Source organism: Eublepharis macularius, chromosome 4 (assembly GCF_028583425.1).
Source record: "Eublepharis macularius isolate TG4126 chromosome 4, MPM_Emac_v1.0, whole genome shotgun sequence".
Taxonomy (NCBI): Eukaryota; Metazoa; Chordata; class Lepidosauria; order Squamata; family Eublepharidae; genus Eublepharis; species Eublepharis macularius.
Window position 1 is genome coordinate 168,185,558 of NC_072793.1, and position 107,379 is coordinate 168,292,936.

Sequence of the window (107,379 nt, forward strand, 5' to 3'; positions counted from 1 at the left end):
TCTCCTAGAGAGGACCGGATGTTGTGGGGGAAGGACGGGATGTAAACACTTGAAGTCACTTCCTACCCCGCCTACCGTGGGAAACTGGCCTTTGAATTTCCCAGACTCTGGTTAGAAGATTCTTCCAGGCTTCTAGGAGGAGAAATCAGGTGAGTTGAAAGTGCACTTGGGTGCAGGAGGGGAAATGATCCCCTTGGAGGGAGGTGGGGGGGAATCTGGGGAGGAGGGTGCAAAATAGGCGAGAAACACGAACCTTTGCCGAGCAAACTCTGAGGTTGCCAACTTAACAGACAGTGTCTGTAGCTGTGCCTTTAACGGCGGCCGGAGCTGCAGGGTTCAGTAGGTGGTTGAGTTTTTCTTCCACGCCATGAAAATTTTCACCTGCAGTCTAGGGGCAAAATCGAAAGTCCTCACTTCATAGATAAGTCGATTGGGGTGTGCGCGTCTGTCTGTGTTGTCTGTGATTTCAGGGTTGTGGTGGGTGGAAAGTGTCACGTACGTGGGGGCAAAAAAGAGCAAATTCAGAGATCGTTAGGAAAAGGACTCGAAATAAAACGGCCAGTGTCGTAATGCCCTTTTCGAGAGCTACGGTGCAATTCTGTATACGGTTCTGGTAGTCATATCTCAAAAAAAGATATTGCAACACTAGAAACAGTGCAGGGCATAGAAATTAAAATTCTCAAAATGCCTTCCCTCTGAAGAAAGGCTGAAGAAGGATCTGGGTTTTTTTCTCACCTTTAGAGGGAAACTGAGCAAGCTGGGGCATGATAAAGGTTTATAAAGTTTAGTCGAAGTGGATAGAGACAACTTTTTCTTCTCTCATAATATTAGGACATAGAATATCTGTTCTCAGGTTACAGTAAATGCATATATAATCTGTGTTCTCTACCCTTGGTTTTTCTTTATATGTGCATCAAGTAATTCTCATGTTATATTCAACATGTGTACAGCTGAACATTTGATTGAGACTCCATATTTATCCATTCTTCAGGTATCTGAAGAAGTGAGCTGTGGCTCATGTAAGTTCATACCCTACCACAAATTTTGTTAGTCCCCAGTTTCATTCATAAAGTGAATATGTGGTGGCTGTTTCTTAGATGGATGCACATAGAGGCAGGATGTACATGCATTCCACTGTAACATGTGAACAGGGTTAGAAGAGTTGTCCAGCAATGGGCAGTTGAATCAGGATGCGCAACAGAAGCATTTATTCCCATAATGCATAATTAACTTGTGGAATTCAGTGCCACAAGATGTGGAAGTAAAATTTAAAAACTAACTTTCCTGAGCTCTTTTTTCACTATCAGTCACAATAAGTGAGAAGAGAACCTCCATATTTAGGAACAGTGTACCTTTGAATACCAGAGGTTCTAGGGCATGCCGTGGGAGAGAGCTGTAGCCTTTTGGAATGCCTGTGGGCTTTCCTAAAAATCAAGCTGCCATTTAAAGCACAGGAGCAGATAATCTTCAACAGAGAAAGAACAGAACTGACCCACTTTAAAGGATTGTTGTGCAAGTTAAAATATGTGGAGCATTTTGAACTTTATTACAACTGTTTAGCAAAGTATCACCAGATGTGCAAAAGGCCCTGTTATTAAGTGAGGGTATTCTGAAGATTTGAGATGTGACTTCGACTCAGAGAATCTTTGGCCATTCTAGGTTCTCTCTGATTCCTGTCGTTCATTCAGGGAGAAGTCGTAGTCATACTTGTCATTTGGAAGTACCTATCTTCATCTGTCTCGTTGCCTTTTGGGAGTTTGTCAGCAGCACACACAGGACTGACTGACTCAATTCCAGCTGGTTTTGCCCTGTGCAAGGAAATGGCTACAGAACATGCAGATTCTTCGGCCCCAGGTCTCTTGCGGGCAGAGCAAGGGAAGAGGATGAAAACAGAGGGGCAGAGGCCAGTGGTCCCCGAGCCAGGGAAGGGTGGAGGAAAAGACCCTCGCCTCATCCGTTCCGAGAACATCCGGGACTTCTGGGAAAGGACCGTACCGGAGGAAGTGACTCAGGAGCAACGCAAGGGTCTGCAACAGCGGTGGGAATCTCAATTGCAGGAGTTCCTGAAGGCCGTGGAGACTCCAAACTCAGAAAGGGAAAGCCCACAGATCCTGGGGCCTCTTCCGAGAAACAATACTTTGGCTTTTCGGTCCTCTTTTGTGGGGACAGCGAACTCCAGCCAGCTGCCCAGAGGTGCTCAGCTCCTACCTGGCCTCAGTATAAATGCTCCCTCAGCCAAGGAAAGTCTGGTAGCCAAAGACAAGACAGATTGTAAGAAAGCCAAGGGGGAGGTCCTGATTGAGGAGCCTGTCAATTCATATGTTGAATGCCAGCTTTTCAGGCAGTTTGACTACCAGGAAGCCGAGGGACCCCGAGAGGCTTGCCGGCATCTCCGGAGACTCTGCCATCAGTGGCTGAAGCCCGAGAGACACACCAAGGAGCAGATCTTGGAACTGGTGATCCTGGAGCAGTTCCTGGCCATTCTGCCCCCAGGCATGCAGAGCTGGATTGGGGAATGCAGCCCCCAGACTTGTGCCCAGGCAGTGATCCTGGCAGAAGACTTCCTGCTGAGACAGCAAGAGGATGAGATTCAGGAGGAGCAGGTGAGAAAGATCACCATGCCAGTATGAGTTGGGGAGCATTCCGGGCTAGATGGCCTCTCTTGGTAGAAAGCAACTTCATACGGGTGCAAAGGGGCACCTGTTTTAGCTGCCCTACAGCAACTTACCATACAATACAAAAACCATTATTAGGCATTAATTGCAATCAAAAGTAAAAAAACACTAAATGTTACATAACTAAGTGACACAACATCAAGAATAACACAAATAAATAATAATAAACTCTAAGGAACAGAGAAAAAGGAAATTATACACAATCAGCACAGAGCCTCACAGCAGCCAGGAGAAACCTTGCTACTTGATTAGTAATATAAGGATTCTGGTTGGCAAAAGATATAAATTAGCCGCTTGTCAGAGTAACCTTTAAACTTATATAAATGAGGACTGATTAAAGAGTTCCTCTACTCATAAAAATTACAATAAAGCAGACAGATATTCAGGAACATGAGCAGAATCTTTCCTGATGAGGATTTCTCGAGAATCTGCCATGAAGGACGACTGGAGGCAAAACATTAAACCTTGTGAGCATAAAAACTGTGAAGATTTGTGGAGATTTAAGGTGCAATAAATAAGCAGCTGAAGCCCCATAATCTGGCCCTATGCCATACACAACAGGGGAACATGTACTGTTAGGTTTGTGCTATGCCAATGAGTGGTAGTGATTTCTTTTTTGTCTCATTACCTGTGATGATCTTGAGAGAGACATATATTTCATTATTTATTTATTTTACTTCATTTCTATGTTGTCTTTCTTTCTAATGGAGACCAAAGCAGCTTACATCATTCTCCTTCCCTCTGTTTCATCACAACAACCTTGTGAGGTAGGTTAGGGTGAGTGTCTGACTGGACCAAACACACTTAGCTAGCTTCCATGGCAGAGTGAGGATTCAAACTTGGATATCCCAGATCCTAGTTTAACACTCTGATCGCTTTGCCACACTAGCTTTGCCACTAGAGGTGGTGTATTTTTTCAATTTACAAAACTTGTACCCCAGCTTTCTGCCCTCATCAAGGCCACCAAGCTGGTTAATAGATTAAAAACATACATAGTAAAGTCATATCTTAAAAACCACTAAAGTCAAGCAAATCACCATTCCATCAGTTAAAACCAAATTAAAATACACAGACAATACAATAAAATACATAAACATGAACAGTTAGAAACAGATCAAGAAGGGGGGATTACTGGGGAAACACCCAGCAAAACAAACAAAAAGGGTTTCACCCACTGGTGGAAGACGGCATCGATGTATATACCAGAATCTTCTATTTGGTCACTGTATCTAACAGTAGAGGTCTGGCCTCCGTGCAGACAGCCACCAAATCCACACAGCAGGGCCAGCCACAACTATCATGTACAGCTCTTCAAACCTGGAGGAACCTCTAGGATTGGAGAAAAAAAATAAGAATTTTGATTGAAAAAAAATTGGAGTAAATGCCCCCCCCCCCCCACAAATAACTGTGACATGTTGAGGTAAATAGCCCTCCCCCAGTCCTCTCAATTTGGAGGGCTGTTTTGAATTGCCGTAACAACTCCAAATAGTACACAACACCTATGGAGAGAAGATGGTGGAAGGGAGGGGGTGGGCCTGGTGGTGAGGTGGTGTGGGGGTTGGAGCCCACAATAAGGAGGGGGGAATAGGGTTCCCCATATTAGCAAGGCCAGTCTTCAGCTGAACATAGGTAGAGTCTATAGTTTAATGATATGTAGGGTGGCCAGCTCTGGGTTGGGGAATTTCTGGAGATTTCAGGATGGAACTTTAGGAGGGTGGGGTTTGGGGAGGGGAGGGACCTCAGTGTGTTATATTGCCATAGTGTCCACCCTCCAAAGCAGCCACTTTCTCCAGGGGAACTGATCTCTCTCGTCTGGAGATCAATTGTAATTATGGACAATCACCAGGCTCCACCTGGAGGTTGGCACCCCCCCCAGTGGTACAGCTCTTGCTTTGCATTTGGAAGGTCCCAGGTTCAGTCCCTGCCCTTTCCTGCTTAAAGAGAAAAGGGCCACGGAGTGCTGGGCTGAGAAATACCACTGTGGCTTGGACTGTGAGGATCAGCTGCTGATATTTGGGTAGATAACTCTGGGCTGCACCTCTGGTCTCAACACTCAAGATGTGTTAGCTTTGTTTAGTAGAGGCCATAGTCCAGAAAGTGTGGCTGCTTTCCATGCAGAAGATCCTGGGCTCAGTCTGTGCCATTTCCTTGCTCAGGTGTGGCCTGGCTAAGCGGACACAGGTCCACACCTTCTGTGGTCTCTGACGAAGGGAGCTGTGACTCTCGAAAGCTCCTGTTGTGAAAATCTTGTCCAGGTGCCTCTGGACTTGAATCTTGCTGTTCTGCTGCAGACGAACACAGCTGCCCACCTGAAACATTCTGCCTGGTTCTGCCATTGCAGGTGACGTCTCCGTTTGAGGAAGGCCCAGCCCAGAAGACACCACTGGACTCCTGGCAGAGGCTGCACTTCGGGGGGCTGAAACAGGAGAGTGATGCAGGAGTCTCCTTCTTGGGTAAGGTTTTGCTATTGTCAGAGTTGCTTGGTTCTTGAGAAACAAAAGGAACACCAGCAAGGGTTCCTTTGCATCCTGATACTTGGAAGCTGATGGTCCTGCACGTCAGTGAGGTCTAAAAGAAGGAGATCTCAGCCTTCCATAGTCTCTAAATTGGTCATTTCTTGCTGAGCCATGGATGATCTGCTTGTAGGATGCCACTATCGGCACGTAATTCTGCAGTGGGATCCAACTGGATCATTCCCTCACCCTGCATGTAGAGTCCCAGTAAAACCAGAATAGTGGGCGATGCTAAAATATATCTGGGGTTGGTTTCTCCATGGCTCATAAATCATTTCTTTCTTTTGAGTTTGGTCTGTGGCTCCCATGAATTTTGGTACCTCTTCTCCTGGAAAGATAGAGTGTCCAGTTTGCAGTGTCCAGGGTATATCACTTCAGACTGCAGGTGGGAATCTTGTTAATGTCTTCAGACATTCCTTGCACAAAGAGAACTAGCATGTCAGGGAGAGAAGCCAAGCCTGTTTCCTGATGAGCTAGTTTTCTATATGCAGGTCTTTTTTCTGGAGCGTTAAGATTGAATACTTCTCTGTACAAAATGAAAACATCCCTGCTTAATGAAAATTAGCAGGTCAAGGACAGGGTAGGCTAAAACTACTAGATATGCATACTAATTTTCTATGTGCAGGGATTTTTGTGTTTCTTACAGACAGCGTTCAGTCTGGTGAAGTCTGAAACGGTACAACCCCAGACACAAGATCACCTTTCCCTTGAGAACTGGGCCAAATACTCGTGTTAGGATCCCCTCCTTGGTAAAAGGGAGAGAGTCATTCCTATGGGCATGCTTGTGTTCCTTCTTGCAGGTGAGGAGAAAATGTGCAGGAAGGAAAAAAACCTGTCGGAAAGCTCAGGGGGTCTGTCCCCATCTTGGATGCTGCCAGGTCGAGTGGAACAGAACATCGCCATCTGTTCAGATCAGGGGGAAACTTCAGAAAGCCTGTACGAGAACCGCTTGGAGAAGGAAGTGGGTCAATTCATAAATTCGCTGGGGACCTATGAGGACTTGGACGAGAGCGTCTTGCAGCAGAGGAACCTGCTCAGTGAGAGAGACAACTCCTGCCATGTGTGTGGGAAAATTTTCCGGCGGCGGTCGAACCTTATAGCGCACGAGAGAACCCACTCAGGGGAGAGGTGGTACAACTGCTCAGATTGTGGGAAGAGCTTTGTCAGCAGGGCTGCCTTCTTGATCCACCAGAGGGTGCACACCGGGGAGAAGCCGTACAAGTGCTCGTACTGCGGGAAAGGGTTCAACACCGGTTCGAGCCTCACCAGGCACAAGCGGATCCATACGGGTGAGAAGCCGTACAAGTGCTTGGATTGTGGGAAGCGGTTCAATGACTACTCCAATTTCATCGTCCACAAGAGGATCCACACAGGCGAGAAGCCGTACGAGTGCTCGGTCTGCGGGAAAAGATTCAGTGACAATTCCAACTTTATCAAGCACCATCACTGAAAGAGGAAATACGTTTTTTGGAAAGGAAGAAAGGAAGAGATGGTTTAAAATGGCATGAAAAGGTAACCTGTTGAGGCAGTGGTAGACCATCGCTTGCCACAGTAGGTTCTATGTGAGGTGAAAAAAACAGGTTCCCCACAGACTACCTATGTATCACATTTTTATCTTCCTCCAGGGGACTCACAGAGAAGTATGTGGTTTTCCCCTTCTCAATTTAATACTCACAACGTCTCCGTGAGGTAGGTTAGGTGGAGAGAAAGAGAAACTGGCCTCTGTGAGATTTATGGCTGAATGGGAATTTGAACCTGGGTCTCCCCTGCTTTCTCTCAGCACCGTATAACACTGGGAATAATGAGGCTTGCCTATCTTTCAGCGTTACTAGCAAGGATTACCATGTTAATATACGCACCTGGTTGAGCACTAAGGGATCATATAGGACTATGGAAAGGGACAGATTCAATTTCCAGTGCCAGATCTGGTTCTGCCCTTCCCCCCCAAGAAACACCGACAGTGTTGTGTGGTTTTCTTCACCTGCATTTTATCTTCATAGCAAGCCTCTGCGGTAGCTTAGAACTAGACTGAATATCAGCCAGTGAGCTTCACCATGGCTGAGTGAGGATTTGAATCCAGGTCACAGCTCACCCTCTAAATATACCAATTCTCTGTTGCCTTGGCTAAGCATCTCTTTGCTTTCCTGGGAGGTTGTGGCTAGCGGAACTCGCATTACAAGCTTCCTTGGCTTCCAATTTGCTTGAAATTTCGACTTAATGTCTCTTGAAGGGGAGCTGCCCAACCAGTCTATACGTAAATGGAGCGCAAGTCACCTGCATTCAGCTCATCCCTGGCTGTGAGGGTCATTTATCTAGAATTGCCTTTGAGCCTATGAAGCTGCCTTATACCATGTCAGACTGTCAATCCACTACTAACTCTGTCCGGCTCCAACTCGTAACAGCTCTCGGGCCGGAGAAGATGTGACTTGATACCTGCGACTTGATATCCTATAGCTGGAGATGCCAAGGATCAAACCAGAGACCTGCAGTAATGCAGATCTTTTGCCCCACCTCATACCCACATGCTCACCCCTCCTCTTGTCCCTCTCCAGGGTGAGAGCTGACAATCTTCTGCACCGGGACACTCCAAAGTTGCTGTGTCTTCCGAGCCTCCCCAACCCTCAGCGGGCCATCTTGCCAGTGACGAGCACACAGAATCCAAATACGCAGTCTGGGTTTATTCAGCATGCTGAGGATTGGTGGGGGATGCAGATCCAGTCTCGGCATTAGGAAAGAACTAGAATGTGGACTGTCTCTTTAAACCACCCTGTCAGGGAAGGGGGCTTCAAGTTCCGTGACTGCTTCAGCATTCTCCAAATTTCTGGTATCCAAGGCATATATTTTATGAATTTACAATTGGAGATGTGCTTCAAGGTCTCTCGCTCTCAGACAGACACACACGCCCCCCCCCACCCCCAAGTATCTGTGGTTTAGCTTAGTAGTTTGGGTGGCTGCTGTAATAAACCTCAGCTGTTGGGAGAAAAGCAATTCTGGCTTTGCCTGATGCAGGATCTTCTCTTTTCCAGGAAGTTTGCACTTCCCCTTTTCAAGCATTTTCCACCCTTCTTCCCCCCACCCCTCCCAGGGAACTGCCCCCTTATTTGAGAATTTAGGTACATTTCTTTGCCAGGATCTTAATCATAAGGTCTCATCAAGAGGATAACTCCTGTTTCAACTTTAGCTTCAGTCTGGGCTTGCATGACTGATTGCTTGTCCATATAACTCCTCCCCTTCCCAATCCTTGCATACAGAAAACTAGTTTGTCAGGGCCACTGCTTGGGTAAAACCTTGACATGCTAGTTTTCTATGCCTGTGGATTTTTTCCTGTGCAGAGGAACCAGGTGAGTCTAGTCTGAACACAGAGTGAGGAAGAGGAGTGTGTGTTCCCAAACTCTCCCCACTCTGTACCCAGAAGAGCTGGATACTGTAAACTTTTAAAACCACGTTTTTATCCATTGGTGTAATTTATTCTGATTGTGCTAATCTTGGGGAAGGGGCAGCAAGTTTGTGGCACAGAACCTGCATCTCTGGTCTGTCTTCTCCTTCCCCAGCCTTAGCCAGTCTGGAAATCCTCTGATCTCAGAGATTTCAACACATATTTTAAAGCCTGTCTTTGTAGTCATGATGGCCAGAATCTTTTTTTTTTAAAAATGAGATTCATAGGATTCCCAAATCACAGAATACAGGGTGCCAGGACTGATGTGTTTCCCCTCTCCCCTTCCTTGGTTTTAACTGTCCTTGAATTGTATGCTAGATATTGGTATGATTTCAGCACTATTCCATGCAGATCAGTTCAGAAAAAAGCCCCTCTCTTTTCCCTGGGAGTCGACTGTCATTTCAGGGTGTGCAAAAACCCAGGCTTTATGCGGCAGGATTGAAGACACTGAGAGAGAGAGGTGGATTTACAGCCTCTTTCCTGCCTCCTTGGACGTACTGTGTGCACAGAGGTTCAATAAAAAGATGGCTCAAAGTACTGCAGTTACCCTTCAAACTCTCCCTTTTAATATATCTGTGACTATTTCAGTGTTTCCAAAATTTCTGGTATCCAACACCTATATTTTCTGAATTTAGAATTGGTCAATTCCCCTCCCCATATGGACATATCAGAGTAAGGAATTACTTGGTCTCAGAAAAGCCCTCTCCCTTGTGCATGAGTCACTGATCTGGACATGCCCTGATTGGAAGCAAGCAAGCTTAGAGTGGCGGTGCACACAGAGGCAGCACACGCTGGCTCCTTTTGAATGGCTAATTTGGCTCCTTCATCCAGATTGGCAGAAAGGGAATGTTCCCCTCATGCCCTCTGATGAAATGCAGCAAAATTACCTGTCTGCAGAGGAAGCAAGGGCCAGTACAAGGAATCATGCAGAGATGCAGCAGGCACCATTGAGGCCTTTATACGATGTCTTGCAGCATCTAGTCTGAAAGGACTTGGGTTTATTCTTAATGACAGTGACAGCTGCCTTTCTGACATGAAAGCCTTCTAGACCATCTCCTATCTGAGCACTGACTACACATAGATCTGATTAACGTATTCCCTCCTAGATTTGTTTTGGCACTTCATTCAAAACCATGTATGGGGGGTGTGTGCTTTTGTTCATTCTTCTCTTGAGTTTAAATGTCAAATTGTCAGACACAGGAAATTCTGGTAATTGGTCATGAGCCTGTGTTACCAGTCCGCCAAGCTACAGTTCTATAAGGAAGCATCAAGGGGGCAAAATCTTACTATGATCTTTTAGCCTTTGGGAGCATTCCCCTAAATGGGTGGGTCTCCTTGTGAGTTGGGAGAATGAGCATTCAAGGAGAGGCAGCAAGAGGGGGTAATTAGCTGGATCTCCACCAATGTATACCAGGATTGATCCCTTAGAGGACTTTCTGATAAATAGGTGGGTGTTCAACAGGAATGGTTTTTATTAAAGGAGCAGTAAAAAGCAATTGCACACAAAATACACACAACACACACACGAGACTAACTAGGAAAACAGTGAGGAAGAGAGAGATTCAGGAGAGGGTTTACTAGTCCAGGGAACGAAGAAGGTCTATGGAAGCAGCAGCAAGGATGGCCAGTGTCTCATGGAAGGAGGAGAGGAGGGCTTAGATGTAGTCTGAGGGTGCATGGAAGGGTCCTGAACACACACTGAGCACATGGCAGGGCAGTCCAATTATTCTGTGAAATGTACTCTGGGACAGGATTACGTCTTCTGCCCCAAGAACAGTAATTTAATGGCTGTCTTCAGAGGGGAGACAATAAACTGGGGAGAGGCTTGATTGAGCATATCTGGTCAGAACTATACATTAAAAAGGTGATTGATGGCCTTTTCTAGGGCATGAGGCAGCTAGTCAGTCTTGCCTGCCGCTCACATTCCAGTACTTGTTCCAACTCCGGCCAGGTTGGGGTCCATTTTGCCTGGCCAGGCAGCAAGTCTTGTGCTCAGAGCACATGAATAGAAGGGGTTTGTGATATTGCCATATTCATAAATGTCCCTATTAGTGTAAGGGTAGGGTTTAACTGCTATCAGGAGATCCAATGGTGCGATGCTGAATCTCAGCTCAACTTCTTTGCAGACAACACCAGGTACTCTATGAATCTAATTGTCAAAATGATGTGGGATGTTTCTTTAGAGTGTTCCTACCTAAACCTTCTCCCCACCCCAGAAATTCTTTGTTCCATACTACCATATGCAATATTCCTTTCTTAAGTGCTTCATCAGTTCCTGGGGTAATCTTTTTTTTTCTTATATAAAGTCAAAGCAAAATCGCTTTTGTTTATTGATGGTTGATCTACAAGCAATATTTAAACTGGGCATTAGGTTTGATCTTGAATTTCAGGTCAAAGGGGATCCATCTTCCAGGTAGCAATAAAAGAAAGGGAGATGAGATTTAGTCTACATACTGTGAGAAACAAAGGATTCTGGGAGATATATCAGCCATTTTAACCTCGATTCCCCCACCCCCTTACTGTTGTGTGGACTGAAAATTGTTTAACCTACATATTAAACTGAGCAGGTCTTCCACTCAAAACCTTTTCCTGGCTTTGTAGAGAGCAAACAGAAAAAGGGTTTTGGCACCTCGAAGACTATCAGATTTCCACACACAACCCCATTGTTGCTAGCTAATGAAATACAAAAGTCCATATTGTTCTTCTGCCCGAAATGGCGGCTTGATTTGCAGATTTTTTTCCTCTTAGGATGGAGAGAAGCATTACCTTCTGCCATTCAGTTGGTTGCTAAAGGCAGAGGGAGCAAGGTTAGGTAGAAAAGTTGGCCAACCAAAACCAGGGGTTGGTGACTTTTGGTTCCTATCGCTACAGCCGTTAGCAGGCAGATCAGGCTCCAGGCTGTGAAAATTTCCACAAGTTGATTTCTGCCTATCTTGCTTAAAGGCACTGGAGCTAGCCTAATTTTTTTCTGATCATTTCAAGTGCATTTGAGTCCTCTAAATAAAGCTGTAAAACTAACAGAAAAGGGTTGATGTTGTTCCTATTATGAGCGGGTAAAGAATTTAGGAAAAATATGTGGATCTGAGCTGTATAGTTCTGAATGTTGCGTACAGAGTAAATATTAGTTTTTTTCTGAAAACACTACGATGCAGGGGAAGGATCATCCCTTGTTTGGACTTGCAGTTGCTTCAGAAAGGTTAAAAAGAAAGCCACGTAATGCACGTTTAACTTATGGAACTCATTGCCACAAGACAGGTGGCCGCTGACTTAAAACAAGGCTTAGGCATATTAATGGAGGATAGGTCCACAAAAAGCTATTGATTATGGGATCTCAGACCAGAACCTCCATGTTCTGAGGCAATATACCTGCAAGTGCAAGGTGCTGGGACAAGGGTTGGCCCCCTCTTTTGCTCCCTACTGAGGAACCTCCTGAAAGCATCTTCCTGGCCTTAGAGGTACTTTCACACAGCAATGCAATTCATGTGTTATGTACTATTTGAGGGTAATTTTATTCTAAAGGATGCGTGGGAACAAACGGAACAGAGTTTCTTGCAACACAACATGGTTTTGAATGTTTATAAATTAAAAACAAAATTTGCTCCAAATTGTGTGTTGTTGTTTTTTTAAAAAAATGAATACTAGGGCCTCTCTGATGTTTTCTGCTTCACTGACATTTGGAAAATGTGGCCTGCAGTTTGTGGGATCTCGGTGGTGGTTAGGAGGGCTTTCCTTCTTGAAAGATAAGTTCTGTCAGCATTTCAGCCAGGAAGTGAACACACACAAACATGAATCTGCCTTTTACCAGGTCAGGCCCTTAAGCTGTCTAGCTCAGTATTTTTAGAGTGGCTTTTCAGGGTCTGAAACAGAAGAAAGACCTGTTCCCCAGCCCCTGAGATTCTTCATGTGAAGATGCTGAAGACTGAATTTGGGCTAGTCCACAAGCAAAGCAGGAGGCCTGCCACTCAGCCACAGCCCTTCCCCTGACACTACAGCATGGCTTTGAAAAGAAAGGGTCCTGGAAATCTCCTCCTCTGTTCCCTTTTCTGGCCCAAAGTTCTTCACTTGCAGCCACAGGTGTACACACAAAACTGTTCAAGGAGCTCTTCTTCTGTGGAAGGAATGATCGATGCTCTGCTCTTGGAAAATAGCACAAATTTAGAAGCCTGCCCTGAGTTCAAGTTTACCCTCAGGGGAAATTCTCCCTCTTGCTTTTATCTGTTTAGCCTTTGCCACAGAATCTGTGTGTGCTAGAGGATTCTGGGAGCATGCTCAGTCCATATAGGGGCCAGGTATTCAGTCAGAACAGTTGCTTGGGGTGAGCAGACCGTGTGCCGCCTGCACATCGGGCTATGTGCCTGCAAGGACAGTTCTGTAATGGCGCAGTGGCTGTTTTTGAGAGAAACTTATCTACTTTTAACTGATCTTGTTGTTAAGGAGCTCCATGAGATGCTTTTGGGGAAGCTCCGGAGTTCCCTGGGATACAGACCACGGATACAGGACAATCCCTTCCCACCCTCTTGCCCTTCGCAGCAATGGATTTTATGTAAATCTTTCTCTGCCGCTTTTCTTGCCAGTGGGGAGCTCACCATTCTCCTCTCCTCCATTTTATCCTCAACAACAACCCTGTGAAGTAGGTTAGGCTGAGAGGGAGTTACTTGGCCCAAGATCACCAAGTGAGCTTCCTTGGCAGAGTCTCCCAGATTCTAGCCCCAAAATGCTAAGCAGCTTTCCAAAGAACAAAAGAAAGGCAGCCTTATTGTATTACCTGTTCCTTAACCAATTTTAAAGAATTTTTCTCTTTATTAGGAGCTCGGTGTTTTATAAGGAACAATCCTTTCCTAGAGCTGCCCATCTTGGTCTAATGCTATATACCCAATTGGCTGGGATGAGCAGTTAACTAAACACAGAAGTTCCACAAAATATACAGCATTAATTTACGTGTTTATTCAGAAGTAAGGTTCATTGCATGCAATGAGACTTACTCCTGAGTAAGTGTGAGAAGGATTGCAGGTTTTTTTCTGTCTCGGCTACAAATGTCTATAGCTGTCAACTTATTCAAGCTTTGATGGATGTTCTACAATTTAATCCCTGAATCATGAGATGAGCAATGGGATATTACCAGCCCTTTGGATTAAGGCCTTTTTGGATTAAGGGAAAGTCCACAGACCAAAAACTCTCCTTGTTAGACAGAAAGCTCAATGACCCCCCCCCTTCTCTTTTCAGGGGATGTTACAGGAACGTACCAAAAGTAAAATAGCCTCAGAAATATACAGTGCAATCTCCTAAGTACACTTCAGTAGTACTCTGAGGAGACCTACTTAGGATTGCACTCATAAGCACAGCCCCGCTGATTCCAACTGGCCCCAGCAATTTGATAAAGTCCCCATAACGCAGCTTTCTTATATCCAACCTCACAGTGCAAGATCGACAGTCTTTTTGTCTCCAGCTTGGCTCTGCAGGAGAGTTTTGGGGCTAACCAGGGTCAGAGATGCCAGTGCTTTCTGACCTACAGAAAATTAGGAGGTTCATAGAATCATAGGGTTGGAAGGGGTCTCTAGGGTCATCTAGTCCAACCCCCTGCACAATACAGGAAATTCACAAATACCTCCCCCAACCCCCAGCTACCCTTATTCCATGCCCAAAAGATGGGAGAACACTGTCAGGATCCCTAGCCAAACTGACCTGGGGAAAATTGCTACCTGACTCCAAGGTGGCGATCGGCCTTAACTTGGGCATGTAAGAAGGGGCCATGAGAACTAATCACTGATGTAACCCTTCCTGCCCTCCCTCTCATGATCTGCCTAGGTTCACAGAATCAGCATTGCTGTCAAGTTCAAACAGCCGAATTTCCCTTCCTCTCATTTTCTTTTTCTCCCCCTTTAACTGACTCTGAACAGACTTTGGTGTTCTACAAATGCGCATTCACAGTTGTTATTAAACTTTCAGGGTGGGGAATCTTTTTATTTTATTTATTTTACTTTATTTGTGTCCTGCCTTTTCCCCTGATGGGAACCTAAAGCAGCTTACATTATTCTGCACACCTCCATTTTCATCCTCACAACAACACTATGAGGTAGGTTGAGCTGAGAATGTGGGACTGGCCCAAGGTCACCCAGCAAGTTTTCACGGCAGAGTGGGGATTCGAACCTGGGTTTAGTAAATCCTGCTTCAGCCCTAGTCACTACACCACACAGCTAAATACCTAATTAACTTGTTCCTACATATCCAGCAAGATGGTGGTGGTCAAGATGTTTTGCTGCCAGCGGCTATTCTTGCCACTGCATAAACATTGCTGCTGCCCAGGAGCCAGAATTTCTTGTTCTCCTGGCCCTCTCTCCCCCGTCCTCTTTGAAAACAGTCACCCTTGCTCTACCGTGCTTCCCAAACTCTCTTGCACGATTCCTTCTCCTTGCAAGAGGTCAGCTATCATTTGGGTTGACCAGGAAACCCCACCAATTACCCTGTTCATTCAGGCAACTCAAATGGCGGCCAAACTTTTGTGAAGGGAAAGAATTTGGCAAGGGTTTGGGAAGCCTTTGGGTGTGTGTGGCCTGCCGTGTTGCTTTTAAAGAGGGGTAAGGGACAAATGGAAAGCAGAGTTTGCTGCACCCGCTCCAAGGTAGAGATGGCGATGGAGGTGACGGAAGGGTGGGATGAGATATAGCTACCCCCAAGAAACACCACCTGAGGTTATCTGAAAATGTCATCTCAGCTGATGCTTTTGGCGGGCAAGAACCTACTGACCCACCCTCCAGTCACCTCCTCTGCTGTGTAGGTTCCCTCACATGCAAGCCGTGTCCACCTCTGTTCACCTAATAGTAGAGCTGACCCTTGAAGAGAATCCTCCACATACATAAAATCTCTTCCCTTGTTTTTTGGTTGGCACTGGGCCACCAAGTTTGTAGTGAGAAGGAGTGAGCTAAGTACTGTTGATTTGGGACTTTATTCAGAATTGGTATCTCAGCATATTTATTTTCCTTATGTCACCTCACTGTTACATATTACATTCCAGGAGTAAAGGTGGGTGCTCATTCTCCGCTGAATGAGTTTATTCATGGAAAACAAGGTGCAGTTGCTGATTGAAGCTCTTCCCATGGCTTGAACATTCTTACAGTTTCTCTTATGTATGGGTTATTTTATGCATAAGAAGAAGAGAGCTACGAGTGAAACTTTTGTCACAGAGTGAGCCATTATATGGCCTTTCTGCTGCATGGGTTCTCTCATGTGCAGCAAGAGCCGAAAGCTGTTTATAGCTTTTCTCACAATCTAGACATTTATATGACTTTTCTCCTTGTGGGTTCTCTCATGCACCACGAGAACCAACCTCTTATTAAAACTCTTGCTGCAGTCTGAGCATCTGTATGATATTTCTCCGGTGTGAGTTCTCTCATGGACAATGAGAGCTGACTGCTTGCTGAAGCTCTTCCCACACTGTGAGCACTTGCGGGGTTTCTCCCTTCAGTGGGTTCTCTTATGCACAATTAGAGCTGATCGCTGCTTGAAGCATCTCCCACACTCTGGGCATTTGCAATAAGACTGGAGTGATGACAGCAGCTTTTGCCACAATCCAAGCACTTATAGGGTTTTTCTCCCGTATGCATTCTCTCGTGTACAATGAGATTGGATCATTGAATGAAGCTTTTTTTACAACATGTACATTTATATGACCTCTCACTTGGATGCGTTTGCTCATGTTCAGTAAGGGTTGATTTGTGAATACTGTTTCTCTCCTGGAGAGGTGCTTTCATGTGCTGGAAGATGACACTTTATTGATTTGTCACTTTCCTTAGCAGGGTACTCTGTGGTCTCTCATCAACTATCCACCATATGGGACAGCAAGAATTTTTCCATTCAGTCAATTTTTCACAAGGTTTAACTTCTCCAGAGCTTTGTAGATGGTTTCTCTCCATTTTACATGACTTTTCATCATCTCCTGGAACAGACAGGGAAATTTAAAGTGAGTTTTTCTGTACGTGAGGAAGAACACAGGAGTGTTTTATCAGCTTAAGTTGGTTTGTCAGCTGTGGCTGTTCCTGGAAACAACATACCTGGCCACCCAACATTACATTCAGGCTAGACTACTGCAACACACACTGTATGGGGCTGCCCTTGATGATGGTCTAGAAACTTCACTTGGTAAAAAATACAGTAGCTAGAATATGGACTGAAATCAGTGCTTTTCCTGCTGCACTGATCCCAATTCAAGAAGTTGGTTTGCTCTTTAAATCCCTAAAAAACTTTCATCCATAATTCCTGATGGACTATCTCAACCCATGTCAACCTGCTTCGGTTTTGGAAGAAAATCCAAAGCAGTAAATCATACAGAGTTGCAACATGAAGTTCCTCTACTGATAGATACATTGGGCTCTCAGGTGATATTAATTATTCTTTCTCATGGCACGTACTTGATAAAGACTGTCATAGAAATTTGAGAGCATACAGTAATGCAGGGGCAGGGAAGAATCCAAACACAAAACATTACCATGTGAGACATTTCTTTTTCATCCTCTTGTTTGATGAGTGTTCCCTGACAGATGTCTATCTCTGTGGAGGGGAAGTCATAAGCCTCTTCCTGGAATGACCCCAGCACCTAAGAAAATAAGAATCCTGGTGGATCAGACCGTTCCACAAAGGAGGGTAGGAAACCTGGAATGAGGACGGTAAAATGGCAGAATCCTGAAACCAGATGCCACCTAATTATGTACGTAAAGTTTTGTAAACTATTTACGCCCTGTTCTTGTAACCCAAATGGATCGTGCAAAATTAACTTCAAAGCAATATTAAAAAGAATAACAGAAAAAAATAACCACCACCAATTAAATAGAGAAGTTAATTAAAAAAAAATTCATTCACCAAAAATTCAGCTTCAACACATGAACAACAGCCAGACAGCAACTATTCTAAAAAAAAGTGAAATAAAACTGCATTTACTAGATGCCTAAATGCTAAGAAAAAGGAAGCCCAAGATGCTCCTTTATTTGGATAGTCACACTCTGCTTTTCTCCCCAATGGGGACTCAAAGCAGCTTACAACTTTGTTCTCCCCGTCCTCTGTTTTATCTTCACAACGATCCTGTGAGGCAGGCTAGGCTGAGAGAGCATGGCTGGCTCAAGGTCACCCAGCGAGCTTCCATGGCAGAGTGGCGATTCGAACCTGGGTCTTCTGGATCTTAGGCCGACACTATAATTACTACTCTACACAGAGATGCAGAATATAAAAATTAACAATGAACTACTGACTCCTTTTCATTTTCCAAACAACCTGTTGTTCTGGTTCCTTACAATAAGACAAGAAAAGATTTTGCTTCACAGAACACACCCTCTTTGCTTCCTAGAACCAGTGTATCCATGTCCCTCACTGGCTCTTCTGCCCCTTCAGTAGGAAATCTTCAGCCATGGCCACTGCCTGGCTGCAGGTCTTGGGCCCCCCTTCTCTGACCCAATTCTGCATCTTCTGAGGCAGGATGGCCAAGAACCGTTCCAAAGTCACCAACTCCAGGATCTGCTCCTTCGTGTGTGTCTCTGGCTTCAGCCAGTGATGGCAAAGATCCCAGAGTTGGCTGCAAGTCTGTCAAGGCCCCTCAGCCTTCTGGTAGCAGAACTGCCTCAGGCTTTGGCGTTTCACATCCAAACTGATGGTGTCCTCATCTGAGGTCTCTTCCTTCACTTTCCTGTTGTCCACCTTATCTTTGGCTAACCAGTTGGCATTGTGTGGTCAGTCCTTTCTGCTCTGATCCAGGAGTTGGGACAAAATCTCTCCTCCAAACTGGCGACTGTGATCAGCCATCATTTTGTGGGGCAGAAAACCCTTGACCTCTTCAATTGCCACATAGTAAGTGGACTGCACAGTCTTCACGAACGGCTGCCACCAGCCTCCCACCATTCCTTTAGCCCTTCTGGTGGCTCCCGCTTAATTTCTTCTGAGGCAGCTCTTTCTCCAGGCTCACCAAAAGTATGGGTCCAAAGGGCCTGAGGGCTGCCTGGTTCTGGACCAGCAGGTTCTTCCTGTTTTTTAGCACAGCATGAAATTGGAGACCCAGACCTGGCATATCTCTATCCTTGGCAGCCATTTTTTTATAGGGAATGTGGTAGCGGTGGTGTAAATGGTGAGGGGCTAAAGAAAAAATAGATTTTTAAAAATAGTCAAAATAAGAATCATTAAAAATAATCTAAGATCACTAAAAAAATTGAACACAATGTTGGTTGCTATCTTAAAGGCCCAGGGAAAACACAGAAGCAATCTATAAATTCCTTACTTAATCCACCTGAATTTAGCACTTTCCCCAAGAAGGGAGGCAAGGGAGGGTAAATGTTCTACAGAAGGCTTCTCAATCAAAAAAGAAAATATATAAGTCCAGTTGGTTCTCTTAGACCTTTGCTGGACTTTTCTGTATTTGAATCTCCTTGGGAAAATTCCAAACACCCACTTCATTTGTGGCTGTTTTCCACCTCTTTGTGGGAATATTTAAGGCCCATGAAAGCTGACCAGAAGTGTGGGGGATACAAAAGAACTCCTGCTATGCTGCACAGCCCACTTGCCACTTTGGGCCAAGCTACACATGACGAATGACACTTGAACGGCAAGTGGATTGAGTGGAGGGCAAGTGAACAGGGAGAAATACACTTGCCGTTCAAGTGTCATTCGTCATGTGTAGCTTGGCCCATAGATTCCTTCAGAGTGTTAATTGCTGGGAGAGCGGAAAGACTTGTGTGCATTTGCCTTGCACTGAACTCCACAAGGAGAAGCAGAGATGGGGGAGCACTCTGTGCTGAGAAAATGAGCCGACTGAAACTAAACAAGCACCCAGTGTGTGTACCCACACTGTATGTATTGTATTTTTCTGAAGGGAGGAAGGTCGCTTCCTCCCCCTTCATAAGGACTCCTTTGCATATTCATCCATGTGTTTGCACATGCGCACACCCAGATAACCTGACTTGGCACAAGGCAAGAAAACTTTTACACTTGAATTCTGGCTTTTTAAGAAACTGACCCTCAGAATACAGTTTGGAATAAAAGCTACTGGGACCGGTGCAGGAGATCGAGAAAGAGAGTGAGAGGGGAGGAGATTTGTGCTAAGCAGAGGCCCCCTGCAGATTTAGTTCCCTGGTACCTCTAAGGATCCCAGAGCTCTGAAAAGACCGTTCTCTGCCTGAGCTCAGAGTGGAATAAATACTAAGCCAGCCAGACCAGCTGACTTAATACAAAGGCAGGCTGCATACTTGCCACCTGCTTCTCCAAAAGGCGGGTGAGCTGGCATTAGGACCTGGGCTCAGTTCTCCATCACCCCCACTTAAAAGGATCACTGGAGCTGGGAAAGACCTCTGAAACCCTAGAGAGCCAGGGCTAGTCAAAAAACACAGCCTGGATCAAAGGATCGGATTCAGTAGTCCTCTTCACCAGCTGTAGGGTTGCCAACTTCTGACTGGGAAATTCCTGGAGGTTTGGGGGTAAAGCCTAGGGAGGGCAGGGTTGGGGGGTGTTAGTGCCATAAAGTTACCCACTGAAGGGGAGTTCTCTAGGGGGAACTGATGGAGGTCAGTTATTCTGAGAGGTTGGCAACCCTAGCAGTGAACATACACAATTTGTATGCATACTTGATATCTCTTGATAACGCATCAATTCTCCTGTTACGTTCAAATATGTTCAGCTGAACATGTGTTTTAGAGCCACATTTACCCAGGTTCCTGGTTCTTCCTAGGGAGGCCAAATAGCCTGGATTCACCCAAGCTCATCTGAGTCTGGGGGCTAAGAAGGGTCAGGCATGTTCAGGTCTTGGATGTGAGCCCACCCAATAAGGCTGGGGTTGCTATGCAGGGGAAGGCAATAGTGAATGGTGAACCACCTGGAAGATGGGGTTGCCATGAGCCAGTTGCAACTCAATGGCTGTTCTTCTTGGCTCTTCCTTACTAACAGGTATACACACAGACACGTCAAGAGTACGTACATGAGGCCACGACGAGATGCAAAGAGGGCTACTTTAAAGCAGCACCCTATGTTTTATGCAGAGTTGCCAACTTCTGATTGGGGAATTCCTGGAGATTTGGGGGTGGAACCTAGAGAGGGCAGGCTTGGGGGCGGGGGGTGGGTTTAATGCCATAGACTCCACCTGCTGAAGCTGTCATTTTCTCATTTTCTCCAGGGGGAACTGATCTCTGCAGTCTGGAGGTCAGTTATTCTGGGAACTCTCCAGCCTACTTTTATGCTGTTTCAGAGGTCACACACCTCTCTGGCACGCACGAGGTCGCAGGTTCAGTCCCCGGCCACCTCCTGCTCCAGGGTGGCCTTTTGCCTGCCCTGAGCCCCTGGACTGCTGCTGCCAGCCAGTTAGATCTGTGCCCTCCCACTTCTCCACAGCTTGCTTTTTTAATATACTCACCTGATCTCTCACCTTGCAAGCTGCAGGGGGATCCTGATGTGCGCCTGGGAAATTCAAACACGGCTTCCTCACGGGAAGGGCAGAGCATCCTCCCTTCGCAATAAACCTCCAAGGCCTGTCTAGGAATCGATGTAACTCTTAATTTAGCACCTTGTCTATAATAAGCTGGAGAAACAATTCCCACCAAGTGGACCAAAGCCCAGTTCTTGTGTTAACTGCTTCAAAGTACAGCTGAGTTTTGTAAATGTAAGAAAATTCCCTAATGTACCCTCTCCAACTTTCCTGAGTTGCAGTGCACCAAATGGGACCCCCCCACCCCCACATCACATGTCACCATAAAAGTATCTGTTACTTCCTTTGAGCCATGAAGCAGAAGTTGGTTTCCAGTTCCTTATTCGCATTTCCGAGTTTCTTATTCGGAGAGCAAAACACAAATATTGGGGGAACACGAAAAGCACTGTACCCCAAAATAGAGACTGTAGGACATATCATACACCTCCATATTCAGTGGACTCGGCCCAGATACTGGGTCCTCCTACAAGGCCCAGTTCTTGAGTTAACAGCTTCAATGTAGGGGGTCATCCAAAGATTGTTTGGGGGTACAGAGGGCTTGTATCTCTTTCAGTTCCTTATTCACAGCTGTTCCCAACACTAGCTTCTGGGAGGCAGCCCAAACAGGAGGGCGTAGCTCCAGAACCAACGTTTGGATTGGCACCAGCATACGTCTAGATGTAGGGGACAGTCTAGTGAGTGGAGGGCTGTGTGATCTGGGGTTATCCAAAGATTGTTTCGGGATACAGAGGGCTTGTATCCCTTGCTCTACTTGGAATCTATTTTTGAGGAACTTTTTTTTTTGAGGAACCCCACAGGCCAATGGCTAAGAGGCAGAGCAGGAATCTCTCAGCACTGCCTCTGAGACCAACCTCCAGATAGGACTCCATTTAGCACTTTAATAGCTTAACCCCTTCAGAGCAATTAGCTGGTGTCTCTAGCTATGCGAGTCCAATGAAACTAAGACTGCAGCTTAAATGCCTTTACTAGAGAATAAATTCTACTGAACATGTTTGGGTTGACTTCAAAATAGATAAGCACAAGTCATATCTGCTGTAAGAGGTTGAGCTACACATGAGCAAGTCTGCATTTCAAATGGGGACTCTGCCACAAAGTTTGGCCTCTATCTGCAACATGGGATGACAGTAATGGCCTACCTTATATGATTGTTGTAAAGGTTAGGAAAATGCCTGTGACGCAGTCCACTAGAGTGCAGCAAAAATATTGTTTGTTATTCTATAAATGACATGGATATTATATAATTTAGGATTCTTCTTTTGTTTTTGTTTTTTTGACCACTCTGGCAAGGACGATTACTGCCTCCAGGTGAGTAGGCTCATCAGGTGCAACATGAAACACACACACACACACCCTTACTAACTGCCTTCAGTGATTTTTGTAATCCTAGGCATTACTCTTAGGCTTAGAATATACAATTACATAAATTAAACCTCTCATTTAGAGCTAAAAATTGTATATGCTACTTTAGTGCAAAAAAAAAGAGACTTATGTGGCCTCAGGCAAGCCACAAATTCTCTCAGTATTAAAGCAATGCCCCTGACTGTGTCTGAAATAGGAGAAGAATACCGTCCTACTTTACAGGGCTGTTGTGAGAATCACTGAAACAATGCAGGCGAACCTTTTACATTTACACCAATGCTCCCAATTCTCTTTTCTTACAATGGGGAAATGAAAACACACTTTATTTAAATATTAACTACAGAGGGCTTTAAAAGAATATTAGATGGTATACAGTGTTAAAAAGAGGGCTTCTTGGGCTTACAATCTAAAAATAGGTTACATTGCTAGGAAATTGTGAAGAGCTGTTTTGCAATGGACTGTCCAATGTAGATGGGCTAAGCTGGCAGAAAGTTTCCTTAGCTTCTCATTCCAATCATTTGTTCTGTCTGTGTTTTGCCATTTTAGGTTGAGGAGGTAAAAAAAAGAACGTTGATGAATTTTTCAGGAACCTACCAACATTATAAATAAAACATCCAGCAGAACAATTAAGACATCGTGCCAAAACCGTGGTTAAAGCTTAGAGCAATGTCTGAATTGGGAAACCAGGCTGTGCAACTGGCCCACAACTCAAATCAGAAACTATAGGTACAAGTTGCTTTGCAAATTTTGATGTGGTGTAATGACTGAAGCTGCAAGCCACATTTTATGATCAACCACCTAAGTAGAATTGGAAACTGGAGTATGGTTTGCAAACTACAGTTTGTGTTATTTAGACATGATGACTAAAGTAGCAAACTTTGGTTTGGTACTGGCTGGGAAACTAGAATTAGAAACGGGGGTTTGAAGTGGGTTTCCAAAACATGGTTAATGGTTGCCTCAATGGATGGATCTGCAAATCACAGTTACAGCTGTTGCTTCAGCTCTGAAAAATGCCTGCACCATCAAACCAGGAATGCTGAGCAGCCCCTATGTTTGGAAGGTCAACACCATGGTTTGGATTCTGAACCATGTTTAGTGCAAACTTTGATTTAGCACAATGTCTGAACAGAACCAGTGAGATTTTTGACCCCTTTTCTTTCTTCAAAGTAGGAAACTTCCCTCCTTCCTGATACATCACGAAGAGACTGTCAAGCTCTCTTCAGTTTCAGAAGTGGTCTACCACATGGCAGGGAATGGCTGCTGTTCAAGAAACATTAGCACACAGCCTCCTGGGTCACATGAAAATCGACCAGAGATTCTCCAGCTTCAGGCCAAAATCCACTTTGTCAGTGAAGTGATCCCCACAAACTGAGCATGCATGCTCTCTCTCAGGGCTGGTATGCACATTAAGTAGTGGCATATGTGGGTTTGCCACAGGACAAGAACTCACAAGTGTATCTACTCACTCCTGGCGAGCTCATCTTTCAAACCTGATGAGTGCCCATCATGGTAGATGGGAAGAGCTCCCGCCCTTCTTCTGAACCTGGAAAAAGGTGGGAAGTAGAGACGGGCACAAACTGAAATACGAACCAAAGTTCAGCATGAACTGGGTTGGTTTGTGGTTTGTGAACCAGCGGTTCATTGGCGCCCATTTCTGACGAACCACCACGAACTTTAGGGGGGGTTGTTTGGTTTGTTTTTCGGTTCATCAGTGCAGACAGCCTGACACTGATCAATCAGTTTCCTAGGCAATGGGGGGGATGGACTTTCTGCAGACCTTCTGCTGACCTGGAAGTGATGTTTTGCTGACCTAGAAGTGATGTTTTCACAAACCAACTGAACTGGTTTGTAAACCGAGGCAAGTTCATGAAAGTTCGTGGTTCGTGAAACACGATGAACTTCCCATCTCTAGTGGAAAGTCTTGACACTACACCAAGCCTTGCAGATGCCTCAAAAGCAGCACAATCTTGCTTCTTTCTCTTAGCATCTCTTGAGTTTCCATGTGAGTCTAAGGAGAACCTTGTGCCTTTCTCCTGTTCAGCTTGGGAGGCTTGGATCTCGCCCCTGTAGTTAGGATGGGCCTTAAAGGCACTCAGAGAGCCTCCCGTGTTCAGCAGGACAATACCCAATCCCTTCCACTACTCTTGGACCACAGCAAATTTGGGCTTGATTCCCATGGTGAACCAAAATCTGTGGTTCCCCTGCTACAGAGCGTGCAAAGAGATTTGCAAGATTCGAGTCTAGCAGCACCCAAAGACGAACAAGATTCCAGGTTATCAGCTTTTGAGAGTCATCATTGTTTATTACGGTCATAAGACCAGCATACAAATTATACAAAGAGAAAATACCATTAAAAGATTTAAAAAGTCAGTTTAAGAGCTTTTCAAATGCAACTCCTGTAGTTTAAGAATTAAAGCACAGAATTCACCAGGTATCTGAAGTAGGGAGATCTGACTCTCAAAAGATTACCTTGAAAATCTTATTGGTCTTTCAGGCGCTACTGGACTCGAATCTTGATGTTCTGGTACAGACCAACACAGATACCTACCAGAAATTATCTGCAAAAAGATCTGTTGCCAGCCTTGGCTCTTTGATGTGAATTACATCTACAATACAATGGTTAACCTCACTCATCAATGAATTTTGGGGTATCATTTCAAAAATATGTTAGGTTTTTAAAAAGTACTGTGTGAAGGCGGCCTTTCAGTTTGGGGCTCTTTTATGTCTGTTCAGACTTGCACTTTAGGCCTAAAGCTGTAAGTCTTCCACTTTCCACCTTTATGTCCAATTCAGTTCCCCCCCCCACAGGCTTCATTCATTATTTTTCCTAATTCCTCTCTGAAATACATATAATTGTGAATGCAAACAGGATATCCCTGGGCTCCACTGCCCTTCTACAGCCAGTCTGTGCACTGGAAAGCCTTCTCTCTCGTGTGCAGCTTTTGGTGCGTCACAAGGATGTCCCTCCTGCCAAAGCTCTTCCCACAAACCAGGCATTTGAAAGGCTTCTCTCCGGTGTGGGCTCGCTCGTGAATGACCAGACATGTCCGCTGGCTGAAGCTCTTCCCACACTCAGAGCACTTGTACGGCTTCTCGCCTGTGTGCGTCCGCCGATGGGTAACTAGGAACTGCTTCCTGCTGAAGCTCCGCCCACAGTCCGAGCAGATGTACGGCTTCTCCCCCGTGTGGGTTCTTTCATGTTTAATGAGGTCTGATTTAGAAATGAAGCCTTTCCCACAGTGGGAACATATGTAGGGCTTCTCCCCCGTGTGGATCCGCTCGTGCTTAATGATGTACGACTTCCGGCTGAAACTCTTCCCGCAGTACGAGCATGAATAGGGTCTCTCGCCTGTGTGGGATCTCTGGTGCTCAATGAGCTCGGACCGCCATACAAAGCCTTTCCCACATTCAGGGCATTTTTTCAAGCGTTCATCTTGGATTCTTGGCTGCACTGTTACCCCTTTGGCTTGTTGGTAACCCTGTGGGGCACAAACCATTTTTTCCTTCTCAGGACAGCCCCCCTGTTGGCTCTTGGAGGCTTCCTCCCGATCAGGGTTGCGGGAATTGTTCTGTCCCGTTCTTCCCAACAATGTCCCTTGGGGTCCTAGTTCTCCTGAATTTTCTGGCTCCTCTCCATATGCTCTTTCATCACCTGTCCCAAAGGAAACCAAAAAATGAATCACATGTACCTATGAAGCTGCACCAGATCATCTGTCCTTCTTGACTAACATGTTCTACGCTGACTGCAGCGGCTCCCCAGCAAGAGTTAGGTAAATTAGGTAAGTTTTGCCTATTCAGCCAAATGAAGTAGTAATAGAGAGGCAGAGGGCTGAAGTGGCAACATAGACTGCACTGCTTTGGACTGGAAACAGGGAAGCCAGCATCCACCTCAAAGGGTGAGGATTCCCCAATAAATTAAGGTGACTCCACCTCCCTAGCTACAAGGTCTGCTGCGGGACAAACAACCCTGGTAGACCGAACTGCAATACCTCCTCCTTGGCCCAACCATATCTCAGCAATGCTAGCCACATTGGCTAGTTCCTCCAGGTTAAAATCCTGGATCACAGCTATCCCCAACCTGGTGTTCAGGAGCTGAATCTTTTGGCCCTGCAGCAAGTTGACCTGAGACCCAGAGTCTTCAAGGCTGACAATAGGCTTAGAAGAGTCCTCAGCTGTCCTGAAACTCTTTTCCTTAACTGATTACAGCCTGTTTTCACCATCATACCTCCCTCAGCTTATGAATATACTGATCGCGCCAGTTCTTCCCACTCCCTTACTTCCCACAAAATCCCCCCCCACACACACACAACAGATCAACTATTAAATCTTTTAAAAATCACATTCACAGTGAATGGATATTTGGGGGGCAATCCGAGAAATCAAACCATAAGACATTCCAGGTGGCCACCTTAAAAAAAAGTAAGTGGGGTGCCACCACAGAAAAGGCCCTTCCCCTTCTTACTTTCATTGGTGGGGTCACACAGAAGAGGGCCTGAACTGCAGACTTTGTTGGACTGGCATGTTATTTTCCTTAGGGATTCTGGTTCTGGATTGTTTCAGGACCACTTTAAAAGTGGTCACTTGAAAAATGAGAAGTACCTCTACACTGTAAAAATATGAAACCCTTTCCCACACACCTGCAGTGTGAAGTAGTGCAGCACATCTGTCCCCTCGGAATTCTACCACCTCAATCTGCAGTATATAGAGAGCAGGACATAGACAGGTTCCAAGTGAATCTCCCTGGCAGCTGAAATACCAGAGCTGTGCACTATCCTTTAAAAATTCCAGAAAGATGCTGAAGCATCTGGGGGATGATAACAGTCCACAAGCATCAGACATTTGGCTTTCTAACACCAAGGGCAAATTTCTTGTACGAATTTCCAAGCAGTCTGTAAATCAAGCCAATGGTCCTTACCTAGCGATGCTGAGTCTCCGTCCTCCTCCTCTTTGATCTCCCCCAAGATCACCCTCTGCCAGGTGTCCGATGGAACCTCCTCAGCCTCAGGGAAATTAACCACTTCCTCTTTGAATGACCTCAAAGCCTGAAAAATAGCAGCAGTTTGAGACCCTATAAAGAGATGGCACAAGGATGAGACCCAAAATTACATGGATGAGGGGGTAGGATTCTGCCTCCCCCCCACAAGTCCCATTTACTTCAAAAAGCCCTGACCCCCTACAGCCAATCCCGTTGCCATCCACAAGGCCAAAAATGCCACGAGACATTTAGAGACAGACCTAGCAGGAAAGCAAAGTGCTTCTTCCTGGTCACCTGAACGATAACGGGAACTGAGAGAGACACTGGGGGCAAAGGTCACGGCCACAACTTCACTGGGCTTGCTGCACAGATCAGGGTATAATCCACATTACTTTGCTTTATTTCTTTTTGTAATCATCCAGTATAAATACCACAGAACCCAGTGATTTCCACTCCTTTCTATTACAATTTTATTTTTTATTTTATTATTATTTTTTTACTATTACAATTTTATCATGCCCTTCCCCCCAGAAGTCCAGGTGGGCATACATGGGCCTCTCCTCATCTATTTTACCCCAAGAACTTATTTATTTTATTTATTTACATTATTTATAGTCCACCATTCTCACTGAGACTTAAGGAGAGTTACGCAGTATAAATCCACTCAACAGGACATTCAGTAAACAGTGCAATAGGATTTGGATTGCAGAAATCTGAAAACAGAGCTGAAATGAAGCATAAGCATTTAAATATGACATGTTAAACAATGCAAAAGTTACATAGTTGGGAGCATACGTACAGCAACAGACAATACACAATAGTACAGCCCACAGTCCCTATCCCTTTTCCAAAGCGGTTAGGCTGAGACAAAGAGAATGGTCCAAGGTCTCCTAGTGAGCTCCATGGCAAGTAGGATCTGAACCTGGGTCTCCCCAGTCTAATAACCATTACCAGGACCATCCAAACTACTAGGCAAACCTAGGGCACTTTTGAGGGGTGCTAAAAAGCAAGAGGACCCTCCTCTTTCCTGTGTGCCTTGCTCCTGGGAGCCCAAAGGGAGCCACTGCCCACCCTTCTTTTTCTTCTCTAGCCCTGCCCAAATGCCAGCTGTCTTTGCCACCACCCAACAGCCCAGCTGGGAGAGCTCCGTGGCACAGGGCTACTGCAGTTAGAGCTGGTGGGAAGAAGCAGCCACTAATAAAATAAAGAAAACTAGCATATCAGGGTTTGTCCTAACTTCTCCTTGACATGTTAGATTTCTGCATGCAAGGAATCCCCCCCCCCCCGCTTGAGGATCATACAACATCCCATCTGAAGGATCAACATTCCGGAAAAGCCACTCTGCTCCACACTGCTGAATTGATAAACCGGCCCCACCATGACCGCTTCGCGTTTCTTGCACGTGTTCCAAAACAGCGGCATCGAATGCTCTCACCTGCCCATCCAGCCTTTCCTCCTCCCGCTGCCGCAGCAGGAACTCTTCCACCAGGGCCACCGCCTGGGAACAGTTCTCAGGGTCAACGTCTCGGATCCAGCACTGGACCTCTGGCGGCAGGATGGCCAAGAACTGCTCCAGGACCACCAGTTCGAGCATCTGCTCCTTGGTGTGTCTCTCTGGCTTCAGCCATAGATGGCAGAGTTCCCAGAGCTGGTTGCAAACCTCCCGGGGCCCCTCGGCCTCCTGGTAGCAAAACTGCCGGAAGTGTTGGCGTTGCATCTCCGAGCCAGTCCCCTCTTCATCCAGGACCTCCTCCTTCACTTTCACACACTCGACACCATCCTCACTGTTGGTCAGTTGCGTTTCTCTGCACAGGTCTGGCAGAGGATGGGCCATCCTCTCTCCTCAGGGACGCTCAGTCAGATTGCTAGAATCTCAAAGGAGAACAGAAAAATCTTAAGATTCATCCCTGGCCATGGGCCACAGCAGATTCTCCTTTCTGACTGAACGTAAGAAGAGTCTTGCTGGATTTGACCAGTGGTCCATCTAGCCCAGCATACTGGGCCACCAACCAGTTGCCCTAGAGGACCAACAACAGGGCATAGCGGCTGAGGCCTTCCCTTAACGCTGCCCCCTAACGCTGGGATTCAAAGGCTGACTACCTTTGATTACGGGAGTTCCCTTAACTCTCCGTAGCCATTGATTGACCCTTCCTCCATGAACCTGTCTCAACCGCTTTTCAAGCCATCTATGCTCATGGCCATCACTGTGTTAACTGGCAGATAATTCTACAATTTAATTATTTGTTGAGTCAAGAAGCGGTGATGGGAACTCCATTTTCTCTGCTAGCTTTCTACATGCATGGGGTTTTCAACTAGTGACCTTGAGCCAGTCACACGCACATCAGCCTACCTATTTCACAGAGTTGTTATGAAGATCAAACCGAGAAGGGGAGAAAGTATTAAGCCACTCTGGATCCCAGTTGGGGAAACAAGTGGGGATTGTTTTCAGTATTTTTTTCTTTTTACAAATCTATTAAGTTTTTTTTTTAAAGTAAGACTTCATAATAAATACCTACGATCAGCTAGAAATTTGACAAAATGGGGAGGGGGGGGAAGGAATCTGTTTCTGTATGTTATAACACTGCAATAATTATAAACAAAACTGTAGAAGGATCCCAGAAACTTGTAAGATGAGATATGTGCCATCAAGTCACAACTGATTTATGGCAAACCCAGCAAGGGGCTTCCAAGGCAAGTGAGAAGTGGAGAGGGGTTGCCATTGCCTTCCCCTGTAGAGGCTTCCTTGGGAGTGCATAGGGTTGCCAGCTTCCAGGTGGTGGCTGGAGATCTCCTGGAATTAAAACTGATCTTCAGGCAGCAGACATCAGTTCCCCTGGAGAAATTGGCTGCTTTGGAAGGTGAATTCTATGGCAATATACCCTGCTGAGCTCCCTTCCCTTCCCTCCCCAAACCCTACCCTCTCCAGGCTCCACTCCCCAAATCTCCAGGAATGTCCCAACCTGGAGCTGGCAACTCTAGCCCATCCAAGTACCGACCCTGCTTAGCTTCCGAGATCCGACAAGACTGGTCTATACCATGTCAGCTTCCCATATGGTAAGAAGAGATATCACATAGCAAAGGATTATTTGGAGTGAGGATTCCAAAAAGTCTTTACAAACCAAGGTCTTTACAATCCACATGATGCACTTTTAAAAAAAAATTTTTTTTGAGCTCTGGAGTGTTTCTATCATAAGTCATCTTGTACATATGAGATCCCTTAACTAGTGATGTCAGGGACTGAACTTGGGGCGTTCAGCATAAAGAGCCTTTGCTCTGTTACCAAGCCACAGTCTTTCCCTGTATCCATATGAATACAATACAGAATTTTACCAACAGGAGATACCGGGGATTGAACTTGGGGCCTTCTGTAATGCAAAACAAAGGGTCTTCCACTGAACCACAGGCCTTCCCCATATTACTTGAGTATATGAAGCTACCCGATACTGAAGCAAACCACCGATTTGCCCACCTCGATGTTGACAACTTTGGCTCGCAGTGCCTCCAGGCAGAGAAAGGGCTCACCAACACTTGAGATCTTTCAACAGGACATTTGGGGGGGGGGGCTGAGCCTGGGACTTCTTGCCTGCAAAGCAGATATTCTACCACTAAACACACATGGCACTGGCTTGCAGTAAGTCACACCACTGGTCTATTAAGGTCAGCATTGTCTGCTCTGACCGGCAGCGGCTCTTTGGGGTCTCAGGCAGACCTGAGATCCTTTAAGACGCCAGGGATTCTGCATGCAAAGCAGGTCCCCTAGCGCTGATGTTTTGCTATAAGTATGAACGTAGAGAACTGCCTCTAACCCGTGAGCGCTGTTTTTTGGGTGAGGAAAATTTCTCTCCCATACCCATCCATTTTCTGAACCAACATCATATCCCCACTAAAAAAGGATCTTCTTCCTTCTTCAGAGGCGCCTTCCTGCTTCTTTTTGAAAACTGGGTGCAGGATCCAGGCCCAAAGATGTCCAAGTTTTCTGCCTCCCCCCTGCACGACAGGCATAAATCCAAATGGTGAAGATTTCACCCGCAGTTCTCTTCCCAGCAGAAGAGCCTCACCAGTTGCACTGTAACCCGCCCAGCGCCTCTTAAGGGCACAGCCACCCCCTTTAAACTCACCGGGCTCCTTCCCAGGATTCCCCCCGAAAAAGGCCCTTCTAGCCTCTGATTCTGCGCGTGGGAAAATTCAAAGGCCACTTTCCCACGGGAACCGGAAGTGGCTCCCCCACCCCCCTCGCTCCCCAGCATTCTTTTTTCCGGCAATAGCTGTTTTCCGGTCTTTGATGGGACTCCGCGCGAACTCACTCGCCTTAACTCTTTAGCGCGCCCTCTCCTGTAGTTCTTGCAGCCAAGACCGGACAGAAGGGGGGAGAGGAGGTGTTTTGGCAACAGGGAATAGGTCCGGGGCAAACTTCGGCATAAGGGCAGGTTTTGCTTTAATGCAGACCGCCTAGAGTCAGTGGTAAAGCCCCTGCTTTGTACGCAGAAGGTCCCCGGTTCGGTCCCCAGCATCTGCAGTTACTAAGTTCTCTTTGTCAGTTCTCTTTGTCAGATGCAGCTGGCAGGGAGAGCTGTGGTTATCGAGGGCTTATACTACATAGGAATTGTATACCTTCACTGCGGCAAACTGACTCCACACCAAAAGGAGATGTTTACATTTACAAGCAAAGGAATGTTTTGATTGCCTTCACACTAATTGCTTTTGTCTTCTTGTGATATATGTCCTGTTCTTTCCCCTCCCCTCCTCTTCTGTATTTGACCAGTTCGGATCAGGCATCTGATGAAGAGAACTTGATTCTCGAAAGCTTATGCTACAATAAAATAAAATTGGTTAGTCTTAAAGGTGCTACTGGACTCTTTTTGATTTTGCTACTACAGACTAACACGGCTAACTCCTCTGCAGTTACTAAGAGCTCTGAAGAAGCTGCGGCCTTGGGAAAGGCATTTCTCTGCCTGAGGTCCTGGAGAGCTGCTGCCGTCACAGCAGGCAATACTTAGCTAACGGGATGGCTTGAAACAAGGTAATTCCTGAAGGAAAACCGTGTATGTCTACTGCAGAAGCCCGGTGGCACCTTAAGGACCAGCAATATCTACTTATATCGATATTGTAAGAGGTACCTTGGTATAATTGGAGCCAATGTTTGGCAATGCAGAAGGTCGCAGATGCAATCTCTTATTAAAGAACTGCAGGTCTGAGGACAGACCTGGGAGAACCGCTGTCAGTAAGAAAGGAAAGATACTGGGCTACCAAGCTTCTGATCCATAAGGTAGCAGAGACTTATAACTGGCATGTCCAGTTAAGAGAACTTCAGGCAGCAGGGCTGGAAAAAGATTCTCTGCTGCTGAACTAGATGGAGCAATATACAGCAGAGCTCTCAGGGTCCCATGGCTCAGTGGTGAGAATGCCTGTTTTGCATGTGGAAGGTCTTGAGTTCAAGTCACCAGTGTTTCCAGTTAAAGGATCTCAGGCTGCAGGTGCTTGCAAAGACCCTTCTGAAATAGAGACCCTGAAGAGCCACTGCCAGTTAGAGGGGACAATAATGAGCTAGAGGAACCAAGGGTCTGACTCGGCATAAGGTAGCATCATATATGTTGCATGTGAAGACATGGGCTCTAGTCCATGAAAGATTATAGTGGAATAAAATGTTTGCTTTTCAAGAGGCTTTTCCACCCCAAGTTTTTGCTGCAGTTCATCCTCTTAACTGCATTGGTTTCCCCCTTCCTTACACACAGTATCATTTGCCAGTTTTTTCCATCTGAAACAATAAAGGGCTTAGAAAAGTGTAACTCTTGGTGACCTAACAGATAACATGGAATGAATTGTTCACTAACTCTGGCCCAGTTTACCCATTCAGCATCAAGAGGTGGCAGGATGGATGGCATCACTTCCATTTTGCTTAAAACTCCCTGCAAATTGAAAATCAGATCAGCAAAGAAAAAGGCTCAACGCTCTCGACTGGGCTAGTTTTCTGCTTGCAGGGAGTGTGCAATCCATTCTACCTCCCTGGGAGCATTGCCTCTTCATAGGTATCAGGAAAAAACAGAGAATAGAAATGCTAGGATAGGACTGCCTTTACACATTTTCCCGGGGCTACCACATTTGGAATCCTGCAAACAGTTCTGGTTGCCACAGCTCAAAAGGATATTGAAGGACTAGAAAAATTACAGAAAAGGGCAGACACATTGATCATGGGGGACTGAAGTGCCTGTCCTATGAGGCAAGACTAAAATATCTTAAGCAACAATTTTATTCTTTATTTATGTATGTTATTTATAGTCCACCTTTCCCACTGAGACTCATGGCAAATTACACAGTGTGAATCAAGATGATCAATGGCTTAGACATTCAATAACGCAATGGGGTACGAACTGCAAAAATTTTAATATAAACAAGATATCCAAATACAGAGCTGAAACAAGCATAAGCAATTAGACACGGCATATACTAGAAACATTAGGAAAAGGCAGCGGGGGGGCATTGTGTGACATGACAGATGTACAGAATTATGCATGGAGATACTGAAACTGACGGTCACCCTATGAAACTGATAGGCAAGAGATTCCAGACAGATAAAAGGAAGTATTACTTCCCACAAAGGATAGTTGACTTGTGGAACTCACTACCACAGGATGTGGCAAGGGCCACTGGGCCAAGCTAAGATGGATCTCAAAGAAGGTCGGATAGACGTGGATGAGAGGTTTACCACTCGCTTATAGTCAAGATGGCCAAATGGGACCTCCAGGTGCAGAGGTACATCATCTTTCTGACTGTCAAATGCTGGCTGTTGCCAATAGGCCCTGCTTGCAGCCTTCCCAGGGGCACCTGACCAACCACTGTTGGAAATGAGATGCTGGATGAGACGATCATTGGTTAGACCAAATATAGGCTTCCCTTATGTCCTTACCCATGAACAAGGCCTTAATATTGACTTTAGCCTTCCACCAAACTAGCTTGACTGACACAAAAGGGTAGCCCAAGGAGAGCCATTCAAAAGGGATGCGAGTGTTTGTTACCAACAAAAGTGGATGTGTGGATGGGGACTGACAGCCTACCTACAAACAGCGTTTGACAAAGTTACAGGGATGCATTTTTGCAAGCTTTATTAAGGCTCGCTTTTACACGTCACCTGCTTCTGCATACATTGAGACCCAATTAAGGGCAGATCTCTCCTTTATCCTATGCCCACGTTCCATTTCAATTGTATTTTTAATTTCTCGATGTTCAAGACTTCATGGAGATTCATAAATACTTCCTGGATTTCAAGCAAGAAACTCAAATAGAAAACATTCTGTGTGGAGCTCCCGAGGGGAAAACGTAGAAATTGGGGGTGGGGCAGCATCGAAATTGTTTGGCCATTTTATGCAGATGTGTGCAAGTTTATCCCTCCTTCTCTTAATTTAGACTGCAGTTGTAAACATACTGATTTTCTGGTTTTAGGAAAGAACCACTAAATGGAGCTAAATGTAGACCGCTTTATGATTGGGTTAAAGTTTATTTTTGCTCCAGCATGGAAACTACTTTGCCCTCAATAGTTCTGTTTTATCTTCTCTCACCACCATTTTGGTAGCTTCTAGTATCTCCTTCAGTCTTTTCTCAGGCTTAGCAAGGACTAGAAAGTTGTGGTAAAGAAAAACAAACTTCAAGATTCTCATTATGCAGCATAAATTGTAATACAGTTGAGTTGCGCAAAAATTTGGTTCAGGGTACTGCACTTTAAGAAGGTTGTAGTCCTCTGGAACAGGTTCAAAATGGAAACAACAAAGATACTGAGAGGGCTGGAAAATAAGGAAAAGGGTGTTTTTAGCCTGGAGAAAACTGGGGGAGGGGAGAGAGGCACTATCGTACTTTTCAAATACCTGAAAGGTTGCCTTGTGGAAGAGGGCAAAGATTTGTTCTCTGCTGCTCTAAAGGGCAAGACTAAATCAAATGGGCTTAAGCTATAGGAGCAGCTTAGCCTGACATAGCCTATAACTGAATTCAGGTCAGTGAAAACCAGCTGCTTGAAAACCAGCTGCTTGAATTTATTGACCTGGAGTTCAAATTACTGAGTCTGTACAGATTCTTGCAAGCCTACCTCAGGTGACGAGATGTTATATAGGATCAAACACATTTTACAACCCATGAAACAAAGGGGCATGTAATATGATTTTTTTTTGATACCATGGAAATATACCTGTCTGCAAGAAACCCAAACCAAAGAGGGGAAGAGCCACACCGGAGACTCGGAAGAAAAAGTGTCCAAAACAATATATATCAGAATATGATTGTTTTTTCTATTAGGCTATAAATACAAGTGAATAAAAGTGCAAAGTGCTTAAAGCCAGTATAAATATCTCACATATATACAATATGTTCAAAAATCAGTTCATTCCATGAATACTCTCCAACTTATCAAATAGTCAGTGCCAAGAAGTCTATTTCAAAAGTCTTGGCTGTCCATAAATAGAAAAAAGTTCATCCAAGCATTAAGCATTCTCTTCCTTTTTCTCTTGTCTTTTCAGTGCATCGTGGAGGACCCAGAAGGTATCCATCCCACAAGTCCAGGTGAGTAAAAACTTGGTTCCAACAAGTACATCTACATTAATCACTGTATTTCTCTTCCTTTTACAGGTAGGACTCCAACTCTGGAGGGCATAAACACTGTCTGAACACCCCCTGCCCAACAGGGGACCGGTTATCCAACTCACACGTTTCATCAAAAACTTTTTCAAGGGCATCAGTATTACCTCCATGTTCTGATCTTACATTATTGATGTAAATACCACCATTAGCTTGGCTTACCAAGTTGTAGACTTCAACTCTATCTGGCTTGTCAAGTTAACTCACACATTCAAACAGCCAAACTTTCCACCCCACCTAATTGACCTAAACTTCTCAATGACATCACACAATTAAAAGTACAGTACATAGTAACATGAAGAACAGTGAATACTTATATACGAACAGTAAAATTCTATTGTTTTTACAAAAAACCAGGACAGATTCAAATCACTATTTAACCCTTTTGGTAAAAGGCTATCAAGAGTGTGTATCCAGTATGCTTCCTTACGCAATAGTTCCCTCTGATGACCCCATTTTGAATCCTCTCTAGGTACATGTAAAACTGTAAACTTGAACTCACTCTCATTATGTTGGCGCTCTATAAAATGTTCAGCCAGGGGTGCCTCCATCACTCTGTTCCTCATGCAGGACTGATGCTCCAGAATATGCACTCTAATAGGGCAGGTGGTATTGCCAATATAGAACTTATTGCACCCACAGACTATTAAATACACTACCCCTGATGTCTGGCATGTAGAGAAATGGTATAAACAAATGGGTGGCTGTGTGTTACCCCTTGCAATGATTTTTTTCCCCCTTTGGTGTCAAATAGGTAACTTCTTGCTGTAGCATCCTCCCTTTTCTGTGCTGACAAAAGGATTCTATCTGGGTACCCCCTTTCTCTGAATGCCCGATACATGGCCCTGCTCTCCCGTACAAAATCTCCTCTGGCTGAAGAGTTTCTCTTAATTCTAAGAAACTGGCCATATGGCATATTGTCGAGGAGGTGCCTGGGATGGTAGGAGTTATATGCTAGATACAAGTTCCTGTCTGTTGGTTTCCGATATGATCTTATACTGATTTTATTATGGGTATTCCGATACATCACTATGTCAAGGAAACTGATCTGCTGCTGGTCAACTTGCCAGGTGTAGAATGTTAGAAGCAACAGTGTTCATCCATTCACAGAAGCCCTGAAAGGAATCTCGACCCTTGTAAATTACAAATAAATTATCAATGAGTCTCCTGTATAAGTAAATCTTATCGAAAAAAGGATTTTTATCCATTTAGACTGTCCGAATCCTCTAACTGCGCCATGTAAAGGTTTGCGACATTCGGGGCTGCAGAGCTGCCCACGGCATCATCTTTAGTCTGATAGTAAAACTGGTTTCTAAACCTGAAATAGTTCTTTTCCAATATTAAATCTAATAATTGCGAGCAAAAAAAGGGGTTGGAGGTGTTGTACTCTCTCGATCCTGCAGTACCCTCCCAATTACCATCCTCACGTCATGGTGGGGAATGGAGGTATATAAGGATGTAACAGCCAGTGTTACGAAAACATGATCCGGATCTCATGGCATATCTTCTACAATTTTAATAAACGATCCTGTATCTTTGATGTAAGCAGGGATGCTGGTGACTGCTGGCGGAAGAAAAATATTCAAATACACTACCAGGGGCTCGAGGACGGAATTGCTCTCTGACACAATCAGTCCCCTGTGGGGGAAGGATGAATGTTTTTATGGACTTTTGGAAGGATGTAAAACACTGGTGCCCTAGGCGATAGATTCATTAAAGCCCAGTTAATAGCTTATGGGATGTCACCTCCAAGCAAAGCCTCATCTAACACTATTTTAATTAGATCCTCAATGTGACTATTGGGGTCCTTTGTTATAGGTAAGCTCTATCACTTAGTTGTCGTTCAATTTCAGCTATGTAATCTCGGGAATTCATAATGACTATTCCACCCCCCTTGTCAGCTGGTTTGATGACAATGGAGGGATTGCTGTCAAGATTCTTTAGTACTTCATTTTCCTTTTTAGTTAAATTATGCCAAATCTTCCTCTCCCGCTGCTCTGCTAATATAACATCCCTAATAACCACTTGTCTCTATTCGTGCATCACACACCTGTAGGGTAAAAGTAGATTTGCTCCTTAATCTGACTAAGTCATTAGAGGTTGGGGGTTATGTGTCAAAAAACTGCCAGTTTAATCTGCCTCACTAGCTTGAATAGATCAATACGAGTCTGAAGAGACCTGTATAATGGAGTTGGGACAAATCCTAAACCTTTGTTGAGAAGGCACGTTTCAGTAACACTAAGAGGACAAGAAAACAGATTGCAAGTCAGACCCTGCGTCTTCCCTTCCTGTCTGGACGGCCCGGGTTCTAGGCGCTGTGACAATGGATCTACTCCTCAAGTGCTGCTACCCTCATCTCCAGAGGTGTCAATATCAGTTGTTTCTATGTCAGAGAAACGTTCAATGGGTCTAGCCCAAGAGATCTTTTTGCAACCTTGGTTCTCTTGCTGGTCCCACCAGGAATAAACCTTCCCACTGGAGTAATCCCAGCTATCACGTTTACATTTTTTCATCTTCAGTTCCCTTAGTTTACCTTCAAAATCTTTAACCTCCTTTTCTAAGTCCCTTGTGTGGTTTGCAAATTCATCCGTGGTGACTGTCTCTTTAAGAGAGGAGCTCACTCGCGATAGCTCGCCAGCTAATGTTTCCGTTTCTCTCTTGCAAGTCGCAATAATCATCAGGATTAAATCAGAGGAGCACTTATTTAAAATAGCAATCCTCTGGGATCTAAATACCTCATTCTCTTGGAACATGCCAGGGGGTTTGTTAATTCCCAACCCTCTGGGGAGGTGTTGTGTCTTATGATACTCAGAAAGGGTCACAGAGTGTAATCTCAATTTGATCTCCTTAAATTGTAAATACTGCAAAAAATTCCAATCCTCCTTCTGTGGGAAGTCGTCATCTGTGAGGATAGATGGAATGTCTGATAAAATTTTGTTCTTACCTTCCTCAGAATAAGCAAACATGGCTTGATAATCAGCCATAACTCAGTATCAGTTGGACTAGTATTCATGGAATGAACTGACTTTTGAATGTGCTGTATATATGTGTGATATTTATACTGGCTCTAAGCACTCTGCACTTTTATTCACTTGTATTTGTAGCCTAATAGGTACAATAGAAAAAACAGTCATATTTTGCTATACATTTGGAACCTTTTTCTTCTGAGTCTCCGGTGTGGCTCTTCCACTCTTTGGTTTGTGTTCTCTGTACCGGAGCAGCCTCTTTTTGCTGTTACTTGTCTGCTAGAAACACCTGATCTTTTCTTCTTTGGGCCACCCAGTATCAAATTTGCACGCTTGCATGATTACAAAATATGCTCAGTCTTCTTTATATTAAGCTTTCCCTTGGTGTGTTCAGCCATGCACAAAGAGCCCTAAAGGTGGAATGCAAAGCTAGGTATTTAGCAGGTGCCCAGGATCTTCAAGCATCTAAAAACTGGTGGCGGGAGATAAATTCTTCCCCAACTTGCCATTTTTGTTTTCGAGCTCTCCTCTCCCAACTGCCCTCCCCCAGCAATTCCAAGTACTGGAGAAGAGCAGCTAAGGGAGAGGGAAGAGTTAAAGACTCTCCAAATCATACCCCACCCCATGACTTCAAAGTTATTCTGCAGACAACCAGAGTATCGGATCCAGGTGATCCAGATCTTCCACTGAACATCTCATTTAGCTCCAAATGAAGTTTTTGATTGCCACATTTTGGGGGCAGACCCAGTTCTGGTAATCTGGGATGCAGAAGAACATCTGAAAGATGGGGGGGGGGGGCAATCACTTGAGAGTCTTCTCTCCAGAGTGGGTCCTCTCGTGCCTCACACAGCTCGAGTTCTGACTGAAGCTTTGCCCACAGTATGAGCATTTGTATGGCTTCTCTCCCGTGTGGGTCCGTTCGTGTTTCATGCAGCTCGAGCTCTGGCTGAAGCTTTTGGTGCAGAAGGAACACTGGTAGGGTTTCTCGCCCGTGTGGGTTCTCTTATGCTTGATAAGAATCGACAGGCTGCTGAAGCACTTTTCGCAGTCCGGACACTGGTAGGGCTTCTCACCCGTGTGGGTCCTCTCGTGGTCGACCAGGTGTGCTTGCCGCCCAAAGCTTTTCCCACAGTCCAGGCACCGGTACAGCTTCTCTCCTGTGTGAGTGCGTGCGTGCGTATTAAAGCCAGATCGGTCCCCGAAGCACCTTCCACACTCTAAGCATTTGTATGGCCTCTCCCCTGTGTGGGTCCGCTTGTGTCTAATGAGAGCAGAGGCCATGCTGAAGCATTTCCCGCACTCGGGGCATCTGTATGGTTTCTCCCCCGTGTGGGTCCTCTTGTGGCTGATAAGGATAGCCCTGGTCCCAAAGGACTTCTCGCAGTTGGTGCACTGATATGGTCTGTCCCTTACAGGTGCTCTCGTATCCTTGATCAGCAATGAACTGCAAGAGAAATAGAGGCTGGCATCTATAGGTTTGAACAGGCTCTCCGCGCTGTGAGTTCTTTCATGAGCAACAAGGATGGTGTGTTCAGTGAAGCTCTTCCCACATGTAGAGCATATGTATGGCTTCTCTCCCATGGGTACCCTTTGAGGAACAACACAGTCAAAATGTTCGTATGTTTTCTCCTCCATATGACTTGGCTGATGGTCAATGAACTCAGGTTGGTACTGAAAGACTTCTCCATGCTGAATATGCATCTTTTCCGGCTCACCCATGAGGATCTGTGGTTGGTCCATCTCTTCACTGAGTCCGTTTTTGCACCCCTGAAAATCAATCAATCCCTCCTTTCGCTTTTGTGGGGAGTCCTCGGAGGCATCTCCTGACCTGAAGCAATCGGTCAGCTCAGCTTCTCCAGAAAACATCCAGGGGGGCTCTGCTTCACCACAACTTCCTCCCTGGTTGTCCTTTTCCCCACGCAACTCCTCACCACCACCTGCTGGCAGATGGAGAGAATTCTCACATGGTTCAGGAAGAAAAACGAAAGTCAAACCAAACCAAATCAGAGAAGATTTAACAAAACTGGACGTAAGAAAAGCACCACTGGATCAGAACAAAAACATCACCTGGTCTACCACCCAGTTTCCAGCACTGGCAATCAAGATGTCCTAGGAGGCCCAAAGCAAGGACGTGAGGGAAACAGCCATTTCCTCTTGCCTTCCTCACAACAAATGCAAGTCATAGGTACATTGTATCTGAACATGGGGGTTCCATTCAGCCAGCATGGCTAATAGCCACTGATGCCTTTCCCAAATGGGTCTCATTAATTTAAAAGCCAGGTTTGCAAAAACAGGAGAATGAGGTGGCAGAAAGGACTGAACTACTTCAGACTACAGGTAGAAGGCCACCATTTTGGAATCCTCTGCTATATGAAAAACCAGCAGAGCAAACAACCAGAGTGGGGGCAGGGTAGAACTTTTATTCTCGTTTGGCTTGTTTGTTACTCATGCAAAGGGACAGCCAAATCCTCCCACCTGCAGTCTGAAGTCCAGCCAACCTTCTCAGGGTTCTCCTTGCATGTGTGAATGAGGCTCAGGAATTCTGGACTGTACCACTTCAGACTGCTGGGGGTGGGGGTGGTGAAGAAGCCATTACTGAGTGATTCCTGTAAGTAAGCAGGAACAGCAACATGGAATAAATGTTTCTTCTGATGCACCAGTCCAACTGTACCTGATGTGATGTTTTCATATTAAAAAACTGACACTCTCACTGGCAGTCTATAATGGTAGTGTCTGCCCTGCCGCCTCCAGAGAGTGATCACACACAACACTGGCTTTACCTGGCAAGGTGGGATCCCTTTGGTCTTCCTGCTTGATCTCTTTGAAGAGTGGCCACTGGCAGGAATTCAGTGGAGGTCCCTCTGCTTTGGGGAAATTGGCCACCTCTGCCTGGAGTGGTCCTGGCACCTGAAACAAAACAGTGTGGATCCCCATTTAGGATAGAAGGAAAAGAACACGAAGTACAAGACTGGAGTTAGATGTGATGGAGCAAATGCAGAGGCTGCAAACCACAGATCGAAGGCAGCAGGTGAGGGAGGGTATGCTTTTGACCCTTGGCCATCTCTCCAGTTTTGGTTGTCTCCATCTTCCAAAGGATATGGTAATGCTGAGGAAAGTGCAACAACAACAAAAGCAAGAACTCAAGCTGGAGTATTTTCCTTACAAGAAAATGCTAAAAAGAACTTGGGATTTTTTAGTTTGGGGGAGGAGGGGAAGCAGCAAAAAAAACACAGATGTTTATAAAATTATATAGTTTGGGGGAAAGGGAAAGAGGCTCTTTCCCCCATTGTAATCAGCATAATAATCAAACTTGGAGACGATTTCAGTATCTATTCTTCCAATAAAATTAATGCTTTTTGAACTACTCTGCTGATATTTGACTGGTCAAATGCCTAAAGCCAGTTTGATCTTCCTGGCTCACAGTTTCCTAATTTGGCTGCTCTGAATCAGAGAGAAACCAAAAGGTTCTAAAGTTCTGCCTTTCATAAAATGGCTTATAGGATGCTCAGTCTGGAACTCAGTGAAGCTCTGCGAAGCCCTTCTGCCAACTGATGGATCAGAGCCAAAGTTTATTTACTGTGCAATCTGCAGCTAGTCCCCCTTCCTTGTACAGGAGGGGAGAATTGCCTCACCTCTCGTTTCTGGATCAGCAGAAAATCCTCAGTAAGTGCCACTGCTCGTGGACAGCTGTCTGGCCGATGTTGCTTCACCCAGCTCTGGATCTCTGGAGGCAGGATGGTCAGCAGCTGCTCCAAGATCACCAGCTCCAGGATCTGTTCCTTGGTGTGTCTGTCCGGCTTCAGCCATTGATGGCAAAGACTTTGGAGTTCACCGTAAGTTTCCTGTGGCCCCTTGGCCTCCTGGTAGCAGAACTGCCGGAATCTTTGGCGCTCTGCATCCCAGCCTACAGCATCCTCGCCCAAGATCACTTGTTCATATCCGTCCTCATCTGAGAACTCATCTTTTATTTTTTTACAGGCTGCCTTGTCTTTGGCCACCGATACATCTTCAGGTGGTTGGCCCTTCTTGAGGGAACCAAACAGGAGCTGAGGGACCTCATCTCCAATAAGCTGTTGACTTGCATCAAGGGGGGACTGAGAACAGCCTGTGTATCTCTGCTGTCCAGGCAGTTCCAAATGCCCTTCTTCTGAACTGGGAGTCTCCACTACTTTCAGGAACTGCTGCCATTGGGCTTCCCACCTCTGTGGCAGTCCTTTGTCTGGCTCCTCTTTCACACGTTCTACAGCAATTCCTTCCCTGACTCTCTTCATGCCACCAGCTTGGGCACCAAGGCAGCCTTTTCCTGCTAGGTCCATATCTGACCCCTTCATGCCTTTCCCCTGCACGTGATCTAAATGAATGCTCAGTATAGACCCATCTTTGTGTCCTGTTGTCATTTTCCTTCTCAGGCCACAGGCTATCCTGGCATTATGGTTAGACTCCCAAACCTGGCCTGCTTCATTATGATACAGCCACAGACAAGCACTTCTGGTAATTTTTTCTAACTTCTCCCTGTGTGACAGATCATCTTCAAGAAACAGAGAGTGTAAGAGGCCAGGGACGGCTGGAAGTACCCTGTAAGAAAGAAAATTTTCAAAGTCATTAACTATGGCAGGATTACGCACTCTCTTTAGGGTTGGCATGTACTTCAAAAAAATTGGCTATACTCTTCAGATTGATTACACCTCTATGAACAGAAGCAACAAAACAAACTTAAAAGCGTAACAAACAATATTTATAACAGGAACCTAAATCGATTCACAAACATGCAACCACCACCCAAAATAAAAGCCCTGCTTTATCAGACCCTGTTTCCAAAAATGGCCAACCAGATGTGCCCAAGAAGCACACCAGCGGTATATGAAGGCATCAGCCCTCCACAACCTACTGCTTAAAGGTACACTGCCTTTAAACATGGAGACTCGACTGCTAACTAACATGTGTGAGGTACAGCAAACTCGAGTTTGCAGCCACCACCTGACATGTAGACTGTACACCCCCCATCCAACCTTTCCAGAGTCCCTGACCTTTTGTGCCCCTCATGCTCCCCGCTCACCCGGTGGGGGGGGGGGCACCTGGCCTTGCTCTGGCGCGTGGGAAATTCAAAGGTAACTTTCGCACCAGAGGCGGGGCAGGAAGTGGTTCCTCTTTCTATACCTTTCCCCTAGGCCGTCGCTCTAGGCAGTTGTTGTGGGACTCGCTCAGATTAACCCTTGTAACACCCACGTCCGTGCCTGAAAAAACGAAGAGGAGGAGGAAGAGAGTTTAGCGTGCCGCGGAGAAAGGAGGCGGGAAATGCGCAGCCCTTAAAATATTTGCTGCCTTGCCTTGCCTGGGCGAATGCAGCGAACTCCTTTGATGAGGGACTTTTGCTGTTCAGCGACGTTTCTTGCCTGCCTGTCTTCTCTTTTTAACGGGCAAGATGCCCTCCAAGGGTTAAAGCAAGAGAGCCCGCAGTCCTCGAGGGGCACAAGGCGGGAGGGGGGAGGCTATGCTGGGAGGGTCATTTCTGGCCTCCATCCTAGGGAATGGGAAATTCCTGGCCTCCATTCCATGGAATGGGAAATTCCTGGAGATCTAGGGGGTGAAACTTGGAGAAAGTGGGGTTTGGGGAGGGAAAGGACCTTGGCATGGCATAATTCCATAAAGTCCATCCCCCCAAGTAGTCATTTTCTCCAGGTGAACTGATCTCTGTGGCCTGGAGACCAGTTGTAGTTCCGGGAGATCTCCAGCCACTACCTGGAGGCTGGCAACCCTACTCCATCCCTTGCAGGGGCCGTTTCTCAATTCTCCAGGTTGCTGCTTGTTTGGCTGGGAGGGGATCTGGTGAGCAAAAAAGGGTCGGGAGGGGGGTCTGAAGAGGACTGGGCTGCAGAGCAATGCCCAGAGCAGAGGGAAAGGAAGGGGGAAGTAGTTAAGGGAAGGAGGGCAGGTGCCACCCTCTGGCGTTCCCCTTCGTGCTTCAGAGGAGCCGCTTGGTGCAAAACTAAAGCAGTCCCCAAAGCAGTAAAAAAGAGCAAGAGCACAGTAGCACCTATAAGACTAACAACATTTCTGGCAGGGTGTGAGCTGTGGCTCATGGAAGCTCATACCCTACCACAAATTTTGTTAGTCTTATAGGTGCTACTGGTCTCGTGCTCTTTTCTACAGCTACAGACAGACTAACAGGGCTACCCACACGGAATAAGTGAAAATACAATATAATCAACGGCTGGGACATTCACTGGGTGAAGTACAATAATAAACAACTGTTAGGACATTCAGGGAAACAGATACAATAGGGTATGGTAACAGAAAATTTGAAAAAGCATAAAGCCAAGCACAGAGGTGAAATCTTTCTAAACAAAGCATAACTAGTTTACATGGCATGTTTAGCAACATGGAAAGTCCCAAGTAGGCACCTGTCTACGTCAGAAGACGGTACCCAATAGAGTATAGTCCTTTTCCCTACCAATGCATCTTTCTGAGGTACACAGTCCTATAATCTGGGTAGAAAGCCCTCCTGACTAATTCAGTCTTGCATAGTTTGTGGAAAGCCAGGAGAGTGGGAGCTTTCCTGACCTCCTCAGGCAAAACAATCCATAAATTGGAGGCCACCACAGAGAAAGCACGTGTGCATACAGCTATTGATTTTACCCAACTGTAGAGTGGTGTCTGCAGAAAACCCTGTCCAGATGAGCAAAGCTGCTGTGGCAGAACATGGGGGAGAGGTGGTCACACAGAGATGAGGGGCAGAGGCTATGAAAGACTTTGAAAGTGATAGGCATGACCTTGAATTGAGACCAGTAACTGCTGGGAAGCTGATGGAGTGACTGCAGAATCTCCTGAGAGTAAATAAACTGCTGCGTTCTGCTCCAGTTAGAGTCTGAATCAGCTTTGAGGGAAGGCCTTTGTAGAATGCATTACTGAAGGCTAGTCTCGATGTTACTGTAGCATGAATTTTCTGGGCCAGTTTACTCAGGACTGGCCCAGAAAATGTGTGTGTAGGCTTTGTAACCATATTTCATTCTCACCCTCCCAGGCAACAGCGAAGAGACCCCCTCGATGCCTTGGGAGCTCAGCTTGAGTCTCCATAATTCAGGTTTGAAGCTCTGCTCCATATTCACTGTCCAATGAAGGCTGTTCTGTTCTGGCTTTGAATATAGGAAAAGATCTTCCAGAGGTGCCCACTCCAGCCTCCTATTTCCCACAGTGGCCAACTTGAGTCTCTGGAAGGTTCACAAGTAGAGGAGGCAACCAGTCTTGGAAGTTTCAATCAGTAGTTAGGAAGACACCCTGTCTGACATGGCAGGAATCCAGTGATCATCTCCTGGCCAGGAGATTGGAAAGTACTGATCATGAGAAAAGTGAGCTTACAGCCTGGCACCCCCTGCCTCTGGCAATCAGCAGATTTGCAGATCAAAGTAGTGATCTTTCCAGAGTTCCTGATCTTCCATCCCCCTCCTCCTTAATTGCTGGCACCCAGAAATCGGAGTGTACTTCCTGTTCCACATTACCAAATCATCAATCAGCCTTTTGGTATCAATAGATATGCCTGATCAAATCTTCTCCGGTTTTACTGTTTTACAATGCCAGAGACAACCATTTGAATTATTGTGATGGGAGAAAGGCTCCATCCTGCCCAAAAGGATGGGCTTTGCCTTATAAAAATGGCGGCTTTCTAGCAGCTGTGTGTGTCCTGGGATCTTTCCCCATGTACTCTCAGACTTCTGTCTGAATCCCCTCCTTCTCCCTGCCACAATGTGGGTCACTCAAAGTTACTACTCTACAGGATATCCTGCCTTCTCTTTTTTTAGATTGGTAACTATCCTTTTTTAGATTGGTAACTATAAGCCTTCCTTGGAATTGCTTTCCCATTTACTCACTGTTTTCTAGTTAGATCAGTGTGTATTCTATGCAGTTGCTCTCTTACTGCATCTTTAATAAAAAACCACTCCTGTTGAACATCTGCCTGTTTTTGAAGCATTCTCTAGAGGAAGCAATCCTCATAGACACTGGTAAAAAAAATCCAAGCTACTCTCTTCTTGCAGCCTCTCTTTGTTGCTAATTCCACCAACTCACAAGGAGACCACCTATTGGGGTAACATAGTCCCCTTGTCTCTGATAGAACCACAAGCAAAAAATGTGCAGATCAAACTAAACTGGGAGGAGTTTCAATTACAGCAGAAGACAGAGTCCAGATTCAAGGTGATCTTGACAAGTGGGAAAACTGGGCTAAAACTACTCTCTTCTTGCAGCCTCTCTTTGTTGCTAATTCCACCAACTCACAAGGAGACCACCTATTGGGGTAACATAGTCCCCTTGTCTCTGATAGAACCACAAGCAAAAAATGTGCAGATCAAACTAAACTGGGAGGAGTTTCAATTACAGCAGAAGACAGAGTCCAGATTCAAGGTGATCTTGACAAGTGGGAAAACTGGGCTAAAACTAATGAAATGAATTTTAACATATATAAATGTAAAGCTCTGCATTTAGGTAGAAAAATCAAATGCATAATTTTAGGATGGGGGAGATGTGAAAAAGATTTAGGGGTCTTAGTAGATCATATACTGAACATGAGTCAGCAGTGTGATGTGGCAGCTAAAAAGGCAAATACGATTTTAGGATGCATCAATAGAAGTACAGCGTCCAGGTCATGCGAAGAAATGGTATCGCTTTAATCTGCTCTGGTTAGACCTCACTTGGAATACTCTGTTCAGTTTTGGGCACTGCAATTTAAGAAGGATGTGGAACATGTCCAAAGGAAGGCTTCAAAGGAGGTGAGAGGTCTGGAGACCAAGTTCTGTAACAAAAGGTTGAAGGAGCTCAGTATGATTTGCTTGGAGAGGAGATGGCTAATACCTATCTTCAAATATTTGAAGGGCTGTCACATAGAGGATGGAGGAATTTTGTTTTTGGTTACGGTTGGTTCAGAGCTGACTCAGTCAAGAGCTTCCGGGTTACTACTGAAGAGACCAATTATTGCTGTTACAAAAATACTTTCTTCCAACAGTTTAGCCTGGAAGGTAACATTACCTTGACTCAGCTGATCTGGCCCCTTGGAAACTCCAAGCGATTGTTGATCTTGCCCAATTGCAGGGTAGTACCAGTAGAAGGCCCGGTTTAGATGAGTGAGGTTAATAACAACAACATTTGATTTCTATACCGCCCTTCAGGATGACTTAACACCCACTCAGAGCGGTTTACAAAGTATGTCATTATCCCCACAAAAAAAACACCCTGTGAGGTGGGTGAGAGCTAGAAGCTGTGATAGCTCAAGGTCACCCAGCTGGCTTCAAGTGGAGGAATGAGGAATCAAATCCGGTTCTCCAGATTAGAGTCCCACACTCTTAACTACTACACCAAACTGGCAGTCTTGCAGATATGAGGGTCCAAGGCCATGAAGGGCTTTGTATGTGACGGTCAGTACTTTGCATTGAACCTGGCAGCCAATGGACTGCAGAATATGCATGCACTGCCTACTTCCAGACAATAAGCAAGCTGCAGTATTCTACTCTAACTCCAATTAGAGCAGCTCTTCCAGAGCTCTCTCAGCCCCATCCACCTCACAGAGTGATTGTCCTGAGGATAATAATAACACACTTTGTAAACCGCTCTGAGTAGGAGTTAAGTTGTCCTGAAGGATGGTATATAAATCAACTGTTGTTGTTATCTGTTGCTGTATGTTTATATCTTGCTCTTACTGCATCATATTTCTACTTATGTAATATTATTGCTTGCATGTTTTAACATGTCATGTATAACACTTATTCCTTGTTTCAGATTTCTGCCGTCTTAGCCGTATTACATTGTTTACTAGACGTCTCCCCATCCTTACATCCTACCTGTTGCGTCCTACCTACTCCTATGCACTACCTGTTGCTTTAAGTATGGTCCTACTGGGTAGTTCTTTGCAGAGATGACTGATTCTGGATTGTATATTGTATATTCAAATACTGGTTTTGTTTGACTTTGTTTTACGCCAATAAAGGGACTGACTGACTGAGTACAGTCAGTCTCAAGGCCATTTCAATACACAACGGCGTAGGGTAAATAAAGGCAAGTTTACAAAGGCATCACATCAGCAAAAATACAATACAGGGTTGAAGAAATGGTGAAACCGAGCATAAGCAGTTCTAGGGCTGATATCAGGCTGCCGGGGGGAGCAAGGAGCGGGTCCTTTTTGCTTTCTGGAGACTTAAGCGAAGGGTTAAATAGAAGGGCTCCCAGTTCCTAGAGAGGCAGGAGAGAAGCCGGGCGACTCGTCGCGTTCACTTCCAGGGTCCCGCTTGGGCGGAGGGCGGCGTGTACAGATGGGGGACGAGGCAGCGGCGGAGGGTTTTCGAAGGCGAGGAAATGAAGCCAAGAACATTTCCGTCGCAAAAAACCTCCCTGCTTTTGGCAGTGGAAAAGTCCAGACGGGCGGCTGCGTTCGGGGTGCCTGCAGCGTTGACCAGCCGGAGCCTGCAGTTTAGCAATACTTCGTGAACGTTAGCACAGGACTCGGTTTAGGGCTTTTCTGCTTGCTCTCCGGAAGCTGATCTTCCCGTAATACGGTATGCACATTTCGCTGTTTTCTTTCTTTCTTCGTTTACGTTATTTATAGTCTGCCTTTCTTCCGGAGGCTCAAGGCGGATTGCACAGTACAGTCGACGGCAGGGACGTTCAGTAAACGATGCAATGGGGTATGGGGATGGGCATAGATTTGAAAAGGAGCAGAAATCCGATACGGTACTGAAACACAGCACAAGCAATTCTAAATCTGACATCTTAAACAGCGCAGAAACTACTCAGTAGGATCGTGCAGTAACTGACAGCGCATAGTAGTATAGTCTATATTCCCTAGCCCTTTATCAGTGCATCTTTTAAAAATCACATCCTTACAGTACAGCCCTCCTATTCGCCCTCTGGAATAATTCGGTTTTGCATAGTTTGCGGAAAGCCAGGAGATTGGGAACTTTCTTGACCTCTTCAGGCAGCCAATTCCATAAGGTGGGGGCCACTAGAGAGAATTTATGTATACAGGCAGATACCGATCTTGCCATTTGCAGGGTGGCACCTGCAGAAGGCCCTGTTGCGATGAAGCTGCATTCTGTTGCTGTCAGCATATGCAAGCAAAATGGCATCCCTATTGACATAGTTTTTCCCACTGCTGTGGTGTGTAGGTGTGTTCCTGCACTGCTTGCCTGCCTTTCTCTTGTTGTTCCAGAAAAGCAAACCTGGATTTTTGGAGGGTTCCTCTCTTCACTCTGCTATGGCTTACTGAAGATACAGTTCTGCTTATGAGCTCAGCACAACTTTTTCCTGCCAGAAGAAGAGATGCTCTCTTCTGGGTAACAGCAGCTGTTTGGCACATTTCAGTGACCTTTGATAATGTAAGATCTTTGGCTTCTAGAAATCTGCATTTCATCTTGCAATTGTGGACACCTAGGACAATCTGACGCCTTCTTAATGAGTTAGCAAGCTCTCCAAAATCACCCGGCAGGCTGGTGTTTTTTAGAACACACAGAACTCTGAAAGATCTCTGCCTGGCTTTACCTCCTTGTACTATAAAGATATGTATTTACTTAGGAAATGTTTATGCTCCTTCCCGAGGGAACCTGCTATAGGCAGCTTGAAAAGCAAAACATAACAAAAGCCAAACAAAAAAATTCAGCATAAGTAAACCCAGCCAGAGCATAAAAACATAGATCCTTGAGCAGCTTAAAATGAATAATAGTTTCCAGACCACAAACGCCCTGTATTCAAAGATCAGCTCCTTAATTAAAAGAAACCCTTCAAAACCTCATTTTTATTTGGCATACAATGTTCTTCAAACATGGCATCTTAATTAAAGTTCTTGTCTACGTACTTAAAAGATCTGGAGTGAATTGACAGCTTGGAGCCCTGAAAGGTTCAAAGTTAGGGCTTCCTTTGCACTTTTCTTTCTCTTTCCAGGCTCCTTGGCTTCCATGAATAAGCTAAGCTTATTCTCCTGCTACCTGTGGCAGGATTGGGAAGATCCAGTGCCTCTGGGATTTGAAGTGGCTCCCTCCTGCTTCTTATTCCCCCTTTCCGACTTCACAACCACTTCATAAATTGGCACCCAGCTCCCTGTCCCTTCCCATGCAGTGATCTCTGGTTAGCAGATGCTGCAGGAATCTTTGGTTTATACTTCAGCAATCCTTCTATTAAGTAGAGTAGAGCCTTTCTGCTCGCTGTATTGAAGCTCCTTTTTGCTTGGTGCATATGGTTTCTTATTTACTAAGATGGGTTGGAGCTCGTCTCTTCCGATGGAGATGACATAGATACCAGTCCTAAAAATCGGTCTTGGCTTTGCAGGAGGTCACAGATCTGGCATTAGCCTACAGAGAAGGAACTGGCACAGGATGAAGGCGATCCACTGGTCCAGGTGGACGTTGTTTGGAAAGGAAGGGAGGATGAAGGGAGAGCTGGACCCAGTTGATCCAGAAGTAAGAGAAGATCCTCATGCCATTGAGGCTGGGAGCAGAAGGGAACTGTGCGAAGAAACTGTGCAGAGGAACCTGGGAGGCAATGTTGTCCCTTCAGATGAGCAACGCCAGCAGTTCAGGCTCTTCCGCTACCAGGAGGCTGTAGGGCCCCGAGAAGCTTGGAGCCAACTCCACCATCTTTGCTGTCGGTGGCTGAAGCCAGAAAGGCACAGCAAGAAGGAGATCCTGGACCTGGTGATCCTGGAGCAGTTCTTGGCCGTCCTGCCCCCGGAGATGGAGAACTGGGTCACGGAATGCGGGCCAGAGACCAGTTCCCAGGCAGTGGCCCTGGCAGAAGGGTTCCTCTTAAGCCAGGCGGAGACCAAGGACTGGGAAGAGCAGGTAAGGGGGTTTCATCTAAGTAGTGTGTGGGCCCCAGGATATGATTAAGAATACCCTCAGAATCCACATGGTTGTCCAACTTCTGAGACCCTTCCCCAGCCTGTTTCCTCTTCCTTTTCTCATTGGTCTCTCCCTTCTGGGATCTCCACATCTGTTTCAGGTGCCAGAGCAGATTGTGCAGGAGCATTACCACCACAGAGCAGCTTTTCCAGGTAAGATCGAGAGGAGTGCTGTTCCCATTGCATTTCTTGCTTGAGCGTATGTGGGCTGTTTCTATACTCCCCGCTCTTGTGTGGGAAAGATGCTCCATTCCCATGTTTCAATTTAGAACTTTCCCTTTGGGGAAATAAAAACCTAGAATCCGTTTAAAATCTGTGCTAGTTATTTGGAAGTAGCCACACCTCATCTCCAATTATATACCAGGGTAACTTAGTTAACCACCTGGATAACTCTGAGGCCTGTTTAATATTCTATTAGGTTTCTGGTTGCAGAGGAAGAAAATGGATAGAGATTTATAGTGTCCTCGTGGTAATATTGTAAGCCAGAAGCTACTAAAGGTGCAGGTTAAAATACAACATACATTTTTCCGGCCTGCCTCACCACTAATGCCACCAAAGAGGGAGGTGAGGACAAAGCTGCCTCCGAAATCAAGGAATGATCATTAACATCAAAAATTGGGAAGGTCGTATGTTGGGCCAATAAAAAGAGGGACAGAATTAAAAGTTTTGAAGAGATCTTATGCCATAGTAACCGAATCGCAATCTCCCAGTATGTATAAGTCAATACTTTTTTGGTATCCAGTTTATGACAGGGCAAGGTATGTACAGAGATGATGAACCTCAAAAGGCTGCTGGAGTGGAGGAAGGAGGCAGTCAATTGATGTCAAAACTGTGTTCTCTTCAACTAGATATGAAATTCAAGGGTAGTAAAAGTTTTTTCTTGGGTAATTCCATAAAGTACACTTTTTTAGCAGTATGACACCACTGGGATAGTCGTTCTCTATGAATACGATATTCCATGATTGTTACTTTACTTTCATTTATAGTCCACCTTTCTCACTGGGACTCAAGGCAGATTATGATAAATCAAAACTTCAGGCAATCAGTAAGCAGATTACAATATATGATAATATCAGGCAATCAGTGGATTACAAGGTACAGTAACAATATTTGAATGTAACAGCAAAAATGCCTAGTAAGACAAAATAATGCTTTTGGCCTGATATTGTAGACCAGGGTTAAAATCCAGAATAAAGCATGAAGTTATAATAAAGATGATGTGTCAGTGGCGTCTCTCACCATGTTGACTATCTAGGATGTCTGTACTTCACCAATAGCTAGGTGAATATGTACTGGTCTTACTATGTGATTACTATGGTTGTGTCCGTTGGTTTGGAACTGTCTGTTCCTTGCATTTTGGAGTTCATATAACAGCCATAACAAGACTGGATTTTGCAAAAGTGTGGAAGCAAAAAATTATCTGAAATTAGGATACAAGGTAGTTGGGACCAGGAGCCTAGAGAGGGAGAACTGAAATGCCAGCTACTTGGAAAGCATAGAATGCCTTCTAATTACCTTTTTAAATCCTTCCAGGTGGTTTCTTGACACCATCTCCTTTTGGCAGAGAAAAAGCGTCCATGCAGCCAGATCAGGTAGGTGTGAAACTGCGTTCATGCCGCTGTGTGCCCACCCTGACCCTAAGCTGGACGCGGTCTCTCTCTCCTCCCCCTTTTGGATGGACCTTAGGAGGGGAAGGATCGTTACATTATCTGTGAAGACAGAGGGGTTGGCTTTCCTCTTTTTCAGGGTCCGGTGACCTTTGAGGAGGTGTCTGTTCATTTCACTGAGGGGGAGTGGGCCCTGCTGGATCCAGACCAAAGAAGCCTTCACAAGGAAGTCATGGAGGAAAACCATCAGAACGTGGCCTCTCTGGGTAAGGTTCCCTTGTCCCTTCACTCGCAGATGCTGAAGGCAGAAATCGCTCCTAAGAAGGTCTCTCGTAGGACTCTTCCAATGGAGACTCTCAGTAGGGGAGCGGATGGGTCCACACGCAGGCAAGGGAGGGGTGTCTGCAGGCATAGCGGACCCCCCCAGGTATTAGTTTGTAAACAGATACGGTGGTTTTTAAGCTAAAAGGAACAAACGCACCCTGCCCTGGTCCACTGAGGATTGAATAGGCTCATTGTTCTTTGGAGGCACACAATGCTGAGTGCAGGTGAAAGCAGGGAGGGGGAAGTGGTGTGTTATTGGCCTTTACAACAGTTTATGGGTCTCTTGGAAGTGGAAGCCAAAAGCCAGGCATCCAAGGAGGAGGCTTTTTCACTGGCCTCGTCCTGTGAAGGAAACAGGCATTTCAGCTAATAGCAACAATGATAATATATTTATTTATATAAGGCTGCCAGTGTGCCTGGCATCTTACAAGGCACGAGAAGACATTTCTGTGCCCTGAGGCCCTTGCAATCCCTCATTGGGCACGAGGAGGAGAACAGTGGGAGGAGGGAGAGGGGGGCCAAAGGGATGGATTGCAGCCATTCTGTCATTTTCATTCTACTTACAACCACACAGGCTTAAGCAGGGCCCACATACGCAGGGAAATGAGATGGGAGAGCCCTAACTCAGCAGGATGAAGTTTTGCAGTATGTCATGACGAGCTTCACTTGTTCAATTCCTGCCTGACAAACTGCTTTTGAAATCAGAGGGGCAGGTCCTCTCTTCCCATACTCCGTTGGGAAGACAATGTATGCTGTTCTGAGCTCCATGGAGAAGAGTGGGATAAAAATTATTGTAAATGGACAGAGGAATCACATCTATTAGTGTTCAGCTTGTTTGTAAGCCTTCAAGGTTTTGGGGATCCATCTCCACCTTTTCCCATTCTGGGAGGATTGTGGGGTCTCTTCAAAAGGGAGAGCAGCCCTTAGACTGCGTCAGATGGCGTCAAACTGGGATGTTGAATCCTGCTTGCCTTTGGAGGGGGGTAAGATACTGTATCAGGGTGGGCCTGTCTCATTTAGGTCATTAAAGGTAAGAACCACTACCAATGACGCTGCTCCAATTGGTCCATCTACACCAGTAATGTCTGTTCTGATTGGTAGTGGTGCTTCAGAGAGATGGGATTGGACCGGGGATGGGATGAGTCCAGGGCGTGTGATCTGCTGGGGGGCACTAGGACCTACCTTTATTTGTGGTTTTCTGTTTTATCCTGTCCTCCTTTCAAGGAGTGCAGAGCAGCACCTGTGAGGTCATTCCATTTACTTACACACTCAGCCTTCAGAGGCAGTAAACACTGGAAAGGAGTGATTGGCCCAAGATGACTCCAGAGCACTTAACAAGGTGGGAGCTCAGACTGGGTCTCCATAGTTCATGTGTGAAGCTCTGCTTCATATTCATTGTCCAGTGAACATTGTTCTGTTCTGGGTTTGAATACAGGAAGAGATCTGCCAGAGGTGTTTACTCTGGCCTCCTGTTTCCCTCAGTAGCCAACTTCAGTCTCTGGAAGGTTCACAAGCAGCGGAGCAGAGCTGACACCTCCCACTGGGATTGCTCTGCTGGCAACCAGTCATCAGAGAGATACTGCCTCTAAACATGGAGGTTTCACTCAGTCACCTTGTCTCTGACAGAACCAGCCTTCAAGAAGAATCCAGTTAATATGTGGGAAGATTTGGCTCCCCTTCCAGTGATTTCCATTCTGTTGTTAATAAGAGCACTTATTGACCTTCTTTCCTTGATTCTGTTTTTGCTTTAAGGTCTTAACAGTTCCTTCTTTGTTCCAGAGGCTGATGGTCCCCAGGACACATCCATGGGAGAACTGCAGCAGCTCCCATTGGAAGGGAAACAACAGAGAAGAAACACTGGAATTAGACAAAAGAGCGGGGATGAATCCTCTGCTTCTCAGGGTCCTGCATCCCAGGACGTCTTGCCATACCATGGAAGGATCAATTGCCCTGTGTGTGGAAAAACATTCATTAATCAATCAGTGTTTGATACACACTGGAGAATCCACACAAGGGAGAAACCATATAAATGTTTGCAGTGTGGAAAGATCTTTGCTCAGAAAACACGTATTATGGAACATCAAAGAATCCACACAGGGGAAAAACCATATAAATGTTTGGAGTGTGGAAAGAACTTTTCTTATAAAGCTACCCTTACTGCTCATCTACGAATCCACACAGGAGAGAAACCATATAAATGCTTGGAGTGTGGAAAGAGCTTCGCTCGGAGTGACACACTTACTGCTCATCGACGAATCCACACAGGAGAGAAACCATACAAATGTTTAGAATGTGGAAAAAGCTTTACTCAGAGTACAGCACTTACTGACCATCGACGTACCCACACTGGGGCAAAACAATATAAATGTTTTGAGTGTGGAAAGAGCTTATCTTGTAGAGTCACCCTTACTGCCCATCAACGAATCCACACAGGCGAAAAACCATATAAATGCTTGGAGTGTGGAAAGACCTTTTGTTATAAAGTCACCCTTACTTCCCATCAACGACTCCACACAGGGGAGAAACCATATAAATGCTTGGAGTGTGGAAAGAGTTTTGTTCAGAAGGCCCATATTATGGAACACCAAAGAATTCACACAGGAGAGAAACCATATAAATGCTTAGAGTGTGGAAAGAGTTTTGCTCAAAAAGCACATATTATGGAACACCAAAAAATTCACAGAGGGGAGAAACCTCATAAATGCTTGGAGTGTGGGAAAAGCTTCACCCAAAGTGGGAGTCTTAATGCTCATCAACAAATCCACAAAGGGGAGAAACCATATAAATGTTTGGAGTGTGAAAAGAGCTTTGCTTGGAGTTCAGAGCTACTTGCCCATCGACATATACACACAGGGGAGAAACCGTATAAATGTTTGGAGTGTGGGAAGACCTTTTGTCATAAGGTCACTCTTACTGCCCATCAACGAATCCATACAGGGGAGCAACCATATAAATGCTTGGAGTGTGGAAAGAGTTTTTGTTATAAAGTCACCCTTACTGCTCATCAACGAACCCACACAGGGGAGAAACCGTATAAATGTTTGGAGTGTGGAAAGAGCTTTGCACGGAGTGACACCCTTAGTGTTCATCAACGAATTCACACAGGGGAGAAACCATACAAATGTTTGGAATGTGGAAAGACCTTTGCTTGGAGTAGAGCACTTACTGACCATCGACATATCCACACTGGAGAGACACCATACAAATGCTTGGAGTGTGGAAAAAGTTTTTCTTGTAAAGTTACGCTTACTGCCCATCAACAAATCCACACAGGGGAGAAACTGTATAAATGTTTGGAGTGCGGAAAGAGCTTTTCTTATAAAATTACTCTTACTGCCCATCAACGAATCCACACTGGGGAAAAACCATATAAATGCTTGGAGTGTGGAAAGAGCTTTGCTCGGAGTGGAACCCTTAATGTTCATCAACGAATTCACACAGGAGAGAAACCATACAAATGTTTGTACTGTGGAAGTAGTTTCAGGCAAAACTTGAGCCTTGTTTGCCATCAAGTAATCCACACTGGGGAGAAACCATATAAATGTCTGGAGTGTGGAAAGAGCTTTGTTCAGAGTGGAAGACTTACTGCCCATCAACGTATCCATACTGGAGAGAAACCACATAAATGCATGGATTGTGGAAAGAGCTTTGCCCAGAGTTCAGGCCTTGTTGTCCATCAACGAATCCACACTGGGGAGAAACCATATAAATGTCTGGAGTGTGGAAAGAGCTTTGTTCAGAGTGGAAGACTAACTGCCCATCGGCGAATCCACACAGGAGAGAAACCATACAAATGTTTGTTGTGTGGCAAGAGCTTCAGCCGCAAGCCAGACCTTACCAGGCATCATGAAGTCCACACACGGGAGCAACCATACATCCCATCAAAGGAGTCAGGAAAAGGGAAATCCATAGAAATGTTCAATCATTGTCTAGAGTTTTTGTGTTAACTGAGGCCTGTATTATACAGCTGATGAAGTGGTATTAGTTACCTGCCCTTAGCCCGCTTGTGGGGAGAACGGGATATAAATATAATAAATAAAATATGTTCAATTATCCACTAAAATAATTGCAATACTGTTTGCTATAAAATAGGAGATTTGTCCTACCCCATTAGCACATGATATGGAGGAATATCACAGACTTTTGGGTTAATAGGTTATTGTAATGTTTTGCCATGTAAATATTTTTGTATGTTTTATTTCTGCTAATTAATGTGGGGTTTTGAATGTATGTTTGCTATGGTTTAAAATGCAGGCCTCTAAGTGAAGAAAGAGGACTCCGGGTGGGTGAATGAAATGTGTTGTGATTGGATGGTAGATGTAACCTAGGGGGGTGAGGTGAACCACAGTTTCATAGGGTGATTCTGAGGGACAGTTGTTCAGAGAGTGTGAGAGACAGGAAGAATGGGGTGCTAAAAGTCTGTATAGTTTTTTTGTGGATGATATTCCCATAGAGGCCACTTAAGCTAATAAATCTTTGTGACTGTTTATTTAGAAAATACAAAGAAAACCTGTACCTGTCTTACAACTAGAAAGCTAGTAGTCTTAATGAAACTATAATGCTTTTGGAACTACTAGGGAACCATTGTGCATATATACTTCTAAATAAACTCTACCTCTTGTTTAAGTAAAATATCTGCTTTATCTAGAATAAAGAATCCCTTTTTACCTCCCAGCCACCCCCACACACTGACTATTCTGTCACTCTACCAGATATAACATTCATCCTATTCTATGGGTCAAACAGAGAACTAAGACAAGAACATTTGGTCGCATCAAAAATCTTTTGGGAATGTTAAGGAAGTCAAAGAGGCAGCGTAATACAGGTCTCATAAACGGAGCAAAATGCCACAGTTGTGTTATTTAGGTCTAGGGGCTCCACACCATAACTTTTTCCACCTGTCATTTTTAATGATAGTTTGACTACGAAATGAGCAGTTCTGCCTCCTGCCCAAAGAGCAGCAGCCGTACTGGATGAAGCTATGGCAACAGCAATCAGCTGATCGTCTTTTTTCCAAACTGTATCCAAAATTTTCTTTATAAAAAACATCATGCCCTGCCTTTCTCTCCTTTGGGGACTCAAAGCAGTTTACATTGCTGTCCTGTCCTCCATTTTATTCTCCTAATAACCATGCTAACTGTTTGGTCAGGCAGAGGGGGTGCGACTAACTTGGTGATGGTGAGGGGTCTGGAGACTGAGTCCTATGAGGAAAGGTTGAAGGAGCTCGGAATGTTTAGCCTGGAGAGGAGACGACTGAGAGGAGACATGATAACCATCTTCAAGTACTTGAAGGGCTGCCATATAGAGGATGGCACGGGGTTGTTTTCCACTGCCCCAGAAGGTCGGACCAGAACTAATGTCTTGAAATTCAATCAAAAGAGCTTTTGGCTAAACATTAGGAAGAACTTCCTGACAGAGCAGTCCCTCAGTGGAATAAGCTTCCTCAGGAGGTGGTGGGCTTTCCTTCTTTGGAGGTTTTTAAGCAGAGGCTAGATGGCCACCTGACAGCAATGCTGATTCTGTGAACCCAGGCAGGTCGTGAGGGGAAGGGCAGAAGGGGTTGCCTCAGTGATTGGTTTTTGTGCCCCTTCTTACATGCTCAGGGTAATGCTGATCGCCAGCTAGGGGTCGGGTAGCAATTTTCCAGAGGCCAGTTTGGCTAGGGATCCTGGAGGTGTTTCGCCATCTTCTGGGTATGGACAGCGCTGGCGCCAGAATTTCTGGCGCCTGCGGCCACTTGTGCACACACACTTTGTGCACGCACGCCATGGACTGCGTGATGAATGAACTGCTGGATGAATACTTGTCAGAGATGCTTTAGGCTGATCCTGCACTGGGCAGGGGGTTGGACTAGATGGTCTGTATGGCCCCTTCCAACTCTATGATTCTATGATGATGTCATGCGATGACGTCATCACACAGTGCAGGATGGCTTGGGCGGCACGTGGAAGCTGCTTCGTGCTCCGCAAGCCTCCCCAGCAGCAGCTTGCGGCTTCTGTGCCCGGCTGGGGTGTGTGGGGGCAGAGGAGCGTGCAGCGGAGCTGGCGGAACTTGCTGCAGCTCCTGCAGCTCCTGCTGCAGCCATCCAGCCCCGAGTCACCGCCGCCGCCACATGCTCCAGCCGGGCACAGAAGCCGTGAGCCGCTGCTGGGGTGGCATGCGGAGGCTGCTCCATGCTCCACACGCTGCACGCCACCCCAGCAGTGGCTCATGGCTTCTGTGCCCAGCTGGGGCGTGTGGCGGCAGCGGCGGTGGCGGCACGGGGCTGGCTGGCTGCAGGAGCTGCAGCCGTCATACCAGCTCTGCTGCGCACGCCTCCGCCCCCGACATCCCCTCCCGCGTCTCTCCAGTGCCCTTGCGCCCGAGGCCACCGCCTACCTGGCCTCAATGGGCGTGCCGGGCCTGTGTATGGAGCAGGGGTCACTGGGGCAGTTGTGAATTTCCTGCATTGTGAGGGGGGTTGGACTAGATGACCCTAAAGGTACCTTCCCACCCTATGATTCTACCTTAGGGTCAGCCAGCAAGCTTTCAGTTGCAGAGGTGGGATTAAAACCTCAATCTTCTAGATTTTAGTCAGACACTAACCATGACAACCATACTGGCCACCACACTGGCTTTGATATCTCAGGGAGGTTGTTAAACCCTCTTAGTTTTAAAAGAAGAGATACTTTCCATCTTTCTGGTCTATGCTAAGTTTTTCCCTGATGTAGACCCAGAACATCTGACATAATTCAAATAAGAATCAATGGGTACCACTATTAGGAATTAAGGGACCACTATTATACTGAAGCTAACCTAATTGCCGTTTAATACAGGGAACTCCCAATACATCTTTCACTGGTTTCCTATACATTAACTTGTCAGCAACCCAAGAGGGTTTTGTCTGCCATATAAACATTAAAACCAAATTCTGCCACTGCTCAAGGCAAACGTCTACTGAAAAATGAGTATGTTGTAATAAAGACTTTTAGGTAATGCATGCATGCTAATAATAGCTATTTTACCTATCCAGGATAATGAAACTGCAACCAAAAAGTTGTAGTTAAACCAATTTGCAGTTTAATATGGTTTACTCTGACCAAGGACTCAAGATCCTCAGTAATGTAGGATTGTGCAATGAGATCACCCATGTTTACTTTTGGGCAATCTAGATGTGCCGAGTGCTGTGCTTCAGGGTAGAACTCCACAGTGTCCTCCTGTTACTCATGTTTGAAGAAGGGTGCTCTGACTCTTGAAAGCTTAGATGCTGAAAATCTTGTCTCTAAGGTGCCACTGGACTCAAACCCTGCTGCTCTACTGCAGACGAACACGACTATCCACCTAAAACTACGTTCCAAGTAGGTTAGCAACCTCTTGGTTTCATTTTTGCCATTTGCACCCTAGTCCTGTGATCTGCATTTTCTCTAGTTTTGCCTGAAGGAAAGCTTGTGTTAAGAGACAGCAACTGCCTTGATTCCTTCCTATCCACCTTGCTCTGGCTCATGTTATGAAATCAGCCCCCGCCCTGGAACAAACTGGTGAGGGGGCAGGGATCGGGGTGGGGGAGGTTATCAAAGGGAAAGGCTCTGAATTCTGTCCGAGGGAGTTGGGGAACAGTTAGGAATTCCTGCTGAGACGAGTTGGTTCCCTCCCCAAAACAACTTGCTCTCCAGCATCTGAGCGGGAATGAGCTTGCTCAAGGACTGCTTGCCAGAGCAGGGAGAGAGGGTGGCCTGTAGAGCACTGGGGCAGAAGCATCACAGTGACGTTGCCATGTCATAGGGTGCTTTGGGATAAACCTGAAATTCTATGGGAAACTGGAGAACTTTGGGTGAATCCTAGAGTACCCCGCAACATGGCAATTATCACTTCTGGTTATGTAGCCAGAAATGATGTTGTGGTGTTGGAAGATCACCTTTTCGCATCTCATCCCCTCCAACCCACCCTGCCCCACTGAGTGCTGGAGGGGGACAGGGGAACGTCCACGGGGGTTCTCCTGCCAGCAGTGTGCAAACGGCAACCCTTGTCTTGATATCATTCTGGCTTTTGTTGATCGGCTCCTTTACTATGCTGCTAGGATTCTGTAATCCAAAAAATGCTTGTTGCAAATTCTCAAGGTGAATATCCTCATTTGAGGGATTGAAGCAAATGTGATTGTAACACAGTACTTGCCTGTAGACTATCGATTTATATTTTCTGGGCAGTAATCTGTTCATTGCAAAGTTTCACAGCGACATCCAGGAAATGTACCTTCTGCGTGGATTGGCCCGTGCGGAGGTTGATTTGGGGGTGAAAATAATTGAAGTCCTGATGGAACTTATTATTATTGTTGCTGTTGTTATTTTTTTACATCATTTATAGTCCATTCTCATTGAGACTCAAGGCAGATTATATAGTGGGAGGCAATTTAAATCAACAGCTATGGGGCATCCAATAAAAGATACAATAGAAGTTTGGTTTGCAGAAACCTGACGACAAACCACCAGAAAATCTGAAAACAGAGCTGAACCCAAGCTGAAATAAAGTGTTACCCAGAAGTCCCCGTATTGGGAATAAGCCACCCAACAGGCACCCACCCTGGAATCTTGTTCCTCTGATGCATGAGACAAAAGGAAACAGCTGCTGGGTCCCACCCCCATTTTGGAAAGCATAGTCTCTGCCATTAAAGGGAAACTTAAAATTTAGCCATACATACAGGGGAAGTAACATGCCAACCAAACCCAGAAGAGCCACAAGGCACTGGCGGTGGAGGGCCTGTCCTGGATGCCTGGTAATAACTAACTCTACATGGGTGGTGGGTGCCTGTGAATGCTGCACTCCCCTCTTCAGTTGCACCCAGAACGAAAGCAGCTATCCTGCCTTGCCCAGAGAAGCAGGACAAGAATTAGGTCAGTGTCTGCCACTACCGAAGCGAACCCCTTTGTCTTTTTAATTCAATGTAGTTCCCTACCCACCCTGCCAGCCTCTCAGTAGCCCCTTAGTGCTACCAAAAACTTGGTTTTTCCCCTTCCAAACTCAAAACCCAACAGTTCAACAGACAGGAAGTATGATAGGGGCTCTTTTGCCCAGCAATTTGGATTTGGCCACCTTTGGGACTGAGACATCAACTTGGAACCAGGCAAGGACTCATTCGCCCAGGGACATTCCCCCCACCCATGATCTTCAAGGAATTCTAGACCACAGATCTCTTCTCCTTGGGCAGGAAAAAGTGTGTTTTACATTCTCCCTTTTATTCCTCATTCAACATCCCCCCACCAGAATATCTTTACATAGGACTAGATTGTGTACTTGCTTCCCCTGGGTGTATATGAGATTCTACTGGACCAGCTGCTGAGTTTTGAACTGGCTCTGCTTCTCCACTTTTCTTCATGCTGTCCTTTTTATTTTAAAAGTGTGTTATTTAAATGATCTTTAGAGAATCAAAGAGTCATAGAATTATAGGGTTGGAAGGGATCCCCAGGGTCATCTAGCCCAACCCCCTACACAGTGCAGGAAAATCACAATTACCTCCTCCCCACACCCCCAGTGACCCCTTCTCCGTGCCCAGATGGCAAAACACCATCAATATCCCTACATCTTCTGTATCTGGAAATATATTACCAAGTTTGTCCCTTGTATATGCAGGCTTAAGGGTCCCAAAAGAAACACAGACTGCATTAGGTGCACTTAAGAGAGGCTGTACCTAGGAAGCAGTTTGTGTAACAAAAGCACAATACCATGACATGTTAAAGGGTGCAGAAGTTACACAGAAAGATCATACTTATAGCAACATAGTACAGGCCACAATCCCTATGTCTTTACTGAAACATCTTTTTGAAAACGTTTCATTATAGTCCTATCATCTGTGCAAAAAAGCCCTCCTGAACAACTCAGTTTCCACTTCTCAAGAACTTCTTTCCCAGAGGTCTAGATGATCAAAATGTCATCAATGAATCACAAGTACAAGATATGTGTGAACGGGAGGAGCTGAGGAAGCCTTGTTCCAAATCAGCCATGAAAATATTTGCATTCTGTGACGCCTATGGCTCTACCATTTATTTATGTACTTACATTATTAATAGTCCACCTTTCTCACTGAGACTCAAGGTGGAATACACAGTGTAAATCGAGACGATCAATGGCTGGGATGTTCAAGAAACAATATAATAAGGTATGGATTGCAGAAATTCGAAAACAAGCAGAAATCTGATACAGGGCTGAAACAAAATATAAGCAATTTAACATGACATATCAAACAATGCAGAAACTACGCAGTAGGACGATACTTGCAGCAACACACAGTACACAGTAGTATAATCAACAGTCCCTATCCCTTTACCAAAGCATCCCTCTGAACCATCTCATTACAGCAAAACCCCATTATCTGTATTAAAAAGCTCTCTAAACAACTTAGTTTTGCATAGTTTGTAGAAAGTCAGGAGAACGGGAGCCTCCCTGACCTCTTCAGGCAGGCCGTCCCATAAGGTGGGGGCCACCACAGAGAATGCGTGTGTACGGCTACTTGTTGATTTTGCCCCTTTGCAGGGTGGAACCTGCAGAAGGCCCCGTTCAGATGAGCGAAGCTGCTGTGGTGGTGCATAGGGAGAGAGGCGGTCCTGTAGATAGGAGGGTTCGAGGCCATGAAGGGCTTTGTATGCGATAGACGAAACCTTGAATGGAACTAGTAGCTGATCGGTAGCCAATGGAGTGACGGCAGAATGGAAATAATATGCATGCTAATAATTGAGCTGCGGCGTTCTGCGCCAACTGGAGTCTCTGAGTTGATTTTGAGAGGAGACCTATGTAGAGTTCCTTACGGTAGTCCAGTCTCAATCTTACCATGGCCTAAATCTATGTGGCCAGGTTGGCTGTATCAAGGGAGGAGGGCTCCCTCCAGGCTAGACTGAGTTAGAGGAAAGTGTTTTTTTTTGCAGCTGCATTTACTTTTTCTCTAGCAGCAATGCCAGATCCAGTATAACCTCTATGCTCTTAACTGAGTCTATGAGGGTCAAGTGAACACCACTGAAAGCACTCCACCTTTCCAACCAGCATAACTTTAGCCTTCTCTGAGTTCAGTTGCAATCTGTTCATTTTCAGTCATTTGTCCACAGCGATCAGGCAGTGTCTCAGTACCTCTCCTGAATCACGAGGGGGTTTGGATAGCAAGATATAGAGCTGGGTGACACCTGCAGGTTGATAACATCCAATTCCCGAGCTATGAATGATTTCACCTAAAGGTTCTACATAGAGGTTGAATAACATGGGGGACAAGATTGAGCTCTGTGGAACCTCGCAAGATAATTCCCACCCTGAAGATAGCTGGTCTCTAACAGCAACCATTTAAGTCTGTTCCATAAGGAATGATTTAAAGCAATCCAGGCACAATCTCTGATACCTACTTCTGCCTCCAAATGCCTCAACAGGAAGGCATTATCTGCTATATCAAATAGATCTAGGAGCAGCAGCAAGGAAGCATGGCCTTTTTCTATATTCAGACATAGATCATCAGCTAAAGCCACCAGAGCCGTCTCCATCCCATAGCCTGGCCTGAAACCAGACTCAGTAGGGGCCGGAACACCAGAGTTATCCAAGGCCTGGGGTTGGTCTGCTCCTGCTTTCTCCCTAGGAAGGGCAGATTAGAGACTGAGCGACACAATTTTTGTCACGGGATTTTTTTTTTTAAGCAATGGGCGGATAACCACCTCTTTGACTGGCGGGGGGAAGGTGCCCTGAATTAACGACTGATTTATGATAGACATCAAAGGTTCATTGATGTGGTCTTTACATGATTTTAGCAGCCAAGGTGGAAAAAGATCCTGTACGCAAGTAGCGGCCTTCACAGATGCTATAACTAAGTCAAAATGGTCCATAAGTGGACCGGACGGTGTATTAAGCATTTCTTCTGTCTCGCATATATTACAGCTGGCAACCAGATCATGTACCCTGTACTCCTTAGAGGAAGGGCAGGACAGATATGACCTAAATACATATATTAACCACTGTATATCTTTCTGGAATACAGCTGTTTTGAGTACCAAGAGGAATCACGTCATGCTGTCTCTTGAGCATGTTAAAAAATTCATTCTAAGGATGTTGGCGAAGTGTGAATGCCATTCAAACAAATCAAGGTTTAAAGAAAGCCAATTCAGGGGGTGAACAGCCAGACAGGAAACAGGGCAATGACACGGTTATCTTCACACTGCAAAGAAGGTCCATCTGAGGATGCCAGCTTTCAGAGACAGTTGTATGCCTGCAAGAAAGAGGGGAGGGAGGAGATTTGGAAAAAAAAATCTTCTCCTTCCTGTCTCCTCTGTTCCCAGCCATTTTGCATGGGTGAAAATTCTTTGTAGCCCTATTTTATTATTATTTTTTTAAAACAACAACAACTAAGTAGCACGGGCCCAGGACTTGCAAAATTAACATTTGCTGGGGGCTGTCCCAACAACACAAAACAGCCCATCGGTTAATTAGAAACAGACTATGTAGAGTTAATGCATGACTGCCCCTCTTTGCTTTTAGACAGATGTTTATTTTGTAGCCGTGTCTTTTGATGCTCCCTGAAATCCCTCTGTAAGCTGCCTCTCTGCACAAACACCCCAAATCCTGTTGCCTTAGATTACCTTTTCACAATTAAGCTTCAGTTAGACAATATCATTATAATCATTTTTTTAAAAAAACTTGCTTTGGGTTTTATGCACCATGACTTGATGAGAGATAGGAACATTCCTCTGACTTTTCTCCTCCTCTGAACAGTTCTATGGCTTCTCTCCTGTCTGGGCAGCTTCTCTCTTTTTTCCCCATGCATAACACAATACGACAAGCAACTAAGTTTTAGATTTTCTTTCTTCTACAGCTTCTAAAAAATTTCAGGGGGAAAAATTAAAGGGTGTCTGGTTCGACATGAACATTGCTGCTTAGAGCATTCCTAGGATTTCTCCTGGAACAGAATCTTTGACACTTAACTATATCAGACCTGGCTGAACTGTTCTTCCTCCTGGCCATCCACTGCAACGGCAACATTTTATGTTTGCAAGGTATTCCCCTCTTTGTGAGTTCTTTTGTGGACCACCAGGTGTGCACTGCAGGTAAAGCTTCTCCCACAGGTGAGGCACGTATATGGTTTCTCCCCCGTATGGATCCTCTGGTGTTGCATGAGATGCGCGCTCTGGCTGAAGCTTTTCCCACAGATCCCACACTTGTACGGCTTCTCGCCTGTGTGGGTTCTTTCATGCTTCACCACATCTGAGCTGGTCGTGAAGCTTTTCCCACACAGGGAACACTTGTAAGGTTTCTCTCCCGTGTGAATCCGCTTGTGTTTCACAAGGTCTGAACTGGAACGGAAGCTTTTCCCACACACTGGGCACTTGCATGGCTTCTCTCCCGTGTGGGTCCTCTCATGCTGAGTCAGGATCATGCTCTGGCTAAAGCTTTTGCCGCAGTAGGAGCATTTATAGGGTCTCTCCCCCGTGTGGCTTCTCTGATGTTTCACGAGGCCCGATTTGGAGGCAAAGTTTTCTCCACAGGTCAGGCACATGTAGGGCTTCTCGCCTGTGTGGGTCCTCTCGTGCTGAATCAGGTTTGAGCTCCGCTTGAAACTCTTCTCGCAGAGCGAACAGTTATATGGTTTGTCCTCTGTGTGGGTTTTTTTGTGATTCACAAAGTTCGAACTGGTAATGAACCTTTTGCCACAGTCAGGGCACTGATAGGGTCTCTCTCCAGTGTGTGTTCTTTGGTGGGTCATGAGGTGTGCATTGGAACAGAAGCTTTTCCCACAGAGATAGCATTTATACGGCTTCTCTTCAGTGTGAAACCTTTCATGGACAATGAGATAGGACCGTTGGTTGAACCGCTTTTCGCAAACGGAACACTTATACGGCTTCTCCCCTGTGTGGATCCTCTCATGTTTGACGAGGTCGGAGCTCTGGTGGAAGCTCCTTCCGCAGTCAGCGCATTTGTATGGCTTCTCCCCCACGTGGTTTCTCTTTTCGTGGCTGATGAGGCTGGATATGCTACAAAAGCTTTTGCCACACTCGGAACATATATAGGACGTCTCTTCTACAGGATTACCATCTTCTAAGCCGGGGATGAGGTCTGGTGGACCCTCTGGTCTGTGCTGAATCTCATAGATTTCTTCCACTTCGTGGAACTCAGAAAGGTCTTCTGTGGTTTCCAGCAACGGTTCACATGGGTCCGTGGGCTCTGGGCTTTTTAGATCAATGACTTTCTCATTGTCACTCATTTTTCTGCCAATGGCTGGAATAAAAAACAAAGAACAACACAAATGCAACTCAGACTTGGGACTAGTTTGCACCAAGATAGTAACCACTTCAGACAGCATAGAGGAGCTGACATGGAACGCTCCTTCACATGGGGAAAATGCTCTCCATACAAATGGGGAAAGCCTTCTAGCTTAACCTCCCCTTTGAGAAAGGGAACTTTTCCTTCCTTTTCCCATAATATCAGAACTTGGGGTCACCCAACAACATTGATGGTCAGTAGATTCAGAACAGGATGAAGTATCTTTTGTACAGAATAAGCAATTAACTTGTGGAACACACTGCCACATGATATAGACATGGTCATTAGCGTGGACAGCTTTAAAAGGGGATTAAACAAATCCAAGGAGAATATAGGACTGACGGCCAGTGGGAGTAAGTTGAATTTGGCCTCTATGCCCAATTTGTGGGCTTTAAAATGCAGCTAGCGGGCTACCATGGGCACTAGGATGCTAGAATAGATGGACCCAGAGTCTGCACCCTCAGGGCTCTTCAGATGTTGGTCGTGACTAATTTTCTTATGTTGGGTTTTGGGGATGGAGGACTCTTCAGTCATATGAAAGCCTGGGTGGTGGACTAGGATACCTGGGTTGAAATCCCCACTCTCCCATGGACGCTCACTGGGTGACCTTGGACCAGTCACACACTCTTGGCCTAACCTACCTCCCAGGGTTGTTGAGACTAAAATGAGGAGGGGAGAACCACGTGCACTATGCTAAGCCCCACAGAGGAAGGGCAGGATGTAAAGGAGACTTTCCTCCCTGAAACAGAACACGCTGTACAGAATATATTTTATTAGAACAAACCAAATGACACGTAACAGTTTATTTTACTTCATTTAGAGTCTGCTTTCCTCCCCAATGGGGAGCCAAAGCATCTTGACATCTTCTCCTTCCCCTCCATTTTTTCCTCCCAACCCTGTGAGGTAAGTTAGGTTGAGAGTACGTGACTGGCCCAAGATCACCCAGCAAGCTTCTGTGAAAGAGTGGGGATTCGAACTTGGAGCCCCCCAGATCCTATTCCATCAGTCTAGCCACTACACCACACTGGCTGCCAATATGCAAGCTTTTGAATGTTTAAAAAGAGAAAAGAATATTTTAAACCTTTCCTTTTTAAACTTTTTTTTTTAAAAAAAAAAACAATTGTCACATCCAGCCTGATGAAGCGTTCTGGCAAACTCGAATGCTTGCGCTCATTCGCTTGCACACTGTTAGGTGTCATTTGGTTGGTCCTAATTAAGAATATCACGTGGGTGGCGTTCTGGTTTCTTGGATTTTACTTTGGGATGTGCACAGCCGTGAACAACTTCTGATTAACAGACAGATCAGTGTCATTTCAACTGAGCAGCAGCAGATCTCCAAATGGTGAATGTGGGTTTTCCAGGAAGATTTGAATCAGAACGTTTTCCAATTTAAATTAATAATTTAAATATTTAAATAATGTTAGCAAAAAGACGGCAAATACAACCACTGTACTAGCCCTGGGGTTTCTCTATGCTTCATATCCCACATTTAGCCCATCTAACAGGATTGATTCGCAGCACAATAGTTCTAACAGCTATGGGGCGGAAAACTTTTCCATGGAAAAATACAGCGTCAGCCGCTGCCTCCAAGGTATTTTACAATGATCTCTCCTTGCCTTCCAAGATCTTTGTAACGGAAAATGCTGGGAACTAAACGTGGGACCGTCTGCTAGGCCGGCACATGCTTTACCACTGACTTAAGGGCTCCAGCAACTGAAGTCATTGTATGCAAAACACAATGTATGTTCCATATATATTTGAGGATGAGAAGCTGTGACTGCTCAATGCTCACCCCGTAAGCTTCCTAGATGAAGGGGAATCTGAAATCCACACTCCACAATGTAAGAAGTCACTGGAATGTAAGAAGAGCTGTGCCCCAGGAAGCACATCGGCTAGGCCCATCAATGGCCGTCAGCCACAATGATTAGATGGAACCTCCATGACCAGAGGCAGTATTCTATGTTCAGAGGCAGTGCAAGAATGGAACTGGGATGGAATCAAGGCATGTAAGCATCAGAGTCGGGGGGGGGGGGGCTTAGACTCTATCCAGACCAACCCCCTGCACACTGAAGGAAATTCAAAGTTAGAGCATCAAGAACAGATGGCTGTCCAACCTCTGCTCAAAGAATCCTAGTGAGGGAGAACCTGCCAGCCCCTCTAGGTAAATATTCTATTGCAGATTTTCTCTCACCCTCACAATGTTTTTAATAAAGTTTGACTGAAGTTGACCCACCTGTAATTTTCCCTCTGAAACAGCACTAAAGAAGTCTGTCATCTTCTGTGATACAGCTTTCCAAGTACTGGAAGAGCATGATCGTGCCCCCACCCCAGCCTTCTGTTCTCCAGACCCAATTCTTTCAACTTTCCTTCAGAGGGCCTGTTTTCCAAACCCTCAACTATCTTTGCTGCCCTCCACTGAACCCATTCCAATAGGTCTTCGTCCTTAAAACAGAACCAGAGACAAGACTCCTGATTTTGTTCATTCAGATTAAATGGATCCAGCCACCATGAGCTAAAAGGAAAGGAGGGCATACAGGAATAGGCATCATTTTGTATATGCAGTGCTGAAATCTGGAGTTGAGAAAGCCAGTAGAAAGCCCAGGCTGAAAATCTTCCCACTTGGCTACCAGGAAGGTTGCCAACCTCCAGGTGAGGCCTGGCATTCTCCCTGATTAACAACTGATATCCAGTCTACAAAGATCAGTTCCCCTGGAGAAAATGGCTGCTTTGGAGGGAGGCCTCTATGGTGTCACATCTCTGCTGAGCTCCCTCCCCTCCCCTCCCCTCCCCAGGCTCTGCCCCCAAAACTCCAGGCATTTCCCCTACCCTGAGCTGGCAGCCTTATGGCCAGGATTGCTTCAGGTATCACAGACGGCCCCCTCATAATTATGGATCTCCAATCCTACTTCTAAAGCTGAAAAAGGGGAAAGGGCTTGTTAACCCTCACCTGTCCAGTACGAGCAAGTAAAGAGGTTCTGTCAAAATCTCTCTTGCTGTTCACACTGCAAGGGAACCGGTGAAAGAGCCCTTGGCCCACACTTTGGCTCTGGTGGGAGGCAGTCAGTGGACGGAACCAGCCCACTTTAGTACACAGAGCTCCTCCCCCATTCCCCACAATGCACATGTACACACGCACACACATGTATAGGAAACCATACCTTCAAGCAGCCTTGGAAATCACCAAACAGCGGATTTCAGAATCTAGAAGGAAGCAGGGGGGAGAGATTTAACATCATAAAAACATTCGAGCAATGGCTTGCTGTCTAAGAACCGGTGGAACTCTTAGACTAGTTACAAAGAAAGTGAGAAGGGGGTCATAGGAGGGGAGTCTGTTTGTTGTGAGAATCCACATGCATTTTGGACCATGCAGAGGGGCTGAGGAAGCCCTGTTGTAAAGTAAAGAGGACATAAGGGTTGCCAACTTTTCAGTCAGCCTCTTAACTATGCCTCTTTAAAGCAGCACAAGGGATGGGCAACAGCGGCTTTCTCCATGCACTAAAAAGTTTCACTAAAAAGCTTTTTGTACACCCAGAAATCCTTACCCCCACAACAGCAAGCTAAGCTGACCCCCCCCCCCGCCCCGTTAGTTGGCCGCTATAAAGGCCCACCCACTCCAAATAACTACGCACCCATTTTCCTCAGCCCTATGGAGAAAAAACGCCTTTCCTTCACTCACTATCCCTTTGATCTAAAGAGATGCAAAAACAGGCTCTTTCATCTGCCTGGAAATGGCAGGCTCCTTTGATTCCCCCTCGCCCATTGTCCAACATGGCTCTGCCTGTCTTCTTTGTTTCTCCTTCCTATTTCATTTTTTTAAAAACCCAGCTAATTTAAGAAACAACCCTTTAGCTCCCCACCTGAAAGTTGCAAGAAAGGCTCCTGATCTGGAGATCTTTCACGCAGGAAGGCACAATGACCAAATTGCACAACCAATCGGAGGGGGAAAAAAGGCAGGCTCTCCTAAACTGGAGGGGGGGGGGGGAGAAAGGAACAGGAAGTGGCTGTCCCTATTTTCAATCCCCCTTGTAGATTCTTTAAATGGCCTCTCTAGGAATCCCAGTTGCTGTCAGAAAAATCATTGTAGCCAAGACCGAGGTTCTATTTGCAAATGAATATAAAAACACTCGGCCCTGATCCCCTGCACATCTCACTGTCCGTGCCATGAGGTTGTGTAGTTGTGCAGCCCCCAACCCCATATGTATTTTCTCAAAGGAACTAGGCGTGTCAACCTGCAGGAGTGGCCTGGAGATTTCTGGAGTAAGTTACAACTGATCTCCAGACTACAGAGATCAGTCTCCCTGCCCTCAAGTGTGGATTCTCTGGCATCACAACCCTGCTGAGGTCTCTCCCCTCCCCCAAACCTGTCCTCCCCAGGCGCCACTTCCCAAATCTCCAAGAATTTGCCGACCCAGAACTGGCAACCCTAGAATACATTCTGACAAAGTAGTTACTGCCAGGGCTCATTTCGAGGGGGAATGCACAGGAACACAGTTCCGGCAGGGCCGGATCTAGGGGGGGGGGGGCAGGGGGGTAGTCTGCCCCCGGGCGCCGCCAGGGAGGGGGCGCCGGGAGCAGCTCCCAGCTGCCGGAGTGCGCAGGCGGCAGCATGGGCAGCCGCACTGTCTTTTGCTTGCTCCGCGGGACAGGGGGCGGCCAGCTTGCAGCGTACCCCCTGTCCTGCAGGGTAGGCAAAGGGCAGCGCGGGCACCCACGCCATTCGCTTGCCCCGCAGGAGAGGGGGCAGCCGGCCACCCCCTGTCCCGCGGGGCAGGTGCATGGCGCGGGCAGCCTCACAGGCTCCCGTGCTGCCTTTCGCTTGCCCGTGGGACAGGGGGCAGCTGGCTTGCCGCGCACCCCATCCCGCAGGGCAGGCAAAGGGCAGCGCGGGCACCCACGCCATTTGCTTGCCTCGCAGGAGAGGGGGCAGCCGGCCGCCCCCTGACCCACGGGGCAGGCGAAAGACAGCGTGGGGGGCTGCAAAGCCGACCACGCCATTTGCCTGCGGAGAAGCAAATGGCGCGGGCGGCTTCCCAGCCCCGCACGCTGCCTCCGGCGCCGGCGCGATGATGTCACCAAAATGACGTCATCACGCCGCGTTGGGAGCGCGCACGCGCACAGCGCGCGCACGAGGACCTGCAAGCATTGCCCCCGGCGCCGGGAACGCTAGATCCGGCCCTGCCCCAAAGAGGTCACATGTTAGGTGGCCCTGCCCGCCTGACTCTCGGCCATTTTGGGCCTGTTTCAGCCTGGATTGGGGTTGAAATAGCCCGGATTGGGCCTCTGACGGGTGGTGGATCACTCTCCCACTCAGCAGTGGCCCGATCCTGACCATTTTGGGCCCCTTTTCGGCCATTTTCATCCCCTTTTTGCCATTTTGGGCCCAATTTTGGCGCTGAATGGCCAGGATTGGGTCCAAAACAGCCAGGATAGGTGATGTCAGGGGGTGTGGCATATGCAAATCAGTTATGCTAATGACACACTTCTGGTGATGACAAGGGGTGTGGCATATGATAATGAGTTATGCTGATGAGTTATGCTAATGAGTTCCTCCAGCTCTTTTTCTGCGAAATGACCCCTGGTTACTGCTAAACCAAACAGCGCTCTTCTAGCATGTCAAATACAAGCACATTTTTATTTTAGCAAAGCTTTTGTGAACTTCTGAGCCCACTTTGCCAAATGCACGTTGCAGATTCTCCACTGGCACACAGACTTCAATACTATGCGTGTGCAGTTACGAAGGAGGGAAAAACCGTAACCTGCAGGGTCTGAACGCCTTGAAATACAAGTCCCAGATATGACATTATTATGTAATGTTCAAATGGAAATAAACCAGAAAAAGTCAGTGACAATTGCCAAGGGCAAAACAAGTCTTGTTGGAAACTGACTATTTTTTTAAACAGTGAATGCTTCTTGTATTTACAGACTGGAAGGTCCCGGTTGCCAATGTCGCCTTTGCTAGACTCCCAAAATAGCCTTGAACAAGTCACTCCCGTCTTCTAGGCCTCAGTCCCCTCCCCAGTCTCCAATGTGGGGTCAAGGCCTACCTTACAGGGCTGCTGTAAGGAATGAAGACACCAAGCTTCCTTCTAGTGAGGCAGACCCTCAGTCTGTCAAGGTCAGTTTTGTCTCCTCTGACCGACAGCAGCTCTCCAGGGTTTCAGGCAGAGACACATCACATCACCTCCTACCCGAGCCTTTTGGCTGGAGATGCTGAGGAGTGGCCCTGGGACCTGCTGTGTACCAAGCAGATGCTCTGCCACTGAGCCACAGCCCCTGCACTTGCACCAAGAAAATGTGTCCCGAGCGCTTGGAACCCTGAAAGCAAGAGTGGAGTGCAAGTAAGAATAAAAAATGTAATGCGTTTCCCCATAGTTAAGGTCAGTGGTGTAGTGGCTAGAGTGTCAGACTACAATCCGAGAGGCCCAGGTTCGAACCCCCTATCTGCCATGGAAAGTTTCTGGGTGACACTGGGTCAGTCAACGCACTCTGACTAATTTCATTTATTTATTAACATTATTTATAGTCTGCCATTCTCACTAAGACTCAAGGCAGCGTACAGTGTGTAAGTCAATGCAATCAACAACTGGGACATTCATCAGCAATACAACAGGGCAGCAGAAATTTCAATGTAGAAGGCCCCAGGTTCAATCCCCAACCTTTCCAGATAAAAAGATCAAGTAGGGGGTGATAAGCAGGGGTCATTTCGTAGAAAAAGAGCTGGAGGAACTCATTAGCACAATTCATTAGCATGACTCATTAGCATATACCATACCCCTTGGCATCTCCGGAAGTATGTCATTAGCATAACTGATTTGCATATGCCACACCCCCTGACATCACCTATCCTGGCTGTTTTGGAACCAATCCTGGCCATTCAGGGCCGAAATTGGGCCCAAAATGGCCAAAAGGGGCCATTTTGGGCCCTTTTGGGCCCCGATCCGGGTTGTTTCAGCCCTGATCCGGGCCATTTTGGCCCCAATCAGGGCCGAAACAGGCCCAAAATGGCTGAAGTCAGGTGGGTGGGTCCACCTGACATGTGACCTCTTTGGAGAACTGCCAGAACTGTGTTCCTGCACGTTCCCCCTCAAAATGAGCCCTGGTGATAAGAAAGACCTCCACCTGAGACCTTGCAGAGCAGCCACCTGTCAGGAGGAGACAAGACTGATCTTGACTAGACCAAGGCTCTGACTGAGTAGAAGGTCCCTTCTTAGTTTTTGTCACAGATGCTGGGGCAACACTGCCTTCACCCAAGCCAGAGATGAATGCACGCAGGGCTCCAGCTGGATTTACAGAAATGTCAGTGAGAGACTGCTCTCACATTAGCCTTGGTAAGCTGCCACCAGCTTTTGTCCTTTTGTCTATTCCAAAGCACATGAATAAAAGGACAAATCTCCTTGCCTGTCAGGGAACTTAAACAGAAAGTCCACCTTGCAAGGGTGACTTGCAAGCAGAGTTTCTCAAAAGAGTTTTACCTGGTAGGTGGTTCAGGGTCAAGACACCAGCTTCAGCCTTTTCAGGTTTAGGAGTCAAGAACCACAGCAAAGTAAAAAATATAATTATTTATTTGGTGCAAAGATATTCAAAAAAGATAAGACAGACTATGGGGACAAAATAACAAAGCATTAAGCTCTAATTACATAATCCACAAAACTTTCAGAAGGTGAACACAATTAGGCATAATTGCAAATTACCTCAGATTCTCCTTCAGAGAGACAAGCAGGACCATAGGTGTTAGATCCATAATAGCAGACATCTTGCAAAGGGAGACTAGCTTCTTCCTCTTACCCTCTAGCCTCTCTCTTCTTCATATTACTAACTTACTTGATGGGTGGGGGTCTCAATCGGCCCAGGCCTGTTTAGCCAATCAGAACCCCAAGAACTGATGTCACTGTTGCTAGCATGACCACGTGAGTGGGCAGAAACTAAACCAATCTGCAGATTTTGGTTCGGCCTCTTTCCCACAGGTATGAGATATGCTTAGTGCTCAAGAATGTTAATTGGTTCAAAGCTGTGCCACGGAGGCTTTGCTAACAAGCTCTCTCTTATCTCCAAGGTTGCTGTGTACTGAAGCTGCTAGCATGCTCTGTAAACTTTCTCAGGCCTTTCTCCTGAACCAAAGATTTTAAGATGGTGACAGTTTGAACAGAAAAGCCATTTTCTTTGTTGAAAATAACTCCCATCATAAAGATTTGGGTTAAATCTGACATCACTGAACTTGGCTTCTGTAGGAACTTGGAGTAGATAGATACTATTGAACTTGGGCTCCACAAGGACTCAGAATAGTTTGCTTGCTAAAGAAAATATATCTATTCTTCTCAGTTTACCCAAGTGGGAATGGTTTACACCCATACTAAAGGAAAAAATTTACTCTTTTGACTTATTTTCATCTGTGGTCTATATTGTCCCATGCTTATTTCTTCAATTGGCGTCTCTTTATAATAACCGCACCCAAACCCCAAAGCCTTTCTTCTGTTTATAACCATGTAAACAGTTTTCTGTCAACCAAGGATAACACTTATTTATAGTTGGTGAGGCAGACTTCAGCTCACAAAAAGGTCTTAGTCCAAGGGTCATTAACATTTTTTAATGTACAGCCACCTCTGGAATCCTGACACAGCATGGTAGATGCAGCCACAAAATAGCTGCCACAGAAGGAGGAGCTAGCCACAAAATGGCTGCCACAGCTTATCATCAGTCACACACTGAAGAACCTTCTGCTGTGCTGGCAGCTGCTGCCAAAGCAACATTTTTTAAAAATCTGCACAGCCCATCAAATCCACAATGGCCAATCAGAAGCCTTGCTGACTGCCCCCTTGCACTTTCTAAAAACATTTGGCAGGCACTTAGAAAGCTGTTGGTAGGCATCATGGTGCCCACGGGCAGCACATTGGGGACCCTTGTGCTAGTCTTTAAAGGTGCCTCAAAACTTTACTGGGCTTTTAAAAACAATATTTAATTCTTTTTCTGGAGTCTGAGCATTCCAACGTTGTCTTTGTTACGTGAATTTCCTGACACCTGATAAGTTCCATGCTGCAACTGATGATCTATCTGAGCCACTCCAAGCAGCGGGGAAATTGCCATTTAAAGAACAGGAGCTTGGCTGGCTGGCCTGGAACTCCCAGCTGGCCAGCCAAGCCCCACCCACAGTTTAAATGGCCATTTCCCCACTGCTGGGAGCGGCCAGCTGCTTGTTGGGGATCTCCTCAACAGCTGATCCCCGGGTTTAAAGGCCCCTTTCCCTGCCGCTTTGCAGCAGCAGGGAAAGGGGCATTCCTGTTTAAAACAAACCAAACGAACCGGTAGACCAATTCATGGAAATTTGTGGAAACGAGCTTCCACGAACCAGGGTGGTTTGTGGGTTTTTTTGGTTCGTATTCCGCTTCATGCCCATCTCTAGTCCTGAATCTACTCCCCCCCCCATCACCTCAGTCATGTTTCAGGCCAAATGGAAATTTTGGACTTCACAGTATTGCAGCATCACATTTAGGGCATAGTAAAGAGACCTAAAAGATGAGGATACCTTTCCAAAATGCTACAGACCTATTCCTCAGCTTCCCTTTCTGTGTTCTTTGTCTTTCTGAGGTTTGTGGAAGTCACCACCATAGGGACAAACATTGGATTTCATTTGTCATCTGTTCTGCTTCCTTCCTGCCATTTTGGTCCACCTGGGCTCATATCTTTTTCTTCTGACACAGGTTGCTTGGCTCCTCTTCCAGATTTTTCACCATCATTCCTAATCCCCTAGTTATCACCTGTTGAAACTGAGACAAAAAGGAAAATGGTAAACAGCCTGTTGGCCAGAATTTTCTCTGGGTCTTAGTTTAGTATTCTAACCAACACACTGCCTATGTTATTAACATTGGTGAATAAGTACTGAGATAGAAGCCTTTGCTGATCTCTACTCATGGTGCCTGACTGACTACAAAGGTTTTCATTCTTTTTTGGACACAAATTGTGTTTGCTGGGAAATACTGGGTTCAAATCCCTGCCCAACTACAAATTCTTTACCAGCAAAAATTAACATTCTTTCAATTTATGTTATTCTAAGCTGCCTTGAGCGAGTCTTCGGAGAGGGGGCATATATATTTTCTAAATAAACAACCCCCCATACTTTATCAGTATTATAGGGGTTATAGTGTGGAGTAGTGGCTAGAATGTTGGACTAGGATTCAGGCGACACAGGTCCAAATTCCATTTTGCGATGGATACTCACTGGGTGATTTGGCCTGGTCACATTCTCAGCCTAATTTACCTCACAGGGTTGTCATGAGGATAAAACAGAAAAGGATAGACATTATGGAGGAAAACAATGTATAAATATCTAGACAAATAAAGTAACACTAAGGCTAAAGAGATAGCATTAGGAAGCCCCTGGTTCAAATTTTACCTCAGCTACTTACCTCACTTGGTTTCCTCTGGCAAGTCACTCTCTCAGCCTTAACCTCGCTGTATGCAATATAGAGGATTATCATACTGATCATACTATACAGAGCTGTTGTAAGGATCCCAGCAAAATAACACCAGTGAAACACTTTAAAGCAGTATATAGATTTCACTACTAGTGAAACTGGCCTACTTTGCAAAGCTGTTGTATGTGCAACTGGATTTGCTCCCATATTAAATCTTTGATCCCTTGTGTTTCTCTCCCTTCCCATTCTGTCAAAATGTAAATGGTAAGGCTCCCCCCCCCTTTCTTCTTCTGTCGCTCTGAACTCCCCAAGAGCAAAAAGGACTCTATAGAAAAAGCAAACATTATTATTAAGAGTAGTAATACTTGGTGTCCCTATCACGATTTCAACATTCAAAGCATCTCACACACACATATAACACACATTACTCTTTGGTAATCCTTAACATTGTCTCTGTGAGGTAGACGTGTCTTATTATCCTCCATAGAATGGGGGGGGGGGTCTAAGGTTACCTAACAAGTTTATGGCAGAGACAAGATGTGAACAGAAGCCTCCCATGTTACAACTCAGGCAACTGGCTGCCCCGGTTCCTAAATCAATGATTCTTAGCGGGGACCATAATTCCCTCTAGGGAAGCAAAGTTTGAGTCCCATAGGACCTTAAAAGGCCAGCAAGGAGTTTCCAAGGTATAAACTTCCGAGAGTCAAGCTACCTTCATCAAACCTTGCTCATCTACTGCAGGCCAACATGGCTACCCACCTGAAAGCCCTCTAGAGGTTGATCTACAAGTTTGGAGGGAGATATTTTATTTATTTATTTATTTAATTGCATTTCTAGACCGCCCTCCCCGTCAGACGGGCTCAGGGCGGTTTAACAACAGCTTAAAAAAATAAAAACATTATAAAAACATTAAAACATCATATCAAACAATTAAAATTGGCGGGTATAAAATATTAAAATACAGCATTGTCCGGCATGGGTGGTGGAAGGTCTTCAGTGGTATGGCCGGCGAGAGGACAGCTTAGCCCCCACCAAATGCCTGGTGGAACATCTCTGTCTTGCAGGCCCGGCGGAAAGATAACAAATCCTGCCGGGCCCTAGTTTCCTCAGACAGAGAGTTCCACCAGGTCGGAGCCAGAACTGAGAAGGCCCTGGCTCTGGTAGAGGCCAGGCGGACCTCCCTGGGGCCAGGGACCATCAGCAAGTTCTTAGTAGCTGATCGAAGCGACCTCCGGGGAACATATGGGGAGAGGAGGTCCCGAAGGTATGCTGGGCCCAGTCCGCATAGGGCTTTATAGGTCAACACCAAAACCTTGAACCGGAGCCAGTACTCAACCGGTAACCAGTGCAGCTGACGGAGGATAGGTGTTATATGAGCCATGATTGGTGCTCTGGCAACCACCCGTGCAGCTGCATTCTGAACCAGCTGCAGTTCCCGGATCAAGCCCAAGGGAAGCCCTGCGTAGAGTGAGTTGCAGTAGTCTAATCTGGAGGTGACCGTTGCCTGGATCACTGTTGTAAGGTCATGGGGTCGATAGGTAGGGGACAAGATCCAGGGCCTTGGCAGGCAAATGGAGGGGTATGGGGGATTTTAGGCAGCCCCTTCTGCCCCCTTCCCATGGCTTCTGATAACTTTATATTGCTCGCCCCACTGGGAGGATAAAGTCCCAGATTTCTTCCTCAGGCTCTTCAAAAAGTAGCAAATAGAAATCAATGCAGGAGTTGGCTGACAGCCCTCAGACCCAAGGATCTCATAGGACATATGTGTGAGATCTCTTTATTGCACGCATGTCACAAATATATAAAGTTGCCTTGTGTAGAGTGCTGCTTCTTTGTCAAGATTTTTACGAGGCTTGGAGGGGGGGTGTCATTCAGTAACAATGCAACCATATCCTCTTGCAGGGAGAATTTCACTTCCGTTCAGCCCTGGCTGCAAATGTAAGAGAAACATCTAGCTAGAATCAATCAATAAGGATTTGTGGGTAGTAAATGATTCCAATCTGGCCCTGACTTTGCACCTCTGAATTTCACCTGGAAAAATACAGGATCATTATGGCCGCTGATAACATATTTATTTAGATTATTTATACCCCACTTTTGTTCCTGGCGGGACCTAAAATGACTTACATCATCATTCTCTCCTCCTCTGTTTTATTCATGCAACAGCAATCCTCTCAGAAAGGCAAGTCTGGCCCAAAGTCACTCAGGGCCAAGCTACAAGTGACGAATGACACTTGAACGGCAAGCGAACAGACTCACATGTATTCCTTCCTGTTCACTTGCCCTCCACTTGATCACTATGTGATCACTACATGATCAAGTGGAGGGCAAGTGAACAGGGAGGAATATATGTGAGTCTGTTCACTTGCTGTTCAAGTGTCATTCGTCACTTGTAGCTTGGCCCTTAGCCTCTAGCCTCCAGCTTCTACATGTTGTTAACATACTTTATGGGGAGGGGTCTCAATCGGCCCAGGCCAGTTTAGCCAATCAGAACCCGAAGAATTGATGACACTGTTGTTAGCGTGACCACGTGAGAGGACAGAAACTAAACCAATCTGCAGTCTTGGTCCCAGCCTAGGTGTAAGATAAACTTAGGGTCAAGCTACAAGTGATGAATGACACTTGAAAGGCAAGTGGATTGAGTGGAGGGCAAGTGAACAGGGAGGAATACACTTGCCATTCAAGTGTCATTCATCACCTGTAGTTTGGCCCTAAGAGAGAGAACCTAGTCTCCTTTTGCAAGACGGCTGCTCCTTTTCAGCCATCATTTTGTCTGCTGTTATGGATCTAACACCTATGGTCCTGCTTGTCTCTATGAAGGAGAATCTGAGGTAATTTGCAGTTATGCCTAATTGTGTTCGCCTTTTGAAAATTCTGTGGCTTGTGTAATTAGAGCTTAATGCTAAGGCTTGTTATTTTGTCCCCACAGTCTATCTTGTCTTTTTGAATATCTTTGCACCAAATAAATAATTATATTTTTTAATCTGTTGTGGTTCTTGACTCCTAAACTGCAAAAGGCTGAAGCTGGTGTCTTGACCCTGAACCACCTACCAGGTAAAACTCTTTTGAAAAACTCTGCTTGCAAGTCACCCTTGCAAGGTAGACCTGATTAATTCCTTGAAAATCTAGGAGATTTGTCCTTTTACTTCTGTGCTTTGGGATGGACAGAGCTAATCTGAGAGCAGTCTCTCATTGGTACTTTTGTAAATTCTGTTGAATAAAGACGCAGGAGGCAGGTGCGCATTCACTTCGGTCTTGGGTGAAGGCAAGCGGTGCCCCTGCTGTCCTTGACACCCAGGCCTTCCCAGGCCTAGTCCAGTACACTGACTACTGTGCCACACTGGCTCTTTGAGGAGCAGCCCTGCACCTTACTGCACCAGAAACTGAACCCAGCACCTTGTGCAGCCAGGGCATAGACGCAACACGTGGACCCCTATAGACTGAACGTGTGAAGTTGCCATATAATGAGTTCCCGTCTAGTCCCATATTGTCTGTTTATACAGGCAGCTACACTCCAAGACCAGTGAGAGAATATAAACACAGCATGTTTCTTTCACAGATTACACTGGTGCAAACATGTCTTTGCCTTTGCTAGCAACCATGCTCACAGCAGCGAGACAGGGCCAATATCGATTCTCATTGTGTAACTACAGGATACACATGACACACGTGTTGGTTAGTCACACATACTTTGCGTTTGGGGGCGCACACAGAAAAAAAACCTTGTGAACACGTGAAAAATGTGCGCCTTTCACACAGTCTGCACACCTATCTCTCCGTTATAGTCGCTGTTCTTACATTCGATCCGCTGCTGCTGATTTTCTCTCTTAATCGCCTCTCTCCGGTTGCCTCCGCGTGCCCCAATCAATCCAAGGAGCAGCGCGGAGAGACTGGCAAGGTATGCAGCACAGCCATCTTCGAAAAGGGCACAGCAGCCATTTTGTTTTTCGCGACTAATACAGAACGGCCATCACCGAAGAGGGTACGGCACACATTGTTTTATAGTGACGCCTCCAGAACAGCCATCTTGAAGAAGGGCGAAAAGGCCGGCCCTTGTTCCAAGATTTCTGCAATCTTGCAGGAAGGCAGGGACGTGCAGCCATCTTGGACTTGGGCAGGCATTAATTGATACTTTTATTTCATGGTTCTTTAATTGTGTAAGCCAGTTTTATTTCATTGTTGCTTATATGGACCGTACTGGTCTTTATCGCCTCAGGTGCTCCCGTCCGCCCGTCACCCAGCGATCAGCCGCCACCGGCAGGCACCTCAGGAGTTCCCACGCTTTGTTTGGGGCCAACTTGGGCCCCAAAAGGTCGAATCGCCTCGTGCCGAGCGCGGAAGTAGATCCAGAGGTGTTCGCCCTGTTAGTCTGTAGGAGCAAAATAGTAGAGTCCAGTAGCACCTTTAAGACTAGCCAAGTTTCTTGTTGCGTAAGCTTTCGGGAGCCCCAGCGCTCTTTGTCAGATGGAAGCCACATCTCCGCTCAGCCAGCGTGATCACGTCACATTACGAAGTGACGTCATCACGCCAGCTGGCGAGCGGGCTTCATGGCTGAGGTCCATCACCAGCCCGCCCCCGCAGACATTAATATATTTCCCAACCCAGAATTAGCAACCGTAGCTGTACGGTAATGAAATGGTTCATTGACTGCAGACTACATGACCGTGTATAGTATGTACTGCCCATTGCTGTAAAACTATGATCCTACTGTGTAATTTCTGGATCGTTTAAAGTGCCCTGTTAATGCTTCTTCTTGCCCTCCATGCATCTGATGAAGAGAACTGTGATTCTCGAAAGCTTATGCTACCATAAAGTTGGTTAGTCTTAAAGGTGCTACTGGACTCTTTTTGATTTTGCTACTACAGACTAACACAGCTAACTCCTCTGTTAATGCTTATGCTTCATTTCAGCCGTTTTCAGATTCCTGCTTGATTGCTTTTTTATCAGATGTTCCATCCTGGTGACCGTATTTGACTTAGATGGTGTAATCCACTTTCAGTCTCAGTGAAAAAGGTAGATGATAAATAATGCAAATAACTTAAATAAATGTAACCTACCTTACAGGCTTGTTGTGAGGGTAAAGTGGACGGGAGAGAGAGAACCATGTACGATGCCCTGAGTGTCTTGGAGAAGGGGCAGAAGAGAAATACAATGGATTAACAGCAGGTCATCTTCTTCCAGCTGAACTCCTCTTGCAAGTTAGTTTATTTTTATTTCATTTTATTTCATTTATATCCTGCTTTTCTGTCTAATGAGAATCCAAAGAGGCTTACAATCATTCTCCTCTCCTCCAATTTTTCCCTCACAACAACCCTATGAGGTAGGTTAGGCTGAGTGTATGTGACTGGCCCATAATCACCCAGCCGGCTTCTATGGCAGAGCAGGAAATTGAATTTGGGTCTCCCAAATCTTAGTCCATCACTCTAACCACTACACCACACCCAACTCTCAGTTAAATTAAATGTTATAAATTAAATTAAACAGATATGCTGTTTCCATTTGAATACAGTGTGTGCATGTATGTGTGTGTAAAAATTTGGGCATTTACTATAGCTGAGTGACATACTCTTGGCTAGAATTGGTTTCTTCACAAGAGATCTTCTTTCCTGCAGCTGCTTTGAGAAGAGAAATAAAAAAGCTTTTTTTTTAAAAAAAAAGAGAAGTTGATTTTTTAAAAAATTAAGTAAAAATAAGCTCTTTCAGGGAAAGATGCCTTTATTGTTTACATCACATCTGCAAAGCAGACAACTTTCTGCATTTTGCAAACTGATCTGTTTAGGTGGGCAGCCATGTTGGTCTGCAGTAGAACAGCAGGATTTGAGTCTAGTGGCATCTGAAAGACCAACACGATTTTCAGGGCGTAAGCTTTCGAGAGTCAGAGCTCCCTTCTTCAGACTCTTGAAAGCTGACATCCTGAAAATCTTGTTGGTCTCTAAGGTACCACTGGATTCAAATCCTGCCGAGCTTGTGTTTGGCTCAGACAACCAAGGCTGAGAGGGCACTGGGTATCGTATCTTTTAAAATTCATAGAGGGCATTCTTCCACCATTCAGTTATCAACATAGCCCCATCAATGCAAGACTAACAGCAGCAAAAAAATAACAATACCCAGTTATGCATTTCTTTCAGTGTCCAAAGCACTTCAAAAAGCATTGTGGTACAACCAATACACCAAACTTGTAAGGTAGGCCAATATTATCCTTATACTGCAGATGCCACAGGGAAATGGCTTAAATCGGGCCACCTAGTTAGTTTATAGCAACAGTGAGATTTGAACAAGGGATTTCCTGTGCCACCTTGTCACATCAGTCCCCCTGGAAAAATGGATGTGGACATGTTTGTTTAGCTATGCATACCTCGCTTTTCTCTCCAATGAGGACCCAAAGCGGCTTACATTATTCTCCTGTCCTTCATCTTATTCTCACAACTACTCTGTGAGGTAGTTAGGCTGAGAGTGTGTATTACTGGCCCAAGGTGAAATTCCACAACAGAGTGAGGATTTGAACCTGTGTGTCCCAGACCCCATCCAGCACTTTAATTGTGTTGTCATTGTTCCCTAGCTTTCAAGGTATCAAGTGAAATAAAATCTAAAGGAAATAAATAGGAAGTCATGTTGAGAAACACAACATGCCCTTGTGAGGAAACTAGGGGGAAAAAGAAGCTGCTCAGATGGTGGGCAGCTAGCCTCTTCTGCACTGACGTGTCCAATCATGCTTTTGTACAAAAGACCCACAGCCCAAGCTGTATGGCTGGTCAGTTCAAACCATTTAGCTCCCACACCTTTGCAGTTTGGTCTCTTTAGCTTCCTGCCTTACATTTCTCCCCATCTCCAAAAACCCCTTGGTGGTGTCCACCAGTCTCTCATCCCTGCGTGATGTTATCCGCCCAGCTGCACCAGCTTTCCCTTTAACAGGCCCATACTACAATCAGTGCACTTGAACCATGTAGGCTGAATGTTTGTGTGCATTCCATGCGATCCCATCTGTTGGGCAGCAGGATGAGTTCAGCTTTTGATTCAGAGCCATTAGAAATAACGAATGAGATGCAAATACAGCAGCTTCCCCCCGAGTCTCCTTCCCTGCTACAGATTCTCTCGCATGTGGATTTTCTTGTGTTTTGTAAGTGCTGGTCTCTCCCGAAAGCTCCTCTCACAGACCAAACACTTGTAAGGTTTCTCTCCCGTGTGGATTCGCAGGTGTGCCATCAGCAGTGCTGTGCGGGTGAAGCTTTTCCCACAGATCGAGCATGTGTAGGGTTTCTCCCCTGTGTGGACTCGTCTGTGCACAATGAGGTTTGAATGCTGGCTGAACCCTTTCCCGCAGTCGGAGCAAGTATATGGCTTTTCACCAGTGTGGGACCTCACATGGTCGGTCAGGGCAGAGCTGCGGTGGAAGCTTTTCCCACACTCCAAGCACTTGTAGGGCTTCTCGCCCAGGTGGATCTTTTCGTGCTGATGCAGGCCGGAGCTCCAAATGAAGCTCTTGTTGCAGTATGAACACGAGTAGGCTTTCTCCCCCGTGTGGATCCTCTGGTGCCCCAGCAGGCAGGAGCCTTGGGTGAAACTCTTCCCACAATCCAGGCATTTGTATGGCTTCTCCCCCGTGTGTATTCTCAAGTGCCTGTTGAGGTGTGAAATCTGGTGGAACCGTTTCCCGCACTCTAAGCACTTGTGAGGTTTCAGTCCGGGGGCAGTTTTTTCACAGGTGGCAATGCTGGAACTCAGGGCAAAGTCTCCCCTGCCATCTTCCAGGGGCTCCTTTTTCTTATGGCTATCCAGCTGAGAAACGGCTGCATTTTTTCTTGCTGGCACCTCACCATCTGCGGGAATAAAAAGAGAATTAGCTCTTGAAGTAGTTCCAGCTGGATTTGACTCAATTTTAACGTCTTTTTATTGGGGGGGGGAATGTTTTCCTGCTGCAGAATTAAGTTTGTTGCTTCTGCTGCTACTGGGCAGCATGGGGTGATAGGCTGTCTTCCATGACCACCTTAAAACCACCTCCCTCCCACCTGGCTGTGCAGACTGTGGATTGCCACAAGGGACAGCCAATCAGAGTTTTGCACAGGAGGCGGAAAGGAGGTGGCCTCATGAGCGTCACAAGGGACTCTGCACAGCCAGGGTGGGAAGTGGGAGGGAGGTGGCTTCATGATTCTCACGAGGCACAGCCAATTAGTGTTAGAGGCAGTAAAGGGAGGATGTGAAGAAAGAACCTGATTAGACGAAATAATTGCTAGTTGGCAGAAAAGTCAAACTAGAATTACATCTGGTTGGGGTTGCTTTCCACCTGGAAGATCAAGTTCATGGGCTGGGGTTATTCCTGGATTTGACAGGTTCCACTACTTATGAAACAGACTGTGGAGGCATTTCACCAGCTCTGGCTGTTCCCGGAAAGGGCTGAACTAGCCCAACTCATACATGCCTTGGTCTGGTCCAGATTAGGTTACTCTGACACATTAAATTTGAAGAATGTCCTGCCTTTAAGGAATGTCCTGAAACTTCTACTGGCTCAGAAGGTGGCTACTGATATCCTCACTGGCACCTGCTGTGGATATCTTGCAACCACAGCATTATCTGCACAGTACAGGCTGAAAAACTGCTTCCAGGAAGAATTCAAAGGGCTGGGATTGGCTTCTGAACAAGGTGGAACCAGGGTACCACTAGGGACTTCCTCGGTCCATAAGAACCTACCTATAATGACCACCGATTGAACCCTCTGCCCCAGCACTTTGTTCATCTGTGTAAATGGGCTAATTACAGATCTCTTTCAACCCCTCCCCTCCACTAATACCTCATCTAGATATCTAGTACAGGTTTATCCCATCATTCTTAAAGGACCTTAGGGCAGCCTGCAAGATTTATTCCCATTTCATTCTCACATCAACCCTGTGAGGTACATCAGGCTAAGAGGAGAGAGGTACTGGCCCGTGGTCTTTCTTTGTATCCCACTGTTCACCCCACTGGGGACTCAAAGTGGTACAACATTTTCGTCTTCTCCATTTTATCCTCACAACAATCCTGTCAGGTAGGTTAGGCTGATAGCGGCCCAAGGCTAACCAGTGAGCTTCCATGGTAGAGTGGGTTTTTTCTCTCTTCAAAATTGGGTCTCCCTGATCCAAATCTGACCATCTAACATCTGTACTGTGCCTTCTCTCATGCTGGTCATCCAGCAAGCTTCATGGCAACGTGGAGACTGGAACCCAGGTCTCCCAGTTCATAGTCTAACACAAACCACTACACCATACTGTCTCTCAGTAGTCTGGGACTGCCCCTTTAGTATGAACCTGCCCCAATATCTTTGTTATCTGCCATCCTCCGTTCTGAGAAGAAACGTGAGTGGCTATTTCCGTGGGGCCTCCTCACTTATGGCATACCCTCGCCTCAGCTATCTGCCTGGAGCCTGATCTTCTGACTTTCAGATACTGGTTCAATAATTCTTGCTTACTCAGGCATCTGATAGATTCTCCCTCCTAACTCTGTCAGGGGCACTGAATGTATAACATTTCTATTATTTACTGGGTATATTTTATTTATGCATTTACATCATTTATTGTCTGCCTTTTCCACTGAGGCTCACAGTGGATTACTTAGTGTGAGTTATGGCTGCTACACTGCTCTATCAAGCATGTGTGGAAATTGATAGAATTTATTCTTGATTTGAGGTATGCCCTTTGTGGTCCTGGAAGATGCACTGTACAAGAGTGACATATAAATCTTTTGGTGATGGTGGAAAGTGCTGCCAAGTTACAACTGACTTATGGCGACCCCTGCTGGGATTTTCAAGGCAAGAGACTAACAGAAGTAGTTTGCCATTGCCTGCCTCTGCAGTCCTAGTTTTCTTTGGAGGTCTCCCATCCAATTACTAACCAATGCTGACTCTGTTTAGATGCTGTGATCTGAAGAGACTGGGTTTGCCTGGGCTATCCAGGTTACAGTATAAATCTTTTAGAAGAACTCACAGAAACAGCAAAGCCTTACCACATAAAACATGAGCCACGTTGCCCTCTTGCGTCTCCTTTTTGGAGTTGCTAAGTGGAGTGGTCTTCAGTTTGGAGGAATACAGGCCCACCTCTGCCAACAGCCCAGAGACCTAAAGGAGAATGAAAATTGGGATCAGAACCAAACGAGAACATTGGGGTGAGCCCAGAGCTGAACAGCATAAAGTCCATGCACTGCAAATCAGAAGAGCCCATGTTCAGTTCTAGGCCTCTGAAGGTCTCCCCCATATGAATCCACCAATGTCCAATTAGCTCCTGCTTGCTGAACCAGCCCACACTGGAATATTTGATCTTCCTCAGCCCAAGGCTTGGCATTTCTCTCGGACCATGTGGAATGACCCCCTACCAGAAGAAGCTTGGAGAATGCTGTCTCTTCCATTTTTCTGAAGGAGGGGTAATGCAGTCTTATTTTGGAACGTATATTTCAGGGCATGTTTCTGTTAATATTTGTGGGTGGTTTGTGTATCAAGCTTAATGGCAGCAAATTTTTGATGGTGGACATCAGGCTGATAAAATTTTTAAAATATTATGGGTGCCTGCAGGACTTTTGGTTTGGGAGATCTTTAGGGAAAGAACAGCAGGATACGTAAGTATGGTAACACAGGGTTTGACATATCCCAGGCACCAGGGTTCCATGGTGCCTAGAAATTTCATTGTGGCACCTAGCATTTTGAGAAGATTTATTGTAAGTGCCTCTTGGAGATTCTCAGCAGAAGTACAGAGCTTATTTAGGTGAGTGATATAGGTTGGCTTTTTTGTTGTTATGACAACCAGGTTTACTCCATACTTATTTATATGCTACAACATTTTTGTTATAACTTGAAAAAATGACAAGAAATTGAGAAGAGGTTAGGACGAAGCTTTATGTGAGCAACAATTAGAATGTATAGTCATTAACCTATAAACCCCTCAATACTAAAAAATGTTTTGCTCCTAAAGTTTGGGGCCAGCTTGTAAAGCTGAATAAAATTTGACAAAGCCTGAGGTAACAATACTATGCCTTCTCACGAAGGGAGCTCTGACTCTTGAAAGCTCATACCTTGGGAATCTAGTTGATCTTTAAGGTGCTACTGGACCCAAATATTGCTCTTCTACTACAAATCAACATGGCCACTCACCTGAAATTATCCTCAGTAGAGTTACACCCTTCCAAGTCCATAAAAATCAACCCCCCCCCCCAAGAAAGTCACTGCCAATCCAAACAGAAATTACCAGAGTCCATACTCCAGATAAGATGTTTCATGTGACCACACAAATATCCCTAACAGTCTTATCAGAAGAACATTAGGGCTGACCTAAGAGGTTGCTAACTGGGTTTGCCTTATCTGCCCATATGCACCTGGCTTATACAGCATGAGGCCTACTCTGAATAAGCTATTACCTGGCCCAATGCTATCTTCTCTGTCTGGTAGCAGCTCTTCAGGGTCTCTGGCAGGGAAAGTCTCTTCCTACAATCTTTCACCCAGAGATTGCACACAAAGCAAGTGCTCTGCCACTGAGTTGCTGAAAGCTAGGAAGTGGTACACACCTGTTTTGGTGTCAGGCTTTCTCATTCCCTCCTATCTCTTCTCCTGGGGCCTTTCCACATGTTAAAAAAAAGACCTTGAACATTTTGGATCAACCAAATGAGAAAAAATCTCCATGTGGAAACAGCCCTGACTTCAGAAGTCTTTGGCTTATCACGACGTCTGAATGTTGTCACGTGTTCCCCACAACCCAGGATTCTAAACCCTGCCCCCCCCCCCAACTCCACTCTTCACAGCCAGCCAGTACCCCATTTGAAAAGGTGGGAAGGAATTAGGTAGTGGCCACAATCCCCCCAGCCTCCATTAAAATATTTATCCCTTTGGGTGTGTTTAAGCACCAGAAATTTTTCAAAAATGGAGAGGGGGGGGGGGGAATGAGGCAGGCAGAACAAATCCTCACCACTTTCTCCATATGTTGTAAGGGTAACAAGGACTCATAGCTCCTCTCTCCTTCCCTGAGGGGCTCAGAGAGATCACAGTCCAGTCTCAGAGGCTCTTCCTGCCTCCGCAAGAAGTCCTCAGCCAAGGCCACCGCCTGAGCACAGCTCTCCGGGTCGCCTTCCTTCACCCATTTCTGGATCTGTGGGGGCAGGACAGTCAAGAACTGCTCCAGGATCAGCAACTCCAGGATCTGCTCCTTGGTTCGTCTCTCAGGCTTCAGCCACTGATAGCACAGGAACCAGAGGCGGCTGCACGCCTCCCGGGGGCCCTCAGCCTCTATGTAGCAAAACTGCCGGAAGCGCTGTCTGCTTATTTCTACACTGACGGTCTCTTCCTCAACTTTCCCACCATCCATCTCATCTTTGGCCAAGAGTCCGCTGTCCATCTCTGGGCCAGGCAGGTGCTGGGCCAGCTGTTCTCCTCTAGGCTGCTGGGTGGAGATAGTGGTTTGTTCAAAAGGCGGAGAGCAGGGTCCCACTTCTTCCCATGGGGAGGGCTCTGTGATCTGTGGGTTCCCCCATCCTGCATGAAAGGATTGCAGTTCCTTTGGTAAATCCTGCCACCGGGTTTCCCAGGGTTGTGCCAACCCCTCATCAGCTTCCACTTTGATTTGAGGGGGTACCAACTTTTCTGGAAATTCCTCCATGTTCCCAATCTGGATGCTGCCAGGAGGTTCTTTCGTTCCCTCAGCTTCTTCTTCTGGTTTGGGACTTACCAAGCCTTGATCTTCTATTTGCCCTTTAGATTGGACTCCTACTTGGAACAGCAGCACTGGCTCTCCCACAATCCTTTGCTCTGCAGCCATTTTCTTTCTTAGGCTAAAGGCAGCCTGCTGTTAGTACCTCAGTTGGTGTTGGTCTCTCTCTCTCGACCCGCGGAGACAATATTCTTCTAGGCCTTCTCTTGGGTGTCTGACTGGAGCTGGACTTCAAAACAGGGTTCGAGACTTTCTCAAAGATCCTCCACAGAAGTGCAGAGTGTAAATAAAACAGGCATTAGGTAGGTGGAAATAGAAACTTGTATGAGGGATTTCTGCCTGAGGGAAAGAGACACACGGGAACGACATAAAACACACAGAAAAAAACTCTTAGGGAAACTTGTGCTGGAAAAAAAAATCATGAAGTTGGCCAGAGGCCAGACCTTAAGTACCATTTTTTCTACCCTCCCCTCCATCCTATTTATACAGTCTAATGATAGGAAAAAATTATTTCTCCAGTAATATAAAGAGACCCTATATCCAGTACATTTCAGTATGTCCTTCTTTCAAGGAGCTCAAGCTGGCATACATGGTTCTGCCTCTCCAGTTCATCTTAACAACAGCCCTGTGAGGTAGGTTAGGGTGAATAGCCCAAGCTTTGTGGACAGGCAGGAGTTGAACTTAGGTTTCACACGTTGTCTTCTCTTCTTACTGTACCACAACTCTGTTTAACCTGTCTTCCCCTCCCCACCTTGGGAAGATGAGATGATTCATATAACTGCTTCCCGTGGCCCTACCTTCTGAGTTTAGATAGAAGGTAGAGAGTCTTCTCACTCATGGTACCATAATTATGGAATTCCCTCTACAAGACTATTTATCTGTCTCCTTCTATTGCTGTCTTCCGTCAATGGGTAAAGACTTCTTTTGTTTCATCTGGCATTTCCTTAGTGACACCTTCTTTCTGATATATGTTTTAAGTGTTGTCTATGCATACATACAGTTTGGGTTTTAACTGATTTTCTTACTGGTTTTTATAAGGCTCTGTTTTAGTCATTCGCTACCTTGGTGGCCCTGACTGGGCAGAAAGGCAGGATATTCATTTTGTAAATGAATAAAATTCTGCAGTTCCACCAGCCAAGGCCTCACTCTTCAACCTACCTTCATGAATTACAAGGACTAGAAGCTTGCTTTTAAAAAAGAGTTGTCTGCCGGAATGTTTTCATATGCAGGAGATTAGCTCCTGCCTGCCTGAAGTGAGATTTTGCGCATGAAACTTAAAAGCCAACAGAAATGCTGGATTTGCTACTTTTAGACAGCTTAATGTAATATTCTTACATTAACAGAGCAACATTTACTATGTCAACAGCCCCACTTTGATGCAATGTGACCAGATGTTGAAAAATTACATAGGGAATGGTGAACCCACTTTTTACAAAAAGGAGACGGCAGACAGAGAAAAGGGGGTCAGTAACAAACCCCCTAAACTGTAAGAAATTGTAGTTTCTTTCACAAGGCCACTTGTGCTCAGTTCTGGCTAAAACAGAGAATACAGATAATACCGTTTAAAAAAAATGGGGCTAGACCTCATGATTAACAGGCGGTTGCAATAAGCAAATGAACTCTACCGATTTTGCTCCATTGAAAATGCCTGTCTGCATTTGCCAGCGGTAAGAAATGCGATGACCCTCCCAACAGGACAGTTTAAATACCCCCTCCCCGCAACCCTACTATTATAGCGAGACTTCCCCTCACACACAAAGCCGGCTTATTCCTCGCCTGCAGAAGAACCCCCGCCTTTAAAAGCCCCCCAATTCAACGCCCCCCACCTGCAGCAAACACTTGCCATGCTCCCACAATAGCTGCCCTGAAAGAGCTTAGCTGGGAACCGAAGCAGGAAGGGACTTGACACTATTTACGGTCCCCTCCCCAACACCTTTCAAAGTTCGGGGCCCGTCCGCAAAGGACTGCTCTATGGCTTTAACCCTTGAAAGCAAGAGGCTCCGGAACGGCAAACAGATTTGTTGTCGCAGAAGACTTTTTAGGGTAGCGACCCATCTTCTTCTCTTCCCCCCACCCCCAGTCTCCCCCCCCCAGTGCAGTTTCAGATTGCAAGCTCCCCGGGGCAGGGTCCCATCTCACTCTCTTCCCCCTATGTAATTCCCTATGTAATTTTTCAACATCTGGTCACATTGCATCAAAGTGGGGCTGTTGACATAGTAAATGTTGCTCTGTTAATGTAGGAATATTGGGTCCAATTTCAGGAATTCTTGGGTCCAATTTCAGGTTGCAAGCTCCTTCGGGCAGGGATCCAGCTCGCTCTCTTCCCTCTGTTGCCTTCCTTGGGTCCAATGTCAGATTGCAAGCTCCCCATCTTGCGCCCTTCCCTCTTGTCGCTTTTCTTGGGTCCAGTTTCAGATCGCTAACTCCCTGGGGCAGGAATCCAGCTCGCTCTCTTCCCTCTGTTGCCTTTCTTGGGTCCAATTTCAGATTGCAAGCTCCCTGGGGCATAGTCCTATCTTGCGCCCTTCCCTCTGTTGCCTTTCTTGGGTCCAATTTCAGATTGCAAGCTCCTTGGGGCAGGGATCCAGCTCGCTCTCTTCCCTCTGTTGCCTTTCTTGGGTCCAATTTCAGATTGCAAGCTCCTTGGGGCAGGGATCCAGCTCACTCTCTTCCCTCTGTTGCCTTTCTTGGGTCCAATTTCAGATTGCAAGCTCCCCGGGGCATAGTCCTATCTTGTGCCCTTCCCTCTGTTGCTTTTCTTGGGTCCAGTTTCAGATCGCAAACTCCCTGGGGCAGGGATCCAGCTCGCTCTCGTCCCTCTGTGGCCTTTCTTGGGTCCAATTTCAGATGCAAGCTCCCTAGGACAGAGATCCATCTTGCACTCTTCTCTCTGTTGTTGCTTTTTTGTGTCCGGTTTCAGACTGCAAGCTCCTTGGAGCAAAGATCCCTTTTGCTCTTTTCCCTCTGTGGCCTTTATTGGGTCCAATTTCAGTTGATTTGCATGTCTTTATTTTTTTTTATTCCTGGAATGATTTTTATACTCAAGAAACAGAAATTCAACCAATGCAGATGGTCAGCATAGAGATGTTCGTTGTAGGAAAGCTGAACCTTATGGAATTCTTCCTGCTGTTTTAAAGTACTCCACTCCTCCAAAAGAGTACAAACCCCAGGAATTCACAACCAATTAGTTCCCTGCATTTCTCATTCCTTTCAAGCCAACCATGCCACTGTGAGGGAAGGGTTAAAGTGACAGAGAACTGATTCCCAGAGAGGCCCATGGAAATTTGATAAGGGGGGCAAAGTTATGACTGAAAAGTCTTTCCTGCTCCTCCCCCCCCCCTCCGCCCGCTTAGGGGGGCATCTGCATTTTGAATTTCCCAAGCTCGTATACTAGAGTTACTTTGTGGAACCTTGAAGAAGGCATAGCTGCTGCGTTCAAGTGGCGGTGAGTTTCAAAGCGCTTAAATTTCATAAGAAGGTAACGCTGCCGGGAAAGGAGAGGCAGGGAAGTAAAGGTGTGAGCCAATACACCTCAGCTAACTTAGCCCCTTCAAACCAGAGAGGAGGGCTGAACAACTGATGGAAACTCACATCTAGAACCAAGTTTTTTTTTAAAAAAGAATAGGGCTTTGTAAGATTGGCAACTCTTCAAACAAACCCCATAGCTGTGCCTTTCCCAGAAGATTAATTGGCAGTGATCATAATTTACTCCTGGCTGCAAAAAAAATTCCCTGTTTGATTTCTGCAGGCGAAGCCCAAGGGAAAGATCAAGCTGGGTTGTATTTTTTCCCAGCCAGTTGGCAACCTCAGACATATTCAGAAAGTGAACCTGTAAAATATTCTCTTTTTCCCTCTGCCCTGAGAAGTTGCAATTTTTAAAAAAGTAGAGCTGACATTTGCTTATGTGCCACATGAATGATTCATGACATATATGCAACATATTTGTGCAAATACCTAAAACTGGGCATTGAAATGACTTCTCTTGCAATAGGGAGAGATTAGAGCTTGGCGGTAGAGCATCTGATTTGCATGCGAGGTTTGATCTCCAGTGTTTCCAGTTTCTCTGTTAGAAGTGTTGAGAGAGACCCTTCTTTTGTATGAGAACATGACAAGCCAGTCAGAGGAAACAAGCTTAGTACAGGGCAGTTTCAAATAAAAAACATGTCTGATAGAGGCTGTGGTTTAGTGGTGGAGCACACATGCTGAAAAAGTCCTAAGTTCAGTTCCTGACAATGAGTGATTCTGCACACGTTGGATAATGCACTTTCAATGCATTTTATTAATCGTTTGAGGTGGATTTTTTGTTCCGCACACAAAAAAATCCGTTCCAAATGATCTGTAAAGAGGATTGGAAGTGCATTATCCAACGTGTGCGGAATCACTCAATGTTAGCGAAAAGGCAGGGAAGACCCTCCTTCTCCCTGAGAACTCAAGACAGCCAACTCCAGTCAGAGAAGAGACTGCCTGGGGCCATTATAAGGCAGACCATTATAAGGCAGCTTTGAATATTCTAACCTGGCAGCTCATGTAGTTTAGTGTCAAGCCAGGTGCATGCTGGGAGTTTAGCGTTTGCAGTTTTTGATATATAATTCTGAGGTACTCGGAGATAGGATTCGGATTGGGACTGCAGGGAGAGTAGGTTAAACATCTTCCCCAGTGCCATTTTCCCAGCCTGGAAGGGGGAGCCATAGCAGCTCTCGATGGGGCCATAGCAGCTCTCCAGGATTAGTTCCGGTCAGGAAAAATGGCATTGCGGGGAAGGTTTAAGCCCTCTGTCCTCACAAGCCATGGTCTCGTTCCAGCTGAGACCCACGTGTGCTTGAGAGCTCCCAGGATATATCTGCTTTAATAGGATCCAGGCTGGGCCAGAAATAGTTTAACGTGTGATGATCAGTCCCTCAGGGGGGAGGCTCAGAATTGTGAGAGGCCTTGTTTTGCTTGAGATCATGAAGAGCCACAGACAGAGGACACCATATCAAGCTAGGTGAAACAATAGACTAATTAAATACTGGGATTTTTCCTGGCGCTTCTTTGATGCCCATTATCCTCTGTTTTTCAGGGCAGCACCACAGTCTCACCAGCTTCTCCAAAACATCTACTGACCTAGGAATACTAATCTACTGATGTATCTCTTGGGTGTGCTGCCATGTTTTGAAGGGTCATTCTGTGAGGTGAATGGCCCTGAATCCAGCTCACATGAGCGAGGGTTGAGGGAGAGGGTACTAGGCCTGAGCTTGAGGTTGACCTTTTCTTGGTGTAATGGCCACAGAGCTCAAAGCTACTCCCAAACAGGAGGTTTCTCCTAGAATCAAACTGGAAGAGCAAGATCCAGCTGCCCTTGAGACAAGTGGAGGGTTGGAGTCTGACAGAAAACCTCCACATGTTGTCCACGCTGGGAGTATCCGGGAATTTCTCCGCACTGTGGCACTGCCACAGGTGAAGCAGGAACCGGATGAGGGCTTGCCACAGCATTGGGAAGCCCAATGGCAGGAGTTCCTGAGGGCAGTAGAGGCTCCCCTCTCAGGATGGGGCCACCACACAAAGCTGCCAGAGTTGATGTGGGAGCATACAAAGATGTTTCCAGCCTTCTGTGAGGGAGAGGCCAACGCGAGTCAGCCTCATCAAAGAGTAGGAGAAGCGAAACCACTGGAAGGTCTCTGCAGAGCAGGTGGAGGTGAAGAAGATGGTGAAAATGTGAAGGAAGAAGCCCCTGGGGTGGATCTTCTCGGTGTGGACAGGCTGTGCCGACGATTCTGGCACTTCCGCTACCAGGAGGCTGAGGGGCCCCGAGAGATGTGTGCCCAACTCCGGGAATTATGTTACCAGTGGCTGAAGCCAGAGAGGCGCACCAAGGAGGAGATCCTGGAGCTGGTGATCCTAGAGCAGTTCCTGAGCATCCTGCCACCAGAGATCCAGAGATGGGTCCGGGAAAAAGGACCGGAGAACTGTGCCCAGGCAGTAGTCCTGGCAGAGGCCTTCCTGCTGAGGCAGCCAGAGAGGCCAGAAAAGCAGGTAAGAGCCAAAATAATGTTCAAGAACCCAGAGTTGGTGATAAGATGTGGCTGTCTTCACATGATGGAGAAGCCAGTGTTAAGAATTGCTGAAGGGTTCTTTTTCTGTCGCTGCTCTCCTCTGCTGGAGGACGTGCATAGATCTTTCTTCCTTGGCCTTGTATTGGTTGCCATTAAACTCTTTTTACTCTGGTTTGGTTATTCCTCTGGGCATGTGTTATAATTGGATTGTTGATGTTCTGTTTATTTTCTTTGTTGTCTGTAAACATGAAATGATTTTGTGAGTCGACCAGAACCTGTGAGATACATATTTTAAAAACAATAATAACATATTGGTTATTCGGGTACTGGTGCTATTAATAATGACAGCTATAGACACATACAATTTATTGAGCAACATTCAAGTCCAGTAGCACCCTAAAGACCAACTAGATTTCCATGGTATGAGCTTTTGAGAGTCAGAGCCAACACGGCTATCCACCTGAAACTACATATAATTTATTGTGCTACTGATGGCGAGAAGGAGGATTATGGGGGCACACAGAGCAGTTCAGAAACCCCCATCTTTACCATGTCATTTGTAATCTGCCTTGACTCTCAGTAAGAAGGGCAGACTTTTAATTCCCTCATTTAATTGAATGAGGGAAATGATGAGCAAATGTACTCAGTGAACTTTCTCTTCTTCCTTTTATAATACTTAATCTCAGTGATGTATCTCCCAGTGAAATTGACAGCAGCTTCCAAACAGGTGACCAAAATATTTCTTCACACAACACATAGTTAGCATGTGGAACATACGGCCACAAGAAAGATCCAGCTAATATTTTTAAGCCACTCTTCTCCAAGGAGCTCTGGGTGGCATACACATTTTAAATCCACCCCTTCATGTTTTTCCCAGATGTATTTATTTTCTAATATTTACATGCGGCCGTTCTGGAACAGGTTATGCCTTAACCAGCTTGCAAAAAAAAAAAAGACAATATATGTAGTCATAATTTTATAAACCAGTTAAAAAGGTGGCTTGGGCCCATGGCTTAGTGATAAAGCCCTTGCTTTGCATCCAGAAAGTCCCAGGTTCAATCCCCAGCATCTCTCTCTCTTTTTTTTTATAAAGTTTTTTTATTTTTCAATATCTAACATAAAAAACTACAGAAGACTACAAAAGTATAAAAGGGAAGGGAAAGAGAAAAAGGGGAAGGGAAAACTGGGAAAAGGGAAAATCAACATACAAACAACAAACTCTACACTACATGTCTTGTATTCCCTTCATACTGCAATTTTTCTTAAAAGTTAACTTTCTAATATGCTATCAGATTGGTAGGTTTTATACAATACAGATTATATTCAGGATCAGCACTTCTCCCTCCCCCTTGCGTCTCGGTCTTAATTCTCTCTGCGCAGCTGGAGCAGCTGTGCCCGCTCTTTCCTCCCCCCCACTTTCCCCTTCAGACTTCGAACTTTCTTCCTGCTGAAACTCCTGATGGTTGAACAAAAAATCTGTCAGCTGCACGTCCGATGTAATCTTGTAAGTTTGATCTTTATATCTGAACCAGACGCCTTCTGGAAACAGCCACTTATATTTTATATCACATTTCCTCAAGAAAGCTGCAAGTCCCTTATACTTGAATCTTCTTTTACGAGCCAAAAATGGAACATCCTTCAATATTTTAACCTTATTGCCCAAATAATCCAAGTCCACATTATACGACTTGTCTAAGATGGTGTCCCGAGTCTTCTTAGATGAAAAGTCAATAATAATCTCGCGAGGCAGCTGCCGCTTCATTGCATACTTTGAAGATGTCCGCCGGACTTCCAAAATATCGTTTTTTATCTCTTCTTTAGTTGCCTTTGCGAATGGCGCCAAAAGTCCAGACACCAAATCTTTTAAATTTTCACTTTTTTCTTCTTTTACATTTTGAAGACGCAATACCGTTTGGGCACGGTCCACTTGTAATCCTATTATTTGATTCTCCAAAAGCTTCACTTCCTTACTTGTTGCTTTCATGAGTACTGCGTTCTCGTGCGCAGACAGCTCTGCTCCGGTCGCTGTTTCTTTGGTACATTTCGCACTCGGTTTTTAGAGCGCGTTTGTACCTGTTCCACATCCCATGTTTGCAAGGTTTTCACACTTAAAAGCAGTCATGGGATGCAGTCCCGCTTTTTGTCCGCTGTATCCCCGATTTTTCCCCCTGCGGACATACCCCGATGTTTTTTTAAGTTCGCTGCCGACTGGCAGCTGGCCCGCATTTTGCTAATGTGAACACTTTTGCCTCCTTTTTGCTTCTCTCCCCCCCTCTCCTTTTCCCTGGGAGCTGATTGGTTTGTGCAGAATTAACCACTCCCACCCTCCTCAGCTCTCTGACCTCCTTGTCCACCATTTTTTTCAGTAAAGCGAGCTGAGGGTCATAAGGCTGCTTCTTCGTTGGTTTCCTTCCGTATGCATGCTGTTTTTTTTTTCTCAAAAGCCAGGAATGATTTCTAAGCTTGCTGCTAATTCCCTGCTAGCTTTAAAATCAAGGAAAGTGTTAAATAGCTGCTTTCTCCTTCCTCCCTTAGGGCATGCACTCACATTCTTTTTTTTTTTTAAAGACAAGAATGGGTTGCAACGTTGTAATGTTCCTGCACTTTCTTCCTGGCTTTAAAAGCCAGGAAAAGATTAAATGGCTGCTTTTCCCTCCCTCCCAGGCATGTTTCAGACTTTGCTAAAGAGGAGGAAAAAACCCAAGCATTTTGCACAGCCCTTTGGAAACAAGCCTCTGCTTCCTGGGAGGAGATGAATCGGCAGCATTTTAACCCTTTCCTGGCTTGATTTAAAAAAATGAGAGTGGTACATGTTTTCCCCCAGAACTCTGCCACCAATTGCCTCTCCGGTGGGCAGGGGACAGCCCAATCAGCAAAAGGGGGGAAGGGTTCCAACATTGCAACGTTACTACGCATGCTCAATCTTTTTTTAAAAAGTGTGACGTGAATTGCAAGGCCCCAAAAGCCCAAAATTGCACCGAGGTTTTGAAATGAAGCACAGACACCAAATCGAAATTGCAGTGGACAGTGTGAAATGAACAGGTGCAATGCCGAAGCCACTGCAATCGGGGCGAATGCTCATAAATGGCGGTTTAAACCGTAAGTGCGAAAAGGGTCTTTAATGGCTTTCACCTCGCTCTCCACTAAATCAACCTTCTGCCCCATTTCATTCAGTTTCGCTACAAAGGGCTGCACAGCATCGAAAACTGCTCATCTCACCAGCTCTTCCAGCGTTTCCCCCTTCCCCTGTAACGTCGCCATCACTGATTTACTCATTGCTGGGCTCTGCTTTCTCGTTGCCATCTTAGGGGGGGGGGGGTGTCAACTAAGTTCCGAAACTCGGTGCAGGGGAAGAAGTCTGCGCCTTTTTAGCTTCAGTTCCCACCGATCCTTCGCATACGCTTAAAAATCAGAAGGGATTTGCTTACTTACAGGTCTTCATCTTAAATCTGCTTATTGCCGTTCTCCATGGCCCGGCAGCACACGCGGTGCTGCGCAAGTCTGCCGGCCTCCGTTGGGGCAAGCGGGCAATTTACCCCCCGCATTACTTCCAGAGGGTTCTTCCCACGGTGCCCCGGATCCAGGCTCCCTCCGTGGGAGTCCTGGAGGTTAACCCTCGCGAGTCAACCGCCCAGTCAGCCTGCTCAGACAGTTCCCCCCGGACCTGCGGAGAGGAACGTCCGACATGGCCGAGAAAACGAAACCAAATCAATCCCTGGCATCTCTTGATACAAGTCAGTGGCAGGAGAGAAGGAAGAGCAGGCAGCACTTTGAGCGATCAGTAGTTTGGCTCAGTAGAATAGAGCATCATGCGTCCAACTTTACTTAAAGAGATTAGTGGTTAGAGAGCTGGACTAGGAGAGTTGGGTTTAAAGTTCAAACCCCCGCTCTGCCATGGAAACTCATTGGGTGACTTCGGGCCAGTCACACCCTCTCGGCCTCCCTTCTCTCATAGGTTTGTTGTGAGGATAAAATGGAAGAGAGGAGATGGATGAATCTGGTCTTGATCTCGTTGGAGGAAGGAAAAGATAAAAATGTGGTAAACAATTTTTTTAAAAAAATTAACGTTTAGACTGATACTTTAAAACCAAGGTGAAAATTCTAATTAAAATGGATTCTGAAGTATTTTTTAAAAGAAGTCTTCAGTTGATATTGGAATGCTTGTTAGAGAGGGAGCCAGATGTAATTCCTGAGAGAGGGAGTCCCGAAGTCTAGGGACAGCCGCGCAGCAGGACCCAGCAGATGTGCGTCAGGAAGCAGGCTTCCCATAGCAGTGCTGCTTAGGACAACCACAGAGTGTGAGCCAGTACCATCAGCCTTTGAGGTCCAGATCATTTCAGGCTTTAAAAACCAACACTTTGTACTGGGCCTTTAAGGAAAAGATTAGACCAGTCCCTGGAGGAAGTCTATAAGGCACAAGGGATAGGAATAGAACCTCCCTGTGGGAGAGGCAGTCTGACTTGGAATAGACCAGTGACGAATTATGGGGTTGATCCCCAGGGGGAAGTAAGCTGTGATTCAGGGGAAGGAGGGTTTAGCACCCCCTCTTCAATGTGCCCTTTTTGCACCAAAATCCAGACCTGTTTGCTTGACATCCAGGGTTGCCCCAGTCACATAAATGCGCTCCAGTCTCTGTCACTGCAGCATTGGCTTCAATGTTCAGAGTGTCAGTTTGTGTCAAGATTTCCACCCCCCGCCCCCCTCTGATGTTGCTTTCCCGCCCTCTTTTCCATCCCTGAATACGATCCTCTTTGCCGTTTCAGGCGCTGGGCCCAGTTGAAGAAGGAGCTTTGAATTGCCAGGCACCACTGCTGGAGGTCACGGGGGATGTTCACAGGGACCCAGGTTTGCAGAGTAAAAATTTTCATCCTGGAATTTCACAGACACCCAAGCAAAATGTTTTAATCTTACTTATATTCCCATGTGAAGCACTTCATTTATTGCGGTGATGGAGAGGGCTTCCTGGGAGGGGCTGTGGCTCAGCAGAACTTCTGCTTTGCATAGAGAAGGTCGCAGGTTCAATCCTCACTATCCAGTTGAAAGGATCAGGTAGGAGGTAATGGGAAAAATTTCTACCTGAGGCCCCAGATGCTCAGTGCTATTCATGTGTGGCTCAGCGGTAAAGTTCCTGGTTTGCATGGTTCAATCCCCGACATCTCCATTTAAAGGATTTCCAGTAAATGGAGGAAAAGATCAAGGCTGTAGAATGAGCCCCTTCCTCTTTTAGGCAGCCAAGCAGTCGGCGGCTATCAGCTTTTCCCGGCAGCAGTGGTAACCGATCAGTGGTAGATGGGTGGGGGAATAGTGAAGTCTCCCCAAGGCCATCCTAAGCAGAGTTAATCCTCCTCCAAATTCATTGACGCCAACGGACATAGAAGGATGCAACTCTACTTAGGCTTGCTCTGTAAGTTTCCTCCTCAGATCAATAGGGGCTGGACAGTGCCATGATCAGATTATGTGCAGTTTGATGCCCTTCCTCAGCCAGTTCTTGGAAGCTCATTTGCTGCATGCTGCAGAAGTACACAAAAGAACAGATGCTGATCTTCTGATGGAGCCCAGGCTAGATGAAGGGAGATCTCTGAAAGTGCCAGCTTCAAGAGGCAAAGGGAGTCCTCATCGTTCCTTGGCCTGAAGGGAGCTCTTGAAACAAGCCTAGATCTTCTTTCCTAATCAGGATGTCTAGAGACTCCTACCACACAAGGGTTGATCCCTCACTACTACACTTTACTATCACTGCTCCTTTGTAGCAATGCCACAAATAAGAATGCTAACTGAAATGGCAGTTTAAAATTGTAACTAAGGAGGAACAATCATTTATTTCTTGGCCTCAGTGTTCCTTATCTGGAAAAATGGAGTATTAATTGGCTGCCCATGACCAGGTCTTTGCATAACATTTTTAGTTGATTTTGGAATCCCTGGCAGGTAGTAACTCAGGGCCAACCTACAAGTGACGAATGACACAGGTTGGACACTTGTCAGCTTCCCTCAAGTTTTGATGGGAAATGTAGGCAGCTTGGCGGAATGTTGGACAAGCGACAGTTGAAAAGTCCATCGGACAGCAGTCGGAGAGCCAAGCTGCGAGACCAGGATGCCTACATTTCCCATCAAAACTTGAGGGAAGCTGACAAGTGTCCAACTTGTGTCATTTGTCACTTGTAGCTTGGCCCTCAGAGGAGAATTTGTACAGACAGATGTCCCAGCATATAGATCATGTGGTGCAGCAGTTAATTATGACAGGCACAGACAGCTTTAAAAGTGGATTAGATGGAATCATGGAGGATAGTAGCTACTAGCCATGGTGATTAAAGTGAACTTCTACATTCAGAGGTAGGGAAATTACTGAATACAAGTGCCAGGAAGCAAGATCAGGAGAAGGCCTCAGCCTCTAGTCCCTTTTGTTGGCCTCCATAGTAACTGGTTGGCCCGTGTGAAGCAGGATGCTGGACTAGATGGACCACTGGTTTGATCCAGCGGGAGTCTTCTTAATGTCCTTATGAATGGTTCGAGCAGGGAGTCCTTTTGCAACTGGCTCTAACTTTGGGAGGAGCCTCTCAAAAAGTGCCCCCACCCCCAGGGAGGAACCTTTTTGCAACTGGCTCCAGCTGGTAGACCATGATGCTTAAAAAGATGTTCTCTCTAGTCTGATGTCTGCCAGCCTCTGTTGTAGAGAACGACCTCAAGTAGGATTTGTGCTTTTGTTCCAGTAGATGGGCAGCTGAGAGGTGAAAAGCTTTCGCAGGTGGAAAATGCTGAGGCTGCAGACCAACACACGATGTTCCTGGGAAGAGGGCTGAAAGTTTGCCAGTGTCACAGGCAGAAAGGAAATCGATCGGGAGTGGAGAGGCTACAGGAAAAGAATTCAGAAGAGATGGTGGATATTTGGGAGGCAGGCCTGAAAGAAAACACCGTCTGGCAAAAAGTCCACCCAGAGACAACTCCAGAAATGTATGCTGAGACTCGCGAGAACTTAGGCCCCATCTTGCACTTGATGAAGCACAAGAGAATCGAAGCAGGCGAGAAACTTCATATCTGTTCTGACTGTGGGAAAAGCTTCAGCCGGAGGTCAGATCTTATTAGACACCAAAGGATCCACACGGGGGAAAAGCCTCACAAATGTTTCGACTGCGGGAAAAGCTTCTGTCAAAGGTCACAGCTTCTTGGGCATCAGCGGACACACACGGGGGAGAAGCCATATGAGTGCTTGGCATGTGGAAAGAGCTTCGCCCACCACTCAACATTCATTGCCCATAAGAGGACTCACACAGGGGAGAAGCCATACAAGTGCTCAGTTTGTGAGAAGAGCTTCAGCAACCGGTCAGTCCTTATTAAGCATGAAAGGATACACACTGGTGAAAAGCCATACCAGTGCTCTGATTGTGGGAAGCGCTTCAGCAATCGGACTGGTGTGCTGAAACATGAGAGGACCCACAAGAAGGAGAAGCCCCACTGAGGCCCAGACTGTGGGAAGAGCGGCAACGTCCACTCCTACATTCACGAACACGAACGCATCAAAGGAGACTGACTCCTTTGTCCCTGGTATCAGGGTGGGGAAGCAAACAAGACTGAAATGATGAGCTACTCCACTCAGGGGTGGAGGGGCATCTTGTGGAAAGCAGATATTCAAAGAAGCTACAAGCCAGATTTGTTGGGGTGGGGGAGAAGCATGCTAAGAGTTAGCTTATGCTTGCAGAAGAACAAGAAAGCAAATATAGAGGAGGTAGAATGAACTACAACCACGGCAGACTGCCAGTGGAGGGATCACTCTTTCGAAAAGTCTCTCTCTTAAAAATCTCTCTGCCATTAGAAATGTAGTATGGTAGTATGAGACTGAGTTTGTTTTCTTTCTTTGGAACTGCTTTTTTACCACAAATAACTAACCTAGTTATGTGTGGGTAGGGTTGCCAGGTTGCCGGTGGGGGATAGGAGGCCCGGCACCTACCTTGTCTTCTTCTCCCTTGGGTGCGAGCAAAGTGTGCACGCTACTGGCTTGCGAGATGACGTCACTTCTCATCACTTCTAGGAAGTGACATGATTGTGTGGGTCATGGGCCAACCTGGGAGCGCTCCATCGCTCCCCAGGGGCCAAATCTGGCTGCTGTGGAACGCGACAGTGCTCCCATGCTACGCAGCAGCTCGATTCAGGCCTGATCTGGCCACTGCAGAGTGCGGCAGCTCTCCCATGCCCTTCGGCAGCCCGATTCAGGCCGAATTCTGCCCGTTTGTGCCACTGCAGCGCCCAGGAGCATGCCCGGGGGAGCAGAATCCCATGCTCGCAACAGAAACCACAATAGGTAAATGATAATGTACTGGGTAGATCTAATACCTTCCATGCATCGTGTCCTAGGGAGGGTACCTGTGAGCAGAGGTATCTCCATTATGCTAACAAAAAAAGTCCTGTACAGGAAAGTGTTTACACAAGCCACCTTACATGCAAACAAGCAGGTTCATGGAACCCCCAAGCTTGCGTACAATTATTCTTAGGGTCTATTTGACATCACAATAAATGTTGGTTCACAGACTGGTTTGATCTAGCCCTAGTGAACTGTGAAGTCACAGGGCAGGCAATTCAATTTATAAGCTAGAGTCTGTAGCTGGCTTGTGAACCACAGCTGTTACTAGCTGTAATTTAGAATGATGTCTGAATTTTACAAGCCACGGTTTATTGAGTAGCACTGCCTGAGGCTGAGGTTTATTGAGGCTGAGGAAAGATGGCAGAGCAGAGCCTTCCATCATATGTTTTGATGGAGACGAGTCTTTGGCCGTGATCCTTGGTCTGAGAAAAAGACTTTATTTAACTGGGCTTGCTATTTTCATCTGTGAAACACAGAATGAGAAGACATCTTTATAAGCTTAAGAGACAGTGTGATGTAGTGGTTGGAGTGTCAGCTTAGAACTGGGAGACCGAGGTTCAAATCTCATCACTCTTGGTGACTTTGGGCCAAACATTGTTCCATAGCGTCACCTACCTCACAGGGTTGGTGTGAGGATAAAACAGGAAGGGAGAACTATGTACCAGCACAGGATAAAGAGGCAGTAATTAGCCTGTTGTAATAGATGATTAGTGAATGGAGCCAATGGAATAATTTTTTGACAACATTTTCATACACATGGCTAGATGTTGAGGATGCAAATGACAGCTTGCTACACAGCTGGGAGGAGGAAGGACTTAGGACACGCCGCACCCAGAGTTGGCAATTAAATATTTATTCATGAATGCCACTGGAGGGGGAAAAAGAATTAATTAGGCTAAAGGAATGAGGGTGAAAGAAAAGCAAGAACTTTGCTGAATGAGATTGACTTCTAAGTGCACATAACAAGGATTATTCTCACAAACAGACACTGCTAGATTTTTAAGGTATGGTGCTATATCAAGGACTGCAAGCAGAGCTTCATTTCATTTCCTCCGGCACCTCAATGTGGAAAAGAGCAGCGCACACAAAGTGTTGGTGTGGAAATGTAGCCTTGGGGGTAACACCAAAAGTTAAGTAATGAGATATAAGCTCAATGATCCTCATTTCTTATTTTATTTTCCATTGGTGTTGAATTACAGTTTTCGCTTTCAACAATGCGTACAGACAATTCAACTCACAAGAACAGAAATTAAAAAAAACAAGATCAGACTTCAACGAATCAATGAATGTGTGTGTGTGTGTGTGTGTGTGAGAGAGAGAGAGCGCGCGAGAGAGAGGCTGATGGGCTCTTAAGGTTCTAGAGCCACAGTCCTCAGCATCTTTGAGCCTGTGGGCACTTTTGGAATTTTGAGAAAGGGTAGTGGGCACCACAATACAGCTGCCACAGGAGCTGTGATCAATCACAAAATGTGTGCCATTTACAAAAGGTTGGGGGTATTCAAGCTAAGCATCTCCTCTGATGGGGCACGAATTTCCCAATAGGCACCCAAATGTGATGCCTCCTAGGGTCTTTCTAAAGTACCTCCTGCTTCAAATGAAATGAAGAATAGCTAGCATTGGCTCCAGTGAGAAAGAGTGGTTCTGAAGAAGACGACGGTGAACCCCAGGAAACACTGGTAGGCAGCACACTGAAAATCACTGTTCTAGAGGACGGACAGGCAGCTTGCCTCCACTTCCAGCCAGAATTGGTTTCACACTGGTTTTAAAGGCTCTCTCACTAGGGCACATCCCAAAGCTTTAGACTTAATTCTCTCTCCTTAAAAAGGTATGTACATTTTGTGTGCATGTCACAACAAAAGGGAACTGCATTTCTGGAGCTGGAA

The 107,379-nt window shown here is 45.9% G+C and overlaps 6 protein-coding genes across 9 annotated transcripts; 3 read left to right on the plus strand and 3 right to left on the minus strand.

Annotated features, from left to right (window-relative positions):
- Positions 1 to 1,720: 1,720 nt before the first annotated feature.
- On the plus strand, positions 1,721 to 8,074 carry LOC129327158 (zinc finger and SCAN domain-containing protein 31-like). The gene is made up of 3 exons (XM_054975634.1): positions 1,721 to 2,603; positions 5,017 to 5,128; positions 5,989 to 8,074. Exons 1-3 carry the CDS (start codon positions 1,821 to 1,823, stop codon positions 6,636 to 6,638), a joined length of 1,545 nt encoding a protein of 514 aa, XP_054831609.1. The 5' UTR covers positions 1,721 to 1,820; the 3' UTR covers positions 6,639 to 8,074.
- A 16,709-nt stretch (positions 8,075 to 24,783) lies between these two features.
- LOC129327163 (zinc finger protein with KRAB and SCAN domains 1-like) lies at positions 24,784 to 31,605 on the minus strand. Of its 2 annotated transcripts, none has more exons than XM_054975643.1 (4): positions 31,525 to 31,605; positions 28,842 to 29,278; positions 27,347 to 27,473; positions 24,784 to 26,083 (listed from the first exon to the last, which is right to left on the minus strand). In XM_054975643.1, exons 2-4 carry the CDS (start codon positions 29,238 to 29,240, stop codon positions 25,326 to 25,328), a joined length of 1,284 nt encoding a protein of 427 aa, XP_054831618.1. In that variant the 5' UTR covers positions 29,241 to 29,278; positions 31,525 to 31,605; the 3' UTR covers positions 24,784 to 25,325. The 2 variants fall into 2 exon arrangements, with proteins under 2 accessions (XP_054831618.1, XP_054831619.1); XM_054975644.1 differs by having other exon boundaries at positions 28,842 to 29,271; positions 31,525 to 31,597.
- Positions 31,606 to 39,178: 7,573 nt separating this feature from the next.
- LOC129327137 (zinc finger protein 436-like) lies at positions 39,179 to 43,491 on the minus strand. 2 transcript variants are annotated; one of them, XM_054975601.1, is made up of 3 exons: positions 42,624 to 43,491; positions 41,772 to 41,898; positions 39,179 to 40,928 (listed from the first exon to the last, which is right to left on the minus strand). In XM_054975601.1, exons 1-3 carry the CDS (start codon positions 43,386 to 43,388, stop codon positions 39,793 to 39,795), a joined length of 2,028 nt encoding a protein of 675 aa, XP_054831576.1. In that variant the 5' UTR covers positions 43,389 to 43,491; the 3' UTR covers positions 39,179 to 39,792. The 2 variants fall into 2 exon arrangements, with proteins under 2 accessions (XP_054831576.1, XP_054831575.1); XM_054975600.1 differs by having other exon boundaries at positions 39,179 to 40,931.
- A 5,800-nt stretch (positions 43,492 to 49,291) lies between these two features.
- Positions 49,292 to 58,392, plus strand: LOC129327126 (zinc finger protein 420-like). Its single transcript, XM_054975582.1, has 6 exons — positions 49,292 to 49,526; positions 51,292 to 51,803; positions 51,964 to 52,015; positions 53,396 to 53,454; positions 53,609 to 53,735; positions 55,573 to 58,392. The coding sequence occupies exons 2-6, from the start codon at positions 51,339 to 51,341 to the stop codon at positions 57,738 to 57,740; spliced, it is 2,871 nt and encodes a 956-aa protein (XP_054831557.1). The 5' UTR covers positions 49,292 to 49,526; positions 51,292 to 51,338; the 3' UTR covers positions 57,741 to 58,392.
- A 5,223-nt stretch (positions 58,393 to 63,615) lies between these two features.
- On the minus strand, positions 63,616 to 93,004 carry LOC129327793 (zinc finger protein 420-like). Its single transcript, XM_054976546.1, has 6 exons — positions 92,941 to 93,004; positions 90,377 to 91,453; positions 88,431 to 88,542; positions 85,540 to 86,275; positions 82,227 to 82,348; positions 63,616 to 68,004 (listed from the first exon to the last, which is right to left on the minus strand). The coding sequence occupies exons 2-6, from the start codon at positions 91,220 to 91,222 to the stop codon at positions 66,773 to 66,775; spliced, it is 3,048 nt and encodes a 1,015-aa protein (XP_054832521.1). The 5' UTR covers positions 91,223 to 91,453; positions 92,941 to 93,004; the 3' UTR covers positions 63,616 to 66,772.
- A 1,456-nt stretch (positions 93,005 to 94,460) lies between these two features.
- LOC129327156 (zinc finger protein 24-like) lies at positions 94,461 to 106,765 on the plus strand. Of its 2 annotated transcripts, none has more exons than XM_054975630.1 (4): positions 94,461 to 94,559; positions 96,174 to 97,126; positions 101,910 to 101,991; positions 103,851 to 106,765. In XM_054975630.1, the coding sequence occupies exons 2-4, from the start codon at positions 96,374 to 96,376 to the stop codon at positions 104,594 to 104,596; spliced, it is 1,581 nt and encodes a 526-aa protein (XP_054831605.1). In that variant the 5' UTR covers positions 94,461 to 94,559; positions 96,174 to 96,373; the 3' UTR covers positions 104,597 to 106,765. The 2 variants fall into 2 exon arrangements, with proteins under 2 accessions (XP_054831605.1, XP_054831606.1); XM_054975631.1 differs by having other exon boundaries at positions 103,854 to 106,765.
- Positions 106,766 to 107,379: the final 614 nt, after the last annotated feature.

Bases quoted from the DNA above. Each gene is read 5' to 3' on its own strand.
- LOC129327137 (XM_054975600.1), bottom strand. From the start codon at position 43,388: ATGACAACAGGACACAAAGATGGGTCTATACTGAGCATTCATTTAGAT. The intron at 41,899-42,623 runs GTGAGGCAATTC...GTTTTGTTTCAG, and splicing joins TGCTGATCCAGAAACGAGAG to GTGCCAGGACCACTCCAGGC. The intron at 40,932-41,771 runs GTAAAGCCAGTG...TCCATCTGCCAG, and splicing joins AAGGGATCCCACCTTGCCAG to CAGGTGGTGGTGAGGAGTTG.
- LOC129327126 (XM_054975582.1), top strand. From the start codon at position 51,339: ATGAAGGCGATCCACTGGTCCAGGTGGACGTTGTTTGGAAAGGAAGGG. The intron at 52,016-53,395 runs GTAAGATCGAGA...AAATCCTTCCAG, and splicing joins CCACAGAGCAGCTTTTCCAG to GTGGTTTCTTGACACCATCT. The intron at 53,736-55,572 runs GTAAGGTTCCCT...TCTTTGTTCCAG, and splicing joins TCAGAACGTGGCCTCTCTGG to AGGCTGATGGTCCCCAGGAC.
- LOC129327158 (XM_054975634.1), top strand. From the start codon at position 1,821: ATGGCTACAGAACATGCAGATTCTTCGGCCCCAGGTCTCTTGCGGGCA. The intron at 2,604-5,016 runs GTGAGAAAGATC...CTGCCATTGCAG, and splicing joins ATGAGATTCAGGAGGAGCAG to GTGACGTCTCCGTTTGAGGA. The intron at 5,129-5,988 runs GTAAGGTTTTGC...TCCTTCTTGCAG, and splicing joins TGCAGGAGTCTCCTTCTTGG to GTGAGGAGAAAATGTGCAGG.
- LOC129327163 (XM_054975643.1), bottom strand. From the start codon at position 29,240: ATGGCCCATCCTCTGCCAGACCTGTGCAGAGAAACGCAACTGACCAAC. The intron at 27,474-28,841 runs GTGAGAGCATTC...GCTATTTTTCAG, and splicing joins AGGAAAGGCTGGATGGGCAG to GCTTTGAGGTCATTCAAAGA. The intron at 26,084-27,346 runs GTAAGGACCATT...CCTTTGGGACAG, and splicing joins CGGAGACTCAGCATCGCTAG to GTGATGAAAGAGCATATGGA.
- LOC129327793 (XM_054976546.1), bottom strand. From the start codon at position 91,222: ATGGCTGCAGAGCAAAGGATTGTGGGAGAGCCAGTGCTGCTGTTCCAA. The intron at 88,543-90,376 runs GTGAGGATTTGT...ATTCTCCTTTAG, and splicing joins TACAACATATGGAGAAAGTG to GTCTCTGGGCTGTTGGCAGA. The intron at 82,349-85,539 runs GCAGGGAAGGAG...ATACCTTGCCAG, and splicing joins CACATGCGAGAGAATCTGTA to TCTCTCCGCGCTGCTCCTTG.
- LOC129327156 (XM_054975630.1), top strand. From the start codon at position 96,374: ATGGCCACAGAGCTCAAAGCTACTCCCAAACAGGAGGTTTCTCCTAGA. The intron at 97,127-101,909 runs GTAAGAGCCAAA...TTGCCGTTTCAG, and splicing joins CAGAGAGGCCAGAAAAGCAG to GCGCTGGGCCCAGTTGAAGA. The intron at 101,992-103,850 runs GTTTGCAGAGTA...CTTTTGTTCCAG, and splicing joins GGATGTTCACAGGGACCCAG to TAGATGGGCAGCTGAGAGGT.